At 38.8% G+C, this 144,179-nt stretch overlaps 3 protein-coding genes across 3 annotated transcripts; all 3 read left to right on the forward strand.

Moving 5' to 3' along the window:
* The first annotated feature begins 1,851 nt into the window (after positions 1 to 1,851).
* On the forward strand, positions 1,852 to 67,384 carry LOC306843913 (polypeptide N-acetylgalactosaminyltransferase 14-like). Its single transcript, XM_079375627.1, has 16 exons — positions 1,852 to 2,116; positions 8,641 to 8,810; positions 21,274 to 21,372; positions 30,297 to 30,364; positions 30,486 to 30,551; positions 38,642 to 38,763; positions 39,480 to 39,567; positions 39,835 to 39,919; positions 53,211 to 53,314; positions 56,312 to 56,438; positions 57,317 to 57,409; positions 57,516 to 57,599; positions 58,353 to 58,497; positions 63,771 to 63,890; positions 64,746 to 65,061; positions 67,163 to 67,384. The coding sequence occupies exons 1-15, from the start codon at positions 1,982 to 1,984 to the stop codon at positions 64,902 to 64,904; spliced, it is 1,665 nt and encodes a 554-aa protein (XP_079231753.1). The 5' UTR covers positions 1,852 to 1,981; the 3' UTR covers positions 64,905 to 65,061; positions 67,163 to 67,384.
* A 33,714-nt stretch (positions 67,385 to 101,098) lies between these two features.
* Positions 101,099 to 122,496, forward strand: LOC306844046 (EH domain-containing protein 3-like). The gene is made up of 6 exons (XM_079375887.1): positions 101,099 to 101,807; positions 105,283 to 105,459; positions 107,045 to 107,142; positions 114,291 to 114,703; positions 118,593 to 118,757; positions 119,271 to 122,496. Exons 1-6 carry the CDS (start codon positions 101,581 to 101,583, stop codon positions 119,796 to 119,798), a joined length of 1,608 nt encoding a protein of 535 aa, XP_079232013.1. The 5' UTR covers positions 101,099 to 101,580; the 3' UTR covers positions 119,799 to 122,496.
* Positions 122,497 to 134,973: 12,477 nt separating this feature from the next.
* On the forward strand, positions 134,974 to 135,711 carry LOC306844311 (C-C motif chemokine 13-like). The gene is made up of 3 exons (XM_079376324.1): positions 134,974 to 135,117; positions 135,288 to 135,399; positions 135,488 to 135,711. Exons 1-3 carry the CDS (start codon positions 135,048 to 135,050, stop codon positions 135,591 to 135,593), a joined length of 288 nt encoding a protein of 95 aa, XP_079232450.1. The 5' UTR covers positions 134,974 to 135,047; the 3' UTR covers positions 135,594 to 135,711.
* Positions 135,712 to 144,179: the final 8,468 nt, after the last annotated feature.

Here is a 144,179-nt window from a genome sequence, read left to right on the forward strand (position 1 = left end):
ATACTCAACCTTTGGCATATGGCATAAGAGCTAATTAGAACTATGCTAATGTGCTCCCTCAGGCCCAGCGACTGAAGAGGAAACCAACTATGTGCTTTGATATATCTGTCATGCTTCAGCAGGCGCTAACAAGGATGACTCTGAGACACTACAGACCCAATATAGGTCTGTATTCTTCAAACTTAATTTTTACAGGTAGTCTTATCAGTTTTACTTGGCTTTCAGTGAATTATTTACATTTAGCTTTTATACATTATACTTAAAAATAATGGTTCCAGGGATTTTCACAGTCATTCCATTGAAAATTCTTTGGAACTTTTCAGTAAACAGTTCTTTAAATATTTTAGTAGTGAAGAACATTTTAATATTCTAAAGAACCTTCTTTGTTAGAACTTTTGTGGAATGGAAAGGTGGAAAGGTTCAATGAATGTTCTTCATGGAACCATCGATGCCAACAAGAAACCTTGGTAACACTTTATTTCCTTGTTACACGTTACATACTTACTATTATAATAACAATAAATTATGCATAATTACATGCAAATAACCCTAAACCAAACAATAATCCTAACCCTAGCCATATAGTAAGTACATGCAGTTAATTAATATTACTCAGTATGTATAATTACACTGTAACAAGGACACCTTAAAATAAAGTGTAACCGAAACCTTTATTTTTAAGAGCCTGTGCAGATCATATGGGAAATTATTTAGTTTTTAAATATAGCTGTTATAAATTAATTGATTAACAGTCCTTGATGATCCTGGTGTCCTTGAGCAAAGCTTAATTAATAATTTGTCATTTACCTGTCAATTTTGTCCTGACTGTCTTACAGTGTGCTTATTTAAGATGGTCCTCCTAAGGTTAAGTGCCCTGTTTTAAGGATGAAATGGTGATGGATCAACTTAAGTCTCAGCCTCAGTTGGCACATCCACCTACAGTCTGTACACTGGCTCTCTGATGCAGATTGTGTTACAAGAAGAGTTGTTCGAAATCGTTGGTTTCAATCTGATTGGCTGGCACTATGCAAAATCTGGGCATCAAGGCCAAAGGAAAACATCCACCTGGAATTAAGTGTTTACTAGGTTAGTGACATCAAATGTTACAAGCAAAATGGCCTGCTCTGCTTTGTTAGTAATGGGCTGATACTTATATGTGAATGAGGTTTTCAATGTGGTTATCTTATATGCTTAAATAGCTAGAGTAATATTTCATGTTTTATTTTATATTATATTCTAATATTTTAAATAAAGTGACCCATAAATGACAAATAGCCTAAAATCAAAATCTCTTATTAGACAACCTTTGTGTAGTCTACCTAATCAGACCTTTCCTGTCTAAGTGGAAAAAAAATCCGTTAGTTGTTTAGTCAATGGTGATTACAAGAAAAAAAATCATAGATTGCACTCACAATGATTTTCATTTTCTAGCCTGTAATAATTTATATGTGCGAATTGCCTTAATTATAGTAGGCTAATCATAAAAATGTCCATGACTTTCCATTTAAGTGCTTTTCCCTGGCTTTGCAAGACTACAAATCGCTACTTACAAAATCCTCTGATATTTCCAGACGTCCCATCGCAGCGGGAGCCCTGCTTATTGTAAGCTCATTTCACAAATAACGAGAGAAATTCAGAGCGAGTCTACCTACTGCGTTAGAAGCGCATCAAGAACAGGTCCGTAAAAGCGCTGTTCCGCGGTAGGTGGTGCTAAACTCATTCACATTTAGTCGGTACCTCGGTGGGTAGTCGGTACACAGGATGATTTTAATCGCGCTGGACAGCGTCCAGCGTCTAGCGTCACTCACAGTCTCAGCAAGTCAGCGCGCTGCGCACGAGAGCAACAACCTCATTCCTGGATATTAGGCACTAGGGGCAAGTGCGCGAGCGCAGCGCGCGGGAACAATTCGCTTTCGTTCTCGGAGAGAGGAGCGCGCGAATGGTTTTCAAACTGAAATGATTCGTTAACGGCAGTTTGAAAATGAAGAGGTTTTCTCGAAAGCTGACTTTAGCTCTCGCAGCGCTGTTTTGGATAGCCGCTTTACTCTATTTCATACTGCTGAATAGCCGCAAAATACTACCTGACCAAAGAAACCAGCAACCGCAAGTCAAAGAGGTGAGTGATACATCATGATATGTTAGAAATAACACGCCTGAATTGATTTGGGTGGTTTATTGTGTTTAAAACCTGTCAGTAACTCTTTAACTCTTTGGTTTTCGTGTTCTGACAGAAAATATTTGTAAAGGTGCGTCACTTTTGCGATACATGAGCCTACAATAAAGGGAAAAACAGTCCAATATGTAGGCTAGTTGTTGTTTTTTTGTATCTTGTTGGGTGTGGAAAAGAGGAAGGTTTAGTCAGATTAATTCCTTGTCTGAACTTATTTTGAACCACAAGGAGAAATTTAGCTTACTTTTCCCTCGGGAGACGAAATAAAATGCTTTGCGATAACCTTTTCACATGTGTTTGTTGACAAATGTAATTCTGTAATAGCCAATTTAGTCTCTTTTACTATTCAAGCATGAATTTATCAGTAAGTATGATGGACGCACGGAAATGGCTTTAATGCAAGTGCGTACAAGAGGGAGCAGATATTCAATCTAGATTATTGAGTCAAAAGTAAATATTTAAATAGAATGAAAGAAATGGTTGTAATTAACGCTATAAACGAACCAGGAACATTTGTACTTCTGACATTTGCTTTCATCAGCCACTTTTTGACTCCCCACAGGAAAGACAAATCACAAATGAGATCTCTCCCATTTGTTTCTCATAGACAGCAATGAGTTTTATTAAGGTTTATTTCTTTAGGAGAAAGTGTCCTGTTTTCCCTTGACAAGTAATAATCTCACATGTGGTTCATCTGGTCTGGAGTTTCAGAAAATTGTCTGTTTGCCATGAAGTCTGAGATTTCAGCATGAACTCAAAAATCAAATTATGTGCACTATGTTATCCACAATCATTTTATATCTCTATATTCGTACTGTAAGCAGCTGTCTCTATTTTAATAATCTTTGAGACATTTAAGGAGAAACACTTGGGACAAAATTGATTCTCAAAGAACTACATTAAGTCTATCAATAAGCAAACTCAAGATGTTCGAACTATATACTTTTCTATATATTTCTCTACCCTTAAGACTAATTCAAGATTATGTTTCCTATTAAGATGTAAGATATATAAGGGCTATATAAAATTGTTAGTTTCATGTGTGAGATTAAATACTTAGTGATTGAAGCAATGAATAGTTCTGTTGTTCTGAAGATACTGGATTTTACAAGGAGGCACCAATCAATTAATAATTCCACAATTTCGTTCGATATCAAGACTAAGACAGAAAGTAATGGGAACAGAAGGTCAAGGATATTCACAAACAATATAAAGAGAGATGATGCACATATGTGTTGCATTAATAAATAGATATTAATAAATATCTGCTGCATTGTTGCTGTAGGATGCGTAAATCTGCAGCAAATGCTTGTACATCTTGTAAGTCAGTTTTTCATTCAAACAGCGGCTGGTATATGACAATAAAGTATCACTGAGGGTAATGGGGTATGAAACATGATGTATAGTGTAATATATCTCAACACTGAGCAACACTCTACAGGAATGGAAATATGAAAAAAGTTTGCATATGCTCCTTACATCTATACAGAGACAATGATGGACTTTTTATGGTATAATGACTGGATACCTCAGATGAAATGCAGAAAGAATTCTTAGCTGGTGGATGCTTCAGTAGTGATCTCTCTTCTAGCAGTTTCTCTGTGCATCCTTGTGCGAGTAAAACAAAAAAATAAGCTAAACAGTTAATGTGGCCTTGAAAACCGCCAGGAGATCGATTTTGCAGACACTCCCCCTTTAAATACAACTAAGCGCTGGGAGAGAAATGTCTACTTTAGTATTCTGTGTTGAACATCATGTTTCCATTTGCTGTTTGCTTCAATATCTATTTTCTGTAATAACCCTGACAGGGAAGGCCGAACCTGCAATAGCTGTTATTGGCGAGGAGGAATGTGAAATACAGGGTTGGCGCAGCGGCTGTTGAGGTGAATGCGGTGTGTGTCACGGTGGCCAGTGTGTTCAAACCATTCATCAAATGGTGGTGACATCTCACTCAGATTCGATGGGGAGATACTCCCCCATCAGCAGAGTGATGCATTATCTTTATAATGGTAAGGGAGGACTAAGATCACCCATGACATCTGCTATTACCATGATTCATGGCAGATATGTCCCACAATACAGATTACACAAGCAGACAGTGTTGTTGTGGGGTATATTCACAGAGGCTTCGTGTCACTGGCGTTGAGGTGTTAGACCGGACAGATGGAGTTTGATGGACTCATCATTTGCCTGCACATGAATTCTGACAGAACATTGGAATGAATCATTTTTATGCAACACCGCAGACCAATTTTAGTCATGCATGGCTTCTGTACCTGCTGAGAGTGCTGAAAAAAGGAGCAGGATTTCAAAAGAAGTTCAGATGTGTGGTTTTGTGCATTGCAAGAGGGCAGAGGCTTTGGTGGAGTAGAACGCTCTATAAAAAGGACCCACACAACCACACATACAGAGTACAGACGACAGGACAGGGAGGATCCAATTACCACTTCCTCAGTCTGCCCTCCTCCTCTCATTAGAAGGCTGAGCTCTGTGGGAGCCGGGGAACACTGAGCCCCAAACGTGGAACAGCTCAAATGCCCTGATCAGTGACTGTGGAGCATCAAGGAGCTAATGATTTCAGCAGGGAGTGTGGGGGTGGGTGCGCGAAAGCTGCCTTTTGAAGGCAAATAAAATTGTTAAGCAGATAGGAAATCTGACACATTGATTCAGAACCTGTCATGTTTTTTTCATGTGCTAATTAAATTCTGTTTCTATTACTGAGTATGCTTAATCATTAAAAGAGTTCATTTTTGCAGTGAGTCATTCTGCCCTAATCCAAAGTGTCTAGATTAACAACAATGTTGCATTTTTACTAGCGCTCTCACCTTTTGTCATTTAAACATTAGCTCAGCCTGTAGGCTTGACATGTCGCTTTAAATTTGCTAGGCTGGTTTAGACAAACTCAGAATGGATGAAGTGCCTGTGGTGTTGTGAGTAATAAGAACTAAAGACTGGACCATACTAGGCATAATATACTCCACAACTTTTTTTGTAGTATGATCATTGCTGATTACCAAAAGTCAGTTTGCAGATTTTATGCAGTCCCGTTTAATACATTTCACAGAAAATTATGTAGTGTATATTTGTTTAGCTTCAGACTATGAATCCATCCAGTCAGAGGATATCAAACATATTTAATATTTTAGCCGATTTTAGAACACACTAGTTGCATCCGAAATTACATATCATCCGAAATCACTCAGATGATTTCGGATGATATGTAAAACTTACTTTGTGACAATTAAAAACATCCGCCATGTTGTTACTACCAGTGTCAGTTGTGCTGCTTAACTGCCATTCACAACTCGTCTCCCATGACCTGATGAGATGGTAAAGTGTCCATCAGATGTGTACTTCAATCTTGGCAGAAGTAATCTGGGTACTTTCCAACGTTTTGCTGGATGGATGGATGGATGGATTTTTTTGTATATTGTGAATTTTGACATTCACATTTTTTATTTTTATTTTGCCTATTTTTAAACATACTACAAAGAAATATCTCAGTTTTGTGAGAACTATGGGAGTTTTGGGAAATACAAGTTAGAGATATTTAGTAAAATGTGGCCAAGTATGGTGACCCATACTCAGAATTTGTGCTCTGCATTTAACCCATCCAAAGTGAACACACACCCAGAGCAGTGGGCAGCCATTTATGCCATTCAAGGCCTTGCACCTTAGTCATGGTATTGAGGGTGGAGAGGTGGGTACATTCACTCCTCCCAACTACAATTCCTGCCGGACCTGAGACTCAAACTCGCAACCTTTGTATTACAAGTCCGACTCGCTAACCATTAGGCCACGACTTCCCCATTTGTGCTCTGCATTTAACCCATCCAAGTGCACACACACACACACCGTGAACACACAACCGGAGCAGTGGGCTGCCAAATTGCTGCAGCACCCGGGGAGCAGTTGGGGGTTCGGTGCCTTGCTCACCCCAATAATGGTATTGAAGGCAGAAGAGAGCACTGGTTATTCACTCCCCCTACCTACAATCCCCGCCGGACCTGAGACTCGAACCCGTGTCTGTTTTCTGTTCATTCTGTCCACTTGTGTCCAAAATCGACTCCATGAGAGACTCGTTTGATTGGGGTCCCTAATTATTCAAATGTGATTTTGAAAATATGTAGTTTTGCATATCCCTAATGAGAACATTTACATATTGTTTGTATTATGAGAATGTGTGTATCTGCATTTCAATATCAGCCTGACTTTTAGACAGACAGAGACCACCAATATTATCTGATACTGATATGGCTTGGAGACCGAATTGGCGAGTGGAATTGAAAGCCCAGCCATTATCATGCTAAGCAGTCTAAAGAAACAGACATGTGCAATTACCCACCTCTATTACTGGCTGTAAAGATGCTGTTGTGGCTGTTGTGGCTGTTGTAAAGCAGCAGGCCATGACATCCCAAGCACACACGCAATACTGTGAAAAGGCGTGTGAGCTCACTGGTAAATTCTTAACTCATTGTGTTTACAATGCCCTGAAGTCCACTCACTCTAGAAGTACAATTTAATAGCTCTATATTAATGCTGTTGTTTTCTTGCAAAAAAGAGAGTATAAAGTTTCTTGAAATGATTCCAAATGGGAACTTTTAAGTCTAATTCACACTGCACTGACAGATGCAGACAAATGACAAAAAGACACGCTCATTGGGTTTTGTCAGATCAGTATGTTACCTCTGTTGGCTTTAGTTGGCACTTGTTTTTGCTGATTGAACATGTTGAATCAGTATTTGTCTGGTTTTGAAAAGTGATACTGTAATTGACCTATCGGTAAGCCCCTCCCCTTGAACACAGACTAGCCAATAGCAGTCGAGTATCAGTTGCATGGGAAGCGTAATTTGGACATCTTTCAGCACCATAGAGAAACATTAGAAGATCCGAAGCTTGCATCGATTTTATGGGGTTTATGCTTCAAAAATGGAAAAACGATGTGCCTGGGGTATTTGTAACACTGATTCCAGGTATCCTGAGAGGATAGGCAATATAATTTATTTTATTCTATTTCCTAAACCCAAACAAAACGTCCATAAATGTCCAAAATGTCTGTAAGCATTCAACTCTAATTCCAATGAAGACAAAAACTTTAATTTTCTTGTTGTCATACTCTCATTAAATTACAATTTTCATCTGCTCAAGCAGAACGGTAATGTCATCTTGTGTTTCAGCAAGGTATCTTTGGCTAAAACTAGCTAACGTTAAAAGTTAGTGAGTCCATGCTAATGTACAAACCTAAATAGCAAACTGTTCTTACGTCTTGTACAGTGTAGGGCAAAAACGAAAGTCTACATTTTGCTGTCTCTTCATATTAAACTGGTTAAATGTAAATTACTATAATCTTACCCTGCAGTACATGAACAGTGTTGATGCAGGATTTTTTCATCTGCAATTGTGACGACCGTAATATGAGACTTCTCCAGCTTGCATTGTGATCTATTAACCCTCGCTTCCAAATTAATACTCACAATATTTATTTTAAAATCTTTTATATATCCCTCCATGACATATTTAAGTACCATTTGAATGGTGGCCCTTCTGTGTATTATCATGTATAAAATTCTGTGCTTTTTAAAATGAAACAAAGATCATCATGTTCTCTGTATCCCCTTAGTCCTAATTAGCAATACCTCTGAAACTGCATCTGTCATAAACATGGCTTATTGATTTATGATGTGTGTTTTCATTGTAACATCCCTCGCTATTGTTATAAGCAGAATCTCTACACAAATTTGAATGCTAGTGGCTACTGCCAGTTATTTCCATGGAGGGCAGTAGCTGCATTTGGAAATGCAGGAGAGGAGGAGGCATCATCATCAGTCAGCATTCATACAGGCATCTGGGGAGAAACTAGCAACCTGCTGGCATGGGTAATCACCAGCCCCAACCATAACCAACAGCCTCCAGCCCCCTTAATGGTCTAACATCAGCAAAAAAGCTCAAGGAAATAATAAGTGGGAAAACATGGAAACTCTCAAGCTGCTGTCAGTGCAGAATGTGGAGGTTTATTCAATTATGATTGATATGGCCTTATGGATTTCAAGACGTAGTGTGTTCAACCCTCAATATTGGTGACTACAACTTGCTGTGTGCCTCATATTTTGAGGGGATTGGTGTGATGGTGCTGCAGAACGATGAAATATTAATGACTTTCTTATGATAATTGAGAATATTGCCTACAGCAACTTTGTTTACTTTTTCCCACTCTTTTAAATAGTTTACTGAACGTGTTTTTCCACCAAGTGAACATGCTCATATCATAGTCTTGGGTTTCGCAGTATATTATTATTATTATTTTTAGATTTGAAACTCAAAGATGCTAGGATTTCAGACCTATAGGGATGACTTATGTAACCTGAAGTGTCACTGACTTCAAGCATTTCTGTGGAACAAGATAATAGGCAGTGAAACATAAATAGGCTAAATAACTACAATTAATCTGCTGTGTTTCCATTATTCTGTAGATCTCAGATGCTGAGTGGGATGACCTGCTGGAAGAGTTTGAAGAAAAAAGCTACCTCAATGCTCACAGATGGAAGCCAGGCCAGGACCCCTACAGTCTGTATGCCTTCAATCAAAGAGAGAGCGAGAGAATCCCCAGCAACAGAGCGCTTAGAGACACCCGACATTACAGGTAAGCCCTGTGTGTGTGTGTGTGTGTGTGTGTGTGTGTGTGATCTATATATAATAACCACACAGTTCATATTAAATTAATGAAGGTGCATCTGTGAGTTCTTGAAAACTTTTCGAAAAAAAATAAGGATTAAATTTCATGAGCAACAAATTTATGAGTGGTTCATGGCTGGGTAGTGAGTGTTTCTCAGGTTCTCTAAGGTCGATATGCTATACTAGATCATGAAGCATTTACACCCACTAGGTTTGGGTTCCGTAAGATTTTTAAAGTTATTTTGAAATAAGAGGCTGCAGTTATTTGATCAAAAATATAATAAAACAGTAATATTGTAAGATATTATTACAGTTTAAAATAATATTTTTCCAATAAACATTTCTTTAATTAAAAAAAAAATAAAAATCTTACTGACCCCAAACTTTGGAATGGTAGAATAAGTTTTTGGTAGAATTATTCAAACGTTTTGAGATTGCTCTGTTGTATTATCAGCTTTTACAGGGTTCCCACGGGTCATGGAATTTCTGGAATATCATGGAATTTTAAAAGGTCTATTCCAGACATTGAAAGTCAGGGAATTTTATATATTTTTTGTCCAAGTCATGGAATATCAGGGATTTTTGTTCGTCAACTCCATTCAGTACTTGCGCGCTGTGACCGGTTTAAACAGCGTGTACAAACAGCAGCGTCTCGGACACGCGCGAGCCCTGAATTGGGTTTCTCACAGCATCTTTCTTGCGCCTGAATGGAAAAATATATACAAAAGTATAAAAATGCCCATCTTGGCAAGTAACTTTGTAGCTTTAACAATGATTAATCTATATTTAATTAGTCTGTAAACGGCCATTAACAGAGGCCAGAGATGCTGAAGACGGACGCAAAGAGGAGAAAATACCATATCAGGCAGAACAAGATTCAAAATGTGCGAAATATAGGAATCCTAAACATTGAATTTTATTTGAATGTGTTTCTGAGGGGAACTGGTTGTTTTCAGAAAAGTTTACACGGCGTTTTCTTTTCATCTTGCCTCTGTATAATGCATTTAAATGAGTGTTAATACGCGCAGCACTGCTGTGTTTATAGTGGTAACCAAGGAAATGCTTTATCACTGTTGCATAAGCGCCACCTGCTGTCAAAGAGTGAAATTGTGTCTCATTCAGCCCGTCTGCTGTTTCTGTTTCACGTGGCATGATTTCACAAAGCTAAAGTCACACCATTCTGTTTCTTCAGATTTTGAAATTATGCAGTCTAAAATAAATAAAAACATTGCATTTTTTTTGTTTTTTGGATTGATTCATGATTAAAATGCAGTGGTTGCCTTGCCACTAATTTCAAATGGCAATGCAAAATCAAGTTGCAACACAGAGTGAAGAATATGCAAATGTTATTTTATAAGTAATTATTCAATTCGCAACTGGCTATCACTATGTCAAATGCAGTCACCAGGCCACCAGGCTGTACCGGTTAACAAAGGCAAATATGCCAGAAAATTAAAATTTTTGGGAGCTTTGTACGGTGACCGAGAGATCTCAATGCATTGCAAATAGAAAAAACACTTGCAAATTAAGAAAACAACTTCCTCAATTTTACAACGCACACGCTGCAAATGCTCACAACACAACCAAAAAAAAAAAAGAAAGAAATGCACGGCAAATAGAAAAAAAACGGCTGCAAATTAAGAAAACAACTTTCGTCAATTTGACAACACACACGCTGCAAATGCTCACAACACAACCAAAAAAAAAAAAAAACGCACTGCATATAAAATTTATTTGGTTGTATTGTGAGCATTTGCAGTGTTTCTTTATTTGTTTGTGTTGTGAGCATTTGCACCACCTGCTGTCAAACTGATGAAGATATTTTCTTGATTTGCTGGTGCTTTTTCTATTTGCATGTGTTTTCTGAAGTTGCAGCGCTTTGAGCTCTTTGGCTACAAAATGACCTCTTCAAAGACTGAGTTTTAAAAAAAAAAGTGTAAAAAATATCAAAGAGCATTTAATGGTAAAAAAGCAACAACAACAACAAAAAAAGGCTCAGCACAACAGCGGCCTGTATTTCCATTCATTATAGGTCATGGAAATTCAGCTTTTTAGTCAGTGAAAGTCAGGGAAAAGTCAGGGAATTTGACATTTGACTTAGAGTGGGAACCCTGCTTTTAGCTCTATTTCAGTGATTGCACAGACAAAACTCTATTTATTCTACTGCACATTTGCCACAACCACTTTTTTCTCTCTCTGTCATATGCAATAGCCAGCAAATGAAAACTAACTAAAAAGAGGTGGATTGGTGCTGTTTCAGAAATTCAGTAGATATGATGAACTTGATTGTTAACATGCTTTCATTTGCATTGGTAATTGAGCTTCTTTGTGAATGCTCTCTGTGATATTTGGCAGCTCTCGGTGACAACATGACCTCATAGTATTTGTAGCTCATGAAATTAGACCGCTCCTGGCCACGATACATTTTTCACTCTCTGCAGCACTGTGGGAGGTCACTCACTCATTAGTGCATGTCACTTTTGTCAGTCAGACTGCCACATTTCTTTTTGCATCTATTTCTGGATTCTTTTCATGTTTACTATGTTTACACCTGATATTAACATCCATCTCGGTTAATCAGATCAGCTGTGACAGATTTTCTCATGTTAGCACCTTATGTGGCCACTTGTGAACAGATGTCTTTGAGGGGAATGTGTCATGTCGATTAAGTGCAAAAAAAATCCCCACAGTGTACCTTACAAATATACTAGAATTTTTAAGCTCAGTGCTAATGTTTTGCTTACAGGGATTCTCAGGTACTGTATTTGCATGTATTGAATGGGCTTTTCTAAGTTATTCTCTTTCAAAGCTACACTTAACCAACAATTTTAAATCTCTTTATTTTATTGCAATGGATGGTTGATAGATGAGTAGGCGGTTCTTCGTTGTTGTCCCAGACACTTCAGGATACATAATCAATTGCCCCTTTCACACAGTAATACCAGTAAATTGCTGTAAAATTACCGTAACGACTTTACCAGGAAATTCAAAAATGCGCTGATCACACAGGCAACTGTGTTCCGTCTTTTTTCCAGTAAAGCACCATTCACACATCGGTTTCAAATTACCGGTAAATTCTGTGACATCATTAAATGGAAATGACCTCTAATTGTCTGCGCATCCCGGTGTTGTGTTTGTAAACATCGAGGGGTAAATGCGGTCTGTGTTTTTGTTGATGTTTTCATTTTTGTGTCAAACTTTCACATTCATGCAACTTCTTTTGGCCAAGAGACATCGCATTACACGACTTCAAACACAGTTGTTATATCAGAATGTTATAATCTGCCCAGAGCTGTTGAAGTTTTAATTTCACTGCATTGGTCCGGAGTACATCTTATGTCAAGTTACGTCATTTGGGCTGCCTTGTTGAGCACAGTGGCACTGAGAAAATTATATTTCACACACTTTAAGCTCTTTTTTCCCAAATGTAATAGGATTAGTCCAACGAATCGTTCGGTTTGTAATGCGTACCGAACCGAAAGCCTCATATCGAATGGTTCAATTCAAGTAAGTTTATCGTTACACCCCTAGTGTTTTTGACTATCCCGGAATATGCTAAATCTACATGCGGAATATGTTAAATCCAAGTATAAACAGGGTCAAAGTCTCATGTATACACAACTGATGAATCTTTTATTTGCATTCCCTGAATAAACAGAACTTTGGTCATAACTTTCTCAGCATCATAGTCTCAGTTCATTTAGTCTGAGTCTGAGTCATTTACTTTTATGTAAATGAAAATGTAGGTTAGGCCCAGATGAAACATGCAGACATTTTTTGCAGTCTTTAGTTTTAATCACTTTTTTTTATTAGATAAAAAATAATATACAATAAAAATATAAGAGCAGTATACATATTAGTAGAGTAAGCTTATATTACAGTTAACTTACATCTTGTAACAGCAGTAACCTTATTGGGGTCTGGTAAACATCATATGGAGACGTTTCTGAGAATTGTAGATGTATTTCACAATGTGGGTCCACAGACCCACTCTTTTGTCAACAGAGAAAATGATTGACGAATGTGCCTTGGCAACTAACACCTAACCATGGGGTATTCTCAGCTGCACAGTCTCCAAAAAATGTGCAGGTATGTGTCAGGTTTATGAGAAATCATCTAGAGAGCTTTTGGGACCTCTCTAGTGGTGCAGTATTATTCTCTATAAAATAATTCATGCTGGGGCTGGGTGAAAGTAGAGAGAATCTCCGATAAAAGGAGAGGAGGCGGCTCATTATGCAGACCCAGTGCTCTAATGCTATACTCTCTCTCTTTCTTACCCTGTGTTGTCTATTTTCTATGTATCCCTCGTTTCTTCCTTCCTCTTACATGACTCAAATGCCTTTGTAATTACAGTAGGAACACCGCACTCATTGTTCATGCTGTTGACCAGTAGCAATATTGAAATTTCCAGGGAAATGCAATCAAAGTGCCAATGTTACCTCTTAACTAACTTCAGCTGAAATTGAACAAACAAAGGATAATTCTACCGTTCTGGCAGGAGCCACTTACCCCTTTTCCACCAAGGCAGTTCCAGTGCTGGTTCGGAGCAGAGCCAAGTTTCAAACTGGTTCTTTGTCTTTCGACACCCAAAGCACCAGCTCCGAACCAGGAAAAGCAGTTCGTAAGTAGCACCAAAACATTGCTGGGCTAGAAGGAAGAACCGCTTGCATCAGGGGCTGGGGGCGGGGCTACCGTGACCAACAAGATGACAGAAACTTTTGACCGCTATATTTGAAATAGTAGCTAAACACGAACATGTTGGATTTGCAGTGTTTGGATGCCGATGTAGGTTCGCAAAGCCATGAATATCAATAGCAATGCAACGTCATTGTTGATAGATTGTTTAGGCTTGTTCGGGATGGATCGGCGCTGCGCGGACCGTTCGGTGCGAGGCATCGGGGTACTGCGGGAGCGACTGGAAAGCAGACGGCTCTTTATGCTTTTGGATCGCTCTCGCGGTGCTTTAGTGTGTTGTGTGGCGATCGATTGATCAGTCTGCGTGGCACCGATGTACCTCGAACAAGTCTGTTGGTGCTGCCGTGGTCGCGCTAGTGAACCGAAACATGAAACGTATTCAGTGACGTAAGACCTGGCTCTTTATTGGCTCTCTAGCCTATGGAAAAGCAGCCGGTTCTTAAAGGGCTCGCCAGTTGAACCAACTAAGAACCAATAGCACTGGCTCTAAACTAGCACCTGGTTCCTGCTGGTGGAAAGGGGGTAACTGTTTCATTGTGGCTTTGGACATCAGCTTAGATGCAAGGTATTTGTTAGTGTTGACTATATTCGGTCAATAAATATAACCTTGCCCGATTTATGTTGTCGTTTAACAAGCTTCTTGGATCTTGCTGCATTTTCTCATACTGCATGATCAGATTAGAGTATATTAAGCAACCTAACATGGGTTATGCTTCCGCACTGAACATTTGCACGCAGTTTACAAATTCCTTAAGGTGTCTTCAGGCAAGCTTAGTCCTATCAATGTGGAGAAGGCAAAACATGCTACGTCTCAGACTAAGCATTCTATCAAATGCAGAATGAGACTTTGACAGCCATCTGTGGCAAGACCCTGGTCCTTTCACTTAGCCTGGTGCCTGAACCTCATTTTGCTGCAGAGAAAAGAGCCACCACCAGAGGAAATTAGCATGAACCTCAATTCAGAAGGACTTCCATTTCTCAAGGGCTAATAACTGATAAGCTCAGGCGCCAGGAGCTTTGCAAATGTTGTTCATTAAAGCTGGCATTTATTCAATTCAAAAAGAGGCATCAGAGTTACCGTGATGAAACACCAAGGAGGGGGTGGAATATAACCATAGCAAATATGGTCTGTAATTTTTAAGATTACTAAAACACTATAGCTTGACTTTTAGTTTTTTGACTATAGTTTGACTCAAAGTGAAGATTCTGTAAAGTGCACTTATGTTTTTACAGTCTACTTGGCACCTGATATCTGGAAAACAGGATATTTTCAGGATGTCCAGTTTCAAATTGTTACGTTTTATACAACAGTTAGTGCTGGTCATTGAATCCTCAAATGATTGGTCATATAGCTGCTATAATGCTATAATATTCCAACAGCACTGGAACTTTGTGGTATTTCAGTGACTTTTTCTGCTTTTTATGAGCGAGTCATTGAATCATTAATTCTGTTGATTTGTTCAAAACACTGATTTGTTCAGGAAACAAGTGACTGTCTTTATGAGTGAGTCATTGAGTGAGATGAAAATATTTACATTTTGTAAAACTGTCACAATATCATTTATGTTTCATTCTAACAAAGCAAATCCAGTTACATTCTAACACTATAAATGCATCCCAGGGCAAAAATGTAATAATAAAAAATGAATGATATGAGCCATTTAAATTTTAGATTTGGTCTGAGATCATTTTATTCGTTCTTTGATATCCACATTTGGCAGACATTTATTGTTGTAAAACTACCTTCATTTCTTGATGAATGTAGTTAGGGACTGGACCCTTTTACAGCCATTTACAAGTGAAATGTTACTGTAATTCAGTGAGTTATGGCTGTTGTATAATGACATTCAAATAGCCCACATGGCTGTCAGGATTGTGGACTGTTTTGTGTGTGTTTTGCTCCCCATGTGTTCCTTGTGACCCAGTTTTTCCCAGTTAATTTGATTCCAGGTGTGTCTCGTCTTCCTCCCTGATTACCCTGTGTTTATAAGCCCCAGTCCGTGCAGTTAGTGTTTGTCAGTTCTTGAATGTCTTCCCTGCGCTCTATGTTCCTCGTTGGACTATTAAAGACTCTAGATTTTCTAAATTCCTCGTCTCCTTGTGCCATGCTAAAGTGTGACAATGGCAGTGGTGAAACTATGAATTTGTAAATCAATACAGTGTCAGCAACAACAATCAATAGATCTCTGTAATGACATGAAGCCATTATGCTAGCACCCACAGACTTTTTTAACATTGCAAGCAGGGGCATTATGCACTCTTTTTTTTTTGAGGGGACATGAGTGAAGGTGGAGGGGTTGCTCGTCATGCTTGTCATGTGACACAGCAGCCATATATAAGTATAACTGATATAGGCTCATGTTTTATTTATTTTTTTCCTTTTCATTGGAAATACTCCCAAATGTGCTAACTATATCATTAAATATCTCTATTCTCAAATCTGAATAATGGGCAATGGGCAAAGTAGCCTAATAGTGTAATCTATTAACTGCGCATAAAAACCTGTCTTTTTACTTAAGTACCAGATATGGGTGTCATGCCATAAAATATTTTTAATATGACTGACTTTATATTTAATGTAAATTTAATAAAAACATTGTAATTTACTAATTATAACACTTTCATTGTACAGAAAGAACATTTACCGTATCAAAGAACATTTTAAGTACTCTCAAAAATTATAATCACTGAAGATGTTTACACAGCTGAAATGAATATCCTACTTACATCGTACGCACATCTGCACTTTGTTGTTTCTGATGATAGAATTCGTCAGAGAGCACAATTCCTTCAGCGAGCGAGTGAACAAAACACCGGCATCAGATTGGTTATTGCATTCGTAAGATCAACAGAATCATGTGATTGGTTAGAATGTGCAGCGCTGTCAAAACGCGTCTGCCTCTGACTCGGTGCCAGCAGATTTGAATTTATCAGCTGATGCTATGCCGCACTGCACGCTCTAATCACGCAGGTGTGATTGTATGAAATATAACAAATATTATTTGGCTATTTTTTTGTCTGTTGGAAACTGCATTCAAAATCCACTTGGCTCAAAAATCTGAGGGGGCATGTGCATTTACTCACAAAGGACAAAACATTGAAATTATTTTGTTTTGTTCCTAATTAGCAATAAGTTTGAAAAAGTTGCCGTTTAATATCTTCCTTCCAGCATGATTTACAGAATTTCATTTACGCCTTTATGACTTGCGTTTTAGGTGTTATATTAGAGAAGTGCCATTCTTTCTTCTAATTAGAGTCAACCACCCTGTATCTACTCCCACTGCTGAGTGATGATGGTCATGTGCATGTGGCAATCCTGAGAGGAAGAGCCTCAGATCATCAGCAGTAGCCAATTAGACAGTGCACTCACACCAGCATCCTTCCAAATCAAGCACAGGCCCTTTAAAACCGATGATCTTATGCTCATTATCAACTCGAGAGACCATGATATCTCCAGTTTTCCCTCTCGTTTCCTGTTAGGTCTCCACTGCCTTATCAATAAAATGGACAAAACTGCTTCTTTTGGAGGTCTTTGGATATTTTGGGCCATCGACTGCATGTGAGCATGTTTAATTTTCATCGTAGCTCAAGCTTAACGTAAGACATGCTGTCTCCTGGGCCTTTCAGGCTTACCAAGGTTGAAGCAGTGTCACTCGGTTCCCTAGAGCTCTTAGATATCCTATTGTGTTTAATAACAAAAGCAGCACCTGAAGGACATTCGCATCTCCACAGAGAATCTGAGACATGAATGCATATTTTTGAGATAAACTTCCTCGTCGGGTCTTATCATTGTTCTGTGTATAATAAACAATAAAACATATGCAAAGCAATTACTCAGTAGAGCAGCATATTTAATTAGCTCTTACTGCCTTTTCCTGTTTGTCATATGCAGTATTTCTATTGGTGAGGCCATATGTTGTGATTTTTGTCCAGCAGTAGCAATCTCTAGGAAAGTGAGTTGGATACATCATAATGAGAAATGCTAAGACCACATTCCCAGTTCCCAATTTTCTCAGGGACGCATCCATCATTTTGGCGAAATATCAAGTACACAGCAATATGGTTCCCCTCTCCCAGATGTTGTTTTCTGACAGAAACTCTAATGATGTTCTGTGTTTTGCTGTTTAAAGCATCCCCCTATCTCAAAAGACCTTGAGCTATAGCTGCATTGAGCGATGGATCCCGCTCCCAGGCTGCCTCCAGTAGAGGCTTCAAACAGCATATAAAGCTGTGAACACAGCCCTTAGCTCATAAAGTGTGTTTAAGGCTGATCTAACTGTATTCATGAATAAGCAAAGCAGGAATATATATGTACTTGATTCTAAAGCAAATTTATCATGACTGTTTAACCCCCAAAAGTTTTGTCATAAAACATAAATACATCTGCACTTTAGAGTATATGTGTTCCTCCAACCGAGCGCTGATTCTCTGATTACACCATTTTAAAGTCTCTGGCTTGTCTAATGATTGGTGAAATCTATATCATGTTATTTCACAGTTTGACTCAATATTTAAATGATCGCATTAGAGTGAAAAAAAAGATGGAAAAGGCCTAAATTACACTCTGCTAATGTAGTAAACAGTCAATTTCAGTCAGTTCACACTTTTTCAATAGCAGGCTTTCCAAGTGAACTGCCTACGTAGGCAGCATTACAAAACATCATTCACAAGGTCCTTGATGCAAAGACTTCCAAAAGCTAGGCAGCGTAACTTGGATACCTAATCGACCGTTTTGACCCAATATTTGTATGTTTTGTATGTTATGCTTATTAGAATTTGATTGTGAGCTTAGTTACATATTAAGAGCAAACTTTTTTGAAATAAGTTTTGTGTCCAGTATCCTCTATGTGGTTTGCCTGAGAAAAATGTGAGACTGCCTGTGTGGGCAGCAGACAGCAAGGCAGCTCACCAGGTTGGAACAGAGCCATTAATTAAGTAAGCCATATTGAGCACAAAATTAAATATAAATTCACTTAGGTGATTATGATGTAAGTATACTGCTTCTAATATAACTAATTTAAGAAGGTTTGAATAGTGGGTTTACATGAGACCAGTGTTAATTTTGGCAGGCATTATCTTTTATTTTATTATCTTATTTATCTTGAGACTAAAATGCTTAGTCATTTTAGTCTTTTGAGTTTTAGTCTAGTTTTAGTCGAAGAGAAGTCATTGCATTTTTGTCAACTTTTAGTCATTACTTTTAGTCAAACTAGTTACCAATATTTATTAGGGATGCACAATATTATCGGACTGATATCGAAATCGGCCGATAATGACTTTAAATGTAAATATCGGCATCGGCCTGACATGCAAATTTATGCCGATATGTCTTGCCGATAAGGGGAAGGGGTTAACTCGCATGTGCTCAGGGTGTGCTAGCGATTAGATCACGTCAGCAATGTGACTCATTCTTGAAGCAAAGTTTTGTCTGAATGATGAATAGATTGACTGTTTTGGATCGCTGCATTTAATGTGTGAAGGCATGTACAGAATGACGCGTTCGGTGTGGGATAGAGTAAACAGTTATAGCACAAGCAGGGGCAGCAGTGACAGCCTCCCCCAGGTCCTATGTTCGGTAAGTAGTTTTAATAGTAGGGGCGCAGTTGGCCTACTTCTAATTAAATTAAAAGTAAAATAGCCTACACAAATAACATTTAGACTGTGTTTTTGATTAAATAAAGCAGTAATTGATGTAATAAAATAAGTATGTTTTGATTTAATGGTCAGAAGCTATAGCTTACATGAAAAAAAAAATCACAAACATGACACTTGTAAATTAAATAATTTTATATATACTGATTTATTCATTAATGTGTAACGTTTTATTTTTTAAACAAATCATGAGCTCTAAAAGATTTTCAGATTTTTTACAACTCTTTTGTTTTAGATCTACAAATGTTAAATCTTAAAATAAAATATTAGGGTTAACACTGCATCTTTCTGGGGGAAAAAATGCAGCGATTGATTTAGTTGATTTATATTTATTTTCAAAGCTTCAATGTACTTGGTGTTGTTTCCAAACAAAAGGAAATATATCGGCATCGGCATCGATATCAGCCAAAATGGGTTGAAAAATATCGGCATATCGAATATCGGCAGAATTCCAATATCGTGCATCCCTAATATTTATTTTGGTACCTATTTTATATGTAGTCTTCAAACAAAAATAGTCATTAATTCTCTCTTTAGACCAAATCTGTTATTAGTTTTAGCAGAAAAATGGTTCGTTAACGAATATTTTTCGTCTCGTCTTCGTTGACGAAATTAATACTGCATGAAACCACCATAAATCTTTGGTTTAGTAATAAATTTTTTTTAGTGATGTTCACAGATGTATGTGCTTGTGTAAAGATAATGCTTTATTATGCTCAATGTTAATGTTAATATTATGCACAACAATGTCTGTCCACTTTTTTTTTTTAAGTACCATTGATTCTGGAAATGTTTTTTCACATTCCCATTTCCAAGAAATCTTCTATAAAGAGCTCTCAGTCATGAACCAAAACAGTAGCTCCAAGATTAATCAGTTTTTTTTTTATTAAAAAAACTGATGGAAACTACTTGTCACATGAAGCATTTTGAGTGATGTAATTCATTCATTCATTCACTTTAATTAAAACACAAATGTTAAAATAAAAAAGTACAGTATAAAAACAATTAATTTTAAATATTCATTTACAAATAGGATATATTTAAATGTTTAGATAACATTACATCGCTCTCTCTTACTATGCTTCATGACAATGGGTGGCCAAAGCGTAACAATGCATTGCATTTCATAAAAAAATGTATTAGAACTGAAATGACAATTTTAACAACAATTTCTAAAATAGGCCTATTTCTAGAGCTCATCTTGCACCCCATCTTGAAGGTCAGATGTATTTTTCTCCATCTGTGTGAAAATGAAAAAGATCGTTGAAGAACAAATGTGTGTATAGATTGGGAGCACCCCATCCTGTCTGAAACTAGGACACAAGCTCCCTACAAAGGCTATCCTCTGTCTGTTTTTACTCTCTGTAGGCTATTCTCATACACCAAGGCCAAATGGCTCAGTGGGTAACCTGTTTTTTCCATCTTCCAGTAGTCAGTATACAGTAGTTTTATGTTTTAAGTCGGTAAGGCTATGTATTCTTTATGACATAACACTGAATTGGTCATTTTGATCTTTAGTATTTTCTTTTTCCATTGACACTCTTTACAACCAAAATCTTGAGTCTCCGGTATTTCTGAGATGGAGCACTGCAGGGTAATGGTTGGTGTTTACCACAAGTCAGAATGGTCATCCTCAAAACAAAGTGCTTTTTACTGGCCCACTCCTTCTGCTGTTGGGGTGAAGCGAAAATGCTATTTATTTTTAATCAGATCCTCCATTATTGATGCTTTCGCTCCTCTGGGTTCTGCCTGCTGTCCTTTCCATTCTAACCACATGTTCCCTCTTCCTCCACACAACGGGGTGCTGTTGGCCTGTTAAACAGCAACATCTCTCTTAACCATGGCCCATGTTTTATGCTGTTTATTCTTAAGTGCTCACTGGATACTAAAGCACCTTAAAAACACTTGCTTTACACATTTCAGCAGATTCTGTTGTTCGCCATATGCTAAGGGATGACTTGACCTCCAACACGTTTGATTATTAAGTAGGTGTAAATTCAGCAAAGGTTTTGCCACACATTAAACTTGATGCTTAATTAGTACCACAGAGTCTCATTATTTTGACTCCCTCCTGTCTCTCCCAGGTGTACAACACTGCACTATGACCCCAACCTGCCATCCACTACCATAGTGATCACGTTTCACAATGAGGCACGATCTACCCTGCTGCGCACAGTTCGGAGGTAAGACTTAAATCCATCAGTTCCATTCTCATATGCTGCCGCTATGCATATTTGTACCTTTTCCTTTTGTGTCACAAAGAATACATGTAGCTTTTAGCCCCCATTGAGCTACATAAAACTGGGCACTATTATTTCCTTTTGCCTTATTCACTTTCAGACAAAATGTGCAAAAGTTGCACCTTCAGGGATATGACTGTTTGTCACTGAGGTAGTATTCTCAAAGGAATGCCTTTGTATGTTATTTATCCATAAAAGGTTCATAGTAGTACCTTAAAGATTTATATTATTATTCTAAAGTACTAATATGTGCATTTTAAGGTAGATAAGGTACAAATTAATGACCCAGTAGCAAGCTACCCAGCGGTACAATTATTTGCATTTTTTTTTCTGACAGTGTTGGTGCAGTTTCAATGTTAAAAAAAACCCACTTCACTTTCAGTCTTGTCCTTTGACCTACTGTAGGTTGATAGAGCACCGAGTAAGTCTTGCTGTAGCTCTAGGGCAAGGCACATGTCAATATAGCTTAGAAAAGGCCACAAGAGACAAAGAGTACATTTTAATCATCAGTTCCTAAACAGTTCATATTCATATATATACATAAAAGTGAAGCCTATTTTTAGGACAACACACATATTCTGTATAAGAAAATTAAGCCAATTTTTTTTTATCACTTTTTTTATTGCATTGAGACATTATTATTCCCATCTTCTAATTGCCATAATGCAAAATATTAATAATAACTATAATAGTATAACAATATTACAAAATTAAACTTTAATTTATATTTTTAGGTTTTTCTTAAATTTGTGTTGAAAGACATAAAAAAAAAACTATTATTTCAGTAATGAGAAACTGAGTTTGTTATAAATTTTTATGAAAATAATGTCACAATGCAAAATCATCTCAGTGTTCATATGGATAGCAGGGCTCCACACAAAAAAATCGAGTAAGGAGCCATTGGCTCCTATAAAAGAAAAACTTAGGCGCCAAATTATTTTTTTAGGTGCCACAGAATAAAAGTGGTTTATTTTATTATTATCATTTTATTCCCCCCCCCCCCCCCCCCCCCCCCTATTTTAACATTTCAATAATTTTGTCATGTGTTTATGTCTTTTCTTTTCTAGGCTTTATCAGCATTTTAATCCATCTTGTAGATGATCAGGTCGACCGGGGGACTAAGGTTCACTTAATGTGTGAATTAAATGTCTTTTACAACTTGAAATGTACAGTCACAAAGAATTGTTCGTTACACAGAATCTGTACCATGGACCATAAGCATCACTTGGCAACTGAGTGCAGTGCATCCTATAAATGTTGTCACGTCTTTCACACATTCAGTCTGTTTTTCTTCATTAGTAAAATGCAATTTTATAGGAGGAGTTGAATCATGTACAACAGAATAAGTAAAAATATTAATATGCAACAGCGCATAAATATAGCAAAACGCTCCTCTTTATAGTTATTTTTCTAGCTGACTGATGAGTTTATGGACACTGAGTGGTTATTCTGAGGTAAATGTATTACAATGCAATGTTTACAAGCTTTATACATTTCCTCAGTTTGAAACACTGAATGAGCTTTTACATAAAACATTTCAGTAAGTTGTACTATAGGCTTTCTTATTGCCTACCTTTTGATCATGTTCATTTCATAGTAGTACATCGAAATATATAATGGGTTCACTTGCTGCTTTAACTGAGGTGCTAAAGAGATCGTGCCTGAGCATTAAGTGCGATACTCTCCGCTCGCGCGATCCGGACGCATACACGGACCGTGTGGACGCGGGGTACTGGTGTTTATATTACCGAAAGTGTGCGCTTGTGGTCCGCATTAAAGAGCACCCAAACCGCATAATTTGAATTTCGTAGCATTTTAAAGCTGATACTTTGTTTATTAAAAAGTAAGACAGCACAAAGCTTTTTGCGATTACTGGATGGCAAGTGCGCTTCAAATAACAGGAAATCCATGCATTAACAGAACACAGCATATAGACTAAGATCTCGATAAGAAGAAGCCATATTAGTAATGATTATAAATGAGAATTGTTGACGATATTGCCAGTATGCACAGAGCTGATAGCTTTACCTGTTGAAGTTTGTTCAAGTTGTGCACGAAATAGACACGGCTTTTCTGCACTTGCACTTTGGGGCTGTTTACACCTGGCCACTTCATGCATTTTTTCCTGATCGGATAGCTATCTGATCCTGAAAAGACCAGGTGTAAATGCCGTCCGAAACGCTTTCGAGACGGATATAAATCCAATCGCTCGAACCACTTCAGGAGGTGGTCTGGGCGAAACCGGACAAGTGTAAATGCATCTGGTTGTTGAAACCACATATGGTAATTTTACTCCTCCCATAATATTAAAATAATAGATGTGTGAGAGCGTTTTATAGGCTATATGGCATGTTATAGTCAGATATGACAGCGCAATGCAACAAGCATCACCGCGGATGAGTAGCGGAGTATTTCTTAAGCAAGCGACGCGCAAACTGAATGAACCTGAAAGTAAGTCGCAGACGCTCAACACACAATCTTCTTCATTAAAAGTAGCGAGACTAGCCTATCTTTCCAGTGCTGATGCCGCGCACTCTCTTGTTGCGGTCTGTGATATTGAAATTAGCTGATAATTAATAAAATTATCCATTGCTTTCATTGACGTGAACTCCGTTATATTTGCATATGAAGCGGGAATTGAAGAACGGATTTATATCCGTTTTGCGAAGACACATTTATGTGGCCAAGTGTAAATGGGGAAACGTTTTAACAAATCATATAGATATCCGATCAGAGAAAATGCATGAAGTGACCAGGTGTAAACAGGCCCTTTCAGGTCTCTCTCACTGCGTTCAGCAGACTGTGTGCGGCAGAGACGAGGACTGTTTGAAACTCTTTTCCAGTAAAACTTTGATGCGCATCGTCTTATGTAAGTTTAATACGTGAACATAACAAAAGATGTGAGCGCAAAACAATCGGGAAAAAAGTCCTTTCATGCAAATTATATATAGTCGCCAGTGGCGACCTCAGCAAAAACTTCACTCGCAAATTAATATTTTTGGTCCCAAATGCGACCATTTTAGTCGCAGTTTGGAGCCCTGGATAGGCTTCATTTTCTTAATGGTTCTAGAAATATTAGGGCTGGGTGTTGCCAAATACCCAATGATAAAATACACATCAAAATTCCTACGTCACAATTGTCTGAGTTCACTCTTTTTTAGACTACTTGCTGTTACATTAATTGTGAATAAAAAATATATTGATTCAAGCACCTGAAGTGTCAGTGCAATACTGATGCATTTTCTGTATTGTAACTATAATATTAAAATTAAAAACTTAAATTAAATAAAATTAAAAGTTTTTAATTCAATTAATTTTGGTATGTTTTTGTTAGATTAAGTCAAAAACTGTTTTTGGAGCGTTAACAGTATCCAGGTGCAGTGAAGGAATGTGGTGTGAGGTGTTTCGCCCTGGAGTGTGTGGAATCTGAACTACTCTCATCACACATTAGTCACGGCAGCTCCCGTATATACAGCAGAAATGACTTCTGCCCTGCTTTAACCCTGAACCTTTGTTAAAGTTACCAGCCATTTAACAACAGCTCTGATAATAACGTCAAAATATCCTGTTGACTGACTAGATATGCACAGACACCTTGATGGCAAAGCAGTATTAAACCTTATCTTTCTATGACCTTTTCCCTATGTGGGGATTCTCTATCTCTCATGCGCATGAACGCACACAAACATCTCTTCACATGAACGCTCTCATAGACTAAGCATTTACACAGAGTGGGTTTGAAGTGTAGGCCCCAGGCAGTTTTTGATGAGTGTTGCTGCTGACAGAGGTTATTACTACAGGGGAGTCCTAAGAGGTGGAAGAGAACTTTTTGGAGCATTTCCTCAGTCTCTCCTTGCGGCTACTTATCAGGCAAAGGAGAGCGAATGAGAGAGATGTGCGAGGAGGTATGTGGAGAGGCTGTTTGTTTTTCTTAACCCCTCAGGTATAGGGAGGTCAGAACAGACCTTTGCGACATCCATGCAACACAGGCACTATTTCCTCCTGTCTGAAGATGAGCAATTCCTACTGTAGACAAAAAAAAAAGCAGTTCAGGAAATGGATGAGAAAGGACGTGAATTGATTTGCCAGAAGGGCCTTGAAGAAACTTTTAACATTCTTGTGTCAGTGTGATGGATGGCAAGCTGCTATGTTGCATTATTTGCATCCGAAGGCAGCAGAGAGTTTATGCTAAATTGTTGTTGAAAAATTATTTATTCAGAATGTTTAATTTATTGATGTCTTTATTATATAGCTGCTGCCACCGTTTTATAAAATCAATTAAGGAAACACTTTATATCATATATATGGCAATAAATTACTGGGGTCGTGTCATATCTTTTTTTTTCCTTCCACTTGTCCATTTAAATTGTTAGTTCAGAAAAATCCATTTGAACAACTTTTGGATTAAATGGCCTTTTTGGGACTCAGAAGGAAGTTTTGAGTTTTGAAAGTTACAGTATATTTTTTAGAGATCGACTGATATGTCAATTTACCAATATTTTCCCGATATTTAAGCATTTTACGATTATCAGATATCGGTTTTGTAATATCGGATTCACCGATAAACACCGCCATTTTGTGGGTGTTTTGAGAATTGCGCATAGAATCGCCATTGCAGCGTGTCTGAGGGGAGACGGTACAACAACAACGGCGTACACGGGTACTTGATATGCTGTAGTTAGTAAACTTTATTTAACATAACAGCCATTAATGCACAAATTAGATCTATTACATAAATGCCTGATATGCAGTTTATACAGCTTGGCTCTAAGAATAGAGACAAACTCACGGAGTCACATAAAATAATCTGTCAGTCTGTCCCAATAAAGACACAACTTTGCCTGAATTAAATAATAGGCAGCCACGAATGAGCGCATGTTGGAAATAAAAGCGCTGAATTTAATTCTCTCTCTGATATACTCATCATTAGTCTCGTGAAGTCAGAGTCACGTAGGCTAATCCGTCAAGGCCTCTCCAAATAAAGACATAACTTTGCATGAATGAAATAATATAGCCATACATGAGCGCATGTTGGAAATAAAAGCACTGAATTTAATTCTCTCTCTGTTGTATATGCTCATCATTATTCTCGCAAAGCCGCTTTCATAAACGCACTCCGCGATTATCTCCGCGAGTGATCGCAGTTTGAGTATAGTTCTGTGTAAATGCATAGATAAACCGCACTGTCAGCAGGCATTTCATAATCTAGAATTACAAAAACATATTAAAAACTCTGATATAACATACCAGTTGAGAAATGCAATAAAATACGATGTGTTGTTTCTTATATTTCAATATTCAGTGAATTAACATTATCCAGTAAATATTCTTCACTCATTAGCCTACTAAACAACTTATAAACCTAAAACTGCAGTTTAAAATGAAGTTGATATGACTCCTGTCCTTTTATTTATTTTCTCCATTTGAAAATGAAACACTCTACATTTATTTTGCTTATTGTTAAAATCAGTGTTGCCGCTGATGCTTTTTATAAAAAAAATGTTTTTATTGTTGTAATATAAAGATTAAATTTAACATGAAAGACTGTTCATTTTCAGCCTTTTTTTAAGATGACTGAAAGGAGGAAAAAACAAAGTGAAGTATGGACTTACTTCACTCAGTTATTTATTTACTTTATAACAGTAAATACATATCGGTTATCGGGCACATAAGCATGCAATAATTGGTATCAGTATCGGTTATAAAAAAATCAATATCGGTCGATGTAAATGTGCTGATGTAAAACTGCTTTGACGTAGTAACATTTTTCATCAACTGTGTTTTACCAAATACAGCACAATTCAGATCCACATTTTCTGTTTTCTGACCCGGTTTTATGGTTTGGATAGACTTCAAAGCTTCAGATGGGCATCGAAGCCAATGCTCTACCCTGCTCCTACAAAGCCACCTACAAAACCAAAAATCAATAAACTGATCAATAGACTTCACTTTCACAGTTAGTACAGCACTGATAGGAAACAGCAGCAGAAATTGGTGTTAAAAGTGCTTTGATTTATAATTAGTCTTTGAGCAGGTGTAAAACGATAAGAGGGACAGTATTCCAAATGAAAACTTAAATCAAAATAAATCAGCATGCAAAGTAACTGTCACTTGAAAGCAAAAATGTCTCAATGAAAAGCATTTAATTCCTAGTAGTATATGTAAAATGTTTTGATTGTTAAAAATTCCCTGTTTGAGAACTTTACACTTTCTTGGCACTACATTTTCTATTTCTGCTTGAGGCAAGAAAGGTTTTTTGCGAAGTGATTGAGTGAAATATGAGGATCCTACAGCTCTGTAGAGATGCAAAGTGATTTTGAATTGTGCCTGTGTTTACTTGTGTTTATGTGAGCGTTTGTATCTGTGCACATGTGCTGTACAGGGGAGAACTGTGATGAATGTGTCTCACTGACTCAGACATGTGGAAACATACCTGTGAGCGTGAGTGCAATGCAATCAGTCACCTAGTGTGAGGACAAAGAAAAGAGGTTTAGAGGAGGTCTGTGCTCTTCAACTCCACAACAATGCAGCCCCAGTGTCACCCTCCATACCTGGCTAACAACATAACTGCTTATTTATCTCTGGGCTTTTTGTAAGCGCATTTTTTGTGGTACTGTTTTATAATATTATGCATTATATTATTTAATAGTTTGAAGATGCTGAAAAGTATAACAAATTAATTATTAATAATTAAATTTTATTCAATTTTGGTAGCTAGTAAGCAGTGTTGGGTAAGTTACTAAAAAAAGTAATCCACTGCAAATTACTAATTACTTCTTTAAAATTGTAATTTGATTACATTACTGATTACTGCATTTAAAAAAAGGAATCAGAATACTATTCAAGTTACTTTCAAGTTTACTTTTCAAACCTAAAAAAATACACTACAAAGAGAAACTCATTGTTCTTTAATTAATTTCCTGCTGAAAAAAAATAGACACCATCACAAAATTTGTAATGGTTTTACTGGTTATAATGGGACTTGTATTGGTTTTAATGGAAACTCTAATGGACCCTGTGGGTCTCTACTGGTAATTGGTCACCTTCTATTCTAATGGTATTTGTAGTGGAAACTATTAGGATTTTCAGTGATGGTTCTATTGTTTTTTCAGCAGGGTTCATATTGACTGAAAAAAATACATAAGTAGGTCTATTATTTGTATACCCTGATTCACTCCCAATATCAACAAAACTTTTCTCTTTTTTTTTTTTGGTTTTGCAAAATAAAACCAAACCAAAGAGATAAATAAAGTGTGCTTTCTGCATTCTCAGTCTCCGTGAATATCGATTTTTACAAAGCTCACCGTTTGACCATCCAGTGCCTTGTGATTGGCTGAATACCTCAAGCGTTAGATGGAAATGTTACGCCCCTTATCGTATTGTGATGCCGTGTCCTGGAGCGAAGACACAAAAACAATAAAACCCATTTATAAATGAGGTATTTGTTGCATCCAGTGGGGACATAATTTACTGATTATAATGACTTATACTGTCTTTTTACGCGTTGTGTTGCATTGCGGCGTGTAAACATTACCATGTCTGCATTTGTGATCAGAGAAACAACAAACAACAAGAACTACTCAACACAGCTCAAAACTTGCGTTTGAATCATCAGTGGCAAATTCTTTAAATATGAAAATGTACTTACAGGCTGTGAGCCAGAATGTCCTTGCAAAGTTGGAATTGCCCCACTTTATAGAAACAGCCTTTGTGCATAGCTGGCAGGCTACTCCCAGGTTCAGGAAATAGTCCTCCGTAAAATGCGCTGCACACACTAATATTTGGATTGAACTGTTCTGGAATAGTGTTGTAAATACAACTTAACCACTAATTTCTAGTTGTGTCCTCTTTTGGAAGCCCAAACAAATTACTTTTGCTTTCACAACGAAACACTGCATCTCCAGGACATGGCGCCGGCGTCAGCAACAATACTACAGTGAGAATAATAGTTCTGCCTTCTTTCTTTGCATATACATTTGGTCGGTGTTTTGCAAATCTTCCCACACCATGATGTAGGCATGTGGGGGCGTGTTTGAATGAGCCGTTTTAGAAGGGCGTTGTCGAGTCTTAACTTTTATAAAGAATATCTCTTTGGTTTTGAGACTTTAGCCTTTGCAACTTCTTATCTATGCACAAACAGCTTGTAACACTCCAAAGAGAAAGGAAAACTTGAAATCGCATCATATGACCCCTTTAAATGACGTCATGTCGAAAACAAATATTTTCTGATAAAATAATCTGTATAAGACCAACGCGAGGTCCAGTCTTTCCAGTCTGAGCTCACCTATAATGTGATCATGCCCACGCACATCGCGTGCTATAAGATAATCATCCACCCGAAACCAGGCTTGAGACGCGCGAACATGTAAACGCTCACGTCACCTCTGTAGAAAGATTCAAGTTCACCTCGGCTACTTTTTGTTTTTGGAAGAAGGTGCGCTGTGAGGAATAATAAGCCTTGAATTGTGATGCCGACACGGTTTAATCCAGCAGTTGATCTCATTCTGATGAGTCATTTTTTTTTTTTTACTTTATTAGTTTTACTGTGACATAAACTTGTACACATTCACTTGTTGAACTTTTCCCAAACTATAATGCCAGACTAGAATATGTCGAGTGCAACATTTTGAAATTTGATAGGCAAGCTTTCATTGCATCTAAATGTTGTAGGACTCTCATTTTAGCTCACATTCTCCAATGATTTATTAAAGGGCATATTAATGCACAAAACATGATTTTTACTTCATATTTTGAAATAGACCTAAAAAAAGATCAATTTTATTGTTTTATAGCCTATAAAAACATTCATTACGGGCTTTATTTTGCTGTACAGCAGTTCTAACAGTTTTAATTCTGTTTCTCTTCAGTGTGTTGAATCGAACTCCTGTGCATCTGATCCATGAAATCATACTGGTAGACGATTTCAGCGAAGATTGTGAGTACTGTGCATTATAGCATATTTGAATTATATGTTAGAAAAAGTAAAAATTCATATTCTAATGTCATAAATATTTTAAATAAATAAATACATTTGAATATTTTTTTTTTACTTTCAGCAAATGACTGCCTTCTTCTCACCAAGTTGCCCAAAGTAAAGTGTCTTCGCAATAAACGCAGAGAAGGTAGGCCAGTGATGACGTCTCTGTCACTCTCTCCCTCTCCCTATGAATTAAATATTTCGTTTTGGGCTGGCAACACGCCTGTTCCCTATCGATACTCCACTCGTACTGCGTCTTGCTAAAGACGCTATGGGAAAAAGCCTTTTTTCTCCTTTACTGAAGCCTTATTCAATCACGCAGTGAAACTGCACGATCATTGGTTTGTGCAGTGTGATAAAACGAACCAATGTGTCGGCAGCGGAGCTGCACGAGCCTATGGCGACGGAGCCCGCCAGATCCCGCCAGAATGGGCGGGGTTATCTGGCTATATAATCAGCCGTCTCGCCATAGGATCCTCAGATTTCTTCTCCTTCAGCGACGACATCTCGCCTTCGCTGATCCCAAGAAGCCGCCTCGCCGTTGACACGCCTCGCAGCTGAGCCAGAGACCTCCTGCCAGCTGAGACGCCGCTTTCACCGCGCTCCAGCCCCGCAGAAGCCCCGGTCTGTTCGCTGCCGCCATCCGGTGAGTGCTATAAAAATGCATATTTATCGGCGTTGTTGCAAATGCCGCAACAGCGAGTGTGGCTCGTGCAGGGGATCCTGCACGATGCAAAAGAGCAGTGAGCGCGTGCCGCCTGTCTGGGTCTCGCCCACGCACTGACTGCGCGCTTACTGAGACAGCTCGTTCGAGTATGAGTCTCGCTCTTCCCGCTCGCTGTCCGTCTCTGTGGAGGCAGCTCCGCTCTCCCCGTTTCCCCTCTCTCAGCAAAGCTCGGAGAATGAAACATCAGAGCCACGGAGCTTCCTGCAGCGCTCGGATCCGCCGGTGTTCACACGTGAGAATCAGAGCTCCTCCTTCATTGGGCGGCTCTATTCTCTTTGGCGGACCGGAGTGGAAAGTTATGTGTGTGCGTCACTGAGACTGCGCTCACACAGGCAGCCTGCTTTCACCGAAAGCCGGGCTTTACTCTGATTTGCTCGCGGTCCTCTATGTAGCAGGCCCCGCCTCCCCCCTTCTCTTCTCCCAGTCACCTCGGAGACAGGAACAGCGAGTGAGGCTGAGCAATCAGGTTGAGTGATTTTTCGCGCCGGCTTAGCCCCGTGTGTTTCACTCTGCATACAGCGCTTTGATCTGCCAGCGCGTGTGGATTAGCGCGCCTCATTACATTGAGTGGCTCAATCCTTCTGCGCGCATTGTAAAATGCTGCGCTGGGCGGCCACCCACTCACGTTTATTTTCTCCCAGTCACCTCGGAGAAAAAGACGGTAAAATCGCATGGCTGGGCGTTCAGGCTTGAGTGATTTTTCGCGCCGGCATAGCCCCGTGTGTTTCACTCTGCATACAGCGCTTTGATCTGCCAGCGCGTGTGGATTAGCGCGCCTCATTACATTGAGTGGCTCAATCCTTCTGTGCACATTGTAACATGCTGCACTGGGCGGCCCCGACTCTCGCGTTTCTCTTCTCCCAGTCACCTCGGAGAAGGAGACGGATAAAAAAAAAAAAAAAAAAAAAAGGCTTGAGTGATTTTTCGCGCCGGCATAGCCCCGCGTTTTTCACTCTGCATACAGTCTTTGATCTGCCAGTGTGTTTACACTAAGTATTAGCGCCTCTTGCAGCTCTTTGATCTGCCAGCGCTACTTTCATTATGAAAGCTTCAGTCTGTCCCTGCCGCGCTCACGGTCCCTTTCTTCAATGAAGGTGGCCACGCCTCCCCTGCTCTAGTGTTTCTACTCTCCCAGTTATCTCGGGGAAGAAACTGCAAGCTCCAGGGTTCGCGCGATCAAGCTTGAGTGAATTTACGCCAGGGCAGCCCCGCGTTTCACTCTTTGATCTCGGCTCGCCTTCTTCAGTGAAGATGGCCCCTCCCCTCGTCCGCTACGAGCGGATCTGAGAGGATGCGCGCGGCACTTTTGATCTGCTGGTGTGTTTACACAATGGTAATTAATACCCCTCTTCTAAGAGTGGTTGATCCTTTTAGGCAGATCGAAAGCAAGTTGTCACTATGATTATAACTGACAGCTTCAGACTCCTGACGCTTCTGGGCTGTGCCCACGGCCCAAATGGCCTCTGTCATGCCTCCAAACACCCCGTTTAGCTCCGGGTGCCGATGGCAATGAGTTTGTGGTAAATACTGTTGTGAACACTGGGCCCTTTCAAAAAGCGCCCACACAACTGATCGCTGTTATAGCAAGGAAATAAGACACAAACATTTTCAAAAGGGAGCACATTCCTCTCCCTCTTATCACGAGCTTCAGGTCCCCGCTTGGCGGCCTGCCACTCGAGTTTATCCAGCCCCTTGCCACGCGGGCCAAGGCCTGGAGGGCCATCCCCGGAGTGTCAGAATGGGTTATACGGATAATAGAACGAGGTTACTCACTCCAATTCGCTCGCAGACCCCCGCGCTTCAGCGGCGTGGTCTCCTCTTCTGTAGACGGCTAGAACGCTCACGTTCTACGTTCAGAAATGATGATGCTGTTGAAAAAAGGAGCCATAGAAATGGTTCCTCCAGCTCAGAGCGAATCAGGCTTTTACAGCCATTACTTCCTCGTTCCCAAGAAGGATGGCGGCCTCCGGCCCATCCTCGATCTCAGACGCCTGAATCGCGCCCTCGTGAGGAGGTCGTTCAGGATGATCACACTGAAGCAGATCCTCTCGCAAATTCGCTCAGAGGACTGGTTCTGTTCCCTGGACCTGAAAGACGCATACTTTCACGTCCAGATAGCCCCCCCATCACAGACGATTCTTGAGATTCACCTTTGAGGGAGTGGCTTATCAGTACACGGTCCTTTCCTTTGGACTGTCCCTGGCCCCACGCACTTTTACGAAGTGCATGGACGCGGCTCTTTCCCCTCTCAGGCAGATGGGAATCCGCATTCTCAATTACCTCGACGACTGGCTCATTCTGGCCCAGTCAGAGGTACAACTACTCTCACACAGAGCCCTCCTCCTCAGCCACCTAGAATGCCTGGGGCTCAGGGTCAATTTTGCCAAGAGCGCGCTGTTTCCCAGCCGACGGGTGTCGTTTCTGGGAACAGTTTTGGACTCAGCTCAGATGAGAGCTGTGCTAGCGCCGGAACGCGCTCTGACCATTTAAAAGCTCGCAGCCTCCTTCCAGAGCGGCACCGCTCGCCCCGTCAAAGCGTTTCAGAGGATGCTGGGCCTCATGGCCACAGCATCGCCGGTGCTACAGTTGGGCCTGCTTCGCATGCGGCCCCTTCAGCGCTGGTTGAAACCACGGGTTCCACCCCACGCATGGCGACATGATCGCCTACATATCAGGGTGAGCCAGGCCTGTGTAACAGCCCTGGTCCCCTGGAAGAACCCACGATGGTTCAGAAAGGGTGTGGCCATAGGGATGGTCTGCAGCAGGAAAGTTGTCACAACAGACGCCTCCAACATGGGTTGGGGGCGCTGTGCGAAGGCAAACCGACCTTTGGTCGAAGGCGGAGCAGAACCTCCACATCAACTGCTTAGAAATGCTAGCAGTGTGTCGAGCCTGCCAGTTTTTCCTGCCAGAGCTAAGGGGACGACATGTGCTGATCCGCTCAGACAACATGTCAGTGGTGTCCTACGTAAATCACCAGGGAGGTCTCTCCTCGAAGCGCCTCTTCCTTATGGTAGAGCGACTTCTGGAGTGGGCTCAGCTCAACTTGCGCTCGCTGAGAGCAGCACATTTGCCGGGCAGATTGAACCAAGGAGCGGATATGTTATCACGGAGCAACGTCCCCTCAGAAGAGTGGATGCTCCACCCGCAGACGGTTCGAATGATCTGGAGAATCTTTGGCAAGGCCGAGGTAGACCTTTTCGCCTCCAAAGACAACTCTCACTGCCCAGCCTATTATTCGAAGGTCAAGGACGCGTTGGCCCACGACTGGCCCAACCTCCTCCTCTATGCATTCCCTCCGATCGCTCTGATTCCTCAGGTCATCAGGCGAATCAGGGAACAACGACACAAGGTCTTGTTGGTGGCCCCCCTGTGGGAGAACCAGCCTTGGATGTCAGAGCTGACCCAGCTGCTAACCGCAGCCCCCTGGCCCGTGCCCCTGAGACGAGACCTCCTCTCTCAGGCGAACGGTTTATTGTGGCACCCTCGTCCCGAACTGTGGGCGCTTCACCTCTGGCCGCTCAACGGGAGCCTACCAGCCTCCCAGAGCGAGTGCTAAATACCATTTCTGAGGCTAGAGCCCCGTCTACGAGACGCCTCTATGCCCTTAAATGGGCGGTTTTCTCCGAATGGTGTCTAAACCGCGGTGAGGACCCCCCTACATCTGAGTTGGCGGTGATTCTGTCCTTCCTGCAGGAACTGCTGGATAAAGGACGCTCTCCCTCCACACTCAGGGTGTTCGTATCGGCTATAGCGGCCTTCCACGCCCCTATCGCGGGCCAATCAGTGGGCAGGGACAATGTTATCGTCCGCTTTCTAAGGGGTGCCAAGAGGCTGAATCCGCCTCGGCCCCTTACTGTCCCTACGTGGGACTTACCCACTGTGCTGAGGGCCCTGAGGGGCCCTCCTTTTGAGCCGCTCCAGTCTACGAACCTTCGGTCGCTGTCGCTGAAGACTGCTTTGCTACTAGCACTAGCGTCAGTCAAGCGAGTAGGAGACCTGCAGGCGCTCTCTGTGAGCCCTGCCTGCCTGGAATTTGGGCCAAACGACTCCAAGGTCGTCCTAAAACCAAGGCATGGATACGTACCTAAGGTACTTTCCACTCCGTTCAGAGCTCAGGTCATCACACTCTCCGCGCTTCCTCCCTCTGAGGAGGACCGGGAGTTCATTCTGTTATGCCCTGTTAGAGCCCTACGGATCTACTTTGAGCGTTCCGCCTCCTTCAGGCGCACGGAACAGCTCTTTGTTAGCTTCGGTAACCGCGCCAAGGGGCTTCCGGTCACGAAGCAGAGACTCTCTAAGTGGATAGTGGATGATGTTACGCTGGCTTACTCTTCCTTGGGCCTTCAATGCCCCATTGGAGTACGAGCCCATTCGACTAGAGGCATTGCCTCGTCGTGGGCCTGGTCTAGCGGTGTGTCCATTACAGACATTTGTGTGGCGGCCGGCTGGGCCTCGCCGTCCACATTTGCAAAGTTTTATAAGTTGGATGTACCGACCTTACAGGCCAAGGTCCTATCTGCTTAGATGAGTATGACTTATGTTGTGGGAACATCCCTAACGGAGATCTCTTGACTGCATGGGCACTCAAGCTCTCTGATGGGTTCCTTACATATCTCAGCCCTGAAAGTGCTGAGTATGCGAGGAATACATGGAATGACCCGGGCCGAGCGTGACCTCTATGAGCTCAGCTCGCTTTAGCCCGAGTATACTATTATACTTCCCTCTGAGCATGTAATGCTTATGGAGATATTTTACACAGTCGTTCCTCTACCATAGCACGGCGTGATTGAATTGTGTTCCCATAGCGTCTTTAGCAAGACGCAGTACGAGTGGAGTATCGATAGGGAACGTACTCGGTTACTATCGTAACCTCGGTTCCCTGAGATACGGAACGAGTACTGCGTACTTTGCCGTGCCAGGTAGCTGCACGACTCAGTCGTCGCTTCAGTCGAAGTAAACCTGAGGATCCTATGGCGAGACGGCTGATTATATAGCCAGATAACCCCGCCCATTCTGGCGGGATCTGGCGGGCTCCGTCGCCATAGGCTCGTGCAGCTCCGCTGCCGACACATTGGTTCGTTTTATCACACTGCACAAACCAATGATCGTGCAGTTTCACTGCGTGATTGAATAAGGCTTCAGTAAAGGAGAAAAAAGGCTTTTTCCCATAGCGTCTTTAGCAAGACGCAGTACTCGTTCCGTATCTCAGGGAACCGAGGTTACGATAGTAACCGAGTACGTTTCTAATACCATCCAGACTCTAAAAGCAGCTGTTTGCTTTTCGCCTGTGTGCTGGTGAGTGTTTTAACAGCAGGTGGTGCGTTACTGGGAGGGTGGCGGTGAACAGACTCGGGAAGATTACTGCACATTGACTGAAACTCTGGCCAGTGTTTCACACTTCCTTCCATGTACCGGTTGCACAGGTGGAAAACAGAGCAGATACAGTTTTGCTGCCACACACTCGTACTGTCATCCGTATCTTTCCATTTGGATGAACAGATATATTGAATCTAGAGGGTGATGGAGCATGGATTAGTTTGCAAACAGCTCTCATACACATAGATTTACACTCGTGATAAAAAATAAACATTTAAAAATCCATTTGTAAGCAGAGCATTTTGGTGTGCATCTAACTGAAAACATTGGTCTTAAACCGTTATAGTAAATATTGATTTTGCCACTGCTGTACAGCCTGTGGCAGATTTTATGCTCGCTGTTGTTTGGAATGGCTGTCTGAGCCCTTAGAGATTGACTGGTTAAAATATCCACTTAATATTTAATGAAATCCCATTAGCATGGTTAAACAACATTATGGATGTTGAAAGGTTAAGTCATCTTTATGGCTGGTTACCTTTTGGGTAAATTAAGCAGGTCAAGCTTTACATAAATTTCCATGTCCAATTTGGATTTCAATTTCTCATTTAGTTTATTAGCACCATGCTTTTAATGTCACTGGGCCGAAATGCATTCAGACGTTAATAACTATATTTTCATACATTCTGAAGGTAATATGAGTAAGGCTTCCTCATTCAAAACCCAACAATACGTGATGCAACAATACAACTCTCCACAGTGTTATAGATGGATACAGGGTGTTGCTACTTGTATATTATTATGATATTTATTAATATTTTGAGTATTTTGAGCTTTTTCATTATTGTTATATTTTCAGGGGGTTTTTGTTCAAGTTTTAGTAATTTGTTATATTTAAAAAAAATGATATGTAGCTTTAATTTTATTTTGAATTATTTCCTTTCTTATTAGCTGCCAAGGCAGCATTTTTAAGTTCAAGTTTTTTCTTCTAATATTTGTATTTCATTTTATTCCAGATTTATTTTAATTACCATGAACAATTTTTAATAGGTAACAACACTGGTTCTGAGGGTTTGCTAGGTGGACAAAAGTCCCCTATGAAAGTCTCTATGATATAGTGTTCCCTAGATAAGGCTTGATTCCTTCCCTCATTTTAAGTCTGTTGGATTTATTTGCTAATTTCATCAAGTCCAATCACTTAGAAAAGTAATAGCACAGCTCTTCTAAATAAGCTGCAAATAAGCTAATCAGTCACATCCCTGGCTAGTTATGCACAAAAGTTTATTATCAGGGCTTTCCCTGAACCAAAGTATGAGCAAGCAGCAATAATAATGATAACATTAATAAGAATAATAATGTAATATTCAGTCATCATTGCCAGGAAACATTCAAAGTTCTTATTAGTAATGATCATCCAGTCGCTGCCCCCTCCCTGTTTATTCCAGCGCTCCGAGGTTCCATTACACACTGTCACACATTGTCGCTTAGACAGCATTGATTAATGCATAAAACCCCTGTGCAGCCAACTCTGTACAAGAGAAAATTGTTAAAAGGTTTAAGGCATTTAAACCCTATTGTCGTCCCGGAGCTACAAACAGGGTGTGCGGTTCTGCTATGTTAACTCTATTAGCTGTAGGTGAATGTAATCTCTGCCATTCACTCACTCTCTCTCTCTCTCTCTTTCATTGTCTGTTTTTCTCGCTCTCTCTTTCCTTCTCCATCTGCCCAGCGCATACACAGAGGGGCCACACTGGCCCAATATGCACGTACACACAAACACAGCCTGCTCTCAACAACTCTGTAGAGTGTGCGCTCACCCATCTGGAAAATACAGCTTTATTGAGGATGAAATGGGATTTTTAATTGGCTGAAGTTGCCATGCAGCGTGAAACTTTGCACGAGTCTTGCACGTTTACAATTATTATGCATCCTCAGTCAGGCTCTACCAATTTAACAGCCTTGGCTTTATGGAAAAGCTTCTTGCTCTGATTCGATAATAACCATAAGGCTTTAATTGTCCCTTCAACTAATCAGATTATATGGCTCTTCTCATATCTTTTTCTGTGAATGAGATTGTTGAGATGAGAGTATTTGTCAGTTAACAGGCTTCTCAACAGATGTAATGTGCAGCTCTGATGGACAGTGAATTCTCCAGTGTCCCTGATCTATGTGTGTGCGCGTGTGTGTCGCAGGACTGATTCGGTCCAGGGTTCGAGGGGCAGACGCTGCAGGAACCGGGATCCTGACCTTTCTGGACAGTCACTGTGAGGTCAACAAAGATTGGCTGCCTCCACTACTGCAGAGGGTCAAAGAGGTACAATTTTATACTTATTCATATTGTGTCAATAGTCTATTGAGCATTTCTACCTGGATTCTGTGCAACTGTCTCCTTTTTCAGTTAATTTTCAATAGAAGAGAGTCAGGAGGCAGAACGGAGGTGGCACTGAAAGCAGCACCACTTGCCAAGCACATGCATGAATATCCTGATGCTTTGTTCTGTCTGCTAGCAGAACTGTTATTTAACGTATTTTAGCAGCATATTTCAACAAAATCAATTTAAAAACCTTTCAAATACTTTTGTGCATATAAAACTGCTAGCAGCACATATAAAAAAAAAATTAAAAGGTTTTTTTACTACAAAAAAATGGTGACTTTATTCACAATCATTAACTCAAAAGTGATTTTTTTTTTTTTTTACCCAGAACAAAATTCACAAAATCACATTTTTTCAAAATGCATTTCATAAGCAATTTGAAGTAAAGCCAGTAGTGCTGACACATCTCAAGTATTCTTTTCTTTCAGCAGGACAGTATTGTGAGGCATGAGAGAGTTGAGCGATGAGGTCAGAGCATCTGGTGTAATGATGTTGGATGAGAGTGTGTGCAGATTCACTTGCTCTTAGTAACACAGATAATCCCAGCGCTTGCTGATTTTCCACCTCCTTTGTTGTGAAATCAAGCTGAACATTCAAATTCTTTATTAAATCTCTTGTGTTCTTTTGTCTCATTTTGTAATATTTTAATTTTTCAGGACCCGACCTGTGTCGCCAGCCCTGTGATTGACATCATTAATATGGACACGTTTGCCTATGTCGCCGCTTCCTCAGACTTGCGAGGAGGTAAAAACTGCAATTATAATCCTTCATTCGCTGTCCCAACGCTGACATCAAAGGGCGCCGGTCACAGTCCCCAATCAGCAGTGTCACATAGAAACAAATCTAACAAATAGCTGTGATGAAAACATTGGCCTATCATCAGCAGTGCACTTTAATTATCACCACCGCTGCGGTGTATAATTATGACTTATAAAAATTAAAGTTACAAGAAATTAGAGCAAAAAGATCTTCATTGATCTCCCTCCTTCTCTTTCTCTATCTCTGCTGCAGGATTTGACTGGAGTTTACATTTTAAATGGGAGCAACTATCAGCTGAAAAGCGAGCCAAGAGAGCTGACCCTACAGAGCCTATTAAGTATGTGAAGAGAAGCAGAAGGGCTTTTATTAGAACTATTCTGCTAAATGAGGACAGAGGTTTGGTCCAGCACCTTTTGGGCTTTGAGCACCATGTTTAAAGAGAATTCTGAAATTATTTGTTTACAAGTCCAGTTTACTTTCAGAAAAAAAAGGGTTTAAAAGGAGGTTTAGAAACAACATGATGTGGCTTTCACATTTAACTTCTGTCAAATGAAGTGAAACAGTATTTTTAAGTTTGAAATGAGGATTCATTTTATTGAAAGTGTTTGTTAGCATCACTATAACTATTGTTTGTATTTAGACTGGGGAACTTGAACAAATTGCTAACCATAGGTTTAAACTAGCGCAGTAGTTCTCAACTACACTGAAAAAAACATTTGGTGTAGGAACCATTTTCATTTTCTCAGATGTTCCTAGTAAACCTCACAATTAACTACCGAGAAATGGCAATCAATTAACCATAACATTTTAAAGTAGAAAGACTGAAATAGTATTTTCCTATAAAACATAATCCAATAAGCTTTTTTATTTACAGCTTCAAAAAAAGAATTGTTTACAATGTAGAGTGCCTCAGAATGCCTCCAAGGGAGCCGCAGGATGACTTAAATGTATTTAAATTTAGTATGTTAGGATTAAAGGAGTGTTTGATTGCGATTTCACTTTTTTAACATTAGTTGGTGTTTAATGTTGCTGTTTGAGCATACAGTAAACAATATCTGCAAAGTTACGAAGCTGAAAGTTCAATGCAAACGGAGATATTGTCTTTTAAAATTATGGCAGTTTATGCCTTCAAAAATGGCTCATAGGGACTACAACGAGTTACTTACTGGGTTTGTGATGCAACAAACCCAGATAAACCCAGCCCCCGGGAACATCCAGCAAAGGGGGCAAGGCCATGCTGTGCCGCTTTAGAGAAGAGGAAGAGAAAACTAGAGGTGCACGTAAAAATCTATTCATATATGAATCATGATTCTGTCTTCAAACGATTATAATGGATTCACAAGTTTCAAAATCAATGATCTAAAGCAGCGGTTCTCAATCCAGTTCCTCGCGTCGCTCTGCCCTGCACACACTCTGCATTGACCTGTTCCAATTATACACTTATTTTCACATAGCTATGAGAAGTGTTATACATGGATGCGTATTCGATTACCGTGCTGTATTAAAGCTTTAATAAGGATAAAACCGTATATTAAAAGCTAACAGAAGCAGTAGCATTTACAAATCACAGCGTATCTAAAAGTATGAGACAACAACCAACAAACATACCATTAAGAGCCGTGCTTGCACAGGTTCTGTGTGATCCTCTTCACTAATATCCTCTGCATCTCAATCGGGCTCAAACTGATAAGCAATATAGACGACGCCATTGTTTACAATACAACCGGAGCACATGCCTCTGAGGTGAGGGGCAGGACGTTCAGACGCGCAGCAGAGACCAATCTGAGCCCATTGCGTATTTCTGAGGGAGGGGCTTCATAAAACCAGGAAATAATTGGAGCGTTCATCAGAGAAGGGACAGAGCGGTGTAGAAAAAATGTGAATTATGTGAAAAATAATACGTTTTTAAAAAAACGTTAGACTGCACCCCATTAACACAATCAAGCCTAGAAAAAAGTCAACCACCCCTTTAATATATTAAAATTCTATTCTAAATTAATTCTAAATTAAAATGCTACAAAGATACACAAAATCATTGCAGTACCCATATCTTGGTTTCAGAATGTCATAGAAACTTGGAGGTGGTCTCTATTTTGTAACTTAAGCCAAAAATTACCTGGAGACACCCTAGCAACATGCTGGAACCACTCAGAGCACCTTAGAAACAGCATAGCAACACCCTGGCGAAAACCCACAACTTGGTTTCATCTTTTTTTGAGATATATGCTTGATTATATATTAGGGCTGGGCGATATGAGCAAAAATTTATATCTCTGTATTTTTTGGCTGATTTGCGGTATACGGTATATCTCGGTATATTCGGTATATAATTTATTGGATTAAACAAATAAAGTGAATGTAACCATGCAGGCATATATTATGTGCAAAAAAGGGTTAAAATCACATTACATTTTAACATTGTAACATTGCAATCTAAAAACAAAAATAATGCTTTTAAAGCAGAAGTTAAATTTACTAAACTAAAACTTAAAAATTTAAATAATAAAAAAGCACAGACTAATTGAGTAAAAAGACTATTTTGTTTACCCCATTACAGTTAGTGCTATCATACAAATACACTTAGGTTTAAAATTCTACATGTCACATTTATTGTCCAACTACAAATATTTAAGCAAAATGTATATTTTAGTCAGAATTATTGCGCTCCTATTTCATTGTGTTCTGTCTGTTTGGCGCGCATGCACGTGGCGCAGGGACGGATTAACGCGCAGGCCTACTGGGCATGTGCCCAGGGCACTGGACCAGAGGGGGGCCCAGCCGAAATACTGCTACTCCCAGAACGCGATTTCAACCGTGCCCCCTAAGATTTTTGAGGCAAGTGGATTTTGAATGCAGCTTCCATAAGACAAATAAATTAATAAATAGCCGAATAATATTTTTTATATTTAATAAACGATCACACCGGTGTGATTAGATCATTCAGTGCGGCACATCATCAGCTGCTAAATTAAAATCTGCGTTCCCTCAACTTCGTTGGCTGGCATGGAGATTTTCTACAGCACTGCGCATTTTAACCAATCACACATGATTCTGTTGAGCTTATGAGTACAATGGCCAATAAGAGGCGTTCAGATGAGTCATCGCTGAAACAGCTGTTTTGTTCAGTGCGCGCGTTCCCTGAATGAATTCTGCTCTCTGCCGATTTCTCTCATCATAAACAACAAAGTGCAGAAGTGCGTACGATGTAAGCAAGATATTAATTTCACAATGTAAGCAACTTCAGTGATTAATGGGAGTTTTTAAGAGTGCTTTAATTCTGACAAATTCTGACAAGTCAATGATAATGTTCTTTGATAATGTAAACGGAGTGTCTATTTACAATTATTGCAAATTGCCCACCTTTTGGCAGAGGCTAGTTACAATAATTCCGCCCACCAACGCGTGATTGGCACTGTCAAGATTATAAAAACCGGCTATGATCCAACAGTTCCAGTAGCGCAGATGATAAAGCGCGTACTGTGGTCTTTTTGGCACGATCGACTAGGGTTCGAACCCGCCTTTTTGCCAAACTTTTTTCTCTCTTTTCAAATCTCATATCACATCGAAAAAGGCATTTATTTTTAATAAAAATTAAAGAAATAACCAAAACGTTGAAAATAAAATATCGGGTAGGGTTAGGGTAGGTGTAGGGAGGGTTTATCGTATCAATAATCCATTTAATAATCTGAATTAAAATTAGAATTTACACTCAATATGTTATTATTGCATACTGTTTTATAATGTAATACAATACTGAAGTGCAGATAATTGCCACTATTTTGCAACAAGTAGTATAAATAGCAGAAAATCCTGCTATTTTAACATAGTGTAAATATAATCTATAGCTATTTGTACTTAGTGTAAATAACATATCGCTAAAAATACTGCTATTTTCACTTAGTGTAAATAGAATCCATTGCTATTTGAACTAAAGAAAAATGACAGCAATTTCAACTGAGGGGGGCGTATAATCAGTCCGTGCCCAGGGCACCTCTGCGTTATAATCCGTCCCTGACACGGCGGCGCTCGTTCTAAATGAAGTCTGAAGTTTAGAATTGCAAAGCAAAAGGCTCATGCACTTCTGACAGCAAAATGGCAATGACAGCAATGGCCATGGCTTTCTAACATTTACAGATGGAGAATATACCTGTGAAATGTAAGTTATGCATTAAGGAAAACAGCTCATCTCAAACACATTAAACAGCTCGAGAAGCATCTCTGTCAGCGGCACATGCAGCCTTCCTGTCAGAGCATCTGACGGGGCGAGCGCGAGCCGCTTTAAACTGAAACTATAAACTATAGGCTACTATATTTTAAGAGTTTTTTTTAAAGCTCTTAATATAAAGCTTGTCACATGTTTGGAACAAATCGTACTAAGCACTTTCTCTGCAGCAGTTCAGTCCTCCGCTAGATATTTTTTTCAGATGTGCTAGTTTCAAACTAGCCTATATCGATATAAACGGTATTGCCTCATACCGTATCGCTTATAAAAAATATATCGATATATCGTACAAACTCGATATACTGCCCAGCCCTATATTATATATATATGTATATGTAGTATTGAATATATATTTTATGAAGTGAATAATTTCAATTTCAATCTCAAATTTATGTACTGATTAATTTCAGATTAATTTCAATTTGAGGATTATTATGCTGTGATTGGTGAGAACTGGCTCGGTCTCAAATACACAGGGAGTGAGAAGGCTGGAGCCTCTTTTACACATTGTGGGGGTGAGTTTTACAAGGGCAAAAATCACTCATGTTTTCTCCAGGAAATATAAAAATCTACTTAATATTGTTGTCCTCCCCCATGCAGCCTTGGTAACACAAAAAAGAAAAGCTTTAGATGTGAAAGTTTTAGATGTTGAGAAACTTTTTTTCTTAAGAATAGCATGCACTGATCCATCATTTCCAATTAGAACAGGGGCATTTAGAAACGGTCATAGTGAAATGTAAATAGTGTTTTAATTTCATGTTGTCTTTGAAGGGATATTGATTTCTACTGGGAAGTTCAGCCTGGTTGATCATTAAGAATTTAATTATTATATCATAATTAAAATTGAGTTGATATAAATTTCTTTAATCAGTTTTGATTATTTTATTATAAACAAAGCAACATCAACATTTAAATTCTGGTTGTTTTTCCTCCTCCTCCTCCGTCTTTCTCTCTCTCTCCTCTTGTTATGGTGTAATTCACACTGTTCCTAGCGCTCTCAGAGGCTGTTGTAATGAAGGCTGTTAATAGCTCAGATAAGCAGGCAGTCAGGCTGAGAGGGCTCAGATCCCGTCTGCTCCTATGCGTGCTGTGCACCGGTGCAGCCCTGCAGCCGGCCTGGGTCTCTTGCAGCCCATCCGCCAACAGATGCAGAATTAGATCAGTGATAACTGAGTCACTGAAAGCTGTATGTATGTGTGGACGCAGATTGGAAGCAGTGGTGTGTATTTCAGGATGATATGTGAAAAGGACAGCGCAACCATGACCCCTGACTGACAACCAGTTGTTTCCCTGACTGGCAAGAGTTTGTGTATATTTGTGATGTAATATTGAAACTAGAACTTTTGTGAATACTGAAATATGCAGAAGAGTCTAAGATTGGATCATTATTGCACATGATTAATATGTTTCTGGCATGTTATATGATTTGCAACAATTCTTTTAACCCTAACTAATGCAGTGTAGTTTTACATTTCTTAAACAACCATGCTGGAAGACATACCCATTCCAGGATGACAATGCCAAGATTATGCTTAAATAAGGAATTTATGTTTCTAGTGTGTTACATATACTTTGTTGTCAGTTTGGGGATGGTAAAATTTCTTAAAGAAGTCAAGGCTCCATTTATTTTATTAAAGCAGTAAAAAAACATTAAATTGTTAAATAATATTACAATTTAAAATAATGTTTTCTATTTTTTTATATTTTCAGCATCCTTATTCCAGACTTCAGTGTCTCATGATCTTTCAGAAATCATTCTAATATTCTTATTTTTATCAGTTGAAAACATTGTCCTGCTTTATATTTTTGTGAAAAACTAATATTTTTTTTTTTTCCAGATTCTCTGAAGTTTTTATTCAACTAGAAATCAGCATTTATTAATGTAGAAATATTTTGCAACATTATAACTGTCTTTACTTTTACTTTTTTTTATCAATTTAATGCCTCCATGCTATATAAAAGTAGTAATCTTACTGACTCCAAACTTTTGAATAGAATAGAATTATTTGAATTATTCCAAATACGGCAGGGGTGTGCAATTAAAATCCAGAGTGGGTTTGGTGATACTAAAAGTAGTGCCTATATGAGCATCCCATAAGATATTTATTATAAGTGGTGTTTGAAAAAGCAAATATTGATTTTGCTCATACTTGGTATTAATATCTGTTCAAACTCGTAACCATTCGCACATGTTTGTGCTATGGACAACTCAAATCATGCCACTTGTGCACTATTATATAGGAGACGTGAACGTCTCGGTTACGTACGTACGTAACCCTCGTTCCCTGATGGAGGGAACGGAGACGTTATGTCGTGACGACATTAGGGGATTTAACTGGGAGCACCGATCACCTCTGATAAGAGAAAACGCCAATGAAAATGGCTAGTGGATTTTGCATACCTGAGCCACTCCCCGTGCATACGGGTATAAAAGTGCGACAGGTGCATCCACTCATCAGGTTCTCCGCTGAGGAGCCGAGAACGTGTCCCTGGCAACCAGGGATGATTCAAGATTGTGGCATGGGGACATAACGTCTCCGTTCCCTCCATCAGGGAATGAGGGTTACGTACATAATCGAGACGTTCCCTATCTGTTGGTCACTACGAGTTATGTCGTGATGACATAAGGGGTTTATGGAAAGCGCCACAACCTTGTGGCATGCAGATGTTGACAAGCTAGCGCATGTCAGACAAATGCCATGCAAAAAGTCGCAACCTTCCCATCGCCCCAGTGGGCCAACCTCTGCTTGGAGACAGCCTTCCCTTTCTGCTGACCTCCATGGCAGACAAAGAGCTGCTCAGAGCTTCTGAAGCTCCAGGTGCGGTCCACGTATTTGTGCAGCGCTCTTACGGGACACAGCAACGCCAAGGCTGGGTCTGCCTCCTCCGAGGGCAGTGCTTGCAGGTTCACCACCTGATTGCGGAAGGGCGTGGTGGGAACCTTAGGCACGTATCCAGGCCGGGGTCTCAGGACAACATGAGAATGGGCCGGCCCGAACACAAGGCACTCTTTGCTTACTGAAAATGCTTGGAGGTCCCCGACCCTCTTGATGGAAGTGAGCGTGGTCAGGAGCGCGGTCTTAGCAGACAGGAACTTCAGCTCAACTGAATCCAGCGGCTCAAATGGACCCCTCTGAAGTCCAGCCAGGACGATAGAGAGATCCCAGGAGGGCACCAAGGGTGACCTAGGAGGATTTAACCTCCTGGCACCCCTAAGGACCCTCACGATGAGATCGTGCTTTCCCAGGGACCGGCCGTCCACTGCATCGTGATGGGCCATATGGTGCCGAGCCCCTGAGAAAGGAGGTCCTTCCTCAGAGGAATGCGCCAAGGAGGGGCTGTTGCGAGGAGCATGAGTTCCGGAAACCAGGTCTGGGTGGGCCAATATGGCGCAACCAACAAGACCTGCTCCTCGTCCTCCCTGACCTTGCACAGAGTCTGTGCTAGCAGGCTCACTGGGGAAACGCATACTTGTGCAGAGCCCGAGGCCATCTTTGTGCCAGTGCGTCCGTGCCGAGGGGGGCCTCGGTCAGGGAGTAATACAGCTGGCAGTGGGAGGACTCGCGGGAAGCAAACAGGTCTACCTGAGCTCCACGAATCGACTCCAAATCAGCCGGATCGTCTTGGGATGGAGTCGTCCATTCTCTGGGGAACGTGAGCTGTCGTGAGAGCGGCTGAGCGGTCTTGGGATGGAGTCGTCCATTCTCTGGGGAACGTGATCTGTCGTGAGAGCGGCTGCACGATTTAACTCCCCCGGGTTAATGTGGACGGCACGCAGCGATTTGAGCTGTGTCTGACTCCAGAGGAGGAGATGACGGGCGAGCTGTGACATGCGGCGTGATCGTAGACCTCCCTGATGGTTGATGTACGAAACAGCCGCAGTGTTGTCCGTACGGACCAACACATGCTTGCCTAACAGCAGTGGCCGGAACTGCCTCAAGGCCAGATGCACTGCCAGCAGCTCTAGGCAGTTGATGTGCCAAAGCAGTCGAGGTCCTGTCCAGAGCCCCGAGGCTGCCTGCCCTTTGCATGTAGCGCCCCAGCCCGTGCTGGGGGCACCTGTTGTGACAACAACATGCCGGGACACTTGTTCTAAGGGCACCCCTGCCCGTAGAAATGCAAGGTCCGTCCAGGGGCTGAAAGAGCGGCGACGCGAATGCGTGATGGTCACACGATGTGTACTGCGGCGCCATTCCCATCTCGGGACTCGTGAGTGTAACCAGTGCTGAAGTGGTCTCATATGAAGCAACCCGAGCGGCGTGACTGCGGCTACGGATGCCATATGCCCCAGGAGCCTCTGAAACTGTTTCTGTGGAACCACTGTCCTGCCTCTGAAGGAACTCAGGCAGTTCAGCACTGATTAGGCGTGCTCGTCCGTGAGACGCCAGTCATCGAGATTGAGTTGAGGATCCTGACACCCACTTCCCGTAACGGGGCCGCAGCACTGTAAGCTTTGGCCATGAACGGCCATCAGCCTATAGGCTTTGGATGGGGGACAAGGACGATTCCTCTAAGTGGCAGCATTTTGCGAGCACAGGTGCACCGCAACCGCACTCTCCGCCTGGGGAATGTCAGCGTCACCCGTAGCCGCCCCACCATCGAGGGTAGCTAGGATGGGGGAGGCAGACGCGCCGCTTTTGGCCGACTTCATCGGCTCCTTGTGCACTTCCGGGAAGAAAGGAACCAGGGCAGGGCGTGGTCGCGAGCCACGGCCCATGCCGAGGAGCCAATCATCTCACCGCGAGGGCTCAGGACTGGGAGGTGTGCACGCCTCCAGCCCGATCTCGCGGCGGCCCGGGAAAGCACGGCCGTCAACTCTGGGTCCGATTCGGCAGCGGCCGCGAGACCTGAGGGGGCAGCCGCTCTGAATCTTCATCCTCAGAGGACGATTGCCCATCCCCCGATGCCGCAATCGACATCTAATCCTCTATCGGCGCGCCGAATTAAATGCTGGGCACGCTGTAAGACGGAACAGCAGAATCACCGGGGAACCGCACAGAACACCTGCTGCGGGAGGAGTGAAAGGTCCGTGGGGACTGGCCCGGCGGAAAGGCTCTCACTGTAACCCTCAGATCGCCCAGAGCACTAGCCGATGGTTCTCTGCTCGTGGCAGAGAAGCCAGCGCAAGTAGTGACAGAGGGAGCCCCTCCCATCCCCGTGAGGAGAGAGAGGCGTGATCGCAGCGCTGCCATGGTTACACTCTCAAAATGAACGCATAAACCATCCATGAACGCAGCTTCAGCGTGCTGGATGCCCAGACACTAAAGACAACGATCGTTGGCTGTTGACGGAAGACAGGAAACGACCGCAACCAAGAGGACATAGCCAGAACAGCGTCTTTAAAAAGACGCAAACCGACCATGATTTGCTCTTTTAGGAAATCTGCTCTTTTAGTTGAAGTGCCCAGGGGAATCGCTGCAGACAGGGACACCGCTGTTCACACCGTGACGCCAACCAGAACAGCTTCCAGACAGATGATGAATGGCTTTGTGGAGATCAACACGTTCATCCACTCGGCTCCGAAGCAAAAATCTGATGAGTGGATGCACCTGTCGCCCTTTTATACCTGTATGCACGGGGAGTGGCTTAGGTATGCAAAATCCACTAGCCAATTTCATTGGCGTTTTCTCTTATCAGAGGTGATCGGGGCTCCCAGGTAAATCCCCTAATGTCATCACGACATAACTCGTAGTGACCGGCAGATAGGGAACTATTTTTTAAGCGATGACAATTACTACATACTGGCAAATCTGGCAATAGCATATACATTTGATTTATTTGTATACTTTTGTCCTAGAAATAAATTTTATTGCATTATTTAACCTGTTAACGTTCACCAGAGCGACCTCGCACTGAACGCTCTTTGTTTGCATGTGTCATTGATTTCTAATAGAATAAATGAAACGGGACAAAGTTAATCTTGACAAACTATATATCATTCTGAGGGTCTAAGCCTCAAGCATCGACGACAGATCGCTGTTTTTCGATGGAAAGCTTATAAGGAATGAGTGGCACAAATTTGCTACATTTGTGTAAGCAGTACACATCCAAACACGCAGAATAAAAAAGCAGTACGTACCTTTATCATTGTAATAACGAGCCACAAACGCGTCCACTGCTGAAATCCCAGTTTAGTTAGAGAGGTAAGGGTCCACAGAACAACATCCCAGCGAGCACTTTTAGTCCAGCGAAACAATAACGTTGTAATAAGGATGAATATTCCTTTGTTTACGTTTCATTTCTTCAGAGAGTTATTGTTCGCGTCCGTTATGGAATAAATTACGCTCAAAAACAGCGTCTTGGTGGTAAAAAAACAAAACGATGTTGCAGCATACGGTTTTACAAACATAATGAGACCGTCTACGGAAAAAAAAGTCTCAGAAAAGCGGAATATAGATTATTTGAATTTGGCGCTCCCTCCAGCCGGCAGTGACGCAACTGTCATCTGAGCGGGGCGTAACTTAGCGATCTGCTTTATCCATAAAAAACAGTTTTTTTTTCTTCTACATTTTTTTATATATGTGTGTGTGTGTATTGTGTGGGGAATGTGGCCGTGTCTGCATGATTATAATCTGTATGGACGGACATCAGCGTGTTTATTAGCGACTCTATGACGGCTATCATTGTGATTCATTGATCAGCTATTATTGATTATATGGCCCATCTGTTTTATTATCATCTGAATGGAAGCACATCAGCGTGTGTTTACTGACTCTATGACCATGTCTGGCAATATCACTTCACGTCTGGCAGTGATATTTATCATTGTAATAAGGAATAACGAAGAATACTTCAGTATACATACTATATACAAAGCATTTTTTTTCTATTTTTTTTCCTTTTTTATTACTCAAATAATTATTTTTGTATTTTTTAGTGCTCAAATAAATCTGTCTATTATTTTATAATTGAAAAACTATGCAGGAACATGTATAATGACTAAAATAGCTTGTATAATTTAGGGCTGCAACTAACGATTATTTTGATAATCGATTAGTTGGCTGATTATTCTTTCGATTAATCGATTAATCGGATAAAAAAAATATTGACCAAAAAAACCACTATTCCACATTCTGCCCAATGTTCTACAAACAAACGTGACAACTGAATGCTATGAAAACATACAGTGCTTAATTTATTAGACCACTTATCATAATAAAGAGAAAACATATTTTAGAAATTTGTCAAACATTTGTTTAAATTTAAAAATGTTATTGTCATTTATTGGACATAATAATAAAAAATGGCCTCATAACAGCTTGCATTCTTGCTGGTATTGTTTATGTACTTTTTGACTGCAATTGGGTATCGCGAAAAAAAAATACTCAAATAAATGCTCTGGTTTTCTTTCATAGATAACAGCAATAATGATATTATAGCATTAAAAATAGCCTACTACTGTTACTAAAGAGCTTACACATATTGGAGTACTAACCAGTACAGAAAGCCGAAAAATTATTTTGGTTATCACCAATACTGTTACTTTAGAGCAGCAGTGGCACAAACCTTACATAAACACATTGTTAAACTTACATAAATTTGTTAAGCATTGTAAAAATTGAATATAGTTTAAACCTCTATTAAAAATTAAAATAATAAAGATAATAATAAAGACGAATAAAAACACAAACTCAGTGTTAACCAACAGGTAAGAGTAATGTTCTGCAGGAACTACTTTGATCACAGTCACCTCGTCATTTCTTTATCCTGTAAAAGGCCGTTATGGAGCGTCTCATGTTTATATTCAGACAGACAATTACACGCTGTTATCCCTTTAAAGTTCCTACTCTCATAAAATATTTTAATTTATTTTAAACCTTAAATTAACTTTCAACAACAGATAATTCAGCACAATGGATATGTTTGCGCTGAAAAGCCTATTAATTGTCTCCCTCTCTACTGTGTTCTGTCTGTCTGACGCGCGTGCGCGCGCGCGCGCCCGCCGCGCCGGCGCTCATTCGGTATTTTAAACTTAACACAGACTGTCAGGACGGACCTTTATGCAAAAATGGAAATGCTCGCGTGAATTTGTGGCATTTATAGATAAGGATATGACCGTAAACTGAACGTTTTTGCGCTGAGGACGCACACGCATCTGTCAAAGCGCCTGACAGGGCAAGCCATTACTCTTATGCATTAACTTAAAGCTTAAAATAAAGAATTATCATGTTTTGGGCAGCTTGGATCACGTGCTTCTCCGGCAGAATCTCATTCTGTTTCCTCCACTATTTTTAGATGCATTTTGTCCATAGAAATGCATTATTCAGTGCCGTAATTTGACTAACCAGCTGAAGTTGGACGTGCACTGTGGGCAGACCCGATTAATCGATAATGAGAATCGTTGTCGATGATTTTCATAATCGATAATAATCGATTTTATCGATTAGTTGTTGCAGCCCTAGTATAATTCTGCAATCCATTTGGTGGTTATTTTTCCTCAAACAGGGGGGTGGGGGGACTATAAATAGTTTCAGAAAAAATATTGCAGGAATCTCATTTTTCATGGTATCTTCTTCAAATTTGAAATATGAACTCATGAGACACATGGTTTTCGATCCATTACTTTTCTGGATTGCTCCAGGACTTATTTCATGTATTTGTATATGAAATAAAAAAAACATTCAGTGTGGAAAAATATTTTTCAAGGCACGTCAGTGCCTATAACTTTTTATCTTTTTGAGCATTATCAACTCTGGATGATAGATAGTAAAGCCCAGAGTCTCTTCTTTCCAAAGATACCTAATTTGTTTGTGTAAGCACACTTTGTCACAAACTGTTACCATTTTAATTTAGGTAGGTTATTTTCACCTGCGAGGCCCTAAATGGGGGTGAAGGTTAACAGGTTAAAACCCATTCACACTCTCTCATCTGTAAAATCTTTGACAGGCTTGTCCACTTTCCACTCATTTACTGAGCCCAATTGTTGAAGATTTTGGGCTTTGTTTCTGCCTTCTAAAACGAGATGAGAACAAATGTGTGAAAAGTAAATGAATCTGAAATGAAAGTACGTGAGTGGCCCTGAGAAGCAGCAGATGAAACAATGTGTCCTACCGCTTCACAATGAGAGATTATGGCTGATGAAATTCAAATGCTTCCGATAATACTGGAGCCGTTTCCTCCAGTGTCCTTAGTGTTTGAAGCAGCTCTCTGGGTACAGTGATTTTGAAGGGCAAGCTGAGCTTCATCAGGAGAATGAGAACTGGGCTGTACTGTTTCCACACACCCTCACTTCAGTGACCTTTTATTCTCTTTCCTCATTCCAAGACTCTTCACTGAACCACATTCAAAAGGAAATGTTTTCATACATCTATTCTGAGTGACAGCAGTATTTTAAGCAGTCACCTGGATTGAAGTGTTTAGTGTCAAGATTTAATGTTCACTCTTTTTTCACTCTTTCAACCCTCAGAACGCCCATCATTGCAGGAGGACTTTTTGTGATTGACAGATCCTGGTTCAATCGCTTGGGAAAATATGACACAGCCATGGACATCTGGGGAGGGGAAAACTTTGGTGAGTTATTACTATGCATGAGAGCACCTGTCTGACGGCACATACGCCTCAATCACTTTCCTTCCCTGATCGAGCTCAGACAGAGGAAACTTAGGGTTGTTGTCTCATCACAGTGAGGAAATGGCATGCAATGACATTTGAACTTAGAAATAGCTCTGGAATCAATTTTCTCAAACCATATTTTGGTGCCTTTATTTAACTGCTATGTTTTTTTCTTGGCTCTGTAAAATTCTTAAGAGCAATGCACTGTGGGGAATTGGATGGTTCGCTCTGCGCTGGGTTAAACCATCATTAACCATGCATATGTGACAGAATTAGACTGGAGCTGTTGCAGGGCTGGTTTATTCAGACTTAAGTAGGCTACTGTGCTCATAATTGCAAATGAGCATTGGGCAGCGGCATATTTAGACAGGAGATTTCAACCGTATGATCTAATTCTTGGCGTGAGAGTGAAGTTGTATCCTGGAAGGCTCCTTTAAATCACATATACACATTTCTGCAAGTTATATTACTCTACATGACATAATATTCACATGCATTTTATACATTTCTGCAAATATTGGCAGAAATGTATAAAATGTAAAAAATCCCAATTAACCATTGGGATAAGCGGGGCTGAAGCCCCGGGGCACGAGCAAGGAGGGGGCCCGTGATTAGCTGTGGAGTAGACTGCCTGGAGCGCCGATCGCCAAAGCCACCACACCCCCCCACTTATTAGCGCTGTTATTTAGTTCAGCTTTACCTAAATTCTATGCATTAGGCCTACCATTTGAGATTGAAATGTAAAGTCTGAATTTGGTTTACCAATCAAATGCATTTATTCTATATTTGACTTTTGAATGATATGTGCATGTATCTATGAGGTAATCGCTGCCCAGTATCTGCATTCACCTCTCTTCGTTCTGGAATAATCTGGAAATGGTTGCGCAAAGAACAGTATTCCATAAGTAAAAATGTCAGACTAATTCTGAGAGATAGGGGCTCAAAACTGAAAAACTACAAACAACTGAAAAAAACATAAGTTAGTCAGTAAAATCCCTGGCTATCATGTTATTTTTCTAAAGCTGATGATGGAGTGAAAGTGAACCGGGCACATGGAGCAGAAGAAAAAAAAAAACAGCGTCATCGTCCACACAGATTTTAGGTTAGTTTGATTATTAACTAGATATAGCCTATTGTTTTTGTGCTTGAATAAACTTAAGGGTGGAGAGATAATGCGGTAGAAATATATCAATCGTTTTGGTAACAAAACAATTGATATATTTTTTAACAGTTTAAACAAAAGGTTACACAGTTATTTGTGTCTTAAATTAACATTAATAGTTAAAGATAAAGCGTGTAGTGTTAGGCTATATGAGATCCTGGATTATATGTTGATCTTAAAAGGATAGTTCACACAAAAATGAAGATACTGTCACCATATACTTACCCTCAAATTGTTTCCATAATGTAAATCAAACATCGGAAAGAACATCACTTACTGTCCTTGACTGAATCACTTTTGTAAAATAAATAAGAATGAATGTATATTGAATTTATACTGTGAAGACTATTCAGTCTATTTGTACATTTTCTTTATACAATATAATATTAATTATTCAGTGCTTTAAGTTTTTCAAGTAGGTCGATTTCTTATGATCTTTGTTCTGTTGTAGTCTAATTTGTGACTGCTTACTTGCAGTAAGCTTATTTTTTCTTAGGCTAGTATTATTTTTTGTGATATGGAAATTGGTAACAAAAATTATGAAATTGTTTGAAATTGCACTGAAATTGAAAATCAGTGCATCAATTTTCATATGGGGTAAAAATCCAATTTAAAGCTTTATATCGCCCCCCCATCACAATAATGATATGTATATGAAGAGTTAATTTGCAAAAACCGATAAACGCCACTTTAAAAAAAGATCTGATTGCCATGCATTATTCTCCACATAAAGCGCGATCTGAACCCTAAACACGTTTTGTCAAAAAAGTCGGTATTGTCCACTAGTTCATGTTCAGCGCGCTGTATTCAGGTCAGGTGACGAGGCTACTTTCACTTTGAAAAGACGTGCTAGTTGAGAGAAGTTTTGTCAAAGCTGACTAAAAGTCATCGAGGATGGATAATTTCGACAAATATGATGAACCTGTGATAGCTTCTTCAGGGCGAAACAAGAAAATAAAAGCTGAAATGTTTTCATGGATCCTTGCGAAAGCAGCGTGTTACAATGGTGAGGGAAAAGCTCAGTGTATTGCGTGTAATCACATCCAGTTTATGACCACAACAACAACAACAACAACATTTGTTAGGCATCTACATTGTCGTCTGAGGAGATTACAAAGATTAAACAAGTGTTTTTTTAACTCTAAAACATGAAATGTGGAGTTATTTGCTTTTGCCAACAAACAACTGTTGGCTTTATCTGCTTTTGCTATAAAACAAACTTTTAATATGTAAAATATATATATATATATATATATATATATATATATATATATATATATATATATATATATATATGTCATAGCCCCGGGGCCCAGTGCGGTCTTAATGCGGCTCTGAATATTGGCTACTGTTTGGGGTCAGTAAGATTTTTTTTAAAGAAATTAATGCTTTCATTTAGCAATGATGCATTAAATTGATCAAAAATGATAGGAAATACATTTAAAATGGTACAAAAGATTTTCATTTTAAATAAATGTAGTTGTATCCACAAAAATATTAAGTGTTTTCAACATTGATAATATACTTTATAAGAAATGTTTCTTGAGCATCAAATCAGCATATTAGAATGATTTCTGAAGATCATGTGACACTTAAAACTGGAGTAATGATGCTGAAAAATATATAATTATAATAATAATAGTATTTTTGATCAAATAAATGCATCCTTGGTAGGTAAATAAATAAATAAATCTTACTGACTTAAAACTTTTGCTAGTGTATGCTCCCTAAAGCCATAATGCTATTAAAATACTGTATAGCGCACTGATTGGAGTTTATTGTTGTATTTGTAGAGATTTCTTTTAGAGTATGGATGTGTGGAGGAAGCCTGGAAATCATCCCCTGTAGCAGGGTCGGCCACGTATTCCGCAAGAAACATCCTTACATCTTCCCAGAGGGCAATGCTAACACCTACATAAAGTAAGAGTCCTGAGAAGTGCACATACTTAAAATAGTAATTCATATCCAGCATATCCAGCTGAGCTTTTGATAATATATTCCTGCTGATAAAGGATGTAACACTTTTTATCAACATCAGAAGACCTTGTTTTGTCCTTGGGGGTTGTTAACCTGTAAATTTGAATATGTTAATCTTTTTTATTTTTATCTCTGTTGGATGTTTTTCTGTTATTTGTTGGATTTTTCTTTCCAAAGATAGAGATAATACTCCAACTTCTGCCTGGAAGAAAATCTGCTGTGTAAAATTTGTTTGCTTTTATCACGTTTCGCCTCCGGGGAAAAACCTCAGCATGAAACTGTATGAAATATTAAGGGCATAGCACAACATTCTTTCTGAATCTGAATTGCTATGCAGTGTGCTCAGTCAACAAAATCTGTTTCCTCATATAGTTCCGAGGCGCTAACGAATAATTGCTGAAGGCATTAGCTGGCTTTACTAGATACTCTTAAAAACCGTGTCCTCTTACATCTGTTAGCAGAGTTATGTTCGGTATATACAGTATAGAAATCAGATATGGTTTGGTGTATGTAGTTTTTAGTGTATAACCTGCAATAAAATGTCTTGACGAACCAAGACATGTGCAATGCATGACCAGTTTTCATACAAAAACAAGTGATTGATGTGTGTATATAACACCTTCACTCCCTCTGAATATCCACAACACCATAGAATGTGGCACCGGGTTTTCCGCTCAGAATTACAGTTGCAAGTGTGTTTAATTTAATTATGAATTGACAGGTCATCCTAATGATCTTCTTGAGGCTGAAGTGTGTCTCTTCAAGTGAAGTGTTAATATAGCGCACTTCAGTGTTCACATTTAATGCTCTTTCTGTTTCAGGAACACCAGAAGGACTGCTGAGGTTTGGATGGATGAGTTCAAACTGTTCTACTACTCAGCTCGACCGGCTGCTAGGGGAAAATCCTACGGAGAGTGAGTGACTGATAGCATGTGTGTGTTTATGTGTGTATCTACAATGGGGAGGCATTAGGGAAAAGATTCATCTCTTATTCCGCTCATTCTCTTCCTCTCTTGTCAGCATTCACGGCAGGCAGGAGCTCCGCAAGAGTCTCAAGTGCAAATCCTTCAAGTGGTATCTGGACAATGTCTATCCAGAGCTCAAGTGAGTTGAGGAGTCAGTGTGGTGTGTGTATTTGAGTGTCTGTGGGTGGTGATTGATAATTGTAAAGCGCTGTGTTATTATTTAGCATGGCAGTATAAGGCAGTATATGTCTAAAGCTGTTTTGTTGTGCACTAGTTGTTCTCATCTGTCTCGAGGGAAAGATTTTCCACCCACTATGGCAGATTTCACATACTTTCAGTATTTTTGTCCTTAAAAGACAACTGTTTTTTATGTCATTTTCATTAATTTGGCATCTAAATTAGTTGATGTTGATGTACTTTTGCAGTCGTTTAAGAGAAAACATGAAACTGACTAAATTTTAATAATTAAAAAAAACATTTAGATTTTGCTCTTAATGTAGGATATAAAACAGTTCTCAATTTTTCATTTGAGTCTTAATTTGAACAATTAAATTTTTATACTTCCTTTTTATGCTTCATTTAATAAAAATAGACACCAGTGAGAGTTGAAATTGAGTATAGAGAAATAAAATGAACATGGATCACATATACCATATATATTGGTTTTGGAAGTATTTGATGAGAAATATTGTCCCAAACTGTGCTCAGATTTGACAAAGTCGGCAATTAAGTCAGTAGACTTAAGGAATTTTTTTTTAATAATTTGCTACTCTTTGCTTCCTAGTAGAAGCAATTGAGATATTTAAGGACCTAATTTGTATTTTTTCCCCTCTCTCTTTTTTGTGGTGTATTTATTATCATAACACTGTGGTGTTTCATTCACCAAATCTAGAGTTCCTGATGATTCCGATGCTAAGTCTGGTGTGATCCGGCAGAGACAGAACTGTCTAGAATCTCGTATAGTCGAGGGTCAGGATCTCCCAGTGCTCACACTCGCACCCTGCAGCATCACCAAAGACGTACCAGCAGCCAACCAGGTACAAATCTGGCATAATATCAGAAAAACTATGCTTGAAGTATTAATTGATCAGCTCATTTAATGTTGGTACTGCCATTGCTGGAAGCAATAGCACTCCCTGCATTATCCATGTCTGTTTGGCATTAACAAAACTTACACCATTGATGTCGAATTATAACCATTTACAGCATATCTTGCCTTTAAGCACTGCACTCGCATATTCTACTGAGCAGGTTGGTAAAAATCAGAAGAGGAGCAAAGATATTTGCGTATTTGTACTCTCACGCCAGGAATCAGTAACATATCACATGGTTAGGCTGTGACTCTGAGATGCTAGATTACATTAAATGCTATGCAACCAGGGGCATGTTGAAAGGGCAGCTTTTACAGCGGGGTAATGGGATTTAATTCAGGTCACATTTGTGCACTGCTGTGTAATTATATTAAACAAAGAGGTGCCCTCTGGTCTCTGAGCTACTGTCACTCTTCATGGCTCCCTCACCTGCACATGAGCCTGGAAGAAAAACACAATTGTGTGTCATTCAGAATTGAACCGTGAATGGCTATTAAAGTCCATTCACTTACTGGATTTTAATTGAGCAAGCAAACAGGATAAAGAGTTGAAATTTTAATTTTTGTGTTACTATTTACTATTACTAATACTATTTAAAGAAATAGTATTAAAGTGCAGGGAAATTCAAATAAATTTACATAACTTCAGTTTTGCCACTAGGAATTATCAGTTAACAATGTCTGGGGTGTTTTACAAGGAACAATAAATTCTATAAAATTATCAAAGTATGATATTTAAATCTATCTATCTATCTATCTATCTATCTATATATATATATATATATATATAGTATTATCAGAATCAGAATGAGCTTTATTGGCCAAGTATGTTTACACATACAAGGAATTTGTTATAGTGACAGAAGCTCCACAGTGCAACAGAGAGACAGCAACAGGACAGGACACAGATAATAAAGAATAATACAAATAGGCAATGTACAAAACAGCAAAAACACAATATATAATATAGACAATTATGTGTGTTCAGGTCTGATATGTGCAAATTTGAAATGAAAAAATTAGATAAATAAAAAAGTAAGCAAGTGTGGTGAATAAATAATATAGTTGTGTGTTCCGCGTTTTATTGTCAAGTGTTCATGAGATGGATTGCCTGAGGGAAGAAACTGTTTCTGTGTCTGGTCGTTCTGGTTCTTAGAGCTCTGTAGCGTCGACTAGACGGTAACAGTTCAAAGAGGGAGTGTGCTGGATGTGAGGGGTCCAGAGTGATTTTACCAGCCCTTTTGCTCACTCTGGATAAGTACAGTTCTTGGAGAGTGGGGAGGGTTGTACCAATGATTCGCTCAGCAGTCTGGACTATCCTCCGTAGTCTTCTGAGGTCATATTTGGTAGCTGAGCTGAACCAGACAGTTATTGAAGTGCAGAGGATGGATTCAATGATGGCAGAGTAGAACTGTTTCAGCAGCTCCTGTGGCAGGTTGAACTTCCTCAGCTGGCGAAGGAAGCATAGCCTCTGCTGGGCCTTTTTCACAATAGAGTCAATGTGATTGTCCCACTTCAGGTCCTGAGAGATGGTAGTGCCCAGGAATCTGAATGACTCCACTGTTGTTACAGTGCTGTTCATGATGGTGAATGGGGGGAGTGCAGGGGGGTTTCTCCTGAAGTCCACGATCATCTCCACAGTTTTGAGCATGTTGAGCTCCAGGTTGTTAAGACTGCACCAGACAGCCAGCTCCTTAACCTCCCATCTGTAAGCAGACTCGTCACCATCCTGAATGAGGCCAATCAGTGTGGTGTCATCTGCAAACTTCAGGAGCTTGACAGAGGGGTCTTTAGATGTGCAGTCTTTGGTGTACAGGGAGAAGAGCAGTGGGGAGAGAACGCAGCCCTGAGGAGCTCCAGTGCTGATGGTGCGGGTGCTGGATGTGAATTTACCAAGCTTTACTAACTGCTGTCTGTCTGTCAGGAAGCTGTTGATCCACTGACAGACGGAGGTGGGGAAGGAGAGCTGTGCCAGTTTATTCTGAAGGGTGTCCATGATGATGGTGTTAAAAGCGGAGCTGAAGTCCACAAACAGGAACCTCACATAAGTCCCTGGTCTGTCCAGATGCTGCAGGATGAAGTACAGTCCCATATTGACAGCATCATCCACAGACCTGTTTGCTCTGTAGGCAAAATTCAGGGGGTCCAGTAAGGGTCCAGTGATGTCCTTCAAATAAGCCAAAACCAGTCTTTCAAATGATTTCATGGCCACAGACGTTAGAGCCACAGGTCTGTAGTCATTAAGTCCAGTAATTTTGGGTTTCTTTGGGACGGGGATGATGGTGGAGCGTTTGAAGCATGAGGGGACTTCGCACAGCTCCAGTTATCTGTTGAAGATCTGTGTGAAGATGGGGGCCAGCTGATCAGCACAGGTTTTTAGGCAGGCTGGTGACACACCGTCTGGGCCTGCTCCTTTCCTTCTTTTGTTCTTTCTGAAGACCTGGCACACGTCATCTTCACTGATTTGAATTGTAGGTGTGGGGGAGAGGGGGGTTGCTGGAGGTGTTAATGGTTGTGTGGAGAGGTGTTCAGGGCGAGTGTGGGTTGTTTTTTCAAACCTACAGTAAAAGACATTCAAATCGTCTGCCAGTTGTTGATTCTCCAGAGCGCTGGGGGATGGTGACTTGTAACTGGTGATATCTTTCATACCTTTCCACACTGAAGCAGGATCACTGGAAGAGAATTTGTTCCTTAGCTTGTCAGAATAATTCCTCTTTGCTGCTCTGATCTCCTTTTCCAGTGTGTATTTGGCCTGTTTATACAAGACTTTATCCCCCTTTCTGTAAGAGCTGTCTTGAGTTTTGCAGTGAATCATAGTTTGTCGTTGTTATAAGTTAGATGAGTCCTGGTAGGAATGCACATATCCTCACAGAAACTGATATATGAAGTTACAGTCTCTGTGAGCTCGTCCAGATCGGTGGCAGCATTTTCAAAAACAGTCCAATCAGTGAGAGAGAAACAGGCTTGTAAATCCCGCTCTGTTTCATTAGTCCATCTTTTAACAGTTCTTAAAACAGGTTTTGCATATTTAAGTTTCTGCCTGTAGGACGGAATAAGATGAACCAAACAGTGATCAGAGAGTCCTAAAGCTGCTTGTGGAACCGAGTGATATGTGTCCTTTATAGCTGTGTAACAGTGATCCAGTATATTACTGTCTCTGGTGGAACATGTGATGTGCTGTCTGTATTTTGGCAGTTCGCGGGAGAGATTTGCTTTATTAAAGTCCCCGAGAATGATTAAAACAGAGTCCGGGTGTTGTTGCTCACTCTCTGTAATCAGATCAGCGAGTTTCTGTAAAGCTGTGCTCATGTGTGCTTGCGGTGGAATGTAGACACTTACCAGAATGAACGAGCAGAACTCCCGCAGCGAATAGAACGGCTTGCAGTTATATTTAACATATTTTTATTATTTAAATTTCATAGACCATGATGGAAAAACTCCATTGAGCTCAAAAAATTCAAAGGGAACCAATTCTTAAACTGAAAATATGGTTCAGCCAAAACCACCAACTACTAGTCATAAAGCCTTAGACCCTCATTCTACTAAGAAACTGTTTATTTAACTGAGTCTCTCTCTTGTTCCTCTGTGCACCATAAAAAGTTGCCTTTTTCAGATGTTTATTCTCTAAATTATGAAGCCCAGAGATGATTGTAGACAGTAGATTTGGGGCTGTATCACCACAAAAGTGATTTCAGAGCACTTAAGTGTGTTCATAACACCACAAGAGCATGTTTCCCTGTTGCCTGCTGCGCATGACCTTGTTAAGCGTCTGTAAGACTCACCAGATGGGAAGCGGTTCATCAGCATGGCTGACAAAAGCACATTTTCACACTGCCCTAGTGCGTCATTCTCTCCCTACGTGTCTCAGAACAGCAAATGAGACTACCTTCTCAAAGGAAAGCAAAAAGTGTCTATTTTCTTCCAACATCTCTCTCTCTCTCTCTCTCTCTCTCTCTCTCTCTGTTTACCATTTAATTAGAGATGACATATTAGAACAGACATCTTTAAATGAACAAGTCTGTAAATGCTCTAGCTTGTTTCCTAATCTAGTTTTCTAATAAATATGCCATTGTATACTATGAATATTGTTGGCTCTGTGATGAATTGCTTACGTTCCTCTATTAAAACATCGCTTTGAATAAGTGTCTGGTAAATGCATAAATGTAATATAAATGCTAAATCTATGAAAGATTGATTTTTGAAGCTAATTGCAAATTAACGATCAAATATGACTCACTAGAAGACTTCATTAAAGACATTTATTTAGTTTGCCATTTTAAAGGTTAATTTGGTATCACTCCAATCTGTCACATAACATTTAAAGAAATTGTTCACCCCAAATGGCAATTTGCTGAAAATTTACTCACCCTCAGGCCATCCAAGATGTAGATGAGTGTTTCTTCATCGGAACAGATTTGGAAAAATTGACCATTTTATCACTTGCTCACCAATGGATCCTCTGCAGGGAATGGGTGGCATCAGAATCCACAAGTAATCCACATGACTCCAGTCCATCAATTAACATCTTGTGAAGTGTAAAGCTGCAAATGTGACCCTGGACCACAAAACCAGTCTTAAGTAGCACGGGTATATTTGTAGCAATAGGCAAAAACACATTGTATGGGTCAAAATTATCGATTTTTCTTTTATGCCAAAAATCGTTAGGATATTAAGTAAAGACCATGTTCCATGAAGATATTTTGAGAATTTCCTACCATGAATATATTAAAACTTAATTTTTGATTAGTAATATGCATTTGTAAGGACAACTTTAAAGGCAATTTTCCTCAATATTTTGATTTGTTTGCACCCTCAGATTCCAGATTTTCAAATAGTTGTATCTCAGCCAAATATCGTCCTATCCTAACAAACCATAAATTAATGAAAAGTTTATTTATTCAGCTTTCAGATTATGTATGAATCTTAGTTTCCAAAAATTGACCCTTATGACTGGTTTTGTGGTCCAGGGTGACATATTTGTAAAAAAAAAAAAAAATAATCCATCATTAAGTCGTTTTAACTCATCCACTTCTTGTATTGCCTGATAGTAAGCACACTTTAATTTTTGGGTGAACTTTTACATTAAAATATCGGTAAAATATCAGCAAAGACATGTAGTCTGTTGAAATTTGTGTAATACTCTAGAAAGGGAATTGCTTTTGCTTTTTGATTTTGTTATACATTGGTTCAGCATCAGAAAAGCCTGTTTTTCCCACACAGGAGTGGATCTACACCCATGGACAGCAAATCCGCCAGCAACAGCACTGTATGTCAGTCTCCACCACTTTCCCTGCCTCCCAGATCCTGCTCGTGCCGTGCAACATCAGCGACGGCAAGCAGGTACCTCCACTGACGAGAACGCAGGAGACATCCGTGACAGACCATAAATCAGGCCGCACTTAGAAAGCTCCCGGAGGAACCCACTGACATCAACTCTATGAGTATCAGTCCCAGCGTTAGACAGCCCCTCAGGAGAGGCTTTACTCTCAGGCCGATGTCAGCGTTTCCATACATCACATTTGTCATGTCAGTGTCAGAGATGTGCGGGATACTGTAGCATCAGAAAACATTCGCTTTGTTTGTTGTGTCACGACTACCTAGCTCACAGTAGCAATGACATAGGGGAGACCATACCGTTTGTTATATAAATCCAAAATAATTTATTAAAACATTAAATCAATAAATGTATCAAGTCAGTAAATGAAAAAGCAAAAGAAAACTAATCAAAAGTGTAGTGCAAATCAGTCAAGTGTAGACTATGTGTACTGCAACGAAGACAAATAGAAATAGGAGTAGGATGGTGCTGGTGCTGGTGCTGGTGCTGCCAGCCAGCCAGAAGACCAGAGCAGAGACGCGCAGCTCTGAGCAGACTCCGAGCAGACTCCGAGCACGGCAGAACAACTGGCAGGTGGTGTTTTTAAACAGTCCCGCCCATCAGCTACTGTCCGATGGACCGAAAACAAACAGCTCCCCCTTCAGATTGGGGGGAGAGAGACGGCCCAAACATATTCTGTCCATGGTGGAGTGAGCACACCCAACACGGCAAAGCCGGGCGTGACAGTTGTGCAGGGAGACATACATATAAGTATATATGTGAAGTATGAATGTGTACTATGCATTACATGCAAGATATTTTATGCTGTCCACAGCTAATGTGCACTTACACATGTGTTCATATGCCCTGTGTTACTGCAGCGTTGGCAGAAATCTGGCACTCACCTGGAGCACCTGGCGTCTCGTTTCTGCGTGGACAGCGAGATGGCTCTGGACGGCATCGAGAGCAGTAAAATGCTGGTGATCAGCCCTTGTGAACTGTCAGCACACACTCAGAGATGGGAGATGCCTTTCTCGTGATCCTTCCTCCTTGGCCTCTCCTCACCTTTCACAGCTCAGCTGGAGTCAAAGATGGATGGAGAGTGCAGAGAGAGCGAGTGTGTACCTCCAGGAGGGCTACATCTGTGTCCTGCTGTTCTGCTATGTCCACTCCCTTTGTCTCTTCGGCACACCCCAGGTATGCTGGGATTGCAGGACGTTCTGATTCAATGACATGACCTCATTACTGCTGCTATAGTAATGCTACATTCTACATTATGTGTTTAAAAACTGATAAAAACAAGTGCTGTCAAGTGCTGAAGGTAACTCTTAAGCAAAACAAACTCGAGTGAGCTTTAGAGATAATCATGAAAATACTTAAAAGTGAAGAGTGTAATTTTCTAATGGTAATATTGTTTCCTATTAATATCCAGTTTAATATGCAGAGTCAACTATAAGTAAACTGCTCGTTGGCTGATTCCCCTAAAGACAATGTGACTGTCAAAACATTGCTCTGTTTGTTTGAGCATCTCAACCAGGGCCCCATTTCCAAAAAGCATTGTTAACCTAAGTAGACTGTAGAAATCAGTGGCACCAATGGTCTGTATGAGGAGACTGAGACACAAAATGCTTCTGGGTAGTGTTGTTACGTTGAACAAAAACTATAAAGCATGGTTTCCATAAATTGAAATAAAGCAGAAATAAAATAGAATATGAATATTAAATGAACAAAATTCAACTTAAAAAATGAAGTAAAACATGAAAGTACTAAAACTGAACTGAAATAATTAAAATATAAAACAATACTAAATTAACACAGCTCTTTGAAACGCAGCCCAGCCTGACATAGCAACAGTGGCTCAACCAATGGGCAGGATCATAATTTTTTCTAAACAATGAGTAAAATTGCTTAAAAATAAATGCCATTATTGTTTTAATGCCATAATTATATGTAGCACCAAAGAAATTATACATTTCACCTATATTTACTGTAATCTGTTTTGGAATAATGTTATTTTTAAAAGTATATTTAAGTATGTACTTCTAATAGAAAGAAATTAATTGTTAATTTTTTTACTTTTTTTAATTACAGTAGTTACTTTTGTATGGAAGCCTGTTTCTGCCTGTGAATAAAAAATTAAAAAGGTAATTGCGACTTTTTATCTCGCAATTCTGACTATTATAAGAATTGAGATATAAACTCACAATTGCGAGTTATAAAGTCAGAATTGCATGATATAAACTCGCAGTTGCGAGTTATAAAGACAGAATTGTGAGGAAATAGCAGTCTTTTTCCACTCATTATAACTCGCTTTATAACCTTATAACTCGCAATTGCGAGTTTATATCTCACATTTCTGAGGAGGAAAAATCAGAATTGCGTGATATAAACTCACAATTGCAAGTAAAGCCAGAACTTGCAAGATACAAAAACGCAATTCTGAGGAAAAAGTCAGAATTGGGAGTTTATATCGCAATTCTGAGAAAAAAAGAATTGCGAGATGTGAACTTGCAATTGCAAAAAAAAAAAGTCCGAATTTTGAGATAAAAAGCTGCAATTACCTTTTTTTTATTTATTTATTCATTGGTGGAAACGGGCTTCCATACAGTCAAACTTTATCTTTAAGTTGTAACTTTTTCTCGGTTGCCTGAGACTCCTCTTCCAAAACATCAATTTTTTTTCCTTTTTTTTTTACTTTCAAAGTGTTTTTTTTTTTTGCTGTTTGTCCTTCTGACAGTCTTGCAGTGTAGACCAGGGGTTTTCAACCTTTTAGGACATGCGCCCCCCCAAGTTTGTCTAATTTCACTCGCGCAGAGGAGTAGAAATGGGATTGGGCCTTTGTTACGCGCAATCAAAAAGCCTTGACTGCATTGTGGGGAAGAAAGAGGGTTACTTAAAAAGTAGCTCAGGTATTATGGTATATTATACATGTAAGAAATGTCACATAACCTGGCTTATTATGCCCAAAATGTGTAACATGCAAAATTTGTAATGTGTTATTCCCAATTATTTTTTCGTACAAATACAATCTTAAATTGGAAAAAAAAAATACATCCATAAATGTATAGCTTATACTGTATATAAAAATGTAATGCTTCAAAAAGGCATCTTAGTAGACAATGTAATGAAAACCTAATCAGACAGTATTTTTTATGTTTTGGACTCACCCTCTATCTTATATTTCAAAAACTGATAAGCCTCTAACTAAAGTTTGACATACATGCATAATAACCAGTCTAACCTATCCAGTCTACCTGTTTGTGCTTTGGCTGATCTTCTCTTCTGTCTTCCTCCCTAGGTTCCCCAGAGTGTCAATCATACTGATGCTCTCCAGAACAGAGTTTGGCAGCTGGATGCACAAAAACTTGCGGGACACACACCAAGTGTGACACGCACACTCACACTGGAGAACAGCGCACAACCTTTTTATTTGTTTCGCTTGAATTTACCCCGATACAAAGCACTTTTGAGATACATCTGCTAGCACATCGGCATACAATAAATACCCTATTTTTTCTTAATGGCCTGCTGCTTGCGTTTATTCCTTGTCATCTGGTTGCACAAGTAAACAGTGATCAAAGTATGTTTAAGGTAGCTGTTTACATGATCATCAAAAGTAGATGAATCCCAAACGAATTGCACAGCCAGCCTGCTTTAATTAGCATGTCAGCACAGCCTCATTAGTCCATAATATAATGGCATAGCTGCTGCATGCAGTTGCACAGAGCAAACTTATGTTCTGCAAGCGAATGAGCTCAAGATGGGCAGGAGTAGTTTGTTCTCACAAGCTCTGCGGTCGCTGCTGGCAAGTGGAGAACTGAGACTGTTTGCCTAGAGGATCTAAATAAAGCATAGACACATCGCCACACATGCCCAGGCGACAGGACAGGGAGGATCCAATTACCACTTCCTCAGTCTGTCCTCCTCTTCTCATTAAAAGGGTGAGCTCTGCAGGAGCTAAGAGAATACTGAGACTCAGACGTGGCACAGCTCAAATGCCCTTATCACTTGCTGTAGTCTGGCTGCCTGTACCCGCCAATTACATCCAATTAGGTTCTGGTGTTTTCTTACATAGCCCTTCCTGATGCTGCAGTGATTTCACCACCGTTTTTTTCTTGTTAAACTCCTCGGTGTGGCAGAGTTTGAACCTAATAGCTTTGAAGAATAAACCACTGAGTCGTTATTTGATTCCTGACATTCTAAATGTGTGTGCTCTGAATAGTCTGCACGAGTCTCCACATGCCTACTTTATTTTAGTGAGAATGAGTCATCATTATGAGGGAAGATCAAGGTGAGAAGGGTGAGAGCAGAAAGATTTGGCTCAGACGTGTTATCTAATGATATGTGTAGGAGACCTGCACTAGTCAATACAATGCAGAGTCTATTTTTAGGGAATCTCGGAATCCTGGTGGTTAAGGATGGTATGTCAGAACAGAAGAGCTTCTTTATGTTTTAAAAATCTCTTTCTGTGACCTACAAATTGCTTCAGCAGCACTGTAACCGTGGTTTTTTTAAAGCTGAAGTATGTCATTTTTTTATGTTAAAGTACTTTTTATTCTAGCTTAATGTGCAGTGACAATTATAGGCCATTTAAATGTTGATTTCTGTGGCTCTGTGGTGGTGCTATCAAAATGTTTGTCGTCGGCTCACAATCATCCCAGTACAGCAACATTGGCTCAACCAACAGAGTGCAACAGCTGGGTTCCAAGAGTAAAAGTGCCATTCATTTTGATTGATTTTTAACGATAACTTGTAAACCGGTTAAAGACAGACATACTGTGCACTACAAGGTTATTAATCAACTGTATATTATTTTGTATAAGACGTCTGTCCACACTATTTCACCTTATTTTTTAAATAATTTTTTAATAGCAGAAGACCTGGTGGAAAAACTACACTACACATGATTCTGCAAAGAAATCACTTGTCAGATATTTGAAAACAAGTGAATGTCACCAAAAGAACATTTTAGCACCCACTCACTCCCATGAATCAATGCAAATAATATAATCAAGAAAAAAGTCTCACTTTGCTAAAAAATGCTTAAATACTTGTATGTATATATATATATATATATATATATATATATATATATATATATACATTATTAATCCTGCATTATTAATCCTTTTGATCTTTTATTTTAAAAAATCACAAAAATATAAACTTTCATTGAAATAAACAATTGAAAATGGGGGAAAATCTCATTATGAAATAAATGTTTTTCTCAAATACATGTTGGACACAATTATTGGTACCCCTACAAATTCTTATGAGTAAAATATCTCTGAAGTATATTCCCATTCATATTTACAATTTTGAGCACTCCAGGTGATTATGAACATGAAATTATCCAGCCATGGCTTCCTGTTTCACAGAAATATAAACAGGAGGAAAAACAAAGCCCAAATTCCCTTAATCATCCATCACAATGAGAAAAATCAAAGAATATATTTCTGATGTGCAGCAAAAGATAATTGAGCTTCACAAATTAGTGAAGTGGCTTTAAGAAAAGAGCTAGAGCAGTGAAAATTCCCACCATCAGAGAAATAATTTAAAATGATTAATTATTATTAAGAATTAAGAATCAACATAAAAGTTACGAAACTGCCTGGAAGAGGCATATCTATATCATCCTAATGCACGGTGAGAAGGAGAGTTTGAGTGGCTAAAGACTCTCCAAGGACCACAGCTGGAGAATTGCAGAAAATAGTTGAGTCTCAGGGTCAGAAAACCTTTAAAAATATATATTGTCAAACAGCCCCTACATCACCACATGTTGTTTGGGAGGATTTCGAGAAAAAATCTCCTAGCTCATCCAAAAACAAACTCCAGCATATTCAGTTATCAGACACGACTGGAACTTCAAATGGGACTGGCTTCTATAGTTAGACGAAACAAAAAAATTTGCTTTTTAACCGCAAACACTCAAGATGGGTTTAGTGAACGCATCCCATGTGTACAATGAAATATACTGCTGTATTTTTGATGTTGTGGGCCTATATTTCTGCTGGAGGTCCTGGACATCTTGTTTAGACACATGGCATCATGGATTCTATCAAATACCAACAGATAAAAAAATCTATAAGTGACTGACTCTGTTAGAAATCTTATAATGGGCCATGTTTGGATCTTCCAACCGTACAATAATCCAAACACAAACCTCAAAAACAACACAAAAATGGGTCTCTGGGCACAAAACCAAGCTTCTGCTATGGCCATTCCAGTCCTCTGACCTGAACCCTGTAGAAAATGAGTGAGGTGAACTGAAGAGAAGAAGCACCAACATGGAGCTGAGAATCTGAAGGGTCTGTAGAGATTCTGGATGAAGGAATGGTCTCTGATCTCTTGTCAGGTGTTCTCTGACCTCATCAGGCATCATAGGAGAAAATTTAGGTGTGAAATTTAAAGCAGTTAAACTGGCAAATGGAGGTTTCAAAAAGTATTGAATAAAAGGGTACTGTTAATTGTGGCCAATGTGTATTAGAGAAAAACATTTATTTCATAATGATATTTCCTCCCATTTTAAATTCTTATTCTCCAATGAAAGGTTAGATTTTTGTGAATTTTTAAAATAAAAAGGATTTACAATGCAGGTTTATTTTCAGAGCCTTCTTTGATTGTATTTACCAAGGGTACCAACAATTCTGACCACGTCTGAATATATATATATTCACATTTTGGAATAAATGTGAAAACATTTTGATATTTATCCATCATTTTTATTTTGATTATGTCAAAGCTGGTCTTGTACCTTTACCTTTTGTCCAATTTTCAGCTTTTTTTTTGCTTCAAATCAGAGTTTGTAATGTTGTGATCCACCTAGCTGGTTGGTTTGGTTCTTGGTTTGTAACTTGCTTTGTAACTGTTTAACTAAGTCATTTAAAAATCCCTTTGGGAAAAATACTTCCATTACCGAGGTCACATAAAACGTGGGCAGGCACTCTTAGTGCAGGTTAGGGGTCTTTTGTCATCCAATAACAGATGGAAGCAGTGTTGGGAAAATTGTTTATTATCTGGCATGCTTGATTCCACATGACCAACTCTAACCCATTTGCTGTGAGCCGAAATTAAGGTTGATTCCTATTAAAATGGCTGCATTTCACCAGCTAAATTTTGCTGAAAAAAGTAAATGTGACTACACCTTAATATTTGCCGGCATTACTTTATTTCGCTCGTATCACACTGCAAATTCGCTCTCTCTCTTACGTCATACAAATGCAATTTTTTGCATCTCAGTTAACAAATGTAGTGAAAATCACAGCACAAGTCTTAAGCATTAATATTACTGTAATATGTTGCTGGGCCAATTGTTTTGTACATTGTAGTGGACTATTTTTCTTAGCATGAGCTTTAAGATAATTACACACTTCATGTCTCAAAATGTCCAGTGTGTTAAGCTTTAAACTTTTCATGGCAGAAAGAGGGAACACCGCATCACCGGAGGGCTGGAAACTGCAGCTCTGCATTAGCCTGATAAAGACAAATTCAGTGTCTCTCTGATACTAAATAGAGAGAGCAGCCCCTGCCACGACCTTGAGCATCATTCACCCAAGGTGGATTAACTTCCATTGTATTGAAGGAAAGGGGCTGGAGTCCAGATGGAAAAATATATTAACCAGCTTTATTGTGTCTCAGTGGACAACAATTACTCCAGTCTTGGCATCGCATGAAAATGAAATGTAATCACTGAAAAGGAGCAGCAGGTGTTGCATTCCTCTTGTAAGTTCGCAGTAATCGACAGAAAGGCTTTTGTCTCCGTATGCATCCCTCTGTCTTAGAGAGATTTTCCTGTCTTCAAGACTCATGGTGTGGGGGGTCATCATTATCCAGCTCTCAGAATGGCTATCAAGGGGCCACTAGCAAGCTGCCGCTGTGGGTTATCGCTGCCAGTGCCCAAATAACTCAAAACTACACCCTTAACACTAATACCTACTACACTGCTGAATGCCTCACATCGCACAATATAAAGAACATACAGATTTTTAATGCAGTGCTCTTCTTGATTTGTGAATAGAGATTCATTTTAGTTTGGTTTGTTTTGTTACCATAATGCAGGGTGCAAAAAATGGCTTGTCTCAAAACAGCTACATAATATAGTTAGTGCTTCTAATTAAAATGTTCAGTTCCTGGGTCAACATAAGGCACATTTGTGCACATTTGTTTGTGTAACATTTCATAAAAGCATAGGAAACTAGCTCTGCCTCTAAAGCAGCCTTCATTTTTACTACTAACGCCCTTTTCATGATCCAATCAGTTTCTGATGGATAAAATGAAGTCCTTTCCTATTTATTGATTGATTTATTTTGCCCTGAATGTCCAGATTCACTTATTGAGAAAGTAAAACGTGTTGGGAATCCTGTCATGTTGACTATTTTTAACACAACTCGTTTGGCACAATCAAGATGTGCCTTTTACCGGAATCTGAAAAACACATTTAGAGGCCACTTTCAGATCATACTCGCTTTTCAAGATGGCTATATTCAAAATCAAAACAGACACAAAGAAATGAAGGTAGCCTATGCCAGCTGTTCTGAGACTAATAGTGCAATGCTGATATAAGGGGGGGAAACACTTCCAAAGTCATCTGTATTTGTAGGAGTAAACACTAGGATGATCCCTTGGCAGATTGTGAAGAGAAAACATACTGTAGCTTGTCGCTCTCAATTGGAAGCCGGGCCAAGACCCCTACAGTCAGTCTGCCCTCCTTCAGTCATAGAGAGAAGGAGAGAGAGTGAAAGGATCCCCAGCAACAGAGCACTTAAACACTCCACTGAAGAGTGCACAGCCTCTGGACACATTGCCATTTTAAATCCCACGAAAGTAATTGTTGGCTATTTAAGAAATCATCACAACTGTTGTCCTTAAGTAAATACCATTTGAAAACCATTTACATGATTTGAAATAGGTTCTCCGTATGCATACAGTAGCTGTGTAAGGGGCAATGTGTAGACATATATGAAATAGTGATTTGAGAGATTATTTTATAATTTTACAACTATATGCATATGCTGTATATGTGTGATCTTTATAGACTCTACATAAAATGCTTACAAATATTAGTTGTCACTCTATATCTCTATATCTTAGTTTTATGATCAAAGATCTGTAGTTTTTATCGTGGGGCAAAACAAATAATGCAATGCAATACAATGAATGAAATATGTTGCAGTGGGCTTTATTAATTAAATTAATAAATGCTCGATTTGTCTTTCCAAAAACCTCTGCAGGATCATAGAGTTCTTTGTTTTACCCAATAAATGATTTCTATTATGAAGCCTCCCCTGCCAACACCGTCAGCACAGGGGTCTGTGCACTTGAGGGGGAGGACACAAAAGATTCTCTTCTGGGTTTGTGTGTTAGCACAACCCCACTGACTCCACAATGCTAGTCGCTCAAGAGGTCAACAACAGAAGATCCACAGTTCCACTTTTGCTTCTGCTCTGTTCAGCTCTGCCAGCACCCACATCTCCCATCAGTCCACATCGTTTAAAAGATCAGGAACAGTGGGGCCATTATCGATTTTTTCTGTTATTGCTGAGTTCATGTCTAGGAGTTTGGCAGTGCTTGTTATGTGCTGGCCCCTTTGTCAACTGCATAACCCCGCTGGTATTTCTCTCTGATATTAAAGGGAGTACGGTGAAATTGCACTGCCAGAGACAAAGGTCAAGAAAATTACAGCCGCAAGAAAATGTAAGATCCTGCCAAAAAGACCAAGATGAGCAAGGATGAATTGCTGTCAGGAGAAGAAGAATTGAGGATTTGGCAGTCATTTCTCAGCCTTTGTTCTTCGCCCCTTCTTGCTGATCACTCCGCTCGTGTTCAAGCGCGTATGGTTTCCCGTCATTGATTTTGCCTCAGACTGTCAGTCACTCTGGAGAGGTTGACAAGTATCTTCTTTAAAGAGATAGTTGAACTAAAAAATTTAAATTCTGCCATTTTTTCACCCTCATGTACAGTAGCTCCAAACCTATATAACTTTTATTTCTCAATACCAAAATGAGATATTTTGAAGAACTGGACTATAGAAGATTGGAAACAGGTTGTCTGGTCCAATGAATAACAATTTCTGCTAGCTGCAAAATTTTAATAGTAAAGTAAGACAAAGTAAACATGGATCCATCCTGAATCAGTGGTTCAGGCTGGTGGTGTAATAGTGTAGAGGATATTTTGGGGAACTGTTTCTGTAATTTTTAAAATGTAGTTTATACCAGTGATGGAAAATTGAATTTTCAGCCATTACTCCAGTCTTCAGTGTCACATGATCCTTCAGAAATCATGCTGATTTGGTGTTCAGCTTTGGAAACAATTCCTTTAAATTCTCTGTAATGGAAAGTGGTCTTGATATACAGTGACCGCTGCAGAGAATGCCGCTAAATGCAAAAAGATGGCAGTATTAGTTCTATTTTGTGTTCTAACAATCTTGATAAAGGGTGTTGTGCAATACCTGATTTACTCCTGTACATGTTAACATAATGAGAATGAAAAAGGTGCATTTTACTGATTTGCAAAAGCTTCTTTTCCTGTAGCTTGCTAAATGAAATTAGTTAACCGCACAACGCCAAACTCTGGAGAAAAAAAACCCCCTCCTCAATCCCCATCAGTGCTCCTTCTAGAGTGAAATTAATACTGTCTTGATTCACCCTTGCATTACCTCTCTCTCGTTTTTTCTCCTTTTGTAGCTCTCACCACCAAATTTGACTTTGCTTGATGTCTGAGCCGCAGTGAATCTTCCATGCTTGAAGCTTTTCCCCTTGCATGACTGGCTGTATATGTATCTTGTGCTTTTGACATGAGGTAATCTTGTTTTGCGGCAGACACGGCGTGTTGTGACATTTTATTGCGCAGACATGGTATTTCAGATGTGCAGCTGAGCGTAAGCCTTTTCTCTCTCGCTCGGTGTTTTCATCGCTCTGCCTCTCGGTCAGCCATCGATCTCCATTTGGCTGCTATGGTTTAGTAATTACACAGCAAGCACAGGGGCACTAAATGAGTTGATTGCGCTTTGATGCCTCCTGGGTCCCTCCGACTAATGTGGTTTTCATGCGGCCTGATGTTTAACTGCTTAGGAACCAAGTCAAACTAAGAAATCATTTCATAATTGCATTATATGATGTTCATTCATCAGCCACCTACACATGTAAATTTTGCTTGCTCAGTAGAGGCCTTCTAATAGAACGCCAATACACAATGGGTGGATTTAAAAAATGTTATTGTTTCATAAGATTACAAAGATATGTCCAGTTGGTATAAAGCTTTTGGGGCAATAGTAATATTTTATCAGCTTTTCTCTTTCAGAAATTGTTCTTATGACTTTCTTCTGTAGAACATAAAAGTAGATAATTTGGGAAATGTCAGTGTGTTTTTGCCCCATACAGTAGAAGTCAGTTGTCAATAAAGCTGTTTGATTAGTACTAGTGTTCTTCAAAATATCTTCCTATTTTTGCCACTCATAGCCTCGACATATAGCGCCTTTGCGCTTTGGGTGACCCGAGTTCGAGTCCTGGCTTGCAGTCCTTTCTCAATTCTGTACCCCCTCTCTCTCCCACTTCATTTTCTTCCCACTTCTTATATACTGCCCTCTCCTAATAAAAGGCAAAAATGTCAAAAATCTTTTTGTTCCATACAAAAAAAAAAACACAGTTTGGAATGACATGAGACTGCGTAATTTATGACAGTATTTACATTTTTTTAACTCTCCAATAAAGATCTAGCAGAAGCCTCCACCAATAGAAATTAATTTATTAAATATATATTACAAATATATACAGTATACACTGCCCTCCAAAAGTTTGGAAACGCCCTAGAAAAGTGGGGCTTTGGATAATATTGGCATGAATCATTCTTAATTTGTGATAATTTTGCACTGATAAGGGACAACACAAACTACAAAAACATATTTTATTATATAAACAGTTTATACACAGAAAAAAACTAAAATTTTGGATTCATCAAAATATTCACCTGTCAGATACAAAAGCTTTTATCTGCTTTGGTGCTTTGTGTTCACCACAAACATGCGACGTGTACAAGCACCTCAGATCACAGTTACTGTTCAACACTGTGTGTCAAACTGCACATCTACCTTCTCTTCTTTTTATGTGTGGCTGCTCCTGCACATCTCATAGGATCTGATGAGCTGGAGCTGTCGAGGATTTTTTTAAAAAGACAAAATTCAATCATTCTTTACGCAAACCATGTAAAGAATGTTTTATGTCATTTGTGGTGGAACAGTAAAGAATTCTGGGAATTTTGTTTCCATGTTGATAAAAAAAATAATTTAGAATCTATCAGTTTTTGTATTAGTAAGCGATTTAAAAGTGTAAGCATCATTAACTGCAGGTCTTCACCTTCTTCATGAATGCTGATTCTGTCCTCTATACTGTTGCATTGTTGGTGAAAATGTTCTTCGATTTTAATTAGGCTATAAATTATAACTCATCCGTTTAATGACATCCAAATGTCCTTCACGGCCCCTGTAAAATCTTATATTTGAAACCTATACACTGCCGAGAGGCTTTTTTAAGATCCCGCTAACGATAAGACCCGAGTTGGGTTCAAATTAAACTAAGCAATCTTAATAACATTTGTCACCTCTCACAGCACACAACGGGCAGACAGAGACACAATGGGTGAATAAATACTGTCTGCCTAACCACTGTCTGCTTGACATTGAGGACTGTACTTTCATTTACCCCAGTCTGTCAGGTCCATCACATCAGCCGCTGCTTCGCTCCTGCATTATTTAGACCCGCTCCATGAGTGCTGACTGGCCATTTGGGCTCTCGCAGTTCTTCGCTCTTCTCTCATACTGCAAAATAATGCATATACAAAGATTTTCATTTACAAAAATAAAGAAATAATGCTAATAATACACAAATTCAAGATTGTTGGGATCATTTTTATAGTTTTATTTTTTTTTTAATAAGATGTTGGTCATCAAGACAGAAAAACACTAATATTGTGAAATATTTTTGCAATTTAAAATAATAACTGTGTTTTAATAAACTTTAAAATAGAATTTATTTTTGTGGTGCAATTCTGAATTTTCATCCGCTTTTACTCCAGTCTTCAGTGTCACATGATCCTTCAGAAATCATTCTAATATGCTGATTTATTATAAATGTTGGAAATGGTTGTTGTGCTTAATATTTTTTGAAACCTGCTCTGAACAGCATTTATTTAAAATAGAAATCTTATGTAACAATCTAAGTCTTTCCTATCACTTTTTATCACAAAATATTTATATTTGAATAGATGTTGTTCTTTGCAACTTTCTATTTTAAAAACCAGTCTTTAAATGTACAGTATAAGCTCTGTTTTTCCTTGCTTGCTGCTTGTTTATTTCACCTCAATATGGTATTCACGGCTTCAGATTTTAATGAGATGTCATGATTCCATTATGAAGACTTTTAGCTTTAAGCGTCTCCACTGAGATTGTGTGACCTGAATTGAGTCAGTGCTCACCTGTGATCTTTTAATAGCTCGTGCTTAAAGTAATGCATTAAAGAATGAGCCACGTAAAGGAATCTGAAAAGATTTGAGAGCCATTCTCGTTGTGGAGCGCCTCATCTAATGTCGCTCCCAAGGGTTTGTGGGGAATCTCAAGCAACCCCCAGCTGTGCGTGTGGAAAGAGCGCGCTATCAGATCAGTAGAACAGAGGATGTGTTCCTTCACTCCACCCGTTTGGAAACTAGGACGCATGTTTCTCAAAAGAGCCCACCAGTGGCACCACAACACTGTTGTCTGGAGTGTCTCCAGGGTTTTCTCTTATATGCCAAGATCTGACATCATCTTGGTGCACTTTGCTGCTTGGCATCAGTCAGTCTGCTGGTTTGATCTGCCAGACAGCTGTTTCTGTCTCTTGTTGCTTCTTCTATATTAAATGTTCATAGGCCTACTGCTCACTTGGGTGCAAACACAGTCATTTAGTACATGAAAAAGATATACTATAATACATTATACAAAATACATTAATAAAATTACCATGGAAGATCTAATCATTTTAATTGGACTAATTATTAATATATCATTAAAAATGAATAGGCCTGCATAGATGTTTGACTGCAGAACGGTCCTGTTCAGTCAACAGGTTGCATTATACCATTACACTTTCCTGTAGCTCAAATAGTAGAGCAAAGTGCTAGCAATGCCAAGGTCATGGGTTCGATTCCCAGGGAAAGCAAGAGCTGATAAAATGTAAAAACTGTAACTTGAATGCAATGTAAGTCGCTTTTGATAAAAGCGTCTGCTAAATGCATAAAAAAATATATATATACCAAAACCAAAGTGCACAAAAGTTTCTCTTCTGTTTCACCATTCTGTGATAAGTGCAAGGTCACGGAGGATACAACTGCTCATTCTTTTTGGTTTTGTCCTTCACTGTCGGGATTTTGGACTTGTATATTTGATTGGTACTCTAAGGCCTATAACAGGCCTCTTCTGCTGGACGTGGAACTTGCTATATTCGGCTTTTCACAACACACTTCTAGCCTTCCAAAACCTTTGCAACAGGCCCTCACTCTGGGTATGATCGTGGCCAAGAGACTTATATTAAAGAACTGGAAGTTATCTTCACCTCCCTCTTTTCGACTTTGGACTATGGACATGATTTCTGACACAAATGGAAAGACTCCAATTTCTGAGGTCTAACGCCATTGAAAAGTTTTCTGCTGTCTGGTGTTCTGCTGTCCTTTATCATTTCTCAGATATTTAGACAAACAAGCAGCCAAACCAATGTCTAATGTTTCCTATGAAGGTTGAGTTGTACATTACCTTTGGGCATTTCTAATGGTTGACTGTTTTGCAACTCTTACTATGGTACCTTTAGTTACTGAACCTGCATTTATTATTGTACGTATTTTTTTTATATAATTATTTACGGTTTTATTTCCATTTCCATTTTTTTTGTAAGTGCGTGTGAAGTCTGAGACAATGTTGTTTATTTGTTCTGTGTTTACTCTGAAAAATCCTTAAAATAAAAAAATAAATGAATAGGTCTATGGACATATGACACGCACACACACACATACATATATACAGTATATATATATATTATATATATAACAATTTTTTTTTTTTTGCATCTATTGATTCTGATGGCCTCAGAAATGCATTTCACAAAAATCCGATTCTCTTCATCAGCAGACCTAAACACTAAATATAGAAGGAGATTCATTTAAATGCATTTCTGATTGGAAAATTTTGATAATTTTGAAGTTGTCAAAAATGAAAAAGGAATATCATCATGTGGAGATACATCAGAATGCGACTAAAAATAGATATAGCTCTTCATTATTCATTAGATTATGTTAATTTATGCAACATATATTGAGGAAGTAATTCCTCAGTAATGTATGACACTAATTGCATCTCAGTTGATAAAACTGAAACAATCTTTTTCTTGTCTTTCGGATGGTGCTAAAATGATACATAATTTCAACATAATCTATGTTAAGATTATGATAATGTTATAAAATAATGTTAAACTAATGTTTTTAAAAAACCTAATGCTTATAGCATTGCAAATTTTCTATTTATTTGGCAGACACTTTTATTAAAAGTGACTTAAAATAAATTGAAAATGTACATTGCATATGTGTTTCCTGGACATCAAACTCATGACTTTTGTTCTGCTATAGCACATTTTTTGCATTTACATGAACAGTATCTCTCATTTTAGTGTAAATGAAATTCTGTTATGAATAATTTACTAAATTACAGCATCTAAAATCAGTATCAAGATTAGAGGAATTTATTATATATATGAATATACTGTATAAGGGAAAGTGTCCTGAAGCATTTTTGCCTTCACTAATTCATGTGAAAATGCCTTACAGTGTGACGAATTAACTTTAAAAGTACAAATATTCCATGTAGTCTCTGAAAGTATAAATAAATTAAGATAAATGAAGTTATCTGTACTGACATTTTGTAGGAAAAATTGCTAATTTAAGCTGTTTTGCAATAATGCAGATCATAGTGGCAGCTGAAGATTGCTTCTTATAGGCACACTGAAGGCATTGAATAGAACAAGTACCGCAGGTTTCATGAGGGATTTGCTATTTTAGTCTATAAATTGTGGCTATTTACCTCCCTCCAACATATTAAAGTCTTTTTTTTGGATCGTGAACATCTGCACTTCTCATCTGTGCTGTGTCTATTCAAAATGATTGACATTTTGTAGTTTTATAGCTGTGTTTTTAATGACACTCCTTACTGAAAATAAAAATAAATAATCTCTTTTCAACATATATCTGTGTGACAAATTTCCCTCTGTTTTGCACCTTTTGGCAGGTGATTCCTGACTGCCTGCATTCAACTGGATTTTAATTAAAAACTGCCTTGACTCGACTGCCAGTGGAGCTCTTGTTTTTGAGAATATGAGCGTACACAACATCTAAAACATGTTGACAGCAGCTTGCTGAGGACTAGAACATTAATAAATAAAAAAAAATTTTTTTTTAAGTTTCTAAAGTTTTCCCACCATGACAGCATATCTCAACTTGAGTTCTGCAGTAACTGTGAACACATTCAAACACAGTTCCCCTTAAATTGGACGGAGAGTGGATTTGAAGAGCAGGCCTTGGGCATTGTTTGATGGGTGTAAGTCTTGACAGTAACTATTACTACACAGCTAAGAGGTGCGAGAGAACATTCTCGTAGAGTCAGTACACACTTTCTGTCGGCTTCCAGTAGCTTCTGGCTAAGGATCATGGCAGAGGACAAAGAGAGGGGGTGGGAAGGTGAAGTTAATTGAAGGTATAAATTGAAAGGCCATTTTATTTCTGGTTTGGAAAACAAAGATGGTGAATTCAATAAACAGTTGCGTCTCGGGCTTTGAACAGCATGATAAAAATACGAATAATGTTGGGTCATTTAATCTATTCAGGCTGAAAACAAAGTGGGATCAGCATGAAAAATGGCTTTTGCATGCTAATAAAGAGAACTAATATTAACTTAGACAGGTGAGCCTACAGCAGTTTGATTTCTTAAAGGAATATTTCACCCAAAAATGAACATTTGCTTACAGTTTATTCACCCTCAGGCCTTCCTAGATGCAGATCAGTTTGTTTCCTTATAAATTAACCAGATTTGGATAAATTTAGCATTACTTCACTTGCTAACTAGTGGATCCTCTGCAGTGAATGGGTGCCGTCAGAATGAGAGTTCAAAACCTGAAGAAACATCACAATAATCCACAAGTAATCTATACTTTGAATCGTCACTTGTGGCCAAAAGAGCAGTCCATAATCCATAATAATCCTCACTGTAGTGCAAAATCATATCAAAATCCACTGGACATATTTGTTTTTGAACCATTTTCGACTGTTATCGTTTCTCTACATATTTCTTTCCTGATTCAGACAAGTAGTATGACGTTTTCAATAGAGAAAGCAATATTATTGATAGATGACTCATATTTAAAATGGAAACGATTGAAAACAAAATGGACTGGAGTCATGTGGATTATTGTGACGTTTTTATCAGCTGTTTGGACCCTCATTCTGACGGCACCCATTCACTGCAGATGATCCATTGGTGAGCAAGTGATGTAATGCTGAATTTCTCTAAATCTGTTCCAATGAAGAAACAAATTCAAATTCAAATTTACACATGAATGTGTAAAAAGTGCTATGAGTCAAACTGTGTACACCCACATTTTAAAGAAGACATGAAGAAAACAAAAAGACTAATTGTTTCCTCTGTTGCTGTCTTTATCATCTTTAAGGCTATGATCATTTTTCTTGTTTTCTGTTGTGTGTGAAAACTAAAGGATGGGCTAAAATGACATCCAGTTGGCAAACTGAGCTGCAAAAAAATTACACTCTTCAGTTGAGTGCTTCAGAGGGGTTCAGAGACATTGTGTTTCCACCCACAAGCTGTCCGACTATTAGACTTAACTAGCTCAGGCTTATTATGCGGCTCCCAGGAATATGGAATTCTGATCGGTCAATCATGCTATATATATATATATATATATACAGTATATGTATATATGTGTGTGTGTGTGAGAGAGAGAGATTCTTCCATTAATTTAATTAAATATACAACACAGGGGAAAGAAAATGCAATCTGCATGGTCTGTGGTCACAGCATGAAAAGATTAATGGCTTCCAGGACATAAAAATAATTTAATAATAACCTTACTTTCTTGGGAAAGAATGTTCTTATCCTTGTAGCTCAAATTAAATAATGCAATCTGTGGCTTCCAGCATTTCCAAACAGGGCCCTGGCAGTGTGCCTGTTATAATGTTGTTATGGTTCTTCTAAGCAGCTGCTAGCTTGTGAAGTGATCTAACAGCAGGTTGGATTTTGTTTTGGAGAGATAACAACAGTCTGTGGTGATGACTGCGGTGTGTTGGCAGCAGATGCCGTCAGTCCAATGTATTCACAACATGCATTAAGTCTCCTGGACAGAAGAACGGCGCAGTGTTTCGGAGGATGGACATTGTTTAATTTGCTGTGCAGAAGTGGCGGTTTACTCTGTTGTGTTGTGATGGCTTTTGTCTGTCTGTAACAAATATTTATCCAGTATCACTCAGAAGATCTTCATGAAAACCAGTTTATAATAAACGGTCAGTAAGAGATTGAGAAGATCTCATTAAACGTGGAGTTTCCGCCTCCTGTGCAGCCCAGCAGAATTAGGTCTTAATGAGTATGTAGATTGCTGTATGTAGAGGTGTCCATAAAAAGTCTTTGAAGTTTCCTGCAGAGAGCTCACCAGCAGAATTAATCAGATGAACTTCACGCAACCTTCTGTATTGCTGAGCAAAGCAGGAGAAAAAATTACATTGCATTGTGCCCTAACAGTTTAAGCAGTACATTCTTTCATCAGAGACGTAAACAGTCTGGGGAAAACTTATGCCGTTCTTATGACTATTATTAGTTGAATGTTTTCATGATGTTCTCAGTCTTCAAGCTATTAGAGGCATTCAAAATATGTTAGCATATGAATCATTCGGCATAGATACAATGTTACTAAGAGCATTAAAGTAATTCTGTCTTAAATAAGGTCTAAAACTTTTTTCCAACAAATAGTCAGTGAAAGTACACTCTGATTCACTCAGAATTGCTAATAACTTTCACAAATAATTGGCAAGTAATACATTTAATCAAACATGAATTTTTGAAAGACTGAAATAGTATTTTTATTGTAAAATGAACTCCAATAAATTTGTTTTATGTACAACTTTAAAAAGCATTTTTTAACATTTAGAATACATGGTTCCCTTCCAGGAACGTCGAGCTGCGTCGGAAGACGCTATGGGAACGCTCTCAGCGTCATTCCGCTCTGAACATCCTATGTCATCAGTCCAATAGAAGGGCGACGTGTCACGGGCGGGATGACGTCACGACCAGGAGGTATATAAGCACGTGCGGCGGCGCCCGCGTTAGCTTTCTGTCATTCAGCAAGCGCTCTGTATGTTGTCAGTCCTATTCTCTGTTTGTGAGTCTTATTTAGTGTTGTCTGTCCTTTTTGAAGCTAGACATGCCTAAAAGCAAGACCAAGACAGGGGGCGATTCCAGATCGCGCTTCAGATTGTGTGTTAGTCCTTGCCCACGCTACTTACTGGGGAGGACACACATAATCTGTGCGTGGTCTGCCTGGGTGCGGAGCATGCGGCAGCGGCTCTCGAGGGAGCCGACTGCCCGCATTGTGAGCGGCTCTCGCTGCGCACACTCCGCACCCGGAGGGCTCTCTTCGAGGAGAGAGCCTTTGTGAGCGTCCCACGCGGTGCTGGCCCCGCTTTTGCCGAGGCAGAGCGGCGGCTGCACTCGTGGGGCTCACAGGCTGATCTGGCTGGCGAGGGTGAGACGGGCATGTCCCTATCTCCCCCCGTATCCGCCAGATCTGGTGTCCCGTCTCTCGAGGAAGCAGTTCCTTCCTCCCGAGATGAGGACTCGACGCTTCGTCTCTCTTCCTCCGAGGAGGTTGGGACGGCGAGCGTCGATGAGGGTTCGCCGCCTCCGCCCCAGTATGAGGAGCTTTTAGAGGTGGTTACACGGGCAGTGGCCAAACTAGACATCAGTTGGCCCCCCGAGAAACTTCTCTGCGTAGGAGCCTCCCGTTTTTCCCCGATCTCCACATCGAGGTGTCGAGATCGTGGGCTAAACCATTCTCGTCCCGCCCGTTCGTCCCCGCGTCTCATTACTACGGTAATGTGCGGGAGCTGGACGTGCGTGGGTACAGAGCGATGCCCCGGGTCGAACAGACGCTCGCGAGCTATCTGTCACCCGCGGGGGCGTCAGCTCTGAAGGCTCCTACCCTGCCCACTAAGCCTCTGCGCACCACATCATCCTTAGTGGGCAGGGGGTATGCGGCAGCAGGTCAGGCCGGTGCGTGTCTGCACACTATGGCAGTGTTACAGGCGTACCAGGCCGAACTGCTGAGAGAGTTAGACGAGGGCGGTGATATTAGGCCAGAAGATATTTCAGAGCTTAGGAGAACCGCTGATCTTGCCCTCCGCGCCACCAAGGAGTCGGCCCGTGCCATCGGCCGCTCCATGGCAGCTATGGTGGCGACGGAGAGGCATTTGTGGCTGACCCTGTCGGAGATAAAGGAGAAAGACAGGGTCTGCCTCATGGACGCCCCGCTTCAGCCTTCTGGTCTGTTTGGCGACTCCGTGAGTTCGGTTGTCAACAGATTCCAGGAGGCTCGCAAGCAGGCGGAGGCGTTTCAGCGGTTTCTCCCCCGCCGCTCTCTAACTCTTGGGGCTGCTGGGCGGGAGCAGTCCCCTCCGCATACCAGCTCCTCACACAGGGCTGCGCAGAAACAGAGCGTCGCCTCTCGCGCTCCCCCGCGGCGGAGCCGAGGGCAGCGGCGCTCTGTATCGAGGACCTCGAAGCCGAAGGCAGACCTGAGGGATGTCCTGGCGGCCAAGAGGTCCTCGACGAAGAAGTCCTGATGGGCGTGCCCCAGGACTACGGAGGGCGACCCCTACTGGGGTGGAGCGGCTTGCACCGCGGTACACGGTGACCGTCTCCCCTCGGTGCCCTCCGGGGATTTGTCTGTCAACCCTGCAGTTCCAGGGCACAGCAGGTCCCAGCGAGTGTTGCTCTCAGGTTACTCCGCCTGTGACGTTAGCGGGCCTGAGAAACTCGCCCCAGCCGCCAGATTACGCGTCTTGTCCCGGTACGCCGCATCAAGACAGCGGTCTGGCCGCTTCTCTAACACCAGAGGTCAGTCTCGAGAGACTGATTCCCTTAGTAGATCGTTCTGCAGCCTGGCAGCACCTGCCACACGTATCTCTTTGGGTCCTGCGGACGGTAGAGAGTGGTTACGCCATCCAGTTCGATGGGCCACCTCCGTCGTTCAACGGGGTTTGCGTGACCACGGTCCGCCCCGAGCAGGCTCTGGTCATGGAACAAGAGGTCGGCACTTTGCTGAGGAAGGAAGCCATCGAGTTGGTTCCGCCTCACGAAGTCCACGCCGGCTTCTACAGCCGGTACTTCATTGTTCCAAAGAAGGATGGGGGGCTGAGGCCCATATTGGATTTGCGCGTCCTGAACCACTCAGTCAGAAAGCTGAAGTTCAAGATGCTCACTATCAGGCAGATTGTGTCTCAAATCAGGTCCGAGGACTGGTTTGTCACGATAGATCTCAAAGATGCCTACTTCCATATATCCATCCTTCCCTTTCACAGGAAGTTCCTGAGGTTCGCTTTCGGGGGCAAAGCGTATCAGTATCGGGTTCTTCCTTTCGGCCTAGCACTCTCACCCCGCACTTTCACCAAGTGTGTGGATGCGGCACTGGTCCCGTTGCGACTGCAGGGCATCCGCATACTCAATTATATCGACGATTGGTTGATTCTCGCTCAATCAGAGCAGTTGGCGGTTCGGCATCGAGATGTCGTTCTCGCCCACATGAAAGAGTTGGGGTTAAGACTAAACGCCAAGAAGAGTGTGCTTTCTCCAGTTCAGAGAACCACTTATCTAGGCGTAGTGTGGGATTCGACCACGATGCAGGCTCGTTTGACCCCTGCTCGGATCGAGTCGATCCGCACAGCAGTCAAGAGAGTGCGAGAAGGCCAGCCATTCACTGTCAAGCAGTTTCAGAGGCTGCTAGGGCTTATGGCAGCAGCGTCCAGCGTGATTCCTTCTGGCCTGCTGTACATGAGGCCCCTACAGTGGTGGCTCAAGAACAGGGGGTCTCCTTGAGGGGAGACTCGCTCCGCGCTGTCAAAGTGTCACGCCGTGGTGTCCGTGCCTTAGACATGTGGAGAGATCCTCAGTTCTTGGTTCAGGGCCCGGTGCTGGGAGCTCCGTGTCGCCGCGTCTCGCTAGCGACGGACGCATCCCTCACCGGCTGGGGTGCGGTCATGAGTGGCCACCCTGCCCGCGGTCTGTGGAGTGGTTGCCATCTGACGTGGCATATCAACAAGCTAGAGATCCTAGCTGTGTTCCGTGCGCTCAGGCACTTCCTCCCGGACCTAATAGATCAACACGTGCTGGTGCGCACCGACAGCACGACGGTGGTCTATTACATCAACCACCAAGGAGGTCTGCGTTCGCGCCCCTTGTACAAGCTGGCACACCAGATCCTTGTGTGGTCCCAGGGCAAGCTCAAATCCCTGAGAGCTGTGCACATTCCTGGGCATCTCAATGTGGGAGCAGACGTTCTGTCGAGACAGGGGCTGAGGCCCGGGGAATGGATGCTTCACCCAGAGGTGGTGAAGCAGATCTGGAAGGTTTTTGGCCAGGCACAGGTGGACCTCTTCGCCACTCGAGAGTCAGCGCAATGTCCCCTCTGGTTCTCTCTAGCTCCGCCAGCTCCGCTGGGTCTGGACGCTATGGTACAGACGTGGCCGAGGCTGCGTCTGTACGCCTTCCCCCCGATCGCTCTGCTCCCGGGAGTTCTGGCGAGAGTGCACCGGGACGCGGTCAGCCTACTGTTAGTAGCACTGTTCTGGCCGGGCCGAGTATGGTTCTCGGACCTGATCTCTCTCCTCGACGGCACCCCGTGGCCGGTGCCGATCAGGAGAGATCTCCTCTCACAAGCCGGGGGCGCCATCGTGCACCCCCGGCCGGAGCTATGGAAGCTGTGGGTATGGCCTCTGAGGGGGCGCAACTCATAGCTTCCGGTCTATCAACCGAGGTTGTCGAGACCCTCCTTCAATCCAGAGCTCCCTCCACGAGGAAACTGTACGCCTTGAAGTGGAAGCTTTTCACTTCTTGGTGCGGAGATCGCCAGCTTGACCCAGTCAACTGCCCGGTTGGTACAGTTCTGGAGTTCCTGCAGGCCCGTTTCTCCGCAGGGTTAACCCACTCCACTGTTAAGGTCTACGTGGCAGCTATCTCTTCGTACCACGCCCTTATCGGTGGCCACTCAGTGGGCAGACACCCCCTAGTTACACGTTTCCTCCGCGGTGCGCTGAGGCTGAGGCCTCCGGTACGATCACGGGTCCCCACGTGGGACCTAGCTGTGGTATTACAGGCTCTGAGTAGGGTGCCTTTTGAGCCTATAGAGGAGATAACAGACAGACTCCTCACGATCAAGACCATCTTCCTGTTGGCCATCACCTCTCTGAGGAGGGTGGGTGACCTTCAGGCCCTATCTTCGGCCCCTTCTCATATTGACTTTGCGCCCGGTTTGGCCAAAGTGTTCCTCTATCCCCGTGCGGTCGTGCTTCAGGCCTTCTGTCCTCCTCCCTTCAGGGAGCCCGACCAGGAAAAGCACCACTGTGTGTGCCCAGTGCGAGCACTGGGTGCATACATCCACAGAGCTGCCCTGTGGAGGAAGTCGGACCAGCTGCTGGTTTGCTTTGGTCCGCCTAAGAGGGGTCTTCCTGCTACGAAGCCCACTCTTAGCAGGTGGATTGTGGATGCTGTCAATACTGCTTACGAGGCCTCTGGGCTTGCCCATCCGTTGGGAGTCAGAGCGCACTCAACCAGAGGTATGGCGGCCTCCAAGGCCCTTTGGGCAGGCGTCTCTGTCCAAGACATCTGCGACGCTGCTGGTTGGTCCACGCCCCTGACATTCGCCAGGTTCTATGACCTCGACATTCGAGCCACTCCAGGCTCCTCTGTTCTCTCGTCCTGACATCAGGCAGGGACTTGTCAGTCTGGCGGCGTGGGCATAGCGTTCCCATAGCGTCTTCCGACGCAGCTCGACGTTCCTGGAAGGGAACGAACCAGGTTACGTATGTAACCCAGGTTCCCTGAAGGGAACGAGAGCTGCGTCTTGAAGCCATACTTCCGGCATCCCTGCCAGCGCTTGCTTCATGACATGAAGCTAACGCGGGCGCCGCCGCACGTGCTTATATACTTCCTGGTCGTGACGTCACCCCGCCCGTGACGCGTCGCCCTTCTATTGGACTGATGACATAGGATGTTCAGAGCGGAATGACGCTGAGAGCGTTCCCATAGCGTCTTCCGACGCAGCTCTCGTTCCCTTCAGGGAACCTGGGTTACATACGTAACCTGGTTCGATTTGTCAGTTTTAGAATGTCAAACTATTTTATTTTTTTAATTAAGCAGCCTATTTTTTTATTTTTATGGTTTTATTTTCTGTGATGGTTGCAATTTTTGTAATATTCTAGCAATAATTATTAGATAAAAATGACCACAAACATTTTGTTTTTACAGTATTAATTCACTTGTTTTATGTCGCCCAAACAACATGAAACACTAGGTACTCTCTTATATTCAACTTGCCTTCAACAACTTCACTCTGAAAGGAAAATGCTGGATGCTTCAAAGTGTGTCTGGCATTGCTAAGCAAATTAGCGGTTGTGATGAGTGGCAGTTAGTGGGCACGTAACACAGTAATTTATGCTATTTTGTTGTGTTACCTCATAGTAGGAGGATCAGTCTGTTACTGGCTCTGTCTGGCCAGATTAGACCTCTTAAACCTCATCTGATACAGCACAGCATGTACTGCTACACAAAGTCAGAGTGTGCAGGGGAAGGGGAAGTCACTCAACCAAATATTAAAGTGTTATTGAGGGTGAAATGGGAATTAGCTGGAGTCAAAAGTGCCATGTGGAACTTTAACAATGGTTGTGCACTTTCACAATGACACCACGTCCTCTGTCAAGCCCTGTTGATGTGACTGCTCAGCCCAAACGTATGTCCTTCAGCCATTAAATGCTTTAATAGGGTAAAATCCCTTTATATTGCATATGCTACTCCACTAAAGGTCTAGTTTTACTAATGACTAATTTGTCATTTAGCTATCACTTTCAACCAAAGTGACATACAGTTTAAGGATTGTCTACCTGGATAGTGGACATGTGACAAGGATAGTGACATGAGGTTAAGTGCATTGCTCAAGAGCACACTGGTGAGCAAGGATATTTCTAGTATTTTATTATTACTGGGGCACAGGCCCCCTTTTAAAAAAGTGTCCCCATATTTTGATACTGTTATAGATATGCGGATATGTCACCTGTAGAGAGTCATGCACAAATTACATGCAGAGTACAGATGTGCTTCATCGCTGACAAACAAGGTTTGTTTTGTTATATATTTTGTGTAATTAAGTGTTTCTATCTTGATGTGAGAAACTGCTGTAAATGTTCCCGTTTGTGAGTGAACTGTTTGAATGAATCAAATTGAATCGCAAACAATTGTATACCTTTTTGCAAACCCCTTTAACTGATTGACGAAATTCCTTGCTAATCACTGATTCTCAACAGACAACATAGAAAACAGGCTACATGAGTTCTGAAATATTGTAAGGAAAATGATTTACGGGTCATTATAATTATTGACAGACAAGGATTTATCGGTGATATTTTAGTGATTAAAGCCCTAACCACAGCTGAAGCAATATGCACATGCAAAAATGAGAACAACAACAAGAATGGGAATGTGATAGGTTACAAATGTGTTTTTATTCAACAGTCAAATAAACAAAACGATAGTTGAGTAACCTACATTTGGGATGTAGTATTCTTGTGTTTACTTAAATTGATGCGTTAATGTGTGTGTAAGGCATATAAAGAGAGAGACATCAGAAATGAGATGAATGAGATCTATAAAGTACACAGGCTCATGTTCGTCTTGTTGACCCATGCGGATCATATATTTTCTCATTGATTTTCTACTCTTTAGTTGTGAAATCAAGCTGAACAGACCTGAGGCATTCTGACCAACCCTGTAATAACCAAGGTTACTATCTTCAGAGTCACTGTGAGGTCATGTGAGACAGATTTGATACAATGACCCATATCACATCATCTTAATTTAGTGCAATTAACTACAGCAACAATCTGAAGTGCTTGTATTGAGCTACGCAATTTAAGGTAACAGCAACTACAATACAATACTGCTTGCACAATCAATGTGAAGTAAAGGAACTGTTTTTGTTCAATTTGTAGCTTGAACCAGTTACAACAACACTAGTCAAAATAGCTCAAACCTATGAATGTTTAATAGCAACTATTGAATGCAACCATGTCCCCATAAGATTGCATACTTAATTAAATTATTCAAATGCAAGGACTTGAATAATTGTGAGTTCCCCCTGCAGCCTCAATTCTGTTCTTGATCATTTATTAAATTATTAAAACTTAAAATGTTAATTATTTTGAAGCCAAAAAGGTTTATGGAAGGCAGATACGTGAATTCTTAATTTTTAAATAAATGGCTACAACACTAATAATAATAATTCAAAAATTTCCACTGCTTCTTACAACAGATCAAATTCATATTGTCTTAAGCTATTAAAGAGTTTATTCTCCAGTTTTGGCCCTGTCAACATAAAAACTCATGTCTCAAAAATCCTGCTCTTCATACTGTCTGAAAGAGACAATCTCACCATCTATTCAGAAGCTCAACGGTGCTCATAAAAAAATGTCAGATTCAATAGGGATAATAGCTCTTGCCCAGCTTAGATTGATCAGTTTAATTATTCATGCAGCTATAGCTCATGACATGAAAAAGATGTGGTGTCAATAGAGCTTCATTGATCCGCTGAGCTTCTTAGCTGCTGACTGCAGCAGAAACATTATCGTGCAAGTCTGGTGCATTGTACCTATTTTTACATTTTGACTGTGCTTTAATGCATCGGTATGAATCCATACACTTCATATGACTTTTTAATGTGTTTTGGGACTGGTGCAATACAGATGGAAAGTATGCAAATGGATTTCTCATTTTTTGACGTGGATGTTCATTATTCTCCGAATGCAGGCAAAATTATTGGCTTTGATTGCCTTTTTATGCTGTTACAAATAGCCTCAAACGCATGCATGCATGCATTCTCCTGAGCTCACAATGGGCCGCTTTAAGGCAATAGTCATTCTTTAGCTGTACTTGATAAATCTATGCATGAATTCTGAACCATTATCATACACAGCCCACTCTGAGGAACTTTTAAAGAAAGATACCATATAGCAACTCTGTCAAAGTGAGTTATTAGGAATTGTGTATATTACATCCTATACTAGCACTACTGCAGTTTTAAATTCACATTTGCAAGCTTATCATGGCGGAAAAGCAGTTACTGCAGGCAATAATAGCATGGAGTGACACATTCATGCTTTCAATACTGAATCGGCCAGGAAGAAACTCTCTCTCTTTTATTATAGGTGCATACACAGAGAAGAGCGTGAAAGAAAGAGACCTGAGCCCATCTGTGCTGTGCAGCTTTATTATTTTGAGCTTCTGTCTGTAACATATGTTAGGCAAAATGATAGATTAGGGACTATTTATAAAGCAACAATAATTGTTAAACATAGCAGCTAAAATAGTGTACAGTGTGTGTGTGTGTGTGCGTGTGTTTGTGATTTAAAATATTTCTTGCTTAAAGGATAGTTAACCCATCAATGAAAAATCTGGCATCATTTACTCACCTTCATGTCATTCCAAGCCCAAGGCTTTCTTCTGTGAAACTAGAATTAGGAGCAGTTTTGAATACGCGGGTCTCTTTTTTGCATGCAATAATAATGGATGGGGATTGGCATTTTAAAGTTACAAATATATTGGAAAACCACCATATCTTTGTAGACATCAAATACTGTCTACAGATGAAATCAAATCTGCAGTTTTATCATAAAGATTTCAGGAAAAAAATAGTCCATTACAATGTACAAACCAACTGACCTAGTAGCAAGATGAAGACAATAATACAATAATACAAAGATTCTCAGACCATTTTCACTACAATCGATATTTGAGACGCAGTTTTTTTTTTTTTTATGACTGCTGGATGCTGTGCTTGACAAATCAGAATCAAGTATTTCAGACAGAATATCAACAATCATTAATGTCATTAATATATCTTCATTTCTAGGCTGTTAACCAAGAAGTCCGAATCACTGAGTCATTCAGGTGAACAGGGAATCAGTGTGATTCGTAAATGAATCATTCACACACATAAATGAATCAGTCATTTTGAGAACTGGATTAACCGATTCACGGTGAACGTTGGGCTAGAACATGCTATTCAGTAAAATTAGTTAAAAATGTAAGCTACTTTCAAAAACTAGGCTACTTATATTTCAGTAGGCTTTTGTATTATATTGTATTGCTTCAGAAGACTTATTCTTCTGAATAAGTCTATTCTTCAACAGTTCACCTTTTAAACACAAACAGTGTTAAGGAAAATTCACCTTTTTAAACAAAAACATTCATTCAAAACACACCACACCAGATTCGAACTCAGGTCCCCAGCGTATTATTTCTAGCACTGCACACTATCCACATTTCTGGCCTGTCCTGATTTTTATTTTATTTTTTTATCATGATTATGTGGCCACCCTAATGCAGCCCACTGATTATTTTGAACATCACCTTCTCCATCCTCAATTAGAATGTCATCCATCACGGCTGCAGCACCAAATTCCCACTCCAGTCAGAGCGGCGACAAAGAGCTGAACTGTGGGAAGAGTGCCTGTGAGTGTCTGACAGAAGGAATCACTCTGCATGAGTGCACCTGACTGGCAGGACGTCACCCTCAATCTCTTTACTGACACAGCGCCTTGAGTTCTTGAACAACAGCTCATTTGAATCATGCTGCATCTCCTACTGAAGGTGTAAAAACAGCTGTGTTGATGTTTAAGAGTTAAAATTGTTTATATAAAAACTTTGTATTCCTCAGTGAGATTGCTAGCATTGATGTAACTCCTCTATTATTTACAGGTGTTTCATCTCTCTCAGTTGAAGCTGTCTTGATCTGTGTCAGATGAATTAATGTGCCATTCAAGCGTCATTCATTCCCACATTTCAAGTGTTCTTATAAGCGGCGCTGTTGCAGACATTAGTAACAACCCTTCTAAAAGGGAACATTCTCAGAACTTTGACTTTTTGGGAGTTTCTCTCAAAGTTATGAACAAATATTATTCCAATAATGTTAATATAATGTTCATTCCAAGTTATCTGGTCTTTAGTAATGTTGTCAAAACATTAACACAAAAACAATTGTTCGTGAAATATGTTATAAGTTGGACTTTGTCTATCATTTTTCAAATGTTCAGGGAACATTCAGAAGCAAAATTTTTACCAAGAAAAAAATTGATGCTTTGAACATTCAGAGAACATTCCGATTTCATAGCTTAATAAGTAAAATGTTCCTAGGACATATTTTTGTTAGCTGAAAATGACCAAAAACATCTCAATTTAAATAGCCATGAAGGGTGACCTTTACAGTCCAAGGCTTGAATGCATTTCAAAATAACTCATGTCTTCATCCAATGGATGTGATTATCCACTAGAACCAGAATAAGCCATTTCTGCAGTTATTAGCCTGAAAATGCCTTCATATAAAAACTGAAATCTCATTAACCGCCAAAGACGCACAAGAAGACCATAATGTAACAATCTAAAACAGAATAGAGAATTTTGTGTAATAAAATCAGCATTATTTCGAACATTGTGAAAGTCACAGAAAATCAGATGCACAAATCATGCAGCAGCAGGCGTCCATAGGAAGTGATTCTGGACATTGTGGGAACACTGAATTGCCTTAATGGTCATAATAATGTTCTGCTATTAGTGTAGGGCAGTAATATTTGATTCAGGCCACACATTTACAGTGCTGCTTAATCCTGCTGTGCAGTGGATGGGAGTGCTCTATGACTGACCCACTAATCTCCTGTGGTTCTGACCCACCTGCAGTTTAGTCCATCAGTCCATTAGTTTCCTCACCATTAGTGATCAGGCCAGTTGATTTTCACATCTCACTCTGTTCTCCTTTCAAATCGTCCATCACTCCCACCACTATACACTCATACATTCCCTTCGAACACTATTCACCATGCATTCATTTTGATTTTGGTCCAATGTCTGATAAAGAGTGTGAACCGTCAGTCCCCACAGAGAAAATTGCTTATATGTTGTTTATTGCATTGCTCAAAAGTTTTTTTATTCACATTCCACACACAAACAGCATTCATAATCATCTTAATTTCATAATGTATTTCTAGGAAATGGGATATCAAATAAGAACAAATGTAGAGTGGGACTGAATTTCATCCACTACAGTGTAAAAAATAATCTTGATTTTAACGTAAAAAACTGTGAAAATGCTACAGTAAAAACCTGTTAAATGGTTAATGGTAAGTTCCTGTAAAATTTACTGGGAAAACCCGTAAACTGACGTTCCCAGAAATAACTATGTTTCTTCTTAGTTTTTTCTTATCAGTTATGTTTATTAGAGTTGTATGTTACATCTAATGTTGTTAAATTAATGTTTATAGCATATTTCAGTTTAATGAGTCTCACCATGATGGTGTTTAGTGCTTGTGTGAATGAAACTGTGCACCTTCTACATGTCACGAATCTGGTCTGTGGACTTCTGTTTACTCACCACCAGAGGTCACTCCTCCATCACATTGATTCTTGCACCACACTACTGTTGCACTTCACCCATGAGCTACAATACCCATCATCCATTGCACTGACTACACATATACAGCTGACTGAACTAATCACGCTCACACCTGAGAATTATCCCACAATCACACAACCTACTTAAACCATGGACTTCCTCTTCTTCTCTGCCGAGTATTGTTTTGCGTATAAGAATCTCCTAGTGTTAGCTGCTTTACAGAGTTTTCTGAGTCTAAGTTTAGTTTGTTTTGTTTATAGTCTCGTTTCCTGTTTCCCGCCCTTGTATCGTGGATTTACCCTGGTCTCACCGTTTCGGACTCTGTGTGTACCTCGTTTGGACTATTGCTCAGGTTATCGGACTACCCCTCTTCTCAAGCTCTCTGGATATTGCTCGCCGATCGAGGACCCACGCATGCCCTAGGATTACTCTTGTGTCTTGTCCATGCCATACTCGTTTGCTGGTGTTTTGACCCTGCCTGTTATTTTTCTATGTTTATTAATAAAAGTTTGCAAATGGATCCGCACGTCTCTCGTTTTGTTGGCTCCGTTACACTATATATGCTATTATTTAAAAGCTGCTTGTTATGGGCTTTGGTTCATCATGTGACTTTCTCATCACCACCTGCATTTGGTGGTTATCAGTGTTAACAGATTTCAGTACTTTAATAGGTTGGTATATTAACATTATATCAGTTAAAGAAATTACAGTATTTAACGGTAAATTTAAGTTAAAACCGTAAAACCTAAAACGTTGTTACCATATTTTTTACGGTAGAATTCCAGCAACCTCAGCTTCCAGTTTTTTACTGTAAATTTTACGGATTTGTTTTTTTTACAGTGTAGGTACTAATTTGATCATGAAAAATAAGAAGTAAAACAGCAAAGTTGTGTCAGAGGCAGAGCAAGAACATTTTGAACATTCTGACAAAAGATTATGAGATGTGGATAACATGACTCAAGCATTAATTAAATTATTACTAAAATAAATGATCTGAGTTCATATGGAGCTTGCTGGTTTTTCATTGCATAATTTAATATCTTGGCAAATCACAGTTGATGAGATCACATCTGAAATGATTGGGGTGTTCCTAAGTCTCTTTTTACTCCCCAGTTAAAGGAAAAAAAAATCATCTACATTTTGGATGAGTGGGAGTAAATTTTCCACATATTTTCAGTTTTGGGTAAACTATTCCTTTAATCTAATTTTTGTCTTGTCTTGCTGGATCGTCCAGAGCTAGCTGCAAAATGTCCAACATCTGACATGGTCATAATTTTAACAGGATTGAAAATACGCCTTGGCATTTATGCTATTAAACACTCCACTGTATGGCTTAATATGTGTGTATAATTGGATCCTTGTGGAGCCACTCAAACTGTTAAAAGCTCAGAATGAGCCGCCAGCCCACATCACAGCTCAAGAGGAGCAAGTAAGAGAGAAAATTATGTTTTTTCCTATCAATACATTAAGTCTGTATGTAATGCTACACAGCCATGAACTGTAAGAAATTGGACGTATCACAAAATCACAAGAAGATAAATGCAGGATGACAGATTCCTTTAAGTAACCTCTATTTGTGGTATCACTATATAGAGATCTGCCCAGATAATTCAAGAGTGAAATGGCACAAACAAGCAGCAGGTTTGCATGGCCTCATGGGCTCCACCAAAGTGACAGAATCACACAAACACACGCTGCTGCTCATAGATGCTATGCCTGGCGAACTCGTCAGGATGTATGACACATTATAAATCAAGTCTGAGCAAGCTGCCCCAGAGATTTAGTCCTTAAATATGTCGTTTCATTGTTCCCTCAAAATCTACTCAAATACCTCCTGCAGTTTCAGTTAAGATTGAGTTCTAACGCATTCTGAAAAGTTTATGGCTGCATTAAAGGACTAGTTTACCCCCAAACTTAAAATTAATATGCAACTCTTTACAATACATGATTCTGATTGGTCAGTAGCATTCCATTGTCAGAAATTTCATAATACTATTTCAACACTTAATATTTGTATTTATTATTTAATTATTTAATGCCAGGCTGATTGTTTTGTACAATTAAATTGATTATTTTGTCCATAGCAGAGGTTTTAAGACAGAAGGCCTATTGGTTAATTAGGACAATAAGTAAATTAAATGATTTCAAATTAAATTAATATTATATGTCCATTATTGTGTCATGTAATAAGATTAATAATGCACAGGGCTCATTATTATAAAATAAATGTATGATGCTGTATGTACATTATTGAAAATATCGCCTTTAGTGTTTCACAGAAGAAAAAAATCTTAATGGTTTGCAACAACATGAGAATGAATCATTATTGGATGAGCTATCCTCCTAATAGTAGCTAAAACTGTTTTTTATAGGAAAACTACCTTAGGAAAACAATACTACTCAAGAAAATGAAAAGACTGGATGATTTTATTAAAGGCATAGTTCACCTGAAAATGAAAATTCTTTCATCTACTCAACTTCAAATTCAAAACGACATGATTTACTTTCTTTGGGGCCATAAAGTGTAAATCACTGGTAACCAAAACTGTTCTGCAGGAGAAAGAAAAAATAAATAAATATGCAAAAAGGTGAGTATACTTTTATTTTTGGTGAACTGTCCCTTTAATAGTCTTTGGTAGTTGTTAAGCTTTGATACAGTGCACTTTTCTCTTAAATTAAGAAATTTGCACAGTGCTACAAGGGCAAAAGTCTTCTTATCATGTGTAACAACATGTTATTCTACTTTGATCGTCCATTAGACAAACTGCTGTTGTGTCACAGTACTACTGTACAACAGTTGGCTCTTGTAATGGGGATGCAGAGAGCAATACGAACAGCCTCAGGCATTCGTGCACATGAAACAGAGCTTAGCAGAAGTGTCTTCATATCTGTTGTGCTTCATTAGGCACTAACAAGAACAACAGTGGAATACAATACAGATCCTGAATATTAAATAGACCGGTTTCAATTATCTTCCTCTTTCAATGCCCCTCATCTTGGAAAGCGTGTCATGGTAGTTTGCTTCCATGTTCCTTTCATCAAAAACACAAAGGAGAGGAATTTATTTCTGCTCTCCATTACATTACGAAACTGCTTCAGAGAATATTACATATATTATCTGGCTCTGTCTTTAACTCACAAGGATGGTATAATAATATGATTTAATTACAGCAGGAGTTTGTTTTCATTTGTTCCTCCAGCAATCCTATGTTTGTCCTCGACTTGAATTAAACTTTGAAATGAAAGCTCAAAATCTATTATGTGAGTGAGAGAGACATCTAGTGGTGACACTAGTCACAGTTTCCACTTTGTGTTTGTTTGTTTTAACAGTCTGAGGTTTGACAGATAATACATCTTAGCTTCCGTTTACATTCATCCACAGTTTTATGAAATGCTAAACTTTATTTTGAAAGGACAATGAATGTCCACAAATGTTATTGTACATCATTATACAGTGTTTATTTTTGTATAAACATTTAAGAATATAAACTCAAAACGAAGAAAAATTGAAAAACAGTTTATTAACAGCAATAATCTTTAATGGGGCTTTGTTTCGTTGTCTCATTGCACCATCTAGTGGTGTGTTCTGTTACAATCGTACTCAGATCATTTGCATACTGGCAATGAAACACGATTTGATAGCATGTATTGCTTTTTATTTTATGTTTTATGTTTTTATAGCGACCAAACCCCCGCCCCCCACACAAAAAAAAATCATTTCCACAAGGTTTCATCATTGTGGAAATATCATGTAAATATAAAAATATTTCCTTAATCCTCTTCCACTGCTTTGAAGTATAGCTTCAATATGCTGAATATTGCCAGCAGACTTATCAGCATATTTAATTTGTTCTGTCACTCTTGACTACACAATCTTTTGGCCCACCTCAGTCTTTCTTTATGAAAGAAGTTTTTACAATCAACATGAAACTGAACATTTCCAACTGAACTTGTTTTAGGTTTATTTGTATACATTAAATATGTGACCCTGGACCACAAAACCAGTTATAAATCGCACAGTTATATTTGTAGCAACAACCAACAATACACCATATGGGTCAACATTATCGATTTTTCTTTTATGCCAAAAATCAGTTCCATGAAGATATTTTGTATATTTCCTACCATAAATATATCAAAACTTAATTTTTGATTAGCATTGTTAAGAACTTCATATGGACAACTTTAAAGGCAATTTTCTGAATATTTTTATTTATTTATTTATTTATTTTGTACTCTCGGTTTCCAGATTTTCAAATAGTTGTATCTCGGCCAAATATTGTCAGATGATGTATAAATCTCAATTTAAAAAACTGAACCTTATGACTGGTTTTGTGGTCCAGGGTCACATATATCCTATATATACCGTTAACACCTCCAGCAACCCCCCTCTCCCCCACTCCTGTACTTCAGATCAGTGAAGAAGATTTGCGCCAGGTTTTCAGGAAGAACAAGAAAAGAAAGACATCAGGCCCAGACGGTGTGACACCAGCCTGCTTGAAAACCTGTGCTGACCAGCTGGCCCCCATCTTCACACAGATCTTCAATAGATCTCTGGAGTTGTGTGAAGTCCCTTCCTGCTTCAAACGCTCCACCACCAAAGTTCTGTTCCAAAGAAACCCAAGATAACAGGACTTATTGACTACAGACCTGTGGCTCTAACGTCTGTTGTCATGAAGTCATTTGAAAAACTGGTTCTGGCTTATCTGAAGGACATCACTGGACCCTTACTGGACCCCCTGCAGTTTGCTTAACGAGTTAACAGGTCCATGGATGATGCAGTCAACATGGGACTGCATTACATCCTGCAACACCTGGACAAATCAGGGACCAAATGTGAGGATCCTGTTTGTGGACTTTAGTTCGGCCTTCAACACCATCCACTCCTCCAGATCAAACTAACCCAGCTCTCTGTCCCTAGCTTTATCTGTCAGTGGATCACCAGCTTTCTGACAGATAGGCAGCAACTAGTGAGACTGGGGAAATTCATGTCAAACAGCCGCTCCACCAACACTGGTGTCCCTCAAGGATGTGTTCTCCCCCCACTGCTCTTCTCCTTGTACACCAACGACTGCACCTCTAAAGACCCCTCTGTCAAGTTCCTGAAGTTTTCAGAATGGCGACGAGTCTGCTTACAGACAGGAGGTTGAGCAGCTGACTGTCTGATGCAGTCTTAACAACCTGGAGCTCAACACACTCAAAACAGTGGAGATGATCAAGGACTTCAGGAGAAACCCCCCTGCACTCTCCCCACTCACCATCATAGACAGCACTGTGACTGCAGTGGAGACGTTCAAGTTCCGGGGATCCATCATCTCTCAGGACCTGAATTGGGACACTCACATCAACTCCATTGTAAAAAAAAAGCCCAACAGAGGTTGTACTTCCTTCGCCAGCTGAGGACGTTTAACCTGCCACAAGAGCTGCTGAAACAGTTCTACTCAGCCGTCATCGAGTCTGTCCTGTGCACTTCAAAAACTATCTGGTTTGGCTCTTTTACAAAATCAGGGATCAGAAGACTACAGAGAACGGTTCGGACTGCTGAACTTATTATCGGTGCCCCCCTGCCCACCCTTTAAGAACTGTATACATTCTGAGTGAGGAAAAGGGCTCAGAAAATCATTCTGGATCCCTCATATCCAAGTCATCCCCTTTTTGAACTTTTGCCATGTGGCCGGCGTTACGGAGCCCCAATTACCAGGACAGCCAGACACAAGAACAGTTTCTTCGCCCAGGCAATCCAAATTATGAACAGTTCAATGCCCCCCCCCCCCCCCCCCCCCATTATGCAATAACAATGTGCAATAGCCTTATATTTATTTGCTACCACCTCCATTCCAGTACATCCCTGCATCTCCTTCTACTCTATTTCATTCTGTCATCTATAGCACATCTGTACATACAATTTATGTTTCAAATGATTTTTCTTTTTAATTTTTTTGTTTATTTATATTTACATATGTGTATTTGTTTTATTCTCATCTTATTTTTATTGTCTGTGTGTCGTTGTTGTCTCTTATGACACCAAAACAAATTCCTTGTATGCCCAAGCATACTTGGCAATAAAAGCTCTTTCTGATTCTGATTCTGATTCTGATCCTATATTATATTATATTATATATTTTTCAAAATCTCATCTAAATCTCATTCTAATATTTTAGAATATTGTATACATTTTCTAAATCATATGTCCAGTAGGGTTGTGGGGATTCTGGGGCATTATTATATTATATTATATATTATATTATAGTATCGTATCGTATCGTATCGTATCGTATATCATATCATATAATATCCATATCACTTTGCTGATGTAAATAGAAATCTCTGGAGGAGAGCAGTAGCAGCAGTACCAACCATCACCATCCGCTACAATGGCGCTGCATCCCTGACTGGAGCTCTTGTTTTCTGGGGTGGGGCTTTGCCAGTGGGGCATTTCCTCCAGTGTCGGGTTTCTTCAGCGCACTGGCATTTAAATCCGCTGCAGTGGGAAGCCTGTGGACGCCTGTCACCGTGAGTGAATCTGCTCTATTGGAGGATTTGGCGCTCGTTTTCTTTTCTCTTTCATAATAGCTATTGTGTCTCCTGCATTTGCTGAGTGATACATTGTAGCCTCTAGTGACGCGCGCTTTTATTCCAACAAAGCTTGAATGAAAGGCTGCCTGTTTGGCCATGTTTTCGTCCGTAACATATAAACAGAATATTATATAATGCATCATATTTTGTAATTATGTGTATTTTGTAATTATTTTGTGTCGTGAGTGGCCTAGAGACAAGGGAACAATTTCAATGGACTCTTAATATACATCGACGTCAGTACAAATCCATTCATTTGAATAGGCTACAGTAGATCTTCTGCGCATTTGTGCATATTGTAAAATAATTATCCAAGATCAACACATATATTCTAAGGATACCTATAAGTTACTCGAGTTGCATCATGTTCAGCTGGTTGGGTACCGATGACAGGAGAAAGAAAGATCCAGAGGTCTTCCAGACTGTCAGTGAAGGACTCAAGAAGCTTTACAAAACCAAACTGCTTCCACTGGAGGAACACTACAAATTCCACGAGTTTCACTCACCAGCTTTGGAGGATGCAGATTTTGACAATAAGCCCATGGTTCTCCTGGTGGGACAGTATTCCACTGGCAAAACCAGCTTCATAAGGTAAGATGTTAGTTTTGGCTCCTGTGAAACAGTTGCTGGTGTCCTGAGCCCTAAAAAGAGACACCAGTCAGGAAACTATATAATCTAGCACTTTATAATATTTCGTACATGCACAACCATTATAAAATGCATTATATGAGTAGTATGTAGTGAAAACATAAAATACTTTATAATATTTATGTCACTTCTGATGCTTTATATAGTATTTAATGTAATGTTATAACGTCATTCATGATCATATATTATAATAATATTATAATACTTAACAGAATACATCTCGTTTTGGTGAAACATTTTTTTTCAAAACTGTGAGAAGCTCTGAAGAACACAGAATTTCAGTAAAATCTGAGACTATTGCCCCATTTATGATTAATTAAAATCTCAAACACAACCTCTTCAATATTTTGTATATATTTGAACAACTGTAGCAATCACATTTGTAACATCAAAAACCAATTTTGCAAGTTCATGTGAGATTCCTCACAATCCCATAGGATTGTTAATGGCTCCTCGTCAGTTCACCAGGAGGACTTATTTATATAGATAGAACACATGTGTACCTTTACAAAAGTTTTATCAAAGCAAGATTCATTCATCTGTTTGAGAAGCATGTAAATAGATTAAACATTTTGGCTTAAACTTCTCATGTCAATTTCTTTTTTAATGACTTCTGATGTCATTAATCTGTTTACATGAGAACCTATTTCTGTGTTCACTAAATACAGATCTTGATGTTACATGCTAAACAAAGTTCTTAACATAGTACTATAATTTTAGCTTAGACAGAGACGGTTACCTGGCTCCAGCTCTAAGATGTATCTGTATGACACAATGTCGCTGCTGTGGTGTGATGGTTGTCTGCTGGGTAATTTAAGGCTTACGGGTCTACTTTGGTCCAAAATGAAAGGCAACAAACTACTAAAAATCACCAGGCAACGAGAGACACTTCTAATGACTCCAGCACTGCCATAGTAACTTGTCACTAATAGGTTCCAGAATGTAGAAAAGCTAAGAGATAGAAATGTGGATGGAGACATGCCAGATATCCTTTTAAGAAGGACCCTTGTGGTCATTACAACAACAACAAAAACGGTAGATTATTCTGAATGAAAAGATTAATAAATTGCTCAAGAGTTATTACTTATTAAGCAAGTGTGATAGTAACATTTTTATTTGAACATTTTTGTAGGTCTATGTGATTCTGAGTTTGATAAATTGTAGATATTTTTACTACAAGCTGTACAATTCCATTAAGTGTATTGAAAGTGACAGTAAATATTTTTGCATTACAAAAAAAAGAAATATTTCTAATAAATTCTGTTCTTTTGAACTTTCTATTACTCAAAGAATCCCCCCAAAAAGCATAGTTTCCACATAACTAAGCTGCCCAATTTATACTAATAATACTTATTTCTTGAGCATCAAATCGGCGTAGTAGAATCATTTTTGATGTGACATGGAAGACTGGAGTGAAAATTCTCATGAAAAACTTATGAAAATTCAGCTTTGTCATCACAGAAATAAAGTATCATTTAAAATATTAACAAAACTGTTATTTCAAATTATAATAAGCTTTCACAACACTGCAGTGTTACTATATTTTTAATCAAATAAATGCATCTTAAAAAATCACTATCCCCAAACTTCTAAACAGTAGTGGATGTATTTTCTAATTCTTTACCGCCATTCAATGTCATGTCATATAGCTGTAGTCAATTCATAATCATATTATTTTTGGATTTTTTTGGAGTAACTGAGCTGAGGTTTTACTCGAGGTGAGTGTTAAATGTGAGAGTGAGGTATTGTCCTGCACTGGCACTAACAAATGTGCCTCCTCGTTTTCGCTCTAGCTCTCTTTCCTCCTGTGTATTATTCACCAGGCTCGTGAGAGCCTCAGTGGAGACAGCGGCTGTTCTGCTGACTGAACACATAACTGAAAGTAAATAAGCTCAACTTTCTGTGTATGCTTTATGAATGTGAGAAAGCCCATGAAACACTTTATTATAATGTCAGGGGAAGTTTCGTGCTTAACATTGAATCTTTTCAACATGGTTGCATAATACAAAAGCTTGGCTCATGGCCATTTTGCACTTTGTTTTAAAAAGAGCTGAAGATGCTCATGTCCAGTCATTTTGAGATGTGGGAGCAATCATTCTAGCTGACCGTGTCACATAATATTTCATCCCTACATCCACCACTGTCGGTCCAGGGGTTTTGTAACTGTTTTGTAAGCAGCCATTACTCCAGTCTTCAGTGTCACATGAGCCTTCAGAAATCATTGTAATATGATGATTTGGTGCTGATTTGGTGAACAGTTGCTCAAATTTTTTGTAAATATTGTGAAGTGAGGACAGATTTCGCTGGAATGATTGTAAGAGTGGGTTACAGAAAAGCAATACATAACTTCCTCTGTGTTAGATATATTGGTCATGGCAAAACATCCTATCATAAATGACACCAGTGTCATGTTTACACTTTGTGTTACACTTGTGTTACTGGCATAAACTGCAGCTAATAAGTTCTCAGTTGAAGCCAAGTGTCCTGTAGTTACTCAGACTGTCATTTTGACCTACGCTGTATTCCAAACAGTCTCAGTGCCGTCACATGTCCACAGCAGGGTCTGTTTGAATGGCTCTGTGCTGAGAAGAGTATCTTAGTAAACTCACATTCTCCGTTAGAGTGTGATCTTAACAGTGTTCCTTTCAACAGCAGCAGAACTCATCTGAATCATGTGAACATAGTGTTGAATTCAGAAATTATTCAAATATACTGATTTGTGCTCAAGAAACATTTATTTCTATTATCAATGTTGAAAAAGTTGCTTAATATTTTTGTGGAAACTGTTATACATTTTTTTTTTTCAGGATTATTTGACAAACAGAAAATTCAAAACAACATTTAGTTGAAATGTAATTTTTTTTTGTTGCTTCAGAAATGTATTTACTCTCACTTTTGATCAATTATAATAAAATTAAATGAAAGAATACAATATATAAGACACCAATGGACACCAAAGAGTGGATACACGTTCCAAAAGTCTGAGAACACATGTTTTTTCATGTAAACATGGGAATACAGTAAAAAAAAAAAACATTTTATAAAAGTTATAACTAAATGTTTTAGAATTTAGATTTTTTTTTAAGAATTTTAGAATTTTTAAATCTAAAATTTATGACATAAAATGGTTGTCATATTTAAGATTCTTATTCAAATTTTTAAAACAAAATTATGTTAAAAATAAAAAAAAGTTAAATTAGAAAAAGTGCAGATAAGAAGCTTTTATTACATGTGTTCTTGGACTCTATATGTAAAAATGCTACACATATATATTGAATTCACAGTATTTTTTCAACTGAAACTATTTTAAATCAAACTTTCTGAAATCAACAACATAATTATCATATTTTACACATGATAATGGCTATCAGAAGTGTTTACAGGCATCTGAATCATCTTTTTTTTTTTTTTTTTATAGATATCTTCTGGAGCAGGACTTCCCTGGTATGCGGATCGGTCCTGAACCTACAACTGACTCCTTCATAGCAGTGATGCACGGCACCACGGAGGGACTAATACCAGGAAATGCGCTGGTAGTGGATCCCAAAAAACCCTTTCGGAAACTCAACGCCTTTGGCAATGCCTTCCTTAACAGGTGGGATTAAAGCAATAATAAAACAGTGTTTTATTTTTGTTCTCATGTTTAACTTTCGAGTGAAACGTTTAGAGCTTTAGTCTGGGCAAAGCTTTGCATATGTAACATGGTCTTCCTGTCTTATGATGATGTCACAGAGGGGGGCGGATTCTAGGCAACATTCCTTCTCTTGATTGAGTTTCCTCATGCTGTCTGATCCACTGACCTCCCGTCACGTGATTGAGCAACAGAAGACATGATACCATCAAGCTCACCAGCATATTGTTAAACAGGCTGTCATTCACAGTCTGAAAATTCTACAGCTGTAAAAGTGTGTGCGATAAGAGTGACAGTCCTTTATAAAACCGTGCATGTGATTATTTTTGCAGGTGGTCTTTGCTGTACTTCGTAGTCTGATGGTTTGGCAGGCTGCGCTACTTGTTGTGCAAATCAGCAGAAACTCTTGAGAAAATTGTCTCTTCGCCTTTTGCAATTGCAAAGCCTGCATATTTTTGAATATTTTTCATGTAATTCTGTCAGAAAGAGCAGCAACTTTAAAGGAAAAGTTCAAACAGAAATGGAAGTACTGTTATCATTTTCTGTTCCAAACTTTCTTCAGAATATCTGTGTTTACCAGAAAAAAGAATGTCCATATGAATGTAAATGGGGACTAAATAGTCCATTTAAATTTTTGTTTGAACTATTCCTTTAACATCTGAGTTATGCTAAGAAATGCACTTTTTTTCATGCACTTTTTTCTCCACGTTTTGGTGCATGGGGATAGTAAACACGCTCGTGAGATAGTACTTGTCATGCACCCTGTTTGGCTGTGGGTTTATGTAATTTGAAATGCCTGAGACAACTGCCCTGGTTTTCAGATTTATTTTTAGAGATGTATATAATTTATGAATTCACAAATAGCAGCAGCTCAGTGCACATGGTGTAAACTAGTACATAGAATTACACATCAAATTTGTTATAGTAGGGACTGTCAACATGAGAATAAATAATGTTAGGAAAATGTTTCCCTAGCCTGAGGTCCTTAACGATTCACTCCAAAACATGACACACTTTTTGTTGGGCCTAGTTCACACACTAAGCCACAAAAGCCATGCATACTAGTTTCTGGCTTGCTATTAAAGCATTTCAGAGCAGACTTTTTTCTCATGCTGTAAAAATGTGAAGTCTGTCTCGGTTTCTATGTTTTACTATGTCCAACTTGGTCAAACTACAGTCGTAGATGGAAACAAAATAATGATTTATGGCATTCTTCTCCATGCCTTTATGCCAAGTTACTATGACTTCGCAGTTTTGGATATTTTGGACTTTTTTGCAGTGTGAAATCAGAGCTTGTTTTACTCCGTGTATGGATGTATGTGTATGTGTATATATATATATATATATATATATATATATATATATATATGTATATGTATGTATGTATATGTGTGTATATGGTACGTGTATATTTTTACTTCAAAAAAAGTGTAGAGAGAACAATCTCAAATCAGTAGTGGAAACTGGTGGTTAGTGTGCCAGTCATGTGCTTGTAAGACGTCTGCAGTGTCCTTGAGTGTGACTCTGGTTTGTTTGTGTTGGCCCTCAGGTTTGTGTGTGCCCAGCTTCCCAACCCTGTTCTGGAGAGCATCAGTGTGATTGACACTCCAGGAATCCTGAGCGGAGAGAAACAAAGGATCAGCAGAGGTAACTTGACTGCCAAAATGCATCAACATGCTTGTGCACAGAAGATAAATATCATCTGAATCAGGAACTATTACGATATAAATACTACCTTTTAAAAAATGTAGGGCCGGTAAGATTTTGTATTGTTTATAAAAGAAGTCTCTTATTCTTGTCAAGGCTGCTTTGGTCAAAAATACAGTAAAAACAGTAATATAGTGATATGTTATTACTATTTAAAATAACTGTTTTATTTGCATACATTTTAAAATGTAATTTATTTCTGTGGTTGCAAAGCTGAATTTTCAGCAGCTGTTACTCCAGTCGCATGATCCTTCAGAAATCATTCTAATATGGTGATTTGCTGCTCAATAAACATTTACTATTATTCCTAATGTTAAAAACGGTTGCTTAATATTTTTGTAGAAACCTTAAGATTCGCCAAACCTATATTTTAATATACGTTATTTTCCTGTTTTGGTTTTGCATTTTATTTGTAATATTTTGCATGAAGTAATCAAATATTAAAGGTTGGAGGTTTAAAGTTATTCATTGCACACTTTAGTATAACTTGGTTTAATGGTTTAGTATGTTGTGTTTGGTTATACTAGTTCTAGAATGTTTTCACAGTACAACAGCATAAGAAGATCATGTGATCTCGGATTTCAAATTTGAATACTTGTTCTTGTTCCCTGTGGCATCAACTGAAAAAATATTTCTTTAGGAAACTCTAACCACCAATGAGTTCACTTGATCGCTATACTGGGGGAAAAAAGCGATTTATAATTTTTTCATGATGTCTTCGTGACTTTCTCATGAAAAGCAACAGTATGTTGGTGCATTGTGTAACTGCAGTTTCAATCTGTTTTTAATTGTGATGTGTTGAAAGTCTGTGTTGAATATGATGAGAGACGAGGCTTTATCAAGATGATGCTGTTTTGGCTTGTAAACTGTAAGGACAGAGACAAGACCTCGTGCAGGCCTTATAATGTGAAAATGGTACATAAAACAAAATTTTGTCTATAGTTATACACTTTTCAAGTGTATTGTATCAAAGGATGGTGGATGTGTGCTTCTTTTCGTTCTCTGGTTTGCCACTTGTAATGGATATCAGGTTTGGCAGATATTTTGAATTTATTTGATTTAAACTTATTTGGTTTAAGTACATTTTTTGCTTACAAGTTTTGACTCTTAAGCTTAGCGTATGTTTTGACAATTTTAGTGATACAGTATAAAAATTACTATACAATGTCGCTTCTAGTTGAATCACTGAACCCTCATAACAGTAAGCTTGTTTAGCAAATGGTTACTTCATCGCTCATTCAAAAAAGTCCATTGCAGCCGAGCGGCCCATAGTATTACCGCTGGGCTTCCAGGCATCAGCACTTTTCATTTTACCCGGTCACTCTCCTCCTGCTGCACTCAGCCTCACAGACTGAACTGATACAGCCCGAGGATTATATACACTCATGTTTCCGAGGGCAGAGCCAAGAGCCGGGCTCTACAAGGTCATTTCAGATGTGATTTAAGTGGGCGAATATTTAGTAGCTCTTGTTTGCGCTGAAAGCAGTAAATTTAGTTTTAAAAGTAAGTGCTTTAATTTGGCAGTGAAATTAGTCGTCATGTGATGCACGAGCCTATGTAGAAAACAAAGTGGAAGTGTGTCAAATAGATGCACACTGGAGCACAAAATAAATGCAATAATGCACAATATTGTTATAATATTTGAAAGGGTATGTATTATGCAGTGGCAAATACTACAGCATCCAGTGAACGAGTGATACTGGTGTGTGTTCTAGTCTATGGCTGCTTAGCTCTAGCTTTAGAGCTATTGTTCGCAGTGAGCATGATGTTTGTGAGCTTTTAAAGTTGCTATTGAGTTGTGGATTAAGTCATTTCGGGTGTTCTCACACATGAGTGCATGTGAGAAGAGCAAGCAGTTTCATGACAACTATTGTATCTTCACACCAAACTGCATTCTGCTACTCATCGCATTAATCTTGTAGCGTTTAGCGATCTTTCTTCTTGTTTGAACACCGGATCTAAGCATGTGCTGCTGCTGCAAAAGTTATTTTTTAAACTTTCTCTCACCGTCTGTCTCTTTTAGGGTTTGGAATCGAGAACTGGTTCATTTAATAAAAATAAAAAAATACTTCAAACGGAATGATTTTCATGAGATGTAGTTCTGTACCAGCTGACGAGAGTTCCTGAATTTACTAAATAAATTGTTTTAGCTGAGAATGTGAAAGTTTCTATTGCCAAATCTCTTTCTAGTTTTCGTTTGCATTTTCATTTAATGCTGACCTTCAAGAATCCAAGTCAGAACCAGGTTGGTTATATTTCCATTCCTGCTGTCTGCTTTGTTTCTCCTCCCATTTTACTCTCCAAAAGTCTATTTACATGTCGGTGTGATGGTTGTTTTTAGCAGGACCTAATGAGAAAATGTCTGTCATGCGTCCTCTGTTCTTTGATTATGTCAAGCAGGCCTGTGGAATTTCTCCAGCAGTCACATGAGATTATAGGGAGGAACCTACTCGTTCATATTAGCTACAGGCAGTTTATCTTGTTTTGTTTTTCTGTAGACTGGTGCATATGAACTGAATCAAATCAATAAGATAAGATTTCTCAAAGGATCCTTTGGTCAGGTGTTTTCATCCAGGTGCATGTGTTCATGTTTATACATACTGTGTCTGTGTGTCTGTAATTAGATGCTGATGTTGTTTTTCTACTCAGCCTTAGTCCCATACGGCACACCCACAGACCATTCATGATCTCTGTTTAATACATATTGCACACAGAAACACCCAAGAACTGGCTGAAACTGTCCTGTCTGATTGGCTAGCTTGTACAGAATTCTGTAGTTGGTCAGTTTTTTCATATCATCTTTTAGTTTTTATAAAGTGCATTACAGAAAACATAAAAGAGAGTCCAAGACCAGATTTAAATTCTGGGATTCAAAATTAAATTTAAAACCTGAAAATAAAGTTTTAGATTTTTTTTTTAATGTTTTAAATATAGTATTATTTTCTTATGTAAAATAATATTATAATAAGATTTAACACTAATTAGGGATATTGTAGGGGAAGTCGTGGCCTAATGGTTAGAGAGTTGGACTCGTAATCCAAAGGTTGCGGGTTCGAGTCTCCGACCGGCAGGGATTGTAGGTGGGGGGAGTGAATGTCCAGCGCTCTCTCCACCCTCAATACCACGACTGAGGTGCCCTTGAGCAAGGCACCGAACCCCCAACTGCTCCCCGGGCGCTGCAGCATAAAATGGCTGCCCACTGCTCCGGGTGTATGTTCACGGTGTGTGTGTGTTCACTGCTGTGTGTGTGCACGTTGGATGGGTTAAATGCAGAGCACGAATTCCGAGTATGGGTCACCATACTTGGCTGAATGTCACTTCACTTCACTAATACTGAACATTTTCAGTTCGACTTACCGAATATTGTTAGGCTAGCAAAATAATTTGTAATTGTATTAGTAATAGTAATAGTATTAATGTATTAACATAGCAAAAGTGCAAAACAAGCATTTTCATTTTTCATTTAGTATTTTACATGCACACACATAATATGTTTAGGGAAAACATGAAAGTTTTTTTTTAAAATCTTACTGAACCCAATTCTTTGAACAGTAGTGTAAGGACTTCACATGTCAGTCAGATAGATTCTTCCTGTCAGACGGACTGAGTGGACGGTTCAGGACTAATTTAAGCTGCAGTATCAGAGTGAATAGGGAATTTCATATAGAATCATAATTTGGCTTGGATACAGTATCACTGCAGAACCTGATCGATCTGAAGCTGTAGTGTATAGATCATCACCAACATGGAGAGACAGTTCCCCACCCAGATCACTCCATTAAATAACATCTACTACAGTATACAGTTCTGACACCCATCAGCACTTTTTCATGCATCCATTACAAGAACAGCATCTCACAGAAAGCATTTGCTACTGCTTTGTCTGTCAAACATCAACACCGCATCTCTCTCTCTCTCTCTCTCTCTCTCTCCCCTCTCTCTCTCTCTCTCTCTCTCTCTCTCTCTCTCTCTCTCTCTCTGTGTATAATATGGGCCCATATGATCCTAGTTACACCTCTGCATAGAGAGTCATTAGTAGAGAATGGCCATTAGCCTCATCATTTAATTTTTCATCACTGTAATACTGCGGGACCCATTATGCCATTCTCTCTGTTCTACTCCGTTATCAAGGGTTTGGCAGTGCAGCGTGTTTCTGAACGTGCAGCTGTAAAGCTCCATTGACCACGTGCCAGTGCTGCTCCCAAGAGCTGCTTTATCATTCGCAGCTCTCCTCTACCTCCACCACAGGCAGGTGCTGTGAAATAGCCCTCATTTCCTCCAGGAAATACTGTCTGCCAAATCCAATCACTGGAGTGGTTCTGTTGTATTATATGTTCAACTGACTGTGTAACAGATGATTGTGTAGGTTTGTAGATGAGCAGTGGTCACTTAAATCGCTCTGTTTGTGGTTAAGGTTCATTTAATGGCATTACTGTTTTGTTGTAGTAGCATGCTGTTAAATAATGCCTCGGCTCTGAACCACATAGAACTCAAAAGCGCACACCTGCTGCTGTTTGTGTTTAATTGGAAAAAGGTTAGGCTCATATTGCAACAATACGTTGAAACACCTTGTAGCTATATTACAATGGAATTAACTTAAATGATAGCCTGTTGACTTTTGCATTATTCAGCATTAAACTTGGTGTCATTTAGTCACATCACAATTGGTGTAAACAAACATTTTCTGAATATTATTATTAATTTACTGTGTGCAAAACACAACATACCAAGTGACCAGTGTAGTCTGATTCGCAAACAAATGACTCTTATAAGCTGGTTTGTTTCAGTGAACCAGTAACATTCTGCACAACCTGTGTAGTATGACTCATAAACAAATGACTCTCATGATCTGGTTATTTTCAGTGAACCATCCAGCACAACTAGTAGTCTAATACTTATGTCACTTTTTTAGTGAATCAAAAACAGCACGACCACTGATTCCTGGACAAATTAATTGTATCTTTTAATGAAAATTTAAAAAGTTGAGTTACCAGTTGTCAGTTTATGATTATGGATTTGATTTTGTACGTTCTTTTAGTTATATCCTTTTTAGCATCTTCATCACACTTCAGGATGTTGCAGAGTGCAAACGCAACACAGCGTCAACCAAAACCATTTCCTTTTTTCATGTTCTTTTATTCATGTCTTTCGTTTTGTTTTTTCATCAGTTCATACCAGACTGTTTTTCTTTCTAGTGCCATGAACTACCTAAACTTTCACTTCTGTCAGTCAAGGAAGAATCTGAAACATTTCTAATTAAGTCTATCCTTTTTTCCTGTGTTACTGTAATTTGACATCTTTGTATCTTTCTCTCTCCATGAACAGTTGCAACAGAAGATGGCTTTGGTTATAGCTGCCTGCATAAATGTCCATACGGAGGTATTGTAGATACTGCCAAACTACTGTTAACACCTGCAGCTTATTACACCAATGAAGTTCCAGCACCGCTCCACTCCAGACGTGCTGTGAAATCACAGGGCCTCCTGATATTAACCCTCAGATCTGTCCCTCTGAAACAATATAATCACAGCTGTAATACCAAGCCCAGTTTCACCGCTGTTATTGTCCTGCTCTCAATGACACTGTCTCATGTGTCTGTTACTGTAGATGTTGTCTTTCTTAGACCTTTATTGAGTTGACTAGTCCTCAGTCTGACGTTACGATAATTCTGGATAAAGATTTAAAATTTGTTGAAAAGACAAACCACACTGTTGCAGGTGACAATAAAGCCTCCTCATGTGAAACTGCCAAATCGGAAGGAATGGTCCACCCCATTCCTGTAGGCATGGGATCTTCCTGTGGAAGAAATGGCTATATCAGCCATATTCCATGTCACTGATTTGAAATATTAACACACTAATTCCTCCCAACAGAACTGCCAGCTTTGGAAATATACTCCTTTTCAGTCAAGATCAGAAGATATACATCAGAAAAAAATTACAGCTTGACTCAACAGCAGAGCCTGGTCAGAATCATCATCACCTTTCCTCATTTCAGATGTCTTTCAACTTAATGTTCCAGGGTGGAAAATTACAACTTATTACACACTACGTTTATTCATAAACCATTTTTTCCAACAGGTGTGTCCAAATTTGTGTAATAATTTTAGTTTTAGGAAACCCTAACAACACTGAGCGGAGCAAATGTAGGCATGTAGCCTAGGTGGACCGAGAGGACCTTTTTTTTTCTTTTTTTAAGTACTGATTAACTCAAGGTTTTTCTTCTGTCAGTCTGAACTTTATTTTCTCTAGCAAAGTTATGATTTTCTTGTCACGAGCACACAGTGTCCTAACCGGTTGCTATGAGATTTGTCTGTCCCAACTAAAAGCAATCTCCTGTTGAGGCTGGTTCGGACACAGTGGCGTGACTTTTGATTCATTTTAGCAGTATTGCATTGTCATAACCATTTTCCTGGTTGCACAGCAGCAGCGCAAATGGATGTGGAGATCTCATATCATGCATTACAAAACTAATTAGCCCACAGGTTTCATTTGGAGGATTTTGGTTTTCTTTATTTTCCAAATCGCAGCAGCTAGGAAGTTGAATGTGCAGTCACCCAGATAATGTAAAAGCTAGTTTTACGCTCCTTCACAAGAGTCTGCGGCTTCTTAAAATGAGAGCCAGACTCAAAAACAGCCATTCTGAATCATAAAGACATTGTATGCGTACAAATTTCAATACTTTAACCAAAATTCACCAAATGCATTATTTAGTTAAAATATTTCCATAATATTCTATGTAATGCAGCCTTGGTTTAAAAAAAATCATCATCTTGCTGTTCTCTTGAATGGTGAACTTGCTGTTTGACTCTCTGTATCTCTGGAGAGGGAGTGAAGTTGAGCTGCAGAAGCCATTAACTGGCAGACATTAGATCATAAAAACCGCAACAGGCCTGAGCATTTTAACGATACTTGGAAGAGAGTCAGCAGCTTCAGTACTGTTGAGCGCCAGGTCTAACAAGGTCATTTTGCCCGTTCTGATTGGCTGGCTGCCTCTTCGCTCTCGTGCGAGCATCCATCCGGTGCGAAAACTTTGTGAACCGTAAATATTGGACAGGATATCAATCTCTTTTCCAATCTCTCCTTCAGGTTATGACTTCGCTGCAGTGTTGGAGTGGTTCGCCGAACGTGTGGACCGCATCATCCTGCTGTTTGACGCCCACAAGCTGGACATCTCGGACGAGTTCTCGGAGGTCATCAAGGCCCTCAAGAACCATGAGGACAAGATCCGCGTGGTGCTCAACAAGGCCGACCAGATCGAAACGCAACAGTTAATGCGCGTCTACGGTGCCCTCATGTGGTCACTGGGGAAGATCGTCAACACACCTGAGGTGATTCGTGTCTACATCGGCTCTTTTTGGTCGCATCCGTTGCTGATTCCAGACAATCGCAAACTCTTTGAGGTGGAAGAGCAAGACCTGTTCAAGGATATCCAGTCACTGCCACGTAACGCCGCCCTTCGCAAACTCAACGATCTGATCAAGAGAGCTCGTCTTGCTAAGGTAAACTTCTATTACATTAGCCTATGAGATTTGACCTGTAGCCTAGCAAACAAATGACCCACCTAGACTATTACTAAGGTTATATACAGTATAAGTTAAAATTCTGGATCTGGACATATGAGAGTCTGACATAAACAAATAAAAGCATTATAATATGGAACCATGAGTGTTTTTCGGAAATTTTGTATTCAAAAATATGTCACTCCAAACTGTTATTCTTTCCTCAGAACACAAAATAATACATTTGAAGAATCTCTTTATGCAACTCTTTTTCAAACAATAATTCATAGTTTCCATGGCTATTAAAGGAACAGTCCACTTTTTTTTGAAAATAGGCTCATTTTATAACTCCCCTAGAGTTAAACAGTTGAGTTTTACCGTTTTTGAATCAGTTCAGCCGATCTCTGGGTCTGGTGGTAGCACTTTTAGCTTAGCTTAGCATAGATCTTTGAATCGGATTAGACCATTAGCATCTCGCTCAAAAATGACTAAAGAGTTTCGATAATTTTCCTATTTAAAGCATGACTCTTCTGTACTTACATTATGTACTAACACCGACGGAAAATGAAAAGTTGCGATTTTCTAGGCCGATATGGCTAGGAACTATATCATTCCGGTGTAATAATCAAGGAACTTTGCTGCCGTACCATGGGTGCAGCAGGCGCAATGATATTACGCAGCGCCTGAAAGTAGTCCCCAGCTAGGTAACCATAGATATACTAGATGCCTCATTAGCGACTGTTTTGGCCGCTATACGTAAGCCGTCCGCCATATTGTAGCGGTATACTTGGCGTCATTCACCATAGTAATCTCTGAATATTCGAAAGATGCCACACTCAATGGCTCAACGGCTCTGTGCGAACCTACAGTATGTTGAATGACGTCAAAAATACTGTTCCAAGATGGTGGCCGCATCTACGAGCCTGGAGCGGTCAAATAGAGATGATCCTCACTGCAGAACACAAGATCCAGGGGGTGTGGTTGGATCTAGATCCAACTCCTCCCACCTTACATATACCTAAACCTACCCGTCTCCACCCCTTGATCCCTAAACCCACCCATCCCCATCCCTAAACCTACCATGCCCACCCCCTGGATGTGGATCCAACCCCGCCCCCTGGATCTTTGTTCTGCAGTGAGGGGCTACTGGTTGAATAGGGCGTCTATCTATGTCTATGTAAGTAACTAGTTATGATATAGCCGTGGACTACTTTCAGGCGCTGCGTAATATCATTGCGCCTGCTGCACCCATGATTATTACGCCGGAATGAGAGTATAGTTCCTAGCCATATCGGCCTAGAAAATCGCAACTTTTCATTTTCCGTCAGTCTTAGTACACGATGTAACTACAGAAGAGTCAAGTTTTAAATAGGAAAATTATCGAAACTCTTTGGTCATTTTTGAGCGAGATGCTAATGGTTTAATCCGATTCAATGATTAGACCGATTCAATGATTAGCTAAGCTAAAAGTGCTACCGTCAGACCCCGAGATTGGCTGAATGGATTCAAAAACGGTAAAATTTAACTGTTTAACTCCAGGGGAGTTGTAAAATGAGCCTATTTCCAATAAAAATGGAGTGTTCATTTAAAATAAAAACTACATACTCCTCTTGTATATGGAAAGGATGTGTTCCACAGAAAAGAAAAAAAAAACATTTGGAACATCAGACAATAATGACAGAACGTTCATTTTTGGGTGAACTAATCCTTTAAGTTCTAAAGTCTTGGAAAGTTCTGAACCAAAACCACTACTGAAACCAAAAGCAGGAAACGGCTAACAAACTGCTTAAAATTTGGCTAGCAAATTTTGTTCAAAGCAAAACAAGCACTTATGGATTTATATGTTGATGTTCAAGGGAAAATATTTAGTTTTTGTGATTCAGAATAAAAGGTCTCTTTCTGCATTTGAGTTAACATGCTGTGAATGTTGTTGTCGTTCCAACATGTTTTTGATGTGGTGCAGCATATAGCTCGTGTAAAAGTAATAGCAGTGACGCGCACATGTTTACAGGCCCTTTTGTCTGTCTGATCTTGCAGATTTGCCCAAGTAATGAGGCCATTTACCAAACTGTATAGTCTGCTGATGTGGCTGTGTGCATGACCCTGATGTTCGGCTACATTAAAATTGAACTCATTGATTTTTTTTTTCTCTCCTCCACATTAAGCGCAGAATATTTGCTTCTACGGTCATTTTGAATCCAAGTTTGATTTGTTTATATATAAGGGCTGTTTTAGTAACGACCATAAGAACATGAAGTAGTCATTTATCTGAAATTTTTCGAAACTGAGATTTATATATCACCTGAAAGCTGAATAAATAAGCTTACCATTGATGTATGGTTTGTTAGGATATGACAATATTTGGCTAATGTTCTGTCATTTGCCTAATGATTTTTGACATAAAATAAAATCAATAATTTTTGACCCATACAATGTGTTTTGGGCTATTGCTACAAATATACCCCAGCGACTTAAGACTGGTTTTGTGGTCCAGGGTCATATATATAATATATTATTATTATTATTATATATATATATATATATATATAAGTGAATACATATATGTAACATGCAATTCAAAGATGATTCTAGTTGTGCAGGTAATCAGCTACATCTGAAAAACTAGACCAGAAAATGCAAAGAAAGTCCTTGACTTTGACTCAGAGGTCAGGTGATTAGTGGGGTTTGTTAAATGTGCTGAAAGATACTGAGGGATCATGAGTTATAATGTCGTTCCCCATAAAGACATGGTTAGAAATGCCCTTGAGTGATCTTGCAGTCTTCCTAGCTTTAATTACTTATTATAAAATCACGTCTAAAGGAAGTTCACTCAGAAATGTTGTTCTCATGTTCCAAACCTGTGACGTTTTCTCTTCAAAGGAACACAAAAGAACGATTTAAAGCCTGTATTCGCAAAACACATTCGTGTCTTTTGATATTATTAATGCAGTAATTCTTCAGCACATTACATTCAGAAATACTAAAGTGTTTATGTATTAAATTGAGCCCTAATATTTTCATATCTTATGTCTGCTGCTGTCCTATGACTAGATTCCACATGTTTTTAAACAGCAATCAGTAGTCAGACATAAAGCTGTCATTTAAAAGGAAACTGAAGAACCCCTATGTCGGTTCATTTACTTTTGAAATCCTTTATTATCCCCATCAGTGTAAACGTTAAATTTAAATCTCTAGATCCAGCTGGATGCATTAAAAAAGAACATTTAAGTTCTCTCCCTGTCCTCACCCTGATCATACAGATGTGCTTCCCCTCCTGTCATCACAGTCACCTTCCTTCCACCCAGGGGCCAGGCCTCTTTCTGATGATTTATTTAGTATCTTGTGTATTCTTGCTACTATTCAGCTTCATAATGAATTGTTTGGGTTGAATACTTTAGTAAAAAGCTGCATCTTTTTATATTCAATGCCTCAATTTGTTTGTTGGCTATAAATTACATATAGAGTCTAATGCAAAAACATCTTTCTGTCATATTACATCCCAAAAAGAAAAAATTAAGCCTGTTTTTGGATCTTTTTCCCTATAATTAACCACATTCACATGCAAAATGACCAATGATTTGAAAAATATGCAAAAATTACAATTAACCAATCAAAATCATGTATTCCAGAGAATAAGTATTTTGTAAACATTTTGCAAAAATGTTAATTATATTGAAGATGTCACAATAAAATTTATTTGTTTATGAATTAAGGAATTTTATTTGAATTTATTATAGGTTTTGGTTCTGAGCAAAGGGTTTCAGTCATTTTAATTATATTTTTAACTTCTTTTAGTGTTAAAAACAACCCAGGCATGCTCTTTGTAATTGTAATATACTGACGTCTGTTCTATAAACTTACAAGGAGATTTGCTTTTGTGCTCTCACAGGTCCATGCATACATCATTAGCTCCTTGAAAAAAGAAATGCCCTCAGTCTTTGGGAAGGAGAACAAAAAGAAGGAGTTGATTAACAGCTTGGGCGAGATTTACAGCTGCATTGAGAGGGAACACCAGATTTCCCCGGGAGACTTCCCTAATCTTAAGAAAATGCAGGTAAGGTCAATTTAACCAACAAACATCGAGGCTGATTCAAGAATGTTTCACTTGGACTTCTAAAGGGTCTTTCAGCGCACATTCAAAATCAGCATAATTTGTCCCACATTTTTTTTAAGTCAACAAACAACTATATAAATTTCAGCTTTGGGTGGACCTCTCTAAACCTGATTACGTGCCTTTTTAAAATCACTTGCGTAAAAGTGCTGTTTAGATTACTGTTACTTTTATACAACAGCTCTATAAACAAATTAATATTGAGTAATTTGAGTTTCAGACAAAATTTGGCTAGTTAGTTTATATGTTTCTTCTCCGCCTATGAAACTATTTCCAAAAGAAGCCAAAGCATCAACCTTTTCATGTTGCCAAGCATCAACAGCCTGACACAGCCTGTCTGGAACAGAGTATCTGAAGGGAGCGGAGCTGGTTTACCCTGGAAATATCAACAGATGTTGACAGGATCTTTTGTTACATTCTATAAGTGTTTTTCTTGCTTTCTTTCCCGCTGAATAGGAGCAGCTTCAAGCACACGATCTGAACAAGTTCCAGCCTCTGAAAATGAAGCTGCTAGACGCCGTGGACGACATGCTGGCCCACGACATCGCCCAGCTTATGGTTCTGGTGCGTCAGGAGGAGATGCAGCGCCCCAACCAGGTGGTGAAGGGTGGCGCCTTCGAGGGCACCATGAATGGGCCGTTCGGACACGGATATGGCGAGGGAGCTGGCGAAGGCATTGATGAAGTCGAATGGGTGGTGGCACGTGACAAACCTATGTATGACGAAATCTTCTACACTCTCTCACCCGTCAATGGCAAAGTGACTGGAGCCAATGCCAAGAAGGAGATGGTGAAGTCCAAGCTCCCAAACACTGTGCTGGGTAAGGTCTGGAAGCTTGCTGACATAGATAAAGATGGGATGCTCGATGATGAGGAGTTTGCCCTGGCCAATCACCTGATCAAGGTCAAACTAGAAGGTCACGAGCTTCCAAGCGAACTGCCCGCTCATCTTGTGCCTCCCTCCAAAAGAAAGGTTCCAGAGTAAGGTTGGTTTGGAATTGGGATGGATTTTGGGAAAGCGTATAATTTGAATTTAGGTTGCAGTTGAATTACCGATGGCTGGACGACCTTTACCATAGAAAAAAAAACTGTGACTTCTTTGAAATGTGTGGTTTATGCTTCACTAGAAAGAATGCATTTGAAAATGACCCACCTTTTCAACTCTTTTGACTTGTGTATGTATTTTGTTTAGTTTTTGTTTTATTTTTTATTAACAAATTGTGCTGTCTGCAGTCTGTTTTATGTGTGCTCTCAAATTTTACAGTCACAATTTCAGTTTCATCTGTTCAGCTGTCATGACTGTAACGCTGTGTCCTAACCAGACATATTGCGATGAATGATTTCAAATGTAAAACAGCACATTTTGTCGATCACATGATTTCAGTTTCTGTGACAATTTGCTTGCTAGCCTTTCCCACAGTGAAATCTCATTGGTCTAAAAATCTACTTCAGGTAGTTGCGTTAAACATCATTATCTTCTGATTGGTTGACATTGTGTCACGTTTCTTAGCTGTTCTGTGTTCAGGCGATTACTTGTTGCATTGTGCCTGGTTATGACACACTAAAATGCTTTTTAATGCATTTCATTTTCACGCTCAATTTACACTACTGTTCAAAAGTTTAGAATCAATAAGTTGTTTTTGAAAGTCTCTTTTGCTTGCCAAGACTGCATTTATTTTGATCAAAAGTACAATGAAAACAGTAATATTGATTACAATTTGAAAAAAATATTTATCTATTTTGAAATGTGATTTATTCCTGTGATGGAAAATCTGAATACTTCTGTTATCTGCCGTCTTCCGTGTCACATGGTCCTTCAGAAAGCATTCTAAAAAATATTAATAATGTCACTGAGCCTAAACATTTGAACGGTAGTGTATATCAGATTGATCTGTGTCTCAGGAGGGGCGAGATGTCAATTAATGCAGAAAAACATGAATCTTTTTCTGAATCGTTGTATCAGTTGTTATTCTAAGTACACAACTGTTAAAATCTAGCAAGAAAAGTGAAATTCCTTCTATAAGTAGGTGTAACTGTTATTCTCTTCTTGTTAAGGCGGCATCTTTAATGAATGCGAGTCCTTTCTAGCCTGACCAAGAGACTGTTAAAACTGTATAGCCGTCACGTCAGAAGACTTAATGTTTAGTGTTCTTGATGGACCCGTAGAGCTAGTATCCTTGTCAGTAGTCTTCTGTATATGTTAATGCCTAACAGATCTAAACTAACTAGGGTTATAGTAGTGTTTATATAATTCCAGTCTGATTTCCAAAGAAGAAAAAAGAATGATGCTGCAAAACAGTTTATTCAAGTGATGTGAAGCTCTCTTTCTGAGCAGTTCTGCATTCACATGCACATTTAAAGAGCAGCGGCTTTGGATCTAAAAATATATTTAGTTATATTACTTTATTATATCTGCATTTAATGAACTCTTTACCTCTGTATCCACCCCTTGACAAGCAGTTATCTAGAGCTGTCGTATCTTCTCAAGCAGGTTTTTAGGATCTGAATGTGAATTGATAGAATTTTATGCACTGAACTAAATGGTCTTTAAAGGGATAGTGTACTCAAAAAATTAGAATTCTGTCACTATTTACTCACCCTCGTGTCATTTTAAACCATGTTTTAATTCCATGGCTGATGAAAAAGGAGGTGTTTAGCAAAATAGTCACACTGCTCTTTTATATGCAAGCTCAAAAATAACAAAAAGAACCATAAAAGTAGTTAGATATGACTTATATACTATATTCCAAGTCGTCTGAATCTATGTGATAGCATTGTGTAAAGAAAAGGCTCAAATGTAAGGGATTATTTGCTATATATGTACATATTGTAATTTGGCTTCTCATGATCAGTTACTGTACAAGACACACTGATGTTTGGGGTCATTGCCATTTAAAGGGATAGTTTACCCAAAAATGAAAATTCCTAACCCTCATGTTGTTCCAAACCTGTATGACCTGTATGTAAATCAATGGGAAGTGAAATGGTTTGGTTATCAACATTTTTCAAAATATATTATTTTGTGTTCAGCAGAAAAAAGAAATGGAACTACATGAAAGTGAGGTGATATTTTTGGGTGTACTATCCCTTTAACGTAAAAAAAAAAAGACACAACTAAAGGACGACAGGATTTTTACTTTTTGATGTATTGTTCCTTTAAATCTGATCTGCTTTGATCTGAATGCCCATTTGCTTATGTGAAATATCTCCACTGATTCTAACTAAACCTCTAAGCCTGTTTAGTCAATCAATTAAACCTATAAGCTGCCTCGGTGCCTTGAGACACACCCGCCTCAATCAGATTTGAGACACTAGAGATGTACAAAGCACACTGTCATATTCTACAGTATCATTTCATGCTCATGAAATAAACTGACATTCTTCAAAGACTTTCATTAATGCTTCATTCGAGTCTCTAATGAAAAGAAGTTCCAGATTTGCTCATAATTTTTGCACATGAAATTTTGTAGGGCCATAATGTAGGGTTGTGCATTTGTGCGTTTGACCAAGTATGTACATGTATATGAGTGCAATATGGTTTGCAAATGTTTTGTGAAGTAGTCTGTGTACGTGTGCTTGTTGCTCATTGTGTTTTAACCGGTGTGGATAAATTATGTGAGACACTACTGTTCAGGGAGGTGGACATTATTCAACTTAATAAAGATCTAACTCATTTAAAAGTGCTTCGTATTTGGGTTTTCTGTTCTAGTCTTGTTACATCTTGACTTAATTTGTTCCAGATTAAAATACTAACTCTTTTACTCTTTACTTAAAAAAAAAAAAAGTAGTAACTTTTTTAATTTGGTTTCTTGGTTGGTGATTTCTAAACAAAATCTGTGGTAAAAGTAATCAGTTTTGTATTTATTTATTTTTGATTGATTTTAAATATTGCAATTTTCATGCAATTATTCATTATGGCAGTTCACAATGTTAATTCGCAAAAATAAAATTTCATTATACAATATACGCAGTAATAATATTCCCTTATTTTTTCCATTCCAAGCCTGTCTGTCTCTAGAAATGGGAAAGACAGGTCAGCTTGATGTACAGAATGATAAAAACATATTTGTTAATCATATTAAACAAGGCAGTCCCAACGGAGACAGTACATAATGTTTTCAGCAGATCTTTGTCCTGCATTAACATGGCGGTCTGCATGAGTGATGACTTCCTGTTTGTTGCATTATATACTGTATGTCCTAGGAAACGCAAGCACAGGGTGGATTCTCATCTGGTCCTTTTCTTGACAGCAGGATATGATAAGCAGGGAACACCTGACTTTTCCTCACTACCGGTCACGGAATATTCTTTCCACTGATGGATGCTTAAGGTTAAGCTACAGGGGTGTAGAAAAATTTATAAAATATTAAAAGTTTGGAATTTTTCTTTATTTTGTAAACTTGTTATTCTTCAAAACGCAATACTGAAAATTACATGCACTACAGTTCAAAGTTTTTTAATGTTTTGGAAAAGTCTCATGCATACCAGACTGCATTATTTGATCAAAAATAGAATAAAAACAGTAATGTTATGTAATATTATTACTATTAAAAATAACCTATTTCTATTTTATTATATGTTAAAGTGTAATTTATTCCTGTGATGGCAAATTTGAATTTTTAATTATAAAGTTCAAAGGAAATTTTGAAACTGAAACCTTTTTGTAACATTTTTGTCATACATTTGATCAATTTATTGTCCTTGATCAATAAAAAAAAATAGTTCTATATGTAAATATATGATGAGTTCAGATGCAAAAGCCTCTAGTGCCATTTGAAAATTTCTTCTAAAATGAGCATTTTTATGAGGCTCAAGTGAAGGTTCAGTAATTTCACTTTAATGGCAATGGATAGGTTGTTTTCTATGCCATTAAAGTGAAATAACTGAACATAAACATATGAGCCTGAGAAAAGTTCTAATTTTAGAAGAAAATGTCAGGTGGCACTTAAGAGGCTTTTGCATCTGAAATCTTCATATATATATATACACGCACACACATACACACACATACACACATACTTACATACTGTATACATCTTTAAAAGAGGCCACAGGATTTATACTGCAGATTCATCAGGCATGTTTGCCAGACAGCATCTAAGGAGTGTTGGAACAGTGTGTTGAGAGACAGATGAGACCGAGTTAGAGCTCACTGGCACCAAAGCCTGACATGTTTAGCAAAAAACAAGGATTGCCTTTGGCCAGCAGCAGCACCTCGGACCATCTGTAATGCTTGGTGGTGGAAGCATTATGGTTTTGGGCTGCTGTTGTGCCTCGGGGTCTGGCCAGCCTGCCATCACTGAGTCAACCCTGAATTCCACACGGAACCAGAAAGTAGTTGAGGGGAATGTGAAACCATCTGTTTAAAAGCTGAGGCTGAACCACAAGTGGACATTGCAATAACAAGACAATGACCTGAAACACTCAAGAAAAGCCACAAATGAATAGGACAAAATGAAGGGTTATGGAATTACAAAGTCAAGGCCTATATCTTTCCACAGCAGAAATTCTTACAAGAAGACTTTTGTTGAATAAATAGTTGATAGAATGTTTGCTTTGCTTGTGCTAAACAACTTAAAATGGAGATGTATGTAAAATCAAATCAGCAGGTAGTCTGTTCCACCACTGATATGCATGTCATGTGTTAAAAAAAGACAAAATAATCTTGACCTTTTTTATGAGTCGCTCAAAATAATTGATAATAAAAATATAAGTATTTAGTTCATAAATAAATACATACATTTTAGGATTGTTCATCAGAATGTCCCCTGACCTTGAGTCCTTCCCATGTTGAACCATGAGAGGAAGAGGAAGATTTTCATGATTTGAAAGCTCCCAAACATCCGGCACTCTAGATAAATCCCTCAGGAAGAGCAGCGCTCCATCACAGCTGGTTAGGGACTCACATGTGTCCTTGTGTACAGTATGTCTGCTGTATGTGAAAGCGTGACTGGGATGTGCGAGGTTGTCACATATAGATAAGATTTTACAAAGTGAATACCTAACATTTATTAAAAAAGAGAAATAATCCAAAGAAAACACACTGGGTTCAGTAAAATCGCCTTTAGAGTTATACAGATTGAAATTTCCAGATTTAAATGGGAAAAATATGAAATATTACATTTTCAGAGTCCTCGGGCTGTGAGTATGGCATCAAGAAATTGATCATTTTTATTTTGACAGAATTGTATATGGTTTTCAAGATAAGGATATCAGAGAGGAGGATATACAGAACTTGTTATCAAATACATGTTTCATTAATAATGCAGATAAAATCAACCATGGCTAAGGAATGCAGCTGTAAAGAGAGTCTGAACACAGACAGTGAAAGATATAATAAAAATGAGACAATACAGCTCTAACTTCTGTTATCAATTATTCTACATTATGCAGCTGCTTCCATGTATCTTTTTGGCAACCAAACTAATTTTGATCTGTCAAGTCAAATTATCACATTCTAAACTGTATTTTACACTGGAGAGAAAAATACGTAGAGCAAGGGAAAACATTCTTGTGCATGTTTTTGCAGGGTCATCGGGTGTAAAACTAGAATCCTCTTATGAGTATGTAGAAGTATGAAAACATTCAAAGCAATGTCTGTGTGCTGCAGGTTAGGCCTGATTTTCTATTGGTAAATAGAACATTTTATCAAATGTAATGTCATTGCATTGAATAAATAAAATCTAGACAAGGAAACCCAAGGGACTCAGATACACAAGTAGGTACAAAATTGTTGAAATTTATTGACATTCAGGCCAAGTTTTAAAACCATGACCAGTCATTATTTGTTTTTTACTAGAATTAAAATTTAACATCTTAATTTGAATAAGATTTACAAAATTCAAAAAACATTATTGCAGAATGGGTGACAGTGTTGCGAATGACAAATTTGCAGAATGACAGCTAGTTTGGGACCAAATGTTGGTTTATAGATGCTGACAAACCTATATTTCAATTAAATAAGTTCAAGGTTAAATGGTTGAGCTGCATGCATGAATACAGTCAACAATATGCTTTTGCATGAAAATTGTGAAAATGTTTTTTTTTTGTAAATCACCATGTTAACTTATTTCCTTATCAGGTTCAGAAATAGTAGCAATAGTTTAACTTATCTAATAGGCTAATTTTCATAAATGTAATGAGAAATCAAAGAATACTCTATTCTTAGAAAGTGCTGTTCACATTTCCCTTTTGCCGAACTGAAAGACTGTGTCACGGGTGTCAAGGTTAGGCTGTTGTACTCATGAAAGCTCACATCACATTGCTAATTGTTTCAGACGTGGAGAGCCCTTGCTTGACAGAGCTGAAGATAGGCAGGCTGATAGAAATGCAGAGGAGTGCTGAACCCGGGCCACGAGGCCTCACGAGTGTGTTACTCAGCTCTCAGACCTGAAGACAATCTCAAGTATGTGAGGAGAATGCCTCTTAATATGTGGAAAACATGATTAATATCTCTGTGCTGAGTTGAACACTCTGGAAATTATGTTTAGTATTTGGTGTAGATTAGAAGCACAAACCCATCTATTTGCAGCTGTGAGCACGGGCAGTTCCAGTGGAGATTATCTCTTTGTTGATGATGGTCTGTTTTGGTTTGATTATGAAAAAAAAAATGGTTTGCATCATTCTTAACAAAAATGGTGTTTCTCACAAACAGTGTGAGTCGTAATTGGAGTTTGTAAGTATTTGTCTCCCCCTAATGCACGACTATGAGTAGCACATGTAATGCTTTGATTAAAGGTTAAAGGTTAAAGTTTGCAAGACTTTTTATGTCAAAACATATTTTCTTAAATTAACCCAATTTATTGTTCATTCCCTACTATAAGTATGCATGGGTTTATCTACCTCAAAAGTGTAAACAACACTGAGCCTCCCTAACACCATCAAAATATTTGGAGTGGTCAGATCAGATACGTCAATCATTCCAGCTTGACCAATAGCGAGAGTTGGGGCGTGGCTTCTGAAGCAGACTGAGCCAGAGGGTGTTTATCCAGTGTGGGACCCAGGGTAACATGGGAAAAGCTAAAAGCTGAAATCTGAATGCTAACTAAATTACACAGTGGTAGAAAACAGGGTAAAACGAGGGGGTGCTTTTTCAAGATGGAGGAATTTGATGGAATTTCTGGACAGGTAAACTGAATTTAAGATTTTGCCACACTTGTTAGCTCTTTACTGTCTTTTTACAAACATGGTAGCTCTTTATTATCGAGCCCAAGATAAAATATTAAGCTACTGTTAAGATAATACTGGGTGACACTAGTAGCGCAAAAACTGCATACTTCACCTTAAAAGGAGGTGCATACTGCCTCCTTTAAGGATTTTTTTCTGTTTTTTTGGTCTTTACCACAAACAAAATATTAAGCCTTTATTACTGTAGCAAGTCTGTTTAATACATGTTTCTCTTTTACATATCAATTGTTTTAGGGTTGAGTGATATCAACTCAATAAATTAAATAAAATAAATCCATCAATCAATTAATTTGACTGAAATTTGTAAAATAAATAAATTAAATCATGAAGTATGATAAGAGGCAGTTAATTCTTTTCCACACAGTTTATGTACACTGAGATTTCTCATGAAGAAATCACTTCTAGCATATTCTATTAGCTTAGTTGGATACATCTGCTGGTCATTCCAGAGCACACAGTTATAAGTAACCCAAAATAGCTCCTTTCCATATAAAGTTACTTGTGCATGTGCAGTCTGACATTGTGATATCTGTGGCTGTATATGTAGTTGTTCTCAGTCTTTTCCAAGTGTTTAGCAGTAAAAACAGGATGCAGTAGAACTCTATCTCTGTGAGTGGGCCGGGAGCAATATCCCTGTGGGCAGAGTGGGGGGACCTTGTTCAGCCATGGCCAAGTCTTGAACTTCTCTTCCTACCACGGGTGAAGGACACACAAGGGCACTGTCCTGTATGTCTTGGCCAAATGTACAACCCAACCCACTCGTGCCGAGATAGTCACAATGGTCCATTCATATTTATCACAGAGGTCTGGTTTGTTTTGATGCATTTCTACACATTTCCTGTAGTGGTGATTATGACAGATGATAGCTTGCGGTTTCATGGGAATTGCTTGACTCTGTTATTGTAAAGCCTACACGGTGGTGTTTTTATAACTTTTACACAGTGTCTTCTAGCCTGGACATTTTATCCATTTTTTATATTGTCATATTAACAATGTAATATTATTTCAATTGCTTTCAATATTTATATATTGAAATATATATATATATATATACTGTTTTTGATATTTCCGTCCCTTGATACTGTATAGTTCAGGTACCCCCGTCAATGCAAGCCTTTTGGAATTTTTCTTTCACAAGCCAAAAATGGTCTGATCACTTAGAAAAGTAAAGGCACTTCTTTGTACATGTCATATTTGATATTTTTAAAGCTATGAGACTGTACCTGGCACAGCCCTACCCATCACTACTTTGCATGTCAGTTTGAGTGAATATCTGTTTTAGAAAATGTCTTCTTCTTCAGCAGCCAACCAAAACACTGGTGATGCACCAAAGCCCTTCTTCCATGAAATGTCAAAGAGGAATTTCTACTAGAAGTGCCATTTTATTGCTGCGCTCACACAGAGATGTAATGCGCTGAAAGACTGACCTTTGAGGTGAGGGCATGTGTGGAGGATGGAACGAAGATGATCGCAAAAGTCCCATGTGTTTGGGCAAAGTTCAACATGTGATTTTTCGTTTGGCAGATTTACAGCTTGAGAGAAACGATGAGGTGATAAGCGCATGAGGGATAGATCAAGAAAAACACTGAAACTATATATTTTTGAGAAGAACAAGCAATCTTATGGGTCTGAGAGAGGTGGAAAGCATTATGAGCCCTTGCTGCTGTGCTCTGAGTACTTATTACATTTCCAGGGTCATTGTAACAGCATGTAACCTCTAAAAGCTAATAACTAGATACATGACTGTTGGAGTTGTAGTGTAGTCAGAAAAACACATTGAAATACCTTTCTTTATCTACCATACTTTATTTAAAGCAAATAATACATTTGGGTTGCATTAGTGATCATCTTGTTCCAAAATGAGTTTGAAAAGTCTTCTGGTGCTCTTGCTCGGGTTTGTTTAGATCATTTGAGAGTCTCGTCTCACGAGGAATTTTCCCAAACTCAGCTGAAAGAACTCCCAGCTGTGCTCTCTTGGGTCAGAGCCCCTGTCCCATATCAGGAGAGTTTCAAGACACTGATTTGTGTGTTTGGACATGTTTTGAAAGGCTATAAATGAAGCTAAATGTGAATTTTAAAGCAAAAGTTATCTCAAAAATTTTAATTATTTTATTATTTACTCACCCTCATGTCATTCAAAACAAACATGCCTTTATTTTATCTGTAGAACACACACACACACACACACACAGAGTAAATAATGACAGCATTTTCATTTTAGCTAAAAGATTCCTTTTACCAGTTGTAATAAAAATGTTGCATTTGTTCTTGAGTTTGTTTTGAAACACATTTGTTATGATCATTTTTTATGTTTTTTGGCAAACATGGCTACACCGAACCTAATATGCATCGCATGAAGTGACTAATGATTATAGTATCTGTTACATATAGACAATGGTTACTGTAGTTTTTTCCCTCATTGTCACTGGTTAACCAAACCAAACAGCCATATGTCTGTGGTTTATTAGTGTGATAATCCCAGAAATTCAGTGCACAGTTGGCCACTGACTCAGTCAACATTGGCATTTGCCAACAAATCACCTCTTATGGAGTTGTTTCCCTATCTCCTCTCCTCTTGAATTTAACCCAGCGCATGGCGTTTTGTTAGCACAGTTGTCTTTGTTTGGCGATTTCCCACACTCTCGTGAAACAAAATGGGGGCAGAAGGGATTTTTTTGTTGTGGTTATATTTTGCAGAGTAACATTTAGTAACTTCATTTAAGTTTGAAAATGAGGATGTTTCATAGAGACAAAACCACAACCACATCATTTGCCTGAGGGGATCAGAAAATGTGCCATATTACTGTGTATTCTCACGTGTCATTAGTGTTGTTGTTAATTCAAACTAAAAAGTATTCAAATGTGTTTTCCATATTTTAAATAAAGCTGAAATCAAATAAAAAAGTGAAAAATGGAAAAATAAAAATCACTAAATCACTAAAAATTTAAATAAAATGAAAAAAAAATATTAATAAATACTGTAAGAGTATAGTAAGTAACACTAAAATAATAGTGTTTGCCATTTTATGGGTTACTTTAGAGGTCTCCTTTCTTTTATATCAGTCCAGTTATTTGTCAGAGTGATCCTACCTGTTTACATTTCTAACATCAACTACTTTTATGCAACAATGTACATGGTTTATTTAAAGTTTCAAGATATCGTTGACTTTTCTGGAATACCATCTCTACTGAGTTGCCTTCTTACAATGGATGATAAGGTTAGGTTCACAGGGTTTGATAAGAATGAATTTGTCTGTTGCTCGTAGCTGTGCAGGTTCTTGCTCAATTGATAACAATGATGAACAGCATCCAATTAAAGAAAAATGACATTCCTAAGACAGCACAGGGTTTCTGACAGCAGATATTACATAAGTAGATAAGGAAAGGGTTGAGGAAAGTCAAAAATACAGACAGTACTTTTTAGAAAGGTACATATTCCTGTTTTTCTAGGCCTTTTATCAGCTTCTTGTATCCTGTGGGAAGAGAAAAATTGCCTGTGAGCATGACAGGATATGTAGGGTTTTTTTAGACTGAGCTATTTCAACAAAAATGATTGATTCAGGGGCTATGTTTATGTTTGACACTGAGGACTGCAGAATAATAATAGATTAATTTGTCAGAAAATTTGTCAAGTTTTTTATTTAATTTGTGAGAAAATGATTTAGTTTAATAAAGCAGTACGATGTTCATGACTACAAATGGAGAATTAAGACCATGTACTGTATCTGTTTTTGTGGAGATTTGAGGGTAAATGATTTCACATGCAGTAGCGCTGCTTAGTGGCTCGTCTCTTGAACTGCATCGTACGTGGCTCCATGATTGAAGCCAGTGAAGCTACTTATTTTATTGCTGTAAGATATCCTGACATCTGGTTTTGATGTTACAGACTGCTCATTTGTGATTAAGATCAAAAGGTTTAGGTTTTTTACAAGGTCTTTAATAAACAAGTAGTATCAGAGAGGTTTTGACAAAAAAGTCAAATATTTCTGGTGGCACATAGTACACCAGATCTCCAAAGTTCAAAGCTAATAGTGCGTCCAAAAAGACACTGCAAAATGTGAGCTTTAAGCTGCAGGACCAGGATGGAAAGTAGTTTCATTTGATTGATCATTATTTATAAAAACACATAGGTGAGAAATTATATTATAAAATATAAAAGTGTGTATGTGTGTGTGTGTGTGTACATATTATAATATATATTATTAATATATTATACTATTCAATATTACTGGATAAAAGTAATTTTTAAGGCTTAGATCATAGAACATTAATGTGCATGTTATCACTTTTTACAGTGTGTATATGAAATAATCATAACAACTGTTATTATTAGTAATAGAATAATAAATATTAGTATTTATGTGAATACATGTACATACTAATATTTATATACATTGTATTTATATAAAGATTAGAAATTATTGGCATTTGAGTACTCCGTAAACGTGGGGTTGAAATGGAAAAATATTATCTTCTCATCAACCTGACCTCCCTCTGTGGTTCTATTTGGAGCTTTGTGGTTTCATATCTTGCTTTTGCAAAAACCCACACTCTGCATGAGTCAAAGACAACTGAAGCCTCAACTTTAATCGTATCTATCTATCTATCTATCTATCTATCTATCTATCTATCTATCTATCTATCTATCTATCTATCTATTGATCTATCTATCTATCTATTGATCTGTCTACATAAATACACACGTGATCAGAATTGTTGGTACCCTTGATAAATATGATCAAAGAAGGCTGTGGAAATAAATCTGCATTGTTAATCCTTTTGATCTATTGTTTAAAAAATTCACAAAAACCTAACCTTAAGAATTTAAAATGGGGGGAAATATCATTATGAAAGAAATGTTTTTCTCTAATACACATTGGCCACAATTAACGGTACCCTTTTATTCAATACTATTTGAAACCTCCATTTGCCAGTTTAACTGCTCTAAGTTTTCTCCTATAATGCCTGATGAGGTTAAAGAACACCTGACGAGATCAGAGACCATTCCTTCATCCAGAATCACTCCTTTAGATTCCGTATAGAGTTCAGGTCAGAGGACTGGAATGGCCATAGCAGAAGCTTGGTTTTGTGCTCAGTGACCCATTTTTGTATTGTTTTTGAGGTTTGTGTTTGGATTATTGTCCGGTTGGAAGATCCAAACATGGCCCATTATAAGATTTCTAACAGAGTCAGTCACTTGTTGATTTTTTATCTGTTGGTATTTGATAGAATCCATGATGCCATGTGTCTAAACAAGATGTCCAGGACCTCCAGCAGAAATATAAGCCCACAACATTAAAAATACAGCAGTATATTTCATTGTACACAATTTTTATTTTTATTTCATTGTACATGAAATTTTATCCCTGTGTTCACCAAACCCATGTCTGCTGCTAAAAAGCTCATTTTTTAGTTTCATCTGACCATAGAAGCCAGTCCCATTTGAAGTTCCAGTCGTGTCTGACAACTGAATATGCTGGAGTTTGTTTTTGGATGAGCTAGGAGAATTTTTCTTGAAACCCTCCCAAACAACATGTGGTGATGTAGGGGCTGTTTGACCATTTTTTAAAGGTTTTCTGACCCCGAAACTCTTGGAGAGTCTTTGGCCACTCAAACTCTCCTTCTCACCGTGCATTAGGATGATATAGACACACGTCCTCTTCCAGGCAGATTCATAACATTTTCTGTTGATTGGAAATTCTTAATTATTGCCCTGATGGTGGAAATGGGAATTTTCACTGCTCTTGCTCTTTTCTTAAAGCCACTTCACTAATTTGTGAAGCTCAATTATCTTTTGCTGCACATCAGAAATATATTCTTTGGTTTTTCTCATTGTGATGGATGATTAATTTGGAATTTGGACTTTGTTTTCCCTCCTATTTATATTTCTGTGAAACAGGAAGCCATGGCTGGATAATTTCATGTTCATAATCACGCTGGTGTGCTCAAAATTGTGAATATGAATGGGAATATACTTCAGAGATATTTTACTCATAAGAATTTCTAGGGGTACCAGTAATTGTGTCCAACATGTATTTGAGAAAAAACATTTATTTCATAATGAGATTTCCCCCCATTTTAAATTCTTATTTTCCAATGAAACCTTAGATTTTTGTGATTTATTTTTTAAATAAAAGATCAAAAGGATTAGCAATGCACATTTATTTTAACAGCCTTCTTTGTTCATATTTACCAAGGGTACCAACAATTCTGACCATGTGTGTAGATAGATTCTTGAATCTTTTTGCATGTACATTGTCAGACAAGCAACCAAATATTGTAAACTATATTTTAAAGCTGGATTTAAATACTAAACAGGTAACTAGAATTAGTTTTTCCTGCTATGTAGAATTATAGGAAATATTTGTGTTTTATTTTCGTTTTGGTGTGTTGATATTTTATTATTATATTTCGAGTCATTTTGTTCTAGAGAGATTTGATTTTTAACATCATTTAAAGGCAAAGTTCACCCAAAAATAAAACTGCCGTCATTTACTCACCCTCATGTCCTTCCAAAACTGTATGACTTCCTTTGAAACGCTAAAGAAGATATTTTGATGATTGTTTGAACTCTTTTTGTCCATATAATAAAAGTAAATGGGGTCCAAAACATGTACATGTGTTGAACTGACAAAATACACTGAGACATTTGTCCAAATATATTTTGTGTTCCACAGAAGAAATAACGTCACATAGGCTTGGAACGACATAGAGGTGATTCAATGTTTGTTTTTTTTTGTGAAGTATTACTTAAAAAAAAACAAAAAAAAGAAGCATGCACCTTTAAGTAAACCTTTGCAGGAAGTCAAGAGTACAAATGAAGACCAAAGTTTATGCAGTATGCATCATGAACACTAAGAACAGGATGTAACGATTTTGAATATAATGCTGACACATTGCTAGGGACAAGTCGCATTAATCATATCACTAAATATGAGTCAAAATATCCTGCAAAACTGACTAAATGGTTTTCATGTTGTTGTGGTGGAGGTTATGTTTGAAACAGACTAATTCTATATAGTAAGTCCATGGTATTTATTTGTACTTTTTATTTTATTTGTACTATTTATTTGTACTTGTTGGAATATCTGACTTCATATGTGTCTTTTAAACAGGTCTACATAAAGAAAAAGTGCAATGGTGTTCGAGAAAGTGCTGTAATGTGCGGCCAGGTGGTATAGAGGAACAATGACCTGACATGTGCAGCCCAAAATAAGATAAGTGGAAAAACAAAAGGTACAATTTAATAAGAACCATGGAATCTTCAGAAGGAAAAATCATAAATGTTACTCAGTAAGTAGTCATTTTCAAATGTCTGTGATTTAATTGATTTTTAACATGATAACGAAACATGATAAGGCATTATTTATGTGGTATAAACTTATGTGGTATAAAGTGAGTAAGTGCTCATATGATCTGCATTCAGATCACACTGTGTGCAGATCTGTTAACCACACAACACTTTCAGTTCAACCACTTTTCCACCTTCACCGAAAAGTAGAGCTCACCGTTTCCTGCATTGAGCCCCAGACTCATTTTCCACCATGCATTTGCAGAAAGGGACTTTTCTTGCATTGCACTGCACTTGAGAGCTTTGGGCATGTTCTTGAGAAGATGCAACCTGAAAATGCAGATGTAAGACAGGTAATTTGTACATGAGGATCGTTATGAGGGTCCATCATAAATGTAAAGATGTTTTCTGTGGAATTTGGATGGAAATGAAATAAGTAACAAAACATGACAAACTCAAATCGACCACATTTCTCTGATTACCTGTGTCAGCGATTTGGAGTAGATTCACAGAATTGGGGAAGGGTACAACAGAAAGTACTACCTCTGCAGGCCACATCACGGTTTTCCCCCGAGCGTGTGATGTCACTTGTTCCTCGTCGGACTGAACCCCTGTAGGTCTGTAGAGTGGAAAGTACAAGCTCACCCCTTTATAAAGCGGACCGCATCAGTAAGGTGATCATCTTCGAGACTATCATCCACCGATAGAGCGACCAGCACATCACGATCTGATCAGCGACCGACCACAGACCCAAACATGAGACCCCACTGCATCTTCATCGCCTGCCTTGTGCTCTTCGCTTTCTGCTCACTGGTTCAGAGTGAATGTGCGTCCTTTTTCTTTATTTCTTGAATTTTGTTTTTAGATAAACAATAGACTATTAATAATTTCATGTATATTTGTTAGCGTTTCCTTGAATTTTAAATGTATCCCATTCATATATTAATTTATATTAAGTGTTTTTAACACAATTTTCTTTGCTTTTGTTTCCTGCAGTCAGCCAAGGTCCCGACAAGTGCTGCTTTTCTTTTTCCAATATAAAAATCCCAGTTAAGCAGGTTGAGAGTTATCATACTACACATCTTGAGTGCCACAGGAGTGGTGTCATGTGAGTATTTTTTTGCAATGTCTTAAATAAAATGAACTGTGAATTAGTTATGTGAAAATATGAACTGTCTTCTCTTTTGAAATTTCAGTGTCATCACAAAAGCTCCAAAAGAAATCTGTGTTGACCCAAAAGAGAGATGGGTTCAGAGACTGATAAACTTGGTGGATGCTCAAAACATGAAGGAGATGTCATAGAGCAGCTCTGGAGACAGCGAATTAGATGTGAACGGCTCTTCACTTTTCAAACTATTGAACTGAACAGTTTTCAAACTGATCTTAAGCTGATTTTATTTAAAAGTAATAATATGTATGCACCTGCACAATGATGTTAATCAATTAAGAAGAATGTGATATATATTCAAAGCATATTTAAGATAGAAATGTAATCTGAACATGTAAAACAATTTAATTTTTTAACTTCACTATATGCAAAATAAAGATTATGGAAAAACACTGGATTTTCTCAATGTTGTCCTTTTTTGAAGAAAAAAATATATAAATACAAAATTAACAAAAAAATAAATTGAAATTTAAAGAACCAATATTTAATAATTAACAATTGCGCTAGCAACGTGAATACTGATACTGCTTATAATAACGATGCTAGTCCCTACAATGGTAAAATGCACTTGGGTTTTTATTTATACAATTACATCAGTTATATCAATATAATTACATAATATTGTGAAAAATTATTTATAGGGGTTTTATTTTGGCTCGTTTGGATGCTACCACATGGAGCACTTTTGATTTTTTTACTTATTGTACAGATCCAATAAAGATCGGTTGGACTTTCATAAGAGAAAACTTTGTCACTATAAAAATGTGCTACAGATTTTAATTTTTTTTTTGTGTGTAAGCCTCTCTATCTTGATAATGCTCAGTGCATTCATGTATAGAGAAATCATTCCGTGCCATGGAAATGAAGCTTAATATGTTCTGTATGAAAAGACAAAAAGATATAAGGGTGGGTTATTTCTACTGTATTATTAAGGTTATTATTACCTTCGATATAACTGCTGCATAAGGTGGCAATGCCACTGTCAGACTGTGCAGACAAAAATAAATAAATAAAATCAATTAAAGTGTATCACTGAGCTTTTCTGTGGGTGCTTTCTATTAAGCTGTACTGTAATTATTCTAAAACAATTTAAAATAAATATTGATACAACTTTCAAACTATTTTAATACTTATATTATGTTATGTTATATTATATTGGCATTTATATTATAGACAAATACGTGTGTGGGTTGTGTGCACATGCATGTTTGTAAGAGAGTGTTAGTATGTGTGTGTGATGGGGATAGTTAACTTCATGTAAATTAAATAAGATAAAACAAGAAATTTGCACCAAACAAGCCAAAGAGAAGTTTCCTGTTGACTCTTTTGATCATCGCTCCTTCATGCACGCTGAGGCTGATGCCAGCATTCGTGTGGTTGCTTGTTACCACTGTGTGAATCTGTGGCTGACATTTCTTTCCCATTTTATATTCAGACTTTTGACATTGCTATACCCCAACATAAACTATTACTGATTATACTATTATAAATTCTGTTACTGTTCTTTGTATCAATGTAAATTTGTTTTTGGTTTTTAAATCTTACGTATTTTAATATAATTCCATAATTATCACTTACTCCACACTCGTTTTTGACATATTTTTTTTTCTTTTTTCATATCATCATGCGTTCTTTCCTGTTTAGAGGCTTGTTGTACTTCTGTTTGTCTTTTCTCCCCTCTCTTTCTCTTTTCTCTCAGTTTTTGTTTATCTGGCTTTATTACAAATATTCTATATTTCTAGTTTTTCCAAATTATCTTTCCTGTTTACAGTTTTCTTTTTATATCGTTCTTTATGCAGTTCTATGCATTGTTTTCAGTTCACACACACTGGTTTGTCCCAATTTCAACAAACACATTTTCTTTTCATTTTTCTATTTTAATAACTCTTCGTCTCTCTTCACTGCACTTCATTATCTCTGGTTTCTTTAAATTTCTCTTTCTCAGGATTCCTCTTCATATTTTCAGGGCTATTTCAATTCAATGTTCCATTCCACACATGCACTCTTTATTTATTTATATATTGATTAATTTAGTTGCCTTTTTCTTTTTTTAACGTGTAACCTCTTCTGTATTAGATGATGATTTTGCTGTTCTCGCTTGATGCTGATGAACTGCAAATATTTTTCATTTTCCGCTCATAATGAGTCATCTTTCCTTTCTTTCATCAGACCTGTCTTCTCTCATCGCTATGTTGTGCCGCTCATTCCGTTTGCCTTCACTTCTCTCCTTCTCTTCTTCCTTTGGAGCCCGGTGTTAAAATATGTTCAGTTCCTGAGATATTTGGTTCTACTGAGTGGTGCTGACATGAATATTCATGAATTTCACATATTCATGAATATTGTAGGCTAATACAAAATGATTACAGTACTACACAGTGTTGACGACAATGCCTGAAATAAACCCTTTTCTCATCTCCAGATGAGCCTGGAGCAGAGGCCTCCAACCCTGATCTTGGGAACTACCTGCTGTCTTCAGTTCCAACCCACCTGTCTGTAATTATCAAGTAACCCTGAACACCCTGATTTGCTGGTTCAGGTCTGTTTGATTGAGGATGGAGCTGAACTCTGCAGGATGGGAGATCTCCAGCAGCAGGGTTAGAGACCCCGAGGCCTGCTGGCCAGTTGCTCTTTCTGACTGCTAGAGGTCGCCATTTTATCACAATTATAATGTAGCTTGTTGAGGTCAATTTTGAGCGAGGCTGAGTGGGCCTTTTATTAACTTTCAAAACTTTGCCTCCAGAACACCCTACATTTCTCATGGCATGGTATCAAAAAAGGTTTATTTCAAACAAAACTGAAAAAGCCTAAAAAGAAAGGTCTGTCATCTCACCTGTAGTGCAGTGGGTTGTGGACACTATAACCCACAAATGTTCTCACACATATATTTGCAGGAAATAGTTTAGTACATCCGTTTCTCTTTTACATTCCTTTTAAAATGTGCACTACTATTTTACACCTACTACTCCTTATCTTGCGTACAATTTAGCATGATATGATCTTAAAGTGAATAGCCTTGGAAACTGAAGATATTTTCAAGGTAATATGCAGAGAATATTTTGTACTTGCTAAAAGAAGTATTAGTATTATTTATAGACCTCATTGTGGTTTCTCCAATCCTCTAGTGATGTGTAGAAGTAAACCAGGCGCACTTATAGACACAACCTTGCACCACCAGTGAGATGAACACATACATTACGAACAGCCAGCGACAACACAAGATACGGCAAGATGCATTAAACAACTGACCAAAAGTCTTGAACATCAGGCCTTAATGCATCTTCATTGGCTTCGACTGCTCTTCGTTCTCTGTTCATTTACTTTTTTTATGTTTTAGGCAAGTGCTGCTTCTTCTCCAAAAACAGCTCTCAAGTAAAATTGTTGTGGATTACTATAAAGCACACCACGATTGCCCCAGAAATGGTCTCATGTAAGTACTTTTTGTAAGTACTTAGTAAGCTTTTGTATAATTATGAAATCTTAAATCATTCGCTTTGAAATTCTAACTTTGCAATCATGCAGAAGAGAACTGGGTTCATGCATTGCGTATCCTCATATAATATATTGCCGATTGGTCTCTTTTTCACTCCAATTGACACATTTACCATCACCATTAAATATTTATATTATCATTAAACATTAATGAGAAGCATTTATAAATATGTCCAACAAAATACACATTTAATAACATTTTTTACTCTAAACATTCTAATGCTGCATCGTTTCACAGCATACAAGTTTAATAGCATGTTAAAAGATTGGTGAAGCTCAGAGAAGTTAGGCCATTAATCACTTTCATACCAACTACTTTTCCACCAATAGATCTCGCCCATTTACTGCATCATGCACCAGTCTCGTTTTCCGCCATCATTTTGCTTTTGTACAGCAAGACTTACAGTATTGCATTGAACTTCAGTGTATCTTCTTGTGAAAATGATAACTAAAAAAAGGCACATAGTAAAATAATGGGAGAACCCCTCATAAGGGTTCTCCATAAATTTAAAAGCATTTTAAACCTGGACTTTGTGCAGTTTAAGCTAGATTCACAGAAGTGGGGAGAGCTGCGCAGGACACACCACCTCTGCAAATCACATCATAATTTTTCCATATGTGATGTCACTTGTTTTTTGCTGGACAGAACATAGATTTGTATAGACTTGTATGTTTGTATAGTATCAGTGAGGAGATCACACACAAGATGACCAGCCACTGATACAGCAACCTGCACATCAAGATCTGATCAACAACCAGCCACATACCTAAACATGAGGCCCTACTGCATCTTCATCATCTGTCGTGTTCTCTTCACCTTCTGCTCACTTACTCAAATTGAATGTGCGTCTTTTTTATTACTTCTTGATTTTTCTTTGGAAATGTCTTTTATGAGGCATTTTCCAGATTATTAAAGGGGTCATGAACTGCATTTTTGTCTCCTGAGGCACACTTATAATGTTATTATGATTTTTACATAAGAATTGTCATAATTTAGAAATAAAAGGCTATTTTCTACCGTGATTTTAGCCCTCTGATTTGAATGCTTGTTGGAAGGAGTGTGTAAACGGCTACTGCTGTGAACGGCTTGATTTACTGACACATGAACAGAAACAAATGATTTTCAGGCACAGCACATCTGTACATGAATCATCATATCAGAAATCACTGATCGCAGATGAGGCATTAAAATGAACACGGTTACTTGCGTCTTGTGGTATTACTCTTAGGGTCTGTTTGCAAATCCTGCACCGAATCTGCGACTGATTTACCAAAGAATCCACAGTGAAATGTACTGAACAAACAAATAATGCCCAGCTGAAGCATCCACATAGTTGAAAATAAATAACCACCTTCCTGGCATTAGGATCATTTGGAAGGTAATATTATTTTTATTTTAGCCGCAATGATGTAAGTCATTGATCTAATTCTGAGGAGGCGGTCTTTGTCGCACTCTGACTTCATAAACGGACAAATTCTGAAACGAGCCAACTTTTGAGCTTAGTTTCAATAGAAGCTGTTTTTGGACTAACAAGGAAGTTTTGAGTTCTGAAACTTACAGGATGTTTTTATAATACAATGAACTCTTACATGTCAAAGCATCCAGGACACTTAAATTTCTCAGTACATGACCCCTTTAAATGTATCTGGGTTTGAATGCAATGTTAATTACATTGCATATTTCATCTGAATATTTTCCTGCAGTCAGTCAAGGTACCGACAAGTGCTGCTATTCTTTTTCCAATGTAAAAATCCCAGTAAAGCAGGCTAAGATTTATCATACTACCCATATTGAATGCCACAGGAGTGGTGTTATGTAAGTATTTTTGTAATGTCTTAATTAGAATCATTTATAATTGTAAATCGGTTATGTAAAATCATTAACCATCTTCTCTTTGAATTTCAGTATCATCACAAAAGCTCAAAGGAAGATCTGTGTTGACCCAAAAGAGAGATGGGTTCAGAGACTGATAAACTTGGTGGATGCTCGAAACATGAAGGATATGTCACTGAGCAGCTCTGAGTCTGAGGACAGCGAATCTAAACCAGAGAGGTGAGTTGCCCTCTTTAAAGTGGACACAGAGGCAAAGTAAACTGCTTGTTACAGTATATATCTAATGGCTTTTACATTTTTTAAAACAAAAAAATACTGGGTTACAGTTACCTTATGAATGTCTGTAATTGAGCAGAAAATATGATCATATAATTTATTCAGAAATTCAAAACATTCAAGCAAGAACTTAGATACAAATATTGGCAGGAGGTCTTAATATTATCGAAACGCTTGACAAGCGTTGTCAAAATGATAATTTAGTTTTTCCCACCTGAAAGGAAAGCATCAGAGTCGGTCAGAACATCAGATACTATACCACTCCACCGATCAGAGGAGACAATTCTGGTCCTCTTCAAAGGACAATTCTGGTCCTCTTCAATTCTGGTCCTCGTCACAAGACTGACCAGATTTCCTCCTCTTTCATGATATCTGTTAACTCAGGAAGACTTGATATTATCTAAACCCTTTGCAAGCATTGTAAAAATTATATTGTTCTTCTTCCCTGAAAGGAATGCATCAGAGTCAGTCAGAACATCAGAAACTACATTGTTGCACCAACCAGAGGAAACAACTCTAGTCCTCTTCAAAGAGTCACATGGCCGGTTCGATTTTCTCCTCTTTTATATTGTCTGTTTAACCTTAGAAAGTCTTCATATTATCTAAACCCTTAGCGGACATTATTTAAATGATATTGTTCTTCCCTCTTTAAAGGAAAGCATCAGAGTCAGTCAGAACGATAGAAACTACACCACTCCTCCGACTGGAGGAAATGTCTCTTGTCCACTTTGAAGAGTCACATAACCGGTTAGATTTTCTCCTCTTTTAAGTTGGCTGTTAACTCAGGAGGATTTTATTTGATCATAGTCAACAATGTAAAAACCACAAAGTAAAATGTAATGTCAAATGTTCTATTGTAAAAACCACAAACACTGGGCCAGAAGTATCCTTATTGTCAAGCTGTGTAATCAAATGTCATATCCCAGATGTTGCATACTATACAACTATTGTGTGAACGGCAACTATTTCTGTTTTTTTGGTGAACACAGAAAAATGCAGATCCCAAATAGTTAGCATGCATACACTAATAGAAATGTACTAAATCCAATAGTCCAGTACAGTTATTAATTAAATTCATTAAGATTACTTTATCAAAAGAACTTTCACTAATGTCTACAGAGAAAGCTTTGATATGCATGACATTGGAACTACATTTGGAACGTAATATACTGGAGAAAAAAAAACAACTTTAAATACACTTAAAACAATTGCTTTATAAATACAAAAACAAGTCCATTTCTGTATTATATATTATAAATGAGCTCTCTTTCATTTGTGCCATACAGATCCACTCACTTCTGCATGCGGCCAGGATGAGAATAACTACAGCATTTCTTATCTACAGTGTTGAGACATCAGGACCAAGGAAACCATGATATCTGTTAATATAGAGTACTACTACATCAACAATCATCATAGATAAATATATAATAAATTATATTATATCAATAATTATATAGTTTGTGTGTGGCACCTACTGTAAAGGCTACTTTAAATATTGTTTTGTATCTCAGACAGAAGAGAATTTTTAGAACTTAAAATTGTGCATTCTAGTAAGACACTGCAGTACTGCACATTAGAATAGGAATCGTTGCACAATGTACTATACAATACAGCACCATATACAGTACAATGCATTTGGCTTTTTGAATAAAAACAGGGTGGGTACAGAGAAGATGAAATGTAGATGTAGATGAAATAAATAAATGTATGTCACAGTGAATGCTGGTTAAATTCAGGCATGTTGTTTGGTTTATAATGGCACTGCCAGAAGTTGAAACTGTTCCTTTTTCTATGTTGTTTTGCATATGTACTGTATTTATAAACCCCCCATATTTTTATTATTATTTAAATTTTCAGAAAGGGTTTTCAGCCTTTGCAGGTCAACTCAATGCGACATATTCTATGTATGTGTATTATTTAGGGAAAACTGCAAACTAAATCCAGCACTGTGCATCACACAAAGCACAGATAGGTTACTAGAAGGCTCTTTTGATTGACTGATGATAGCTAATTCAGCAGCACACTGAGGCTGTCAGCAACATTTGTGAGGTTGATTGTTACTATTGTGTAAAACTGTGGGTGTTTGGCATGTTAACCCTCCCCTTTTATTTAGCATTTCTTCAGGAATTTTACTAGAAATCAGATTTTTTTTAATGGCTCTCCTTGACTTCAATCAAATTCTATTTCTCAGTTTTTATACCCACATGGACTACTATAATTGTTTATTTAATGTTAACTATATTTTAAAGAAATGCCTTACCCTAAGATTTTTGCATGACTCTTTTTTTTACATGAATCATTCAATTGGTGATTTTATTCATACTCATCCCTGATTTACATGTCATATAATCCCTTAATTAAACAAGGTATTAATCGTGTAATCATTTCTACTGAATGTAATTTTTCTCTTTTTTCTCTTTCTTCATTTCTTTTAGTTTTTGTTTCCTTTTCTTATATTTGTTTTACTCTTTTATATTTGCCTGAAAATGTGTTGTTTTCAAGAATATACACACATTGTTCTTTTACTGTTTTATTTTCAGGTCTTTATGAATTTTATATTTTATACCAAAGGGTTAAATAATAAAGAAGGCTGGTTAGCATGGTCCTGTTTGCCCCTGATGTTAGATGCTGCAAATAAAATTAAAATAAAAACACAATATCAAGTATTGACTGGCTGTTATTTCAAAATTTAATTTCAACACATAAATTGGGAATAATTTATTTTTATATATTAAATGTTTTACCAGGACCCAAGTTTGAGATTGACTTTAATTTTTTGTGATTAATTCAGTTGTGTTTTCTTCAATGAAGTTACTTTTTTGTCAGATATAGTCCTTAAATAAATATAAGTCTTTGTCATTCTTGAAAGTGAGTCATCCTCTACCTCCGCTTCTTTGATTCTCCATTGTCTAGTTGAAGCTCTTGAATTCCTGTATTCCCTTCAGTCTTCTCAAAGAACTTATTCCAGAGATTCCTGATTGATCATTCTTCTCGCACCAGCACTATGCCCTGTTCTACTCATTCAGCCTGTATTTTAAGTCCTAAAATCTCTTTGGAGCAGGTCAGTTACCTCTCTGACCACTAGTGGCCGCCATTATACAACAATTCTAATGCAGTT

This window comes from Barbus barbus (assembly GCF_936440315.1).
Source record: "Barbus barbus genome assembly, chromosome: 24".
NCBI classification, from domain to species: Eukaryota; Metazoa; Chordata; class Actinopteri; order Cypriniformes; family Cyprinidae; genus Barbus; species Barbus barbus.

What these genes read in the sequence shown, in the direction of transcription:
- LOC306843913 (XM_079375627.1), top strand. Translation starts at nt 1,982, where the DNA reads ATGAAGAGGTTTTCTCGAAAGCTGACTTTAGCTCTCGCAGCGCTGTTT. An exon ending in GACCCTACAGAGCCTATTAA is followed by an intron (nt 39,920 to 53,210) that starts GTATGTGAAGAG and finishes TTCAACCCTCAG; the next exon opens with AACGCCCATCATTGCAGGAG. An exon ending in AATGTCTATCCAGAGCTCAA is followed by an intron (nt 57,600 to 58,352) that starts GTGAGTTGAGGA and finishes CACCAAATCTAG; the next exon opens with AGTTCCTGATGATTCCGATG.
- LOC306844046 (XM_079375887.1), top strand. Translation starts at nt 101,581, where the DNA reads ATGTTCAGCTGGTTGGGTACCGATGACAGGAGAAAGAAAGATCCAGAG. An exon ending in GGCAATGCCTTCCTTAACAG is followed by an intron (nt 105,460 to 107,044) that starts GTGGGATTAAAG and finishes GTTGGCCCTCAG; the next exon opens with GTTTGTGTGTGCCCAGCTTC. An exon ending in GAAACAAAGGATCAGCAGAG is followed by an intron (nt 107,143 to 114,290) that starts GTAACTTGACTG and finishes TCTCTCCTTCAG; the next exon opens with GTTATGACTTCGCTGCAGTG.
- LOC306844311 (XM_079376324.1), top strand. Translation starts at nt 135,048, where the DNA reads ATGAGACCCCACTGCATCTTCATCGCCTGCCTTGTGCTCTTCGCTTTC. An exon ending in CTCACTGGTTCAGAGTGAAT is followed by an intron (nt 135,118 to 135,287) that starts GTGCGTCCTTTT and finishes TGTTTCCTGCAG; the next exon opens with TCAGCCAAGGTCCCGACAAG. An exon ending in TGCCACAGGAGTGGTGTCAT is followed by an intron (nt 135,400 to 135,487) that starts GTGAGTATTTTT and finishes TTGAAATTTCAG; the next exon opens with TGTCATCACAAAAGCTCCAA.